Here is a 144,179-nt window from a genome sequence, read left to right as displayed (position 1 = left end):
GGTATGGAGTTCCAGATGTTTGGGGCATTGCTCGAGAAAGAGCGTGCCAGAGTTTTTCGTTTATGGACTTTAAGTGGAATGAGGAGGAGGGTGTTTGAGATTCTTAGGTTTCTCGTCTGACCTGCTTTTTTGAGTTTTGAGGCAAAGTGGGGTGGTTTTTCTGTGTGGAGGGCTTTGTGAGTGAGACGAGCAGGTTTGAAGCTACATCGGGCTTCCATCAGGAGCCATTTCAGTTCTTTCAGGGTAGAGGAGATGTGGTCATATTTTTGGAAACCTGTGACCATTCTGGGTGCTGCATTGAGAGTGGTTCTGAGGGGAGCAAGGTGGGAGTAAGCAGCTCCAGTTCGGGTTGCTTTCCTATCTAGACAGCACTAGAGCTTGTGTGGTGGACCTAAGATCATTGAGTGGTAGGTAGGGCTTGATTTTGTTTAGCAATTGTAAAAGGCACTATTTGCGTTGTTCATTATGTGTTTTTTTATGGACAGTTTAAGGTCCAGCCCAATTCCTAGAGATTTGATGAAGCTAGCTATGGTTAGATTGCTGTTAAGAGTGTCTAAGGAGTTTATCCAATATTACATTTGGGGGTACACTTCTGATTTTGTTAGGAGGAGAATTTCGGTCTTGTCTTGAGTGTTAGGTGGTTACCAGATAACCAGTGCTGGACTTCTTTGAGGGTGGAGTTTAGCTGGTGCATGTTTTCAGTGAGGAGATTTCCATGTATAGCTCTGAGTCATCTGCATATAGACAGAAGGGGAAGTTTTCTTCTTTGAGGATGATGGTGAGGAGTTCCATGTAGATATTAAACGGAGTGAGCGAGAGGACAAAGCCTTGCCGGACACCCAGATTATTGCCGCTGTATCAGAGGTCTGGGAGCTTATTTTTATTTGTTGTAAGTGATTTTGTAGGAAGGATGTGAACCAGCGTAGCATCACCCCATCTGCACCACTCCTTTTTTGGAGGGAGTCTATGAGGAGCTTGTGATCGACCATGTCGAAGGACGGTGATAAGTCAAGGAGAGTGAGCAGGCAACAACGGTCTGGATGCATGGATTTGTGAAGGTCATCTACTATGCTCCAATTACCTATTTCTGTATTGCATCCTTTTCTGAACCCCTTTATTCGCAGTTACTCATATATTATTTCTATATATTATGTACACCTCTGTAAAGTTTCATTAGTCATTAGCTTAAAGCCACATTTTGAAACCTGGTTATTCACTGCTATGATGGGAGAGCAGTCAAAAAACACATTTTGTTCTTTCACTGCTCTGACGTTAGAGCATTGAAGCCTTGTTCCCCAAAGCCTCTGTTCTCTCTGATTGTTGATCTGCCACCGTCCCATGATCTTTATCATTAGAGGAATGTGAGTGATAGAGCTACAGCCAATGCAGTGCGAGCTTTGTGCTCTCAATGTGAAAGCAGAGAGTGCCATTTTGGAATGGGGAATAGAAGGGAATGTGCAATGGGGGAGTGGAAGGGAATGTGCAATGGGTTGTGTGGAATGATGGTAGACTAACAGAAACTAGTTTACATAAGTGTGGAACGTTGATAGGAGGGCATTACTTGAGAGCAGAGGTGGGTAGGATGCCAGTTAGTGAATATTTATACTTGATTGGGAAAGGGGCATCTACTGATGATAGCAGAGTGGTTTGGTGGCAGGAAAACAGTTTTTCTACTTGGCGTGGGTGTTATGCAAATGGTGAATGGGAGGTAGGTAGGCAGCAGAACAATTTATGGTTATATTTGGGTGAGGGTAATGAAGATAGTGGTGGGGTGGGTGAAAGGACTCAACTGTGTTATTTCTATAGCGTGACTCTAGCCAAAAGGTAGCGGAGGACATTTTTTATATTGGGTATGGCAGGTTAATGCAGCCGGTGATGGTGGGGTGGGTAGCAGGACATCAAGTTGTGCAAGGCTTCTCCATGACTTTCTGCCACTGCGCTGCCCACCTGGACAGGGAAGTTGGTGTGGGGGCATACATAGCATAAAAGTGTACATTAGTAAATGATTTAAAGGATTGTTATATATATAGCTCTTTCTGAGAGCTATTAGCATGAATGCCACGGTCTAAATGTGATAAATCACTACTGTTAAGAACCAACAGTGAGTTACAGATCTTATAACTCACTGTTGCTACCTCATAAAAGAATTCCAGGCTGCTCTGGCTGGGCTTGTTGACAGCTTGTCAGAGCAGTGCAGGAATGTGGAGAGCATACCTGCCAACCTACAAATGAATTTCACAGTGTGAGGAGGAGGCAAGGCATTGGAGAGTGTGGTGCTGGGCTCCATCTAAAAGGCACTAGCCCCTCACTAAGCCCTCCATCCCTTCCCTCCCCAAAAAAACCTCAAGGGTTGTTGAGGCTGTCACCGATGTCCTGGGGTGTTTTCACACCCCTTAAAGGACATAGGCCGCCACAGTCGCCAAAGACAAGCTGGAAAGCCACTCTGTGCAGTGGTTTTCAGCTTGTCTTCCCTGCCACCATGTGATTTTAGCTCCTCACCCGGTGACTGTGTGAAAGGAGTGGAAATTGTGTCACATACAATGGCACCATGCGAGTTGACAGGTCTGAGGGAGCACACCTTCTGAAAGAGTGGGAAGGGAAGGCACAGCGAGAGGTGGGGTGGGTGACATGAGGTCAAGTATTTTTTAATTTGGGACAGAGGGCAGAGCCCATGTTATGTATGGCTTGCCCATTACTCATCGGTACCCCTGTATACTAGTTTTAAGTAAGTAAAAGCTTTATTTCGATTTTTGTAAGTTTAAAAAAATCATAAAAGCTACAACAAGAATAAAAATCATGCATAAAATACTCAGAAATAACATAGCATGTACGACAAGATACATAAATACAATTATTAAGAACATATTAGGCTTTTCCGTTTTACATGCCTGTGTATAAGACTCATCAGTTGTTTAAAAACAAACTAAGATCAAATCTGGTGCAGAGTAATAACACGTGGTAGACAGAGTCCCCTTTCAACAAGTGTTATTGTTCGGTACTCTGGGGCCAGGGTAAAAATCAAACAAGTCCCAAGTAGAAATAGGGCCATCTCCAGGTTTTGGTAGAGAGAATCTTAAATAGGGTACAATGTTCCTGTGTTTAAATCTGATTAATATCAGGTCTCCCGAAATGTCTTTAGGCAATCTGCCTAGCCACCCCACCCTCCTGACGCTCAAGATTCCGCCATCTAAGGCAGGCGGCAGCGGTCTGTTGTTGTTAAGCCAAAATATGGTCTTATTTAGCAGATCCTCGCTTGTTTCGTGATTGCCCTGACCAAGTTCAGGGACCCCGAAGAGAACAGACACGTAGGGGGCAGCTTCAGGGGGTAAAATAATTCGATGCCTTCTTACTTGAGGATACCTAGGGGCTTTAAAAGGGGCACGAGTAGGCTTAGAAGTGTTATTACGGCCCCTTGGAAAGGGTGTGCTCAGAATTGTTCGTGCTTTCCTGTGTTCAATGGAAGTAGGCTTGTCAGGGTTTGTAGAGAGCGTGGAACGTGGGGAAACAGCAGAATTTACAGTTGGTGGGTAAATCCTTTTTACTATTTGTTCAACACTGGTCAACCTGTCTCCCAACTCCTTAATTTTAGTGACCAGGGGTGATAGAGCTGCGTTCAACAATCGCTCAATTTGGGCCAGTAGGGTCGATTGAAGGGGGAGAACAGAGTCATTTAATGTAATCCCCGCATTATATGGCGTTAATACAATTGGATTGGCAGGGGAAGATGAGGAGCTACAGCACATTAGATCGACATTTAATGGAGTCTCCTCGTTGTTCATTTTGTTGGGTGACTCCCGGGACAGTGTATTAGATAAGGGTACAGCCTGGGTGGTACAGTTTATGAGATCAGAGTCTCTCCCCACTTTGGGGGGGGTTAATATATCAGGGGCATAGTTTGTGCCACACACGGCATTAAGCTCTTCCCAAATAGACATCGTGGTTGGACTACAAAAGGCCCGGTTACTACACTGGGCAATTGAACATAATAATGTATAAGGTATAATGTCTCTGTACCTCTTCTTATGATGGGACCAAGTGGGGTGGCCCGCCCCGTCCTCCTCAGGTCCTCTGAGGGCCACAGAGGGCCCGCCCTTTGCCCGGGCTTAGCCCCGGGCGCTGACCGCGCGCGATCCCGCGACGCGGGGGCTCGCGCTGGCCTTATGCGCACCTCCGGGGGCGGGACAGGATGCGCGCCCTCCTTGGCGCAAGTGATGGTGGGGGATGTAGTCCCCGAAACCGCCGCCTCGCCGCGATGGCCGGGAGGCGGCAGACAACTGTAGGCAGAAGGGCAGCAGGGAACCCGGCCTCCGTCAGCGGCCCAAGCAATGGCCTCCCAGGCCTCCCAGGTCGGTGTCTGTGGCAAGTCCCCCGCTCCCCCGGGGCTCGCGCTGGCCTTATGCGCACCTCCGGGGGCGGGACAGGATGCGCGCCCTACTTGGCACAAGTGATGGTGGGGGATGTAGTCCCCGAAACCGCCGCCTCGCCGCGATGGCCGGGAGGCGGCAGACAACTGTAGACAGAAGGGCAGCAGGGAACCCGGCCTCCGTCAGCGGCCCAAGCAATGGCCTCCCAGGTCGGTGTCTGTGTCTGTGGCAAGTCCCCCGCTCCCCCGGGGCTCGCGCTGGCCTTATGCGCACCTCCGGGGGCGGGACAGGATGCGCGCCCTCCTTGGCGCAAGTGATGGTGGGGGATGTAGTCCCCGAAACCGCCGCCTCGCCGTGATGGCCGGGAGGCGGCAGACAACTGTAGGCAGAAGGGCAGCAGGGAACCCGGCCTCCGTCAGCGGCCCAAGCAATGGCCTCCCAGGCCTCCCAGGTCGGTGTCTGTGTCTGTGGCAAGTCCCCCGCTCCCCCGGGGCTCGCGCTGACCTTATGCGCACCTCCGGGGGCGGGACAGGATGCGCGCCCTCCTTGGCGCAAGTGATGGTGGGGGATGTAGTCACCGAAACCGCCGCCTCGCCGCGATGGCCGGGAGGCGGCAGACAACTGTAGGCAGAAGGGCAGCAGGGAACCCGGCCTCCGTCAGCGGCCCAAGCAATGGCCTCCCAGGCCTCCCAGGTCGGTGTCTGTGTCTGTGACAAGTCCCCCGCTCCCCCGGGGCTCGCGCTGACCTTATGCGCACCTCCGGGGGCGGGACAGGATGCGCGCCCTCCTTGGCGCAAGTGATGGTGGGGGATGTAGTCACCGAAACCGCCGCCTCGCCGCGATGGCCGGGAGGCGGCAGACAACTGTAGGCAGAAGGGCAGCAGGGAACCCGGCCTCCGTCAGCGGCCCAAGCAATGGCCTCCCAGGCCTCCCACGTCGGTGTCTGTGTCTGTGGCAAGTCCCCCGCTCCCCCAGGGCTCGCGCTGGCCTTATGCACACCTCCGGGGGTGGGACAGGATGCGCGCCCTCCTTGGCGCAAGTGATGGTGGGGGATGTAGTCCCCGAAACCGCCGCCTCGCCGTGATGGCCGGGAGGCGGCAGACAACTGTAGGCAGAAGGGCAGCAGGGAACCCGGCCTCCGTCAGCGGCCCAAGCAATGGCCTCCCAGGCCTCCCAGGTCGGTGTCTGTGTCTGTGGCAAGTCCCCCGCTCCCCCGGGGCTCGCGCTGACCTTATGCGCACCTCCGGGGGCGGGACAGGATGCGCGCCCTCCTTGGCGCAAGTGATGGTGGGGGATGTAGTCACCGAAACCGCCGCCTCGCCGCGATGGCCGGGAGGCGGCAGACAACTGTAGGCAGAAGGGCAGCAGGGAACCCGGCCTCCGTCAGCGGCCCAAGCAATGGCCTCCCAGGCCTCCCAGGTCGGTGTCTGTGTCTGTGACAAGTCCCCCGCTCCCCCGGGGCTCGCGCTGACCTTATGCGCACCTCCGGGGGCGGGACAGGATGCGCGCCCTCCTTGGCGCAAGTGATGGTGGGGGATGTAGTCACCGAAACCGCCGCCTCGCCGCGATGGCCGGGAGGCGGCAGACAACTGTAGGCAGAAGGGCAGCAGGGAACCCGGCCTCCGTCAGCGGCCCAAGCAATGGCCTCCCAGGCCTCCCACGTCGGTGTCTGTGTCTGTGGCAAGTCCCCCGCTCCCCCAGGGCTCGCGCTGGCCTTATGCACACCTCCGGGGGTGGGACAGGATGCGCGCCCTCCTTGGCGCAAGTGATGGTGGGGGATGTAGTCCCCGAAACCGCCGCCTCGCCGCGATGGCCGGGAGGCAGCAGACAACTGTAGGCAGAAGGGCAGCAGGGAACCCGTCCTCCGTCAGCGGCCCAAGCAATGGCCTCCCAGGCCTCCCAGGTCGGTGTCTGTGTCTGTGTCAAGTCCCCCGCTCCCCCGGGGCTGGCGCTGGCCTTATGCGCACCTCCGGGGGCGGGACAGGATGCGCGCCCTCCTTGGCGCAAGTGATGGTGGGGGATGTAGTCCCCGAAACCGCCGCCTCGCCGCGATGGCCGGGCGGCGGCAGACAACTGTAGGCAGAAGGGCAGCAGGGAACCCGGCCTCCGTCAGCGGCCCAAGCAATGGCCTCCCAGGCCTCCCAGGTCGGTGTCTGTGTCTGTGGCAAGTCCCCTAGTCCTACTAGTTGAAAGCAGGGGCAGATGATTTGGGGGGCCTACATAACATAAAATTATAGATGGGTAAAAAGTGAACTACGGGTTGTATATCAACTCAGATTTCTGAGCAAGGGAGTAGCCACATAGTAAAAATACGCCCCCCCCTTTTATACAAATCTTTAATGACACTGAGTGGGTGAATCAGGTAAGCCGGACACTTCCTGCAATTGTTCTCTTCAGCTGTACACCTTCCTATCTTTCCTTTCACTGTACCACTCTTCCATTCATCCATTCTTTGATCCTTCACCCCGTCCTTTAGTTATTCCAACAGTCCATTGATATTCCATCCATTCCATCCATCCTTCAGTTCACTGATTGGTTCATTTATCCTGTGATGGCACGCGGAGTCACCTGCTCAATTACCATACTCACCTAGGCCCATGAACATACTCACTTTGAACAGATGAATCCGGCCCTTTTATACCAATTTGCCAATCAGGATTTTATATATACATTAGGACTTGTACCTATACCTTTGACTTACCAATCCTTGTCACCTGTATTAAGCCCTAAGGGATAAAAGGTGTTAGAATAATAGGTAGAAAAATAACATTTAATTCATAAATAACCACAGACTCTGGAAAAGTTTAAATGCTTTATCTATGTAAATTCTTAAATGTCACAGTCCATATAGAAGCGATTAAAGCCTTTTCAATTAGGAAGATAATGATTAAAGCAATGATATGGAGAAATATTTCAAGACTCCTTTAAGGCATTAAAACATAGGGAAGGGGTAGAAAGGGAAACATACAATGACATACCCACACAGATTTATAATTACCTAGAATGGTGTGAAGACCAACCCTGGCCACGGGCTGGGATAAAGGACAGGACTCCTGATAGTTCAGGTGCCAACAGGACAGAACAGGTGCAGACAAGAACCAAGACAGGTGTGGACCAATATGGATCAGGACAGGACAGACGCAGGTCAAGACCGGTACCCTCAGCTAAAGTGCAATGCCAGCGTCACACCCCTCTCTGCGGCTAACAGTCGGACCCTGGATTGGGTTATCGATTCTTCTCTCTCAGAACCCTGATTGGGTTATCGATTCTTCTGACAGAGTGAATTTGTGTGTTCCCTCAATATGATTGGTCAAAAGGCAAGGAAAGGTCATCACACCATACCAATATGAGATCATTTGATTCAATAATGCAAATGATCTTTCCCGCCCATAATTTTATTTTCCCATGCACTTTTATTCCACCCAACAATGAATGTTCCAATAGTAAATACAATGTTAAAACAATTTTGCAAGTTGTCTTCCTCTTGGGAGTTCATGGGGTCATGTTCCCAGGCGCATCGCAGACAAGACTGTCGTTGACAGGGTTTCAATGCCAATGCTTCAGGGATTTTGAGTTCGTCTGCGCAGACGCAGCTTTTTCAATATGGAGTACAGCAATGTTACATCAGGCCCAAATACGAGCTAGCAGCAAAGTCAAAAAGAAACAGTTTTAGAACAAGGAACAAATGAATGCACTGTATACCACTTATCTCTACTCTATTCCCATTACTTTGTTTTAACTACAGCATTAATAGTTAAGTGGAACGAACAATGTTTAGTACAAGCAGCAGCATAAGCATTAGCATGTGAGGTTTGAAGCGGCCATTTCTGCCACTAGTGCGCAGAAGCAAAGATTTCCCACCAAAGCAGAAAAGACGTCACACCACGTGAGTGTGGCAGACACATGAGCAGTGAAATCACTGCGTTGCGGCGGCCATTTTAATGCATTTGAGTTACTGTTAGTAAAAGCACATTGTCAAGCTTCCCCTAGATACTAGAAATGTTGTGTGGTGTATTATTAGTAAAACTAAACATGTTGATTAATACATTATATGTTATTTTTAGAGGATTGAATTCGAGCAAGTCTCATGCAAAACCTTGATCCATCAACTGTCACTCATAAACCCACCCTTTCACTTTTCCATCTATGTATGCATACATCCTTTCATCATTCCATCCAGCCAAAACCATTTCCTTCACACATGGGTCCATCTTTTCACACTTCCATCAATTTGTCCTTACACCCTTTCGTCCACCCTTCTAACCTTTCACTAATTGATTCTTTCACTTCTCCATCGAAACTTTCAACCTTCCAGCTCTCTATCCTTGCATCATTTATTTGTTTTTAATCTTCCTTCCTTTACCTTTTGTTTTCCAATTCTAGCTACCATTTATTTTTTAGTTTCTCTTATTTTTCCCCACATTGTCCTTCATCCCCTAATCACTCTATTTGCTTCTCTCTTTGTTCTTTTTAAATGTGTTCATCATTGCCTTTTCCTTTGCTGGGGCTCACTTGACAGCACTTGACCTCCACCTTAGCCCTGCCCTGTCCTGCTCTTGGAATGTTGTATCACACATTCCCTGCTGGCCTCCAGAATAGGCCACATATACAACTGGACACAGATTACTGCTCCATGGGTGCAGTGTTGACCCCCACTTATGCTGCTAAAGCGGGGGGGTCCCTACACCACTGTTTCTGAGTGACATCATAGACAACTCGAACTTTGCTTTCATCTATTCCATGACACTCAGAACTCGTTGGTGAAAAACATCCCTGTAAATCACTATTACCCATCAATAATTCGATATGATATTTACCTCAGGTTCAGACTGAAATAACAGACAACCTGAGCTTCACTCTTGTTGAATTTGATATCACACAGAACCTCAGGGTGAAAAACATCTTAAATATTAACAATTACCTTCCATAATTATATACATCCTGCATTGGGTAAGGTAAACTGATGTTTCAATAGCAAGAGTTATCCTAGCAGCACAATCCATCACATACATCCATGGTGTGATGTATGTGATGGATTTGTGGATCAACAAACAAGGCAAACAGGGCTGGACTGACCTACTAAAGTGGGTGTACTTTATCTAGAATCGCTAATAGAGGTCTGGGCGATGCTGAACCTCACATTCCTGTCAGTCACAAATCCTGATAGATATTGGTTTTAAATATTTCACATGAGTCCCACAATGTGTTGTGACACAAGGTGTTGGTCTAAAGTGCCTGAGATGTTGCTGGTGTGGTGAAGACCTATGGAATTTCCCTGAGTGAGCTGCAATGGGACCAAAACACACTAAGTAAATGAAAAATGTCACATCCTCGAAACTCTAAGAACTGGATACACGTTACCATTATGCAGTATTCAAGTACATCATTCAGTTCTATTGAAATTCATGTCATTTCTTTGAGGCAGAACGCATTCTTCCTTTTTGTATTTTTATTTTGGGCAGATCACCCACTTCCGCTTGAATCGACCGTTGTTGCTTTGGAGAACGTGATGGCCCTTATGACAAAACACCAGCGGAGCAGCCAGAAACGGACAAGGCCTGGACTTTCCCACCAGCTCCTTCAAAAGGTTAGGGAAAAATACATTTTTGTTATACAACATCTAACCTGCCAAATCGGTGGAGCTGTGTGGTGGGTGCATCGGTGGAGTTGTATCGGTGGAGCTGTGTGGTGACTGCATCGGTGGAGCTGTGTGGTGGGTGCATCGGTGGAGCTGTGTGGTGGCTATATCGGTGGAGCTGTGTGGTGGGTGCATCGGTGGAGCTGTATGGTGGGTGCATTGGTGGAGCTGTGTGGTGGGTGCATCGGTGGAGCTGTGTGGTGGGTGCATCGGTGGAGCTGTATGGTGGGTGCCTCGGTGGAGCTGTGTGGTGGGTGCATCGGTGGAGCTGTGTCGGTGGAGCTGTGTGGTGGTTGCATCAGTGGAGCTGGGTGGTGGGTGCATCGGTGGAGCTGTGTGGTGGGTGCATCGGTGGAGCTGTGTCGGTGGAGCTGTGTGGTGGTTGCATCAGTGGAGCTGGGTGGTGGGTGCATCGGTGGAGCTGTGTGGTGGGTGCATCGGTGGAGCTGTGTCGGTGGAGCTGTGTGGTGGGTGCATCGGTGGAGCTGTGTGGTGGGTGCATCGGTGGAGCTGTGTGTTGGGTGCCTCGGTGGAGCTGTGTGGTGGGTGCATCGGTGGAGCTGTGTGGTGGGTGCCTCGGTGGAGCTGTGTGGTGGGTGCATCGGTGGAGCTGTGTGGTGGGTGCATCGGTGGAGCTGTGTAGGTGGAGCTGTGTGGTGGGTGCATCGGTGGAGCTGTGTGGTGCGTGCATCGGTGGAGCTGTATGGTGGGTGCCTTGGTGGAGCTGTGTGGTGGATGCATTGGTGAAGCTGTGTGGTGGGTGCATCGGTGGAGCTGTGTCGGTGGAGCTGTGTGGTGGCTGCATCGGTGGAGCTGTGTGGTGGGTGCATCGGTGGAGCTGTGTGGTGGGTGCATCGGTGGAGCTGTGTGGTGGGTGCATCTGTAGAGCTGTGTGGTGGGTGCCTCGGTGGAGCTGTGTGGTGGGTGCATCGGTGGAGCTGTGTGGTGGGTGCCTCGGTAGAGCTGTATGGTGGGTGCCTCGGTGGAGCTGTGTGGTGGGTGCATCGGTGGAGCTGTGTGGTGGGTGCCTCGGTAGAGCTGTATGGTGGGTGCCTCGGTGGAGCTGTGTGGTGGGTGCATCGGTGGAGCTGTGTGGTGGGTGCATCGGTGGAGCTGTGTGGTGGCTGCATCGGTGGAGCTGTGTGTTGGGTGCATCGGTGGAGCTGTGTGGTGGGTGCATCGGTGGAGCTGTGTGGTGGGTGTATCGGTGGAGCTGTGTGGTGGGTGCATCGGTGGAGCTGTGTGGTGGGTGCATCGGTGGAGCTGTGTCGGTGGAGCTGTGTGGTGACTGCATCGGTAGAGCTGTGTGGTGGGTGCATCGGTGGAGCTGTGTGGTGGGTGCATCGGTGGAGCTGTATGGTGGGTGCCTCGGTGGAGCTGTGTGGTGGGTGCATCGGTGGAGCTGTGTGGTGGGTGCATCGGTGGAGCTGTGTGGTGGCTATATCGGTGGAGCTGTGTGGTCGGTGCATCGTGGAGCTGTGTGGTGGGTGCATCGGTGGAGCTGTATGGTGGGTGCATCGGTGGAGCTGTGTGGTGGGTGCATCGGTGGAGCTGTGTGGTGGGTGCCTCGGTGGAGCTGTATGGTGGGTGCCTCGGTGGAGCTGTGTGGTGGGTGCATCGGTGGAGCTGTGTGGTGGGTGCATCGGTGGAGCTGTGTGGTGGCTGCATCGGTGGAGCTGTGTGTTGGGTGCATCGGTGGAGCTGTGTGGTGGGTGCATCGGTGGAGCTGTGTGGTGGGTGTATCGGTGGAGCTGTGTGGTGGGTGCATCGGTGGAGCTGTGTGGTGGGTGCATCGTGGAGCTGTGTCGGTGGAGCTGTGTGGTGACTGCATCGGTGGAGCTGTGTGGTGGGTGCATCGGTGGAGCTGTGTGGTGGGTGCATCGGTGGAGCTGTATGGTGGGTGCCTCGGTGGAGCTGTGTGGTGGGTGCATCGGTGGAGCTGTGTGGTGGGTGCATCGGTGGAGCTGTGTGGTGGCTATATCGGTGGAGCTGTGTGGTCGGTGCATCGTGGAGCTCAGTGGTGGGTGCATCAGTGGAGCTGTATGGTGGGTGCATCGGTGGAGCTGTGTGGTGGGTGCATCGGTGGAGCTGTGTGGTGGGTGCATCGTGGAGCTGTATGGTGGGTGCCTCGGTGGAGCTGTGTGGTGGGTGCATCGGTGGAGCTGTGTCGGTGGAGCTGTGTGGTGGTTGCATCAGTGGAGCTGGGTGGTGGGTGCATCGGTGGAGCTGTGTGGTGGGTGCATCGGTGGAGCTGTTTCGGTGGAGCTGTGTGGTGGTTGCATCAGTGGAGCTGGGTGGTGGGTGCATCGGTGGAGCTGTGTGGTGGGTGCATCGGTGGAGCTGTGTGGTGGGTGCATCAGTGGAGCTGTGTGTTGGGTGCCTCGGTGGAGCTGTGTGGTGGGTGCATCGGTGGAGCTGTGTTGTGTGTGCCTCGGTGGAGCTGTGTGGTGGGTGCATCAGTGGAGCTGTGTGGTGGGTGCATCGGTGGAGCTGTGTAGGTGGAGCTGTGTGGTGGGTGCATTGGTGAAGCCTTGTGGTGGGTGCATCGGTGGAGCTGTATGGTGGGTGCCTCGGTGGAGCTGTGTGGTGGGTGCATCGGTGGAGCTGTGTGGTGGGTGCATCGGTGGAGCTGTGTGGTGGCTATATCGGTGGAGCTGTGTGGTCGGTGCATCGTGGAGCTCAGTGGTGGGTGCATCAGTGGAGCTGTATGGTGGGTGCATCGGTGGAGCTGTGTGGTGGGTGCATCGGTGGAGCTGTGTGGTGGGTGCATCGTGGAGCTGTATGGTGGGTGCCTCGGTGGAGCTGTGTGGTGGGTGCATCGGTGGAGCTGTGTCGGTGGAGCTGTGTGGTGGTTGCATCAGTGGAGCTGGGTGGTGGGTGCATCGGTGGAGCTGTGTGGTGGGTGCATCGGTGGAGCTGTTTCGGTGGAGCTGTGTGGTGGTTGCATCAGTGGAGCTGGGTGGTGGGTGCATCGGTGGAGCTGTGTGGTGGGTGCATCGGTGGAGCTGTGTGGTGGGTGCATCAGTGGAGCTGTGTGTTGGGTGCCTCGGTGGAGCTGTGTGGTGGGTGCATCGGTGGAGCTGTGTTGTGTGTGCCTCGGTGGAGCTGTGTGGTGGGTGCATCAGTGGAGCTGTGTGGTGGGTGCATCGGTGGAGCTGTGTAGGTGGAGCTGTGTGGTGGGTGCATCGGTGGAGCTGTGTGGTGGGTGCATCGGTGGAGCTGTATGGTGGGTGCCTTGGTGGAGCTGTGTGGTGGGTGCATTGGTGAAGCCTTGTGGTGGGTGCATCGGTGGAGCTGTATGGTGGGTGCATCGGTGGAGCTGTGTCGGTGGAGCTGTGTGGTGGCTGCATCGGTGGAGCTGTGTGGTGGGTGCATCGGTGGAGCTGTGTGGTGGGTGCATCGGTGGAGCTGTGTGGTGGGTGCATCTGTAGAGCAGTGTGGTGGGTGCCTCGGTGGAGCTGTGTGGTGGGTGCATCGGTGGAGCTGTGTGGTGGGTGCCTCGGTGGAGCTGTATGGTGGGTGCCTCGGTGGAGCTGTGTGGTGGGTGCATCGGTGGAGCTGTGTGGTGGGTGCATCGGTGGAGCTGTGTGGTGGCTGCATCGGTGGAGCTGTGTGTTGGGTGCATCGGTGAAGCTGTGTGGTGGGTGCATCGGTGGAGCTGTGTGGTGGGTGTATCGGTGGAGCTGTGTGGTGGGTGCATTGGTGGAGCTGTGTGGTGGGTGCATCGGTGGAGCTGTGTCGGTGGAGCTGTGTGGTGACTGCATCGGTGGAGCTGTGTGGTGGGTGCATCGGTGGAGCTGTGTGGTGGGTGCATCGGTGGAGCTGTATGGTGGGTGCCTCGGTGGAGCTGTGTGGTGGGTGCATCGGTGGAGCTGTGTGGTGGGTGCATCGGTGGAGCTGTATAGTGGGTGCCTCGGTGGAGCTGTATGGTGGGTGCCTCGGTGGAGCTGTGTGGTGGGTGCATCGGTGAAGCTGTGTGGTGGGTGCATCGGTGGAGCTGTATCGGTGGAGCTGTGTGGTGGCTGCATCGGTGGAGCTGTGTGGTGGCTGCATCGGTGGAGCTGTGTGGTGGGTGCATCGGTGGAGCTGTGTGGTGGGTGCATCTGTGGAGCTGTGTGGTGGGTGCCTCGGTGGAGCTGTGTGGTGGGTGCATCGGTGGAGCTGTGTGGTGGGTGCATTGGTGGAGCTGTGTAGGTGGAGCTGTGTGGTGGGTGCATCGGTGGAGCTGTGTGTTGGGTGCCTCGGTGGAGCTTTGTGGTGGGTGCCTCGGTGGAGCTGTGTGGTGGGTGCATCGGTGGAGCTGTATGGTGGGTGCCTCGGTGGAGCTGTGTGATGGGTGCATCGGTGGAGCTGTGTGGTGGGTGCATCGGTGGAGCTGTATGGTGGGTGCCTCGTTGGAGCTGTATGGTGGGTGCCTCGGTGGAGCTGTGTGGTGGTTGCATCGGTGGAGCTGTGTGGTGGGTGCATCGGAGGAGCTGTGTCGGTGGAGCTGTGTGGTGGCTGCATCAGTGGAGCTGTGTGGTGGGTGCATCGGTGGAGCTGTGTGGTTTGTGCATCGGTGGAGCTGTGTGCTGGGTGCCTCGGTGGAGCTGTGTGGTGGGTGCATCGGTGGAGCTGTGTGGTGGGTGCATCGGTGGAGTTGTATGGTGGGTGCCTTGGTGGAGCTGTGTGGTGGGTGCATCGGTGGAGCTGTATGGTGGGTGCCTCGGTGGAGCTGTATGGTGGGTGCGTCGGTGGAGCAGTATGGTGGGTGCCTCGGTGGAGCTGTGTGGTGGGTGCATCGGTGGAGCTGTGTGGTGGGTGCATCGGTGGAGCTGTGTCGGTGGAGCTGTGTGGTGGCTGCATCGGTGGAGCTGTGTGGTGGGTGCATCGGTGGAGCTGTGTGGTGGGTGCATCGGTGGAGCTGTGTGGTGGGTGCATCTGTAGAGCTGTGTGGTGGGTGCCTCGGTGGAGCTGTGTGGTGGGTGCATCAGTGGAGCTGTGTGGTGGGTGCCTCGGTGGAGCTGTATGGTGGGAGCCTCGGTGGAGCTGTGTGGTGGGTGCATCGGTGGAGCTGTGTGGTGGGTGCATCGGTGGAGCTGTGTCGGTGGAGCTGTGTGGTGGCTGCATCGGTGGAGCTGTGTGTTGGGTGCATCGGTGGTGCTGTGTGGTGGGTGCATCGGTGGAGCTGTGTGGTGGGTGCATCGGTGGAGCTGTGTGGTGGGTGCCTCGGTGGAGCTGTATGGTGGGTGTCTCGGTGGAGCTGTATGGTGGGTGCCTCAGTGGAGCTGTGTGGTGGGTGCATCGGTGGAGCTGTGTGGTGTGTGCAACGGTGGAGCTGTGTCGGTGGAATGACACATAGAGGGGAGAGACGGCCGGTGGGGAGTGTTATAGGAGAGTTGAAAGGCTGAGGTGAAAGTAAGAATCCGGTATGAAGCAAAGACTCTAGTGAAGGAAAGGACAGGCTGACAAGGAGAGACCTAAAGATTGTTGGGTGAGAAATGGAGAGCCTCTGGTGAGAGGAGGTACAGAATGACGAGGGGAGAGATAGTACGTGAAGTACCGGAGGGGAGGGTGGGGGGGCTATTAGAAGAGCGTGAAAGCAGAGACTCTGGTGAAAGGAGGAGTCCAGTAAGCAGTCGCAAGCCTCTGGTGAAAGGGGGGACAGTGTGACCAGGAGAGCTGAGAGAGAGCAGTGAAGTACTGGTGGTAGAGCCGTAATGAGAAGGAATGGATGAGATGGAGGAGAGTGAAAAGGCTGGGATGAAAAAGGGGCCGGGTGAAAAAAACTGAGGCCATGTGGGGAAAAGAGGGACAGTAGACATGGAGAGGCAGCCCATGGGGAATGCCATTAGGAGAGACTGAAAGGAGGAGTCCGGCGAGAAGCAAAGACTAGTGAAGGAACGGGCAGGATGACCAGGAGAGCGGAGAGACTGAAAGACTGAGATGAAAGGAGGAGTCTGGCAAGAAGCAGAGACTCTAGTGTAGAAAGGGGCAGGATGACCAGGAGAGCGGAGAGACAGCTGTGAAGTACAGTTGGGGGGCAGGGGGGGAGGGGGGTACCACAAGGACCGAGCGAATGACAGATGAAATGAGTAATCGAGTAAGAAAGAAAAAGACTGATGATTGGAGGGACAGGGTAACAAGGAGACAGGAGAGATAGCTGTGAAATACCGGTGGGGTGTGCCACAAGGAGAGACTATAAGACTGAGATGATATGAGTGAGGGGGTGAGAAGCAGAGAGCCTCTGGTTAAAGATGGGACAGGGTGTAAAGGAGAGGGGGGAGACAGGCTTTAAGTACTGGTGGGGTATGTCAGGAGAGACTGAATGCTTGAGATACAAGAATTTGCAATGCAATCAGTGTTGTATTTATGAAAGGTAGAGGTACTCGTGTTTTAAATGGTAATGTTTTTACATATGATATTTTGTTTGCAGTTTGGATTTTTATTTTTTTTTCTGAGGAAATTAGAGTTACACTTATTGTGGTTGTAAATCAAGCGATCAGCGCTCAGGAGACTGCGGCAAGGGAAGTCGTTTGGGGTGGGGAGATGAGAGGCTGGGACAGGAGAGACAAGTTGGATTAACAGTGAACAGCGGTAGGGGGGTAATTTTTGTACGGGAGAACTGGCTGTTGGTTCAACACCTTTGGAAAAGCAAATCAATTGGTTTGCCCGTGTGAAATAAAGAAATGCAAATATGTAGTGAAAGCGACTCCGATCCTAAACAATTAAAGGCACTCTAAAAGTCAAAGCGTTGCCGTTTAGAATTATAACAAGAAGTGAGTAAACGTGGGCTTGCTTTGTGAAGTAAATAATTACAAGGGAGGAAGGGTGACGAGACGCACGGGGAGCAGCAAGCCATGCAGTGAATAATTAGGGGAGGAGAAATGCCGGCCTGAGGCAGAGCGCACGCTGAGAAGCTTGTGGGAGGGAGGCTGGGCTGCCTTTGATGTGGTAATGCGAGGCAGGCAGGCAGGCGGCTGGTGGCATTGTACAAGCGCTTTTTGGGGCTTGCGCTTGCGCAATGACCCAAAAAGCACATGCACTGCATGGAATCGCCAGTGGAATTGCCAGTGGTTAAACTCTGGATAAGCCACTATAGAGCTTCGCCAGCTATGCGCATGCGCATCAGCAGGCGAGCCCTAAAAAGTACATAACAACTGCTTTGAATGAGCATAATGCCATCACCTCATAGGTTCGCACGGGTAGGGAAGGCTTCCTAGCAGCACCTTGCTTGTGTCAATTGGACACCCTAAGCACATCTCAGAGAGAAGCATGTGCTGTCAGCCGAGAACACTGGATGTTTTATTCCAACTTTGGAATTGATGTACAGATTCATCAAAGCAGATAACGGCCCTCATTCAGTTGTTTTTTCAGTATAACGAGGTTGGCATTTGAATATGCATTTGCCTCATCATGCCACCGCTGAGCTAAAGAAGGAATACATGGAGACATATAAAAGAGGCGCTTGTGTAGGTTCATGTTAATGACAGGGGTATGGCAAAGAAGGATCTGACCCAACAAGAAACCTGTGTTCTTGTGCCTTAAGAAGAATGTAAGTAGGTGAAAAATTCTTGTCTGACAAAATACACCTTACAAGACCTGGTTAAATATTGTGCCCGTTCCTGCGACAACCAAAATGGCAAACATCCTAACTATGAACTTTGACTTTTACTGGAGAGACCTGCTCCTCAGCGTGTTTGCTCTGGTAGTTCTCCTTCTCACGGTCATTCAACATCTGAGAATGTTGTGACAGTTGAGTATGATCCTGGTGGCACTGCACCTTCCAAACCAGTTCGGGTTACATCACTGAGTTTGGCCACCTGGTCCGGGAACATGAAGTCTAGTTGGTTTGTCTCTTGAAAACCAAAACATCAGGAAGAAAATAAGATAGTTAGAGATGGTGTATTAGCATAACAGCAAATCGCCACGGCTTTGCCAAATTTATTAGCAGGTGACTCGTTCCGTCAACAAATTATGTCACATCCACTTTGATTCCTAAATATTTTATTTGTAGGATATTGCTGCTTGTAGGGATTTAGACAAAAATATTTCTCTTTTCAAAATTCTGACATTAAACAGTATTTCAGTGGGTACTCTCACCTTGCCGTCCACTCTAGTTTTGTCACTGTTGGCTCACAAGCCTGTTGGGCTACAGCCACCAGTGATAATAAACTAGTGTCATGAAAGACTGCGTTGCGTGTGGCGATTAGTTCAGCCAGATGGATATGCGAGCTGCTATCACTATTTGCTAGAAAACTTGCCAAGCTTTTTCACTGGGACAATGGGGTATTTAGATTCCTATTCTATTTTATTACACGTCTTATCAGAATGACATGTTAATCGAGAGGTTTGTTTTGCTATACCCTGCCCAAAGCTCTGTTTGGATGCAGAGAGAGTTGAACACATTTTGGGTGTTAGGAGAGCTCTAAAATGTTATTTGCATTGAACAAAAATCTTATAGACATAATTTTAGCTCTTTGACTCTTTGGTAGCCCAACAGACGTACTTTAAACAGTCTTTTGATGCCTTTAGAGGTCTTTGCATTTGCCAGGTTAGGGAAGAGGTGTTGCGCCAAGGCCAGGGCAACTGATGCTGGAATGTGGGGCTCACGGTTCGATCACCAGCAGCAGGTTGCCCCATCACCATGTGACTCTGGGCAATAGCTTGCTTCAATTTCCCGGTGGCCCCCAGCGCCGGGATACCTTCGGGTAGCTTTTCGCGCTTTACAAATACTGGATTTAAAGTTGTATGCCATGAACGACTTTATCCCCCAAGAGCATGCTCCAGAGTGCCAATGCGTCTTTTCAGCACAGCATACCATGCTAATGGGAAAGCAGTAACCAGGTCTACTCCATGTGTTTTCTGCAAACATTACATATTGGGTATTATCTCAGGATTGGATGTTCCGTTTTATAAAGGACATTTTATCATTTTTCACAGAGGTCTGCCCCTGCCCTATCACAATATGTCAGAGGCTATAAACTCTAAGTCTTGCAAAAACGTGGATGGAGGGAGGCACAAGTAAATGTTATTTTCCTTAGTAATTGTTCTTTATCAATGATATGCCGCTTGACTGCCCATGTACCATGAGCTTGGTATCTCTCAAAGCCTTGTGTAACATGCTGGAAGTACTGGGCATTCAAGCTGCATAGTAAATGAAGACCAATGAAGCTTAAATGTATCTGGGTTACGAATGGATTTGTCATAGCAGTTGTTTGAGGAATCTGTAGTCTAAGTACAACCAAGTCTAACTTGGTTGTGCAATCTTGTGAGTATCAGAAGCTGATGCCACAAAAGCCCTGCTCCCACCCGAGATAAGCCCAGGCGATAACGGTACCCAGGGGAAAGGGGAAGTGGAGAAAAGAAAACAAAGATGGCGTCCTAGGGTGCCTTCAATGTGACTTTATCAGTTCGCTCTACTGCAGATTCTTTCACTGATCTAGTGTTGTGGTATATTTAAAGGAATATGAGGATTTAGGACTTTAATTTTTCAAGTATGAACATGGGTATACATAGAACATGACTGGCAAATGTATGCTCTTTCCTAATACCTCCCACTTTCCTGCTTTAAATCTTGCAGCTGGAATCCCTGAGAATGGAGTAAAAACCCTGAGAGAGTGAAACAAATACAGAAGATTGAGTAAATAAAGAACTAGGGCATCGGTACAAATAGAACGCCCCTATGGCACCAAATAGTTACCTAAACAACAAAAGGCAAAAGGTTTTAAGGCAGATCAGAAAAAGAATTACATAATTCCTTCAGTGTTAGCAAAACAATTCCATATGAGGCGTGACTGAGTAATGACCCCAGGAGAGCCAAAACATCTTTAGAAAAATAATAGTCTCTCAACTCCTAATCAGTGTTCTCAGAGGAGTAACATCAAATTACAGTCTTTTACTTCTCTTGCAGAGTTGAAAATCACCATCAACAAAGTTCATGGATTCGCAACACTGGACGGTGAGTATATATCCAACAGTCTTTGGAAGTATGCGCCTTACCAACTTACAAGAGCAGTCAGCTGTTGGTAAACTTTTATCACCCTTTATGTCTCCACAGGAGAACAAATAACAGAAGCAGAAAAAATCACCAGGCAGCCCAAGAATACATGGTGCTGCTTGCAATGAAAGTCAGGCATCAAGAACAGCAGTCATCAGAAGAAAGAGGAACGTGGCTGCCGAGGACCAAAAAGTAAGTATTTTGTTTTTAAAGTAATTAGAGGCACTGCGGTTGTCTCAAGTGCAGCTTCTGTGCACTGGAAAAAATCCAACCACGACCAGCGTGGGCTTCCAAGGGGGTGGACCAATACAGGGGGAATGCGGAAGATTGGACCGTGTCCCCGGCCTCGGGCGCTCCCCATACTTCTGGGTGTTTAGGTGCACCGCAAGGCAGCAGCAGTGACAGAATGCTCCTTTCAGGTGGAGCCGAGAGTGGTCCTTACTGTCTTTGCACACATGACCTAAACAAATACTAAATGGAGTTCTTCCTCGGTTCATTTCCAACGAGTAACCTAAAGCATTTGCTCAATCATTTCCATTCATCAATTTGTTTGTCTCAAGTGTTCAGGATTAGCCAGTTGGCACATATCTAGACATGTATTTTCTTCAGGTAAAGAATGACATTTCTTTCTCTCAATTTAAAGCAGGATTAAGTATCAACAATGTATATGAGGTAGAGAACTCCAAAGGATATAAAGATGTATATTTGGGGAAACTTTGGAATTAAAGAAAAATGGCCACCAGCAGGAGCCTTTTTGGATGCCAAATTTGATGGCAAAAACACAAAGATAAGATATCTAATCTTTTCCGAGCAAATGCTTTCCCAAATGTTTTTTTTTTTTTTATAGTCCTCGTTTTCCATCAAGAAGCTCAGTATAAGGAGGTAGAAAATAAACCCTTTCTCACAAGAAAAAGTGGAAAGGGAAGCCCCAGAAAAATGTCTCCTCGGAACAGGCTTATGCACCTCATTAGCAAACTTATTTGAGATTCATTTTGGGGGTCATTGTGTGGGCCTTCGTTTTCGACTCCTGTTTCAAATTTTTTGCTATTGATGTTTTTAATCATTGGGCCATTTTCTCTCTTTCCTAGACTTTTACCTCTCCCTTGTATGCCAAGAGTTCTGCCAGTTCTCCCAGACATCCCAAAATTGGCTTTTTTGGTGGGGGCCATTTGGTCTAGTTAATTCACCCTCTGGGCAGACAGTAACCATCCCCTCATTAGTGGGGGTGTTGGAATGTAAGAAAGTGCCCTCTTTTTGCATGGGTGCCTCCACTTTTTGCCAAACTGTTGATGTGCTTTGACTGGGTGTGCTCTAGGTTCCTGCCAACCAGGTACCCAGGACCTATGTTCCTTACCTAAACTGCATTGATACAAAACTCAACTGGCTCTCTTTGGCCACATGTAAGTCCCTTGTAAATGGTACCATAGGTACTAAGGGCACTGTGGCCAGGGAAGGCCTCCAAGGGCTGCAGCATTTATTGTGCATCCCTTAGAGGCACTGAGCCCTTACACACACACACACTGCCCTTGCAGGCTACATGTTTTTGGTGCAGAACAGTGTGAAGAGTCAACATTGCACACATCCCTGTGTGCCATGCCTACAAGCCACTGCCCTGGCACAGGTAAGCCACCCCTCCGGCTGGGTGCACTATACCAGTGGTGAGGGTACAGGTTCATGAGCCCTGTACCCCCACAGTGTCTAAGCCAATTTTTAGACATTGTAAGTGCAGTAATGCCATTAAGAATATATGGTGCTGGGAGTTTTTCATTTCGAACTCCACAGCACCATTGCTTTACTGAAAACTGGGAAGTTTGGTATCAAACTTCTCAGCAGATTAAACTTACTGACACGAGTGTTGGAGTTAATGAACAATGCACTCAGAGGGCATCTTAGAGATGCCTCCTGAAAAACGACCTACCTCCAGTGTCCTGGCTGAGTGGCTGCTCGCCAGCTACCACCACCAGACATGTTTCTGGACCCCTGGGTCGCGAGCCTGCTGCCCTCGAGGGCCTGAAAGAATGCACATCCTGGGATGAGGTGCTAAGCCTCCTCCCCCAGTAAGGGCAGGGTCAATGAAAGGGAGAGCTTCAAAGGGTTGACACCTTTGTAAGCTACACCAGCCATTTTCTGCTTCCACTCACTGCCCCCCCCCCCCCAGTTCTGACCCCCGCTTTGGGCGGGCGAATCAGCAGGAAAACCAAGTGCCCACCTTTGCCAACCCCACCCCTCAGGTGGGGGAGGCGAGGTGAAGCACAACTCTCAGTCCCCCCATCTTGCAGATGGGGGAACCAGCCAACCAGGAAGAGGCATATCACTCCCTCCCACTGTAACCAACCCAAGGAAGTGAATCATTGATCTGGACCTTTACCTGCCTGTAACTTCCCTAAATTTAGTTTTTAGGGGAACCCTGAACCTTTCCTCCTCAGACAAGAACTGACAAGAGAGAAGAAGAAGAACCGAAGAAGCTGTGCTGAACTAAGAAGAGGAGGATGCACACTGGCTTGGCCCCGGCCCTACCAGCCCGTCTCCACCTCGAACCTTCTCCAGTGAAATCCCTGTGTGTCCTGCAGCCAGCAGCCCCCAAGAACCCGGTAGACCTGCCCTGTCTTCCCAGACCAAGACTTTGTCACCCGTTAGCACGGGATTTGCTCACCTTCAGAGTCTGGCTCCGGTCAAATCCACGAGTCTGCACCACTCTGCACCTGACACCCACACCTCGAGTTCAAGTTGGCCAAAACTACGAGGAGGTCTCCCCAGCGATCTTGACCTGAGATCTGGTGATCTCTGACCTGCCTTAAATCTCCAAACGACACCTGCAGCCCCTTTCTGCAGAATCCTCCCCGACCGCGACCAGAGCTGGTAAGAAAACCCGACGCCTAAAGACACCCTTTCACTCGATGTCCCACAGCCTTGGATGGCCCAACCAACGGTGTCCCAGCATCCCCAGGTATCCCAATGTACCTCTCCAACCAGTGGTCACCTCCAGAAGATCTGCGACCCGAGCCTGCAGTGTTTGTTGCAACCGGAAAATCCACATTGAAACCAACAGGGCACCTGATGACAAAACAGCACCCTGCACACAGCAGCCCCTGTGCTTCTGCGGGTGCACCTTGGGTGCTAAATCGAATCCCCCTTTGCCCTGAGACTAACACCAGGATCTTTGCTCCCACAACCTTGTGGCCTGCCCGTGAGCAGCCACCAACCAGAGGCCCCTATGCCCCATTGGATAACATCGGGCCTCAGCACTCTGCACCTGGCTACCCTAGTGCTGCTGAGGGTGCTTGCAGAGTGCATCCTTGACCCTGGGGGAACCCTGGTGCTAACCCCAGAATACCAACTCCCATAACAAAGTACTTACCTGTAAACCGCTAACTTCATTTCCCTCTATAGGATTGCATTGATTTAATGGTTTCAAAGATTGGGAGCCACCATTTACAACCCCAACCCCACATATCACCAATGCCAGGCTTTCCTTGACTTCTTGGCCTAGTACTTCTGTGATCTACTTGCCCACTTCTTGCCAGAAGATCTCTATCAGAGTGTACTGCCAGAACATATGGATGTCATCCGCCTTTTCCTTGCCACACTTAGGGAACTTCTTCACCTCCTGGCCACCCAGCTTTTACAACATCTTCAGCTTTAAGCAGGCCCTCTGCAGCGTGAAAAAATGTTTTTTCCTGTAAGGCGCAGATTTTGTAGTCAACCTAAGAGAAGACATCAATACTTGTCATAGATTTCCACATTCAGGGTCGGCAGGTCCCTCTTCTAGATTTCCCCCAGCAAGGTGTAGGCATCTCCCCCAGCTTCCACCAGCATCCAATACCACTTAGCAACTTTCCGTGAGGCAATCTTCTTTGTAGTTTCTCCTCCCAGTCAAGATTTCCTTCTCCGTCTTTTCTCAAACACTGTGCCCAACTTGCCAATTGATAGTATTTAAATTTTGAGAGGTTGCCATCCTTGATACTTGATAAAGTCTCCCTGGAGATCAGTGAATTATCCTACAAAATGTGTCCTCATTTGTATACTCTTGCTTCAAGTAGAGGCATTGCTAGCTTATCTAAGAAGCATTTTGGGGTCCCTGGGGAGTTCCAAATTGGGGGGAGGCACTGTAGTAGGGTATCGCAAGAGCCAGTCTGACCTGATACCATATTTTACAGGCATTCTCCAAAATCCTTAACCTAACCTTTTAAAAATACTTGGAGCGACCAAATTTAAAAAGAAAGAAGTCACCCTTCTCAGGGAGGTCCCTCACCGTGGCCAAAAAAAGCAGAGTAAAAACAGAGCGGTCCAAAAAGAGAGATCTAAAATTCTTCCGCTGGAATGCCTGACAGTTCAGGAGAAAATCTGGGCTTGCAATGCCTCTTTGTTCTTTCCTCCTACGGTGCTTCCTCTACGCTATACTCACCGCGTTAGCAGACCGTATTAAACTCCTAAAATCCACCTGTAGTTTCTTAAAATCCTCTAGCTTGAATTATAGCAGTATTGTGTTAAATAAAAATGTGAATTTTAGGAGTATGGACATTTTGAGTAGGTTTGATCTTCCTAGGAACAAAAGTGGGGTTTTTGTATATGGATGCCACTGCTCGGGAGAATACCTCCCCCAAGTCATGTTTTTTAATAACCCAGTGCAAGAAAGGCAAACTAACTCTATCAAATGCCTTGGCAGTGTCAAAAGTAAGCACTGTCAGGGGTGTTGTATGATCGCAGACAAAGATGGCCGCAAAGTAGAGGGGCTCCCGTCCAGGCCACACGAATATCTGAAATAATTATTCTCTCCGGTGATATCGAGCTGCCAGAGTATAGCGCCGAAGAAATTGCAACAGCTTCGGTTCCAGCAAGCGGAATTTTGGAATCCCGGCACCTGGTATCGCGACGAGAGGCCACTGTTAAGCGATGCGGAGACCACGGAGCACACAGTCGTTGAATACCGGTGCGGAGGGGGTGCTTGCCATCGAGCCTCCAGAGGTCAAGGAGCGGGCGACAGAGCGTCCGGAAGAAACAGGTGGGGGCTCACGGCTGTTGCACCCAAAATGGAGTGCATGGGAGGCCCGGAACAGCACTTGCGCTCTAGAGCGGTGGCGGGAGCGGCCCTGAGCACCACAGGCGACAGTGTGGTGCCGCTGACTGGAGCGACGCATTTGTCTGGGCCCAGGTGCATCCTCGTGTCCACATGTATTGAGGAGGCCAGCACGCCTGCTCCCGACCTCAGAGGGGGAAGGAGGATTGTGGCTCTGGGGCCCCCTCCCAATGTAGCAGCAGTAGAAGGACTGAGTGTCTGTTCTTGGGTCACCTGTGAGAGACCGAGACAATACAGGTGAGGAGCAAGCGCCGGAGCGGCTGAAGGAGGCAGGAGTAGGCCCACGATTGCCGTGCCAGAAGAGGGGTTAACAAGGGCTGTGAAATATTACTGATGCCCTGGTACTGCAATGAGTGTGGCCTTCATGCACTGCTGATGCAAGTGTGGCGTAGCAGAGTGGGAAGGCCTGATCAGTTGCTGTCTCCCCATACCCCAGTGATTAAAATGGAGGCCAACACACCAGTCTCTAAATCTAGAGGGGGATGGTAGTGAACAGTGGGGACGCCGTGCCAATGCGAACCTGGCATTTAGTAGTTGAGAGTCTGCATCATGGGCCAGAGCATTAACGAAGCAGGCTCCAAAAACAAGCGAGAGAGGCCTTAAGTCTAACAGTGGATGCAAGGTGGCGATGTCAGGAGGAGCAAGCAAGTGATAAAGCTGACTGGGGGCTCTACCCCCCGAGGGCAGCAGCAACCATACCAGGCCACTATGAATAGGGTCCTGGGGTAGTGATCTGGGCTAGACTTCCCCACGTACCTGAGAGGCGGAAGCCTTGCTGTAAGGCTGTGTGCTGTGTAGCCTTATTAAATAATAGTCTCGGCCTGAAGGTTTAAGAAGGGAGGAGACAATGTCTACCACTAATTAATTTTGGTGCAAAAGGTGACCATGAGATGATGGAGAAGCCCAAAGGAGCGGGTCAGAACCAGACAAACAAAATGGAGAAATATACTGTGCCTCGACCCCCTGTTCCGAGGGAAGACAAAAGAGATGATAAAGAGCCCTCTCTGACGGCGATAATGGTGGCAATAAGAGATGTTAAGGGCTCCCTTGAACCTAAGATAGACTCAGTATCAGTTGAGGTCACCTTAATCAGAGCAGACCTCTCTAAACTCAATGAAAAAGTTGCGGCAGCAGAGTGACATTAACCAACTCCAAACCACAACTAAGCGATTAGAAGAGCAGGTTTGCACACTAACGCAATAAAACATCACAAATGGAGGCACCCCTTGAAGACCAGGAGGGGAGGGCATGGCGTGACAATATAAGGATGCCCGAAGAAGCAGAGGAGCAAAGTGTTGAACTCTTCATAGAAGATTTTATTCTCAATAAGTTACAACCCCCGCATCTGTCCAAGTCCTTTACTATCGAGAGGGCACATAGAGTTCCGGCGTGACCTTTCCATCCTGGGAATCCGCCGCGGACAATTATCGCCAGAGTATTCAACTATTGAGATAGGGACGCTATACTCCAAGTTGCCAGAGTGAAAGGGGACTTCCCATATGAAAACTTAATTATCAGGTTTTTTCCTGATTTCACTCTACAGGTGCAGAGGCACAGGATGAGCTTTGATCAGGTTAAAAAGGAGTTGAGGTCCAAAGATCTCAAACACATGATGCTCTTCCCGGCTAGAGTAAGAGTAATTACAGAAGGTAAATCATGATACTTTGCAACACCAGACGAGGCCTGGGAATGGCTGGAGGGTTGGCGTAAAGCTGGGGAAAAGCAGGACTGCGCCCCTCGCCGAAGACTTGAACCAGCGAACAAGAGAAGTGAATCGTCGGCGGAACGAGGGCGGGGTGTATCGCTGCTCAGCCCTGTGGGATCTATGGTGGGAGAAGACACTCCGAATGGGTGAAGTAAGATCAGAAAGCAGAGGTAAGGTGGTCCCAATTGAGATGGGAGCAGATGCACTAAAATTTAAGACTTGGATAGTACCCGGATAACAAGGCGTAAAGGATTGTCTCTCAAAAGGCGCCTAAGACATTTATCTACAGTGTGGCCTGGGTGGGGGGACTGGAATGTTATCATACTTGTGTGTGGGTCCTGCCTGATTAACCACCCCCTTTTATTTTCAAGCTAGCATTGTAATTGTTGTGTGGTTTTTTTTTCGGGTCAGCGCTGGAACACTCCTAGGAGCAGCCGTGCGCTATATAAATACCTTTTACCATAACATAACAATGTTTTTTTGGGTACCACAGGTGCTCTGCGGTTTGGAGAGTTGAGGTTTCCAAAACCTTATAAGCAGGGGAGTGAGTTGGGGTGAGCAGAATGTAGATTGTTTAGTTTGTTTAGACATGTACTGCAAGAGTAAAGATCAAAAAGTAGCTTGTACTATGATCCTTGGTGGCAACGAGGGTTGTCATAGATAAGCACAGTCCTCTTTAAATATCTGGTCCTAGAACATTAATGGGCTTAATGGGAAACTGAAAAGATCAACTGTACTATTGTTTATCAAACGTCACTTGCCCGACATATTCCTCCTGCAAGAAACGCATTTGAGTGGTAATCATTGCAGAGCCCTAGACATGTTGGGATACACTCTCAAGGAGCACGCGGGGTACACCTCGGGTTCCAGAGGAGTAGGGATTTTGATTAAGCGCTCATGTCCTTTCATACATCACAATGTAGTGACTGACAATCTAGGCAGATATACAGCGCTGAGTGGGGTGTGGGAGGGGCTGAAAGTTAACCTTTGTTCAGCTTACTCACCTCCAGGGCTACAATCCACACTGTTAGACACCCTAGGCATCATGCTACTACAGTTACCAGAAGGGTGACTGATTTTGGATGGAGATATGAATGACATAATTTCAGCAGAACTAGACGCGCTGAGCAGAATTCAGGCAAGCTCGAGTAATCCAAGGCAAGGTGGCCCACTCAGAGGGTTCCTGGAGGCAATGGGTCCGGGGAAGTATGGAGGCATCAAAATCCCAAGGCGAAACAGTACACGCACCTCTCTGTAGAAACTGGCAGTCTCTCAAGAATAGACTTCATTATAACACAGGTAGCAGGACTCGGGGAATTTAGGGAGCGGCCCCATATAGCTAGGGGAATATCGGCTCACTCTCCCGTGGAAGTAAAATTAGCAGGTCTGACGAGGGATCACACGCTGCGGCCAAGATTAGAACCCTGGCACTTCAAAGATGAGGACTTTCAGGAAGAAATGCGGATCAAGAAGAGCAGCATTTTGCAGAAAACCTCAGGATGGTTGACTCTGCTGTGACTCTCTGGGAGGCCTTCAAAATGGTCATCAGAGACCGCGTCCAATTTAGAATAGGTGTCATTAGGAAAGAAAAGCAGGCCAAGTATATGGAGCTTGAAACCAAGATAATTCATCTAGAGGCGAAGGTAGCGAGTGGAGACCAACAGGCGGATAAAGGGAGGAACCTCCACCCAGTCCGACAGAGGGAACTCAGGGACCAAGAGGAAGAAAGCACCAGGGCTCTCGCCAGAGAAACACAAAATAGACTATATTATGTAGGGGATAAGGCTAACAAACTCCTGGCACGGTTATAAAGAAGGCGGACGGGGGATGGTGGGTTCCTGGGGTACTCGATGAGACAGGGACACAGAGTGTAACTGAGCTGAAGGTAGCAGAGGGTTTTGCCCATTATTATGAAGAAGTATACTCATCCCAGTTCACACACTCAGTAGAGGACTGTGGAGCTTTCCTGAGAGACATTTCCATGCTGCGCCTTGGTAAAGAGGATTGTGACAGCCTGGACCAAGACCAGACAGTAGATGAGGTTAAGGCAGCAGGCACAGCCCTGCAATCCGGAAAGGCTGCGGGCCCAAATGGTCTGCCAGTGGAGTTATATAAGGCAATGTTAGATGTAACGGCTGATCATATGTTAAAAATGTTTAATCAGGCATTACAAGACGGTAGACTGCCGGCAGACCAGCGTACAGTGGTAATAACAGTAATATTAAAGCCAGACAAATCACCCACAAACTGCGGGTCCTACAGACCGATTTCCCTGTTAAACTTTAAAGTTAACGTTTTGGCTAAACTTCTGGTCACAAGACGGGCAGGAGTGATAGAGACACTCATACACCTGGACCAATCTGGATTCATGCTGCACCGTAGTACCAGGCTAAATCTATGCCATCTGTTCGGGAAACTCCACATCACTCAGACTGATTGGACAGAGCAGGCAGCCCTCCTCTCCGTTTATGCGAGAATGGCCTTCGACATAGTGGAGTGGAACCATCTCTACGCGGTACAGGGGCACTTTGTCTTGGGACCTAAATTTATCGCCTGGGTTAAACTCCTCTATAATCAACCACTAGCCAGGGTGAGGGTTAACGCAACAGTCTCCGGGGCCTTTACCCTGCAGAGAGGTACCAGACAGGGTTGCCTACTTTCCCCTATTCTTTTTGCACTTGCCCTGGAGCCACAGGCGACATGGAGGTGGCAGGATCCACTGATATGGGGGATCCCGGTTGGAGAGGAATGGGAAGATTTTATATCTCTCTACACAGATGACATTTTGTTATTTGTGAAGAGGCCGAGGCAATCAATTGATCGGATTCTACAGATCTTCCATATATTTGGAGAGTACTCAGAGTACCCCATCAGCTGAGATAAATCATTACTGTTTCCTTTATCGGGTGGGCCCCCAGCCCTAACCTCCAGATGCTCAGTGCCGATGCATGAGAATGGCTTTAGTATCTAGGAATTTATATTACTCGTGACCCGAGAGAGTTCTATAACCAAAACGTAGGGCGACAATTAGACAGGCTGATGCCAAATATTGGTGCACGCTACCGATGATGCTGAGGGGCCGTGCTGCCCTGTTTAAAATGATAGCGCTCCCACACCTATTATATATGTTGCAGAACACACCATTAGAGGTACCCGCAGGCTTTTTCAGGAGATGAGAGACAGAAATCAGGGCACCACTGTGGAGTGGAGGCTCTCCCCGTATTGCTTTGTGTAAACTTCAGAGAGGGGTCTTTGATGGGGGTCTGGCGGGGCCAGATATTCAAAGCTATTACTGTGCCGTGTGGTTAGTGAACGTCAATGGCTGAATGTTTGAGGGGCTGATGGAACCTGCATATAGGGTAGATAGATTGGCCATGGGACCACGATGTCTGCCGACATTGCTCTACAGAAACCGAGTGGATAGACTCCTCCCAACGCATACGCGAACGGTGGTGAAAGTGTGTAAAGTGGCCACGAAATACCTGGGGTGGGAGAAGAAGCTCTCTGGGATAACTCTTCTCTGGGCAGGACATTTTCTCAAGGATGTGGGAAGCTTAACTGGATTCGCCAAATGGGAATTGCTAGGAAGAGAGACACTAGGAGGTGTCTGGAGAGGAGGAGCGTATGTCACATTCAAAGAGCTGCAGCGAGACTACACGATGGCATGGGGTAATGGCTCCTATACATGCGATTAGGCCATGCACTTAGGAAACACATCAGGGAAGGAGAAACAATAGTAGAGGTTCGAGTACTTACAGAGCCGATACAAGACAAGACAATTTCCATATTCTATAACAAAAATAATCAACAATGATCTAGATCCCACGACCACACTCAGGCAGACATGGGAACAAGATGTTGGCACATTAGACGACGAGCAATGGGTGGAAGTACTCCAGGGCCCAAGGGCAGTGGCAATCCGGATCAGATTCAGACTCATCCAACCTAATTACACAGAGTGTATCACCCTAGGTCAGAGCTCTCTAGAATGGGGAGGTGTGAAGATACAAGCTGCCATAGAGGATGTGGGATGGAGGGTTCCTTTTATCAACTGGTCTGGGAGTGCCCAAGCATCTGTGCATTCTGGATAAAGATCGCCAGAGAGATGTTGGATGGTGGTAGGGGTGGAAGTTCCACTGGACCCCAAATGGTTCCTTCTAATAACGGAGGTTAATGAAGACTGGACTCGACATGTGAAGTTATGGTGGGTTTTGGCAGCAATAGCGGCTAAACAAAATATTGCAAGGAAGTGGGGAGGACGTCCACCCCAACGCTGGAGGAATGGGAAAATGACCTTGACTGGGGCTGGCAAGCCGAGTCAGTGATTTATAAAAGTAGAGAGTGCCCCAAAAAAAGGAGAGAAAGTTTGGGAAACATGGCGGGTACACCGTGGACTTTAAGAGGGAGGCAAGGAACAAACGTATCCTTTATTGATGTGGACCTTCATTTGTCAATGCTGATAGAAAATTCAAATGTAAAATAAGATGGGCGCTACAATATAAATGCTCTTTGCATGTACAATTATGTCATGGTTGAATAAAAACAGTTTAAAAAAAAGTAAGCACTGTCAAAGGCGTTTTATCTTTTATAGCCATGTCTATTGCTCCAATCGGCCTGTGCGTGAGGTCATATAGCTGCCTCCCTTTGACAAAGCCCTTCGACCTTCTCCAAATGCTTAATTAAAATTTGCGTGTATATTTTATAAAGGCAGTTCAATAAGGAAATTGGCCTGAACTACTCACATAGCCCTGGATCTTTATTGGGTTTTAATAATATGCTAATTGTGGCCACATCCTAATATTTGGGAAGGTATACCTCGCTTAAATAGGGGACCAGTTCTTCTTTCAAAGCCATGTATAGCTCGTTTGGGAGGTTTTTGTGACCTGTCGCCTTCCCTCTCTACAGTTTACTAATTACATTATACGCTTCTTCTGTGCAAATCTCGTTACACATATATTCTTTTGAGGATACTGTTATAGTTCGTTGGAATATTTATTTTGGCCAAGTATCCGTTAATCTGTTCCACAGTCGCCATTGTATCGTCAGTATACAGATTTTTTTTTAAACTACCCAAAGACTTGTTCTATTTCCGAGTCCTCCATATATAGCTTGTCAGTTTCTGGGTCTTGAATGGCTACAATATTATTTCTAGTGGCTTCTATATTAGTTTTCCAAGCCAGTAATTTACTGAATCCTTCCCCATACTCATAATATGATAACTTGCTGGCCTCCCATTAAATTCTATCTTCAAGGAAGTTTGCTAAATTAAACTTGGCCCTCTGCATTCTTTCATTGATCAAGGCCTGGTATTGAGGTTTATGAGCATTCTCTATCTCTTTTGAGAGGCTAATTATATTAGATTCCATTAACTTATTGTGCTTTTCATCTCTCTTTTCTGTACAGTAGTCAGGCTAATTAACAGACCCCTTATACAATGAAAAAGTGGTCTTGTCAGAGCTCCTTATTCTGATAGCTAATAAAATTTGGTGAAGATGTATGTTCTAGTTTTTTCGGAAAATTATATCCTAAAACCGCCTGTGGAAGTTACCAATAAGATACCTTTATGACGATGTAAGCTTTTAGATCCTTCCCTAAACTTCACTGAATTTAGCATGCCTGAGCGCGCACACACACACACACACACACACACACATATATATATGTATATGTATGTATAGTTGCAGTAATGGTTAACCTGTGTTTGCCGTGTGTAGCTGGAGGTCTTTTAGTTAGGTCCTATCTGGGAGGAGCTACTTGTGCATTGTCCTGCTTAAAGTATGTGTCTAAGGTAACCGAGTATATGGCATCTTGTTTCAGTCCAAAGAATCCCTTGCTAGCTATTCCTCAATACAAACTACCCGAAAGAACACATTCGACAAAACAACGATCACACAATGCAGTGCAGACACTTTTTTTACGGAGTTTTATAAAGTGCGTACTAGACCCGTATCAGAGCGCTTTACATAGCACCATTTGCGTTACATGAGGATACATTCATTATTATTTTTTGTATTTGTTAGGCACGGAGAGATTAAATGATTTGCCCAGAATCACAAGATGTTCAGCGTTGTTGCCGAGACTTGAACTGAGGGGCATATTATCAAGAACTGCGATAAAATTATCGCCGCTAAAACGGCGATAATGGGCTTGATAATATGCCCTTGTGAATTCCCATAGCAGCCCAGGTTAACACCAGAACCTGGGCTGCTATGGGAATTCACAAGGGCATATTATCAAACCCATTATCGCCGGTTTAGCGGCAGTTTCCTGCCGCTAAAGCTGTTCTTGATAATATGCCCCCCCCAGTTCCCAGACTCGAGGTCGACCGCCCTAGTCGTTAGGCCAACTCCTCTCCGCTATATTCCGCCTACCAAGATGTCACCAAACTCACAAAAGTGACAACCACAATAATAAACAATCACAACTTCCACTGATCACAGCAGTCAGATCAACACACACACATTGAACATAGCACAGACATCATACATTTGGACTTACGGAGTTTACGACAATACTCAATTTTATGGAGAAAAATATACTACTCCATGAGAACATATACCACACAAAACAAATAACACCCACTCACTCAACAGCCCACAACTATTTATAGTTGCAATTTAATCATGTGTATGCAGCTAATATGTTTCCCCCTACATCTTCTGAAGTCGTGCTGCCCTCTGCCGCCCTAGTCCCTCCTCCCACTGTAATCTACACCAACTACACGGTCATTTGATAATTCTGCCTCGTACTCTCCCATATTACACATCCTTCTAATGTGACTAAGTGTTGGCACTGCCCGTATTAGATTCCGAACTGGTGCTATCTTTCTCCCGTCAAGGTGGAAGGTTCAGTTTAACCTCGGTAGAGAAGCAGTTTCTGTTTCCGGGGTGCGCTATACAGACAAAAAAAAAATGAACATTTCATAAAGAGAAAAGTAAGAGAGAACACATTGCATGTAGGGCGGGGCCTGTCAGTAACTCTCCCCTATTGCACATTGGCACTTAAATATATAGGCAACAGTCCAAAGTATGACACTTCTTTAGAAGCTCACCGATGCAAGTGGCAGAGGAAAGGCGCTGCATGGACTTTCTCCTCTGTTGAGTACTGTTATATATTCCAAAAATGTAACTGGAAAAAAGGAGTTACTTAGTGTTTCCACTACTTACACATTTTTTTGTGAGTGAAATGTTAGTGTTATACAAAAAATCTATCACTATCAAAAAAGGAGTTACTTTGTTTCCATTACTTACACATTTTTTTGTGAGTGAAATGTTAGTGTTATACAAACAAATCTATCACTTTCAGCATTCCTTAATGACCCTGCCAGAATGGTAACCATTTATCTCTATCGAACACTGCATTTTAAAAATAATGTCAATGCTATAAAAATAACCAAAGTAATTTATTTTGAAGAAGTTCACAGTTTTTGATATGGCAACAATGTAATTGAAGTTATAATTCAAACTATTTCCCTTCCTCCTTCACCCCGAAAGGAGCACGTGCCGAATTTCTTGTATGGACAACTGTCTGGGCATTAATGCTGTTTCAAACCTAATTAAATAGAATTGCTATTCTGTAATTTTGTTGTCTATTTCTCTGTTATCGAGTAATAATGATATCTGCACAGAAGGTTCAATATAAATATTAGTGCACTTTTTTAAAATGTTCTAGTCAAATAGAAACAGAAAAAGAGATAGGACGCTGCTTTAGTTTTCGGCTCAGAATAATACCATAACAACTGTTCAGAAACACTATTAAACCATTAATGTCCACAGCGCCGGAAAATAACTAGTTTTGAGACTGTTCCAACGGTGGCAAGTATTGGTAAGGCCAATGTGTCTGGATTTGCTGCGCACATATTAACTTTCCAATGCTTGTATTTAGAAATGATTTGTGTTTATCTTTATTCCAAAAAAAGATTTAATTATGGCTGCCACTGCAAGCACACGCATGAGCAAGCGGGAGGTGGGGCAACTGGGAATGTTTTTTGTCATAAAGTTTTTTTTTTTTTTAAATATGCCAAGGTGGCCACCTGTATTGGCACAGGTGGTCAGTTTGTAACGATTTCTGATGCAGTAAATCAAAATCAGTTCAAAGATGGGCAGCTGTGCATGTGCACACAGAAATGTGCTACCCTTTTTATGGGATTTTAAATATTACTAACAACACATGCCTTACCTTATATTACCGTGGTCACTGTTTGTTCTTTGGCTTCATGAGAGTGCATGATGGATGTTTAAGAGCTAGATAACAGGGCTGCTTATTTCTAAAAAGAGGCAAGTACATTTTGCAGCTAATAAAATATATTTGCTAGTTCGTCATGTTTTCCGAGGCTCCTCCTGATAGGCCAGAGGCACACAAATTTCTATTCTTTGAACAAATTTAATAAACACAGTATCTAAAACAGGGCCGGCTTTAGCACTGGTGGTGCCCTGCGCGACAATGTTAGTTGGCACCCCCAATGACCACCTCCACCATGGATTCCCTCACTTGCACCCTTTAACAGTGGCCAAGTCTTCATAACCACTCTCTCTCAGATGCATTGAATTAGTTATATAGCGCCACCCATACCAGTAAAGGATGTCAGAGCACTTTGCATCACACACACATTACACAGAGACAATCAATCATGCGTGTGTACATCAGTGTATAGGAATTGTGATACAAGTCAAAGGACTACAAGTGTAGGAGTCACAAGTCATCCATACTGGTAGGCAGTTTAGTTTAGAAGTGCTTGGTGTGGAGAAGCACAAACCCCGAGTCGAAAAGAAACAGCATACTTGGGAGTTTTCTTTAATAATAACAATTGATTTCTACCCAAATGAACCCTTTTTTGCAACATTAATCTATGCTCTAATGTATACTTTGCAGTGTGTATGCAGTTCTATGATGAAAATGATTAGCTCACTGTTCTATATTAAGACTTTAAGTTACAAATTGCTAGTAACAAAAGGATGTCTATTTTAAAAGCAGTAACCGGCTGACCTATTTCCATTACATGCAATCTACATGGTACACGTTCTTTGCAGCAGGCATATTAACCCTCTGCACTACCTTCACATAAGTAAAAACTGCAACTATACTAAACTCTGATCTCTGTCTAGAAAGAACATTAATCAAAGGAGTTATCTTGACATTTTTGTGATGCCTGGTAATTGCCAGAGAAAAGGAACTTGGCAGCAGGTGCTTTAAAAACATAACAAACTTGCAAACACTGCGCCCCTAGGAAGACAGCACCCGGTGCGGCGGCACCGATCATGGCACAGCTCTTATCTGAAATGCAGCTATAATTAACGATGACCCTGTAAGTTAGTTTTGAAGGAAAGTGGGAGAAAAGAAGCTTTACATTTCTGTACACTCCCATGTTTTCAACAATAAGTATTTTTCACCATCCTGATAAACAAAAGAAGAGCTGAGCATGGAACTGACCCCTCCTTACTCCATAGAGCACTACACATACGAAAGATATCAGGGTTATGTATGGGTAGCGTTGCACACACCCACCTTGCTTGGAGGGATGCTGAAATAAGGAGCTGTGACTTCAGGCCAGATGGCACCATAAGGTATGTGGGGAAACTTTACATGAATTGGCATACTATGGAAATATGTTAACACAACTATGCTGATAGATAGCAAGTTATAACTTATTTAGGAGTTACTTAGAAGTTTCTTTGACGCATAGCATAGGCACTCAGACCGCTTGTGACATTCAGCTGCTGATGAAGATGCTCTTGGTGAGTTTGGAGGATGAAACATGCTGCCTTCGGTGCACACATAAAGGAACAAGCAAGGGTAAATGCATTAGGTTTCGCCTATGTGACTAATAATAAGCGGTTTCTTGTTCTAAGTTAAAAATTGCTGAGTAGTTGTACAATATAAGTTACAGAAAGTCAGTTGAAGTGTTATGACTTGTTTATGCACAAAAAGATAATATATTGTGCTGTTATTTGTGGTATAGTGCGGGTAAGTAATAGCAACATTTTGCAAAATTAAATGAAAGAGGAAAATAATAGAATTAATAGAATAATAGAATGAATTGATGTAACAGCAGTATTATGCGTTTAGAGGAGTTCTGACAACGTTTGGGCCTGGTGCCACTACACGTACTGCACCATTCAAATCATGCCCCCAGTGCCTGCAAAATAACTGCATTTGTGACTGTTGGTTTAATAGTTAAATATTGCAATATTTGGTGCTTCGAGGTGTTATGCCAACTGTTGGCCCCGGTGCCACTGCACTTACTAAACCATTCAAATCATAACCCTATTGCCTTTACGGGAACTGCACTGTGTCATCCTATATAGTAGTAAAATATAGCAACATTAGGTGTTTAGAGGAGTTCTGACAACTTTTGGGCCCAGTGCCATGCACCTGCTACACCATTCAAGGTAAGTGCACTTGTGACTGCCTGTTTAGTAGTAAAATACAGCAGTATTAGGTGTTTAGTGGTGTGCCTGGAGCTTTTGGTCCCAGTGTCACTGCACCTGCTGCACCACTGTAATCATGACCCTATTGCCTGCTAGATAACGGTAGTTGTGACTGTCTGTTTAGTAGTAAAAATTAGCAATAATCTGTGTTTAGTGGGGTCCCTAGAGCTTTTGGCCCCGGTGTCACTGCAACTGCTACACCATTTAAATCAAACTCCTTTTAACTGCCAGGTAACTGAAATTGTGACTGCCTGTTTAGTAGTGAACTATAGCAATATTATGGGGGGATTCTAATGGCGGGCGGATCGCCACTGCCGTTCCGGCGGTGCCGATCCGCCCGCCATCCCAACTTGATTTACCCCCTGCCATATTATTATGGCGGGGGTATCGCGCATACGGGAAGTCCGTCCGCAGCTTTTCCGCTGTCCGTTACGATTGCCAGCCGGGTGGAGCTGGGGCATAATATGGTGGCGGTGTCTGAAAAGGCCTTTCCATGGCAGCGCTGCAATGTCAAATATGTGGACTGCGACTGCCAGGTTGGCGGTCGCATCCTTATCGGGGGTGCCGGACCGCCACACGTATAGGGGCGGTCACAGCACCACGAGGATGGCAGGCGGTCCGCCTGCCATCCTAATGGGCCCCTATGTGTTTAGAGGAGTTGTGATAACTTTTGGGCCTGGTCCTGCTGCAACATTCAAATCATAACCCTGTTATCTCCAAGGTAACTGCACTTGTGCAATAAAATATAGCAATATTAGCTGTTTAGTTGGCTGCCTGGAGCTGTTGGTCCTGGTGTCACTGCACCTGCTGCACCATTGAAATCATGACCCTGTTGTCTGTAAGGCAGCTGCACTTGTGACTGTCTGTTTAGTAGTAAAATTTTGCAATAATCCGTGTTTAGTGGGGTCCCTAGAGCTTTTGGCTGCACTATTGAAATCATGACCCTAGTGCTTGCTTGATAAATGTACTTATGACTGCCTGTTTAGTTGTAAAATATAGCAATATTAGATGTTTAGAGGAGTTCTGACAAATGTTGGCCCCGGTGCCACTGCACCTGCTGCACCATTTAAATCAAGTCCATTTCAAATGCAAGGTAACTGCAATTGTGACTTCCTGTTTAGTAGTAAAATATAGCAATACTTTGTGTTTAGAGACGTTCTGACAACTTTTGGGCTCTGTGCCACGGCTCCTGCTGCACCATTCAAATCATATCCCTCTTGCCCCCAAGATAACTGCACTTATGACTGCCCGTTTACTTATAAAACATAACAATCTATGTGTTTAGTGGGTTGTCTAGAGCTTTTGGTCCTGGTGCCACTGCATCTACTGCACCATTGAAATCATGACCCTGTTATCTGCAAGGTAACTGCACTTGTGAGTGCCTGTTTAGTTTAACATTTTTACAATAATGTGGGTTTAGTAGGGTCCCTAGAGCTTTTGGCCTGGTGCCACTGCACATGTTGCAACATTGATATCAAGTCCCTTTTAACTGCAAGGTAACTGCAGTTGTGATTGCCTCTTTAGTAGTCAAATATAGCAATGTTATGTGTTTAGACGAGTTATGACAACTTTTGGGCCTGGTACTACTGCACCTGCTGCACTATTCAAATCATGACCCGGTTGTCTGCAACTTAACTGTAATTGTGGCTGCCTGTTTATTAGTAAAATATAGCATAGGTCCTGAATTTGATCATAATGGCCAAATAGATTCATTTAAAAAAAAATCTATCCGATAATGCGTACAAAGTGCAAAGAAAGGTACTGAGGCATTAATGGGAAATGCCACAAACGTTCTAAGGCTACTGCATCTGCTTTACAGAACAAAATAATAAAAAGCAAGCATTCCAGCATACTGTTAGAAGCTGTCTGCCTTTTCTGTGGTAGGAGGTCTTATGTTGACAGTGAATGGGGCTTAAACAGTGTGAACAGCTTTAGTATAAGTATCGTAAATGTGTGCAGCCAATGGAAGTTAACAAAAAAATGAGTTACACCCAAAAGCGAATGAACACAGTAATTTAGTAATGGGAACTGATAAGAGCCCCCTTTTAAGATATATTAAATACAAGAGATTTCACAAGCACAGCGCAAGCACTGTGCAGGGGAAACCTAAAAAAGGTAGTTAGGCTGAACAACACTTCACAATTTCCGGAGAACGATATGGAAATCCACCTTCGCCTGTAAGAGGTAATGGTGTCCATGACAGTGGTGTTTTGTACTAAGGCTAATTTGACTGATGGCAGACAAAGGCAATCACCATTAAACTGGAGGAATTACCATACACTTGCTAATACGAGAACTTGGAGCAGGGCAGCAGTATATCCTGTGGGTTGTATTTACAGGATATTCACGTATCAGTCAGAGACCTGAAAAAGTACCAGCCATGAGGTTTTTCGAAATAAGTGTATTCAAGACATACTTCTCTTGCCTGACTGTCGTGGGAGGGGCGTAGGCATGCTCATTGGACATAGCACCAAGAGAATTTCTACCCCACAATAATATATATTTTTTTCTTCACATAGAAATGTAACTCTGGTGTTGATACCACTGCCTAGGTGTGTTGTCTTTGTTTCATTACTGTAGTAGGCACCTTCAGCAATAGATATTTGTATGCGAACCTAATAGTAGTCGTTTGTTGACAAGTCCTTCCTTTTTAGTAACTAATCCCTTCATCCCATCCATCTTGCTCGATATGGTAGGCTTCAAAACGTTGGTGGCTACTCATGGTTTCCGGTGCAAAGGCCCCTGTTGAATACATCTTACTTTACACAGACAGGAGATTCACGTGCATTATACACCTGCTGTAACTTGACCTATAAACAAAAGCAGGCGCCGGACATTAGTTACACGCAGAACATCCATGTGATAAAAAGATGCTTGTGCCTGACCCTTGTCAGGCTTCCAATATAAACTCTGAGGTGAAAGGAGCGCGCCCATAATTATGCCTGCGCAGCTTTAAATACTTGCTGGTGCGCTCTTTGTCTCTTTACCGAAAACACCGCCGGCCGGAGGGGTGTTCTCGTCTGAGTAGCACGCCAACAAATGATCAGGTTACACCTGTTTCGGTCTCGCTGTACCTTGGAAACCACCAGGGCCTCTCGTCCGGGCTGACGCAGACGGCGGCTGCGGTGGCACCGGCCGGCGATGGCATAGTCGACCCTGCCCCGACAGCTGCCTGCTGGGCTCCGGCGCCGCGTCCCCCTCTTCAGAAGTGGTAGGTGCGAGCCCCGCCGCTCCCAGGCTCACGGAGACGTTTAAAGGCTTGGGCAGTTACCCAGGACCCCCTTACTTTCAACTCTTCTATGTGACCTGTGTCTATTCTGTTCTATATCTTAATTTCTCTCCCTCTCTTCCAACCTCTACCTCTTGTCCCAGTGGGGTTCTGTGTGCAAGATATATTTCAACTGTTTCTGCGTGACCCACTGAATATTGTTTGGAATCAGGGGGGCTTGAATTAGCAGGAAATAACCCCTGCATATCGTTTTTTTCCTCAATGGACTAATTTGACCGCGTTCGTTTTTTTGCCCTAGGGCAAAGAAAAAAATAAAAGTATTGTGGTCTATCTTCACAGATTGCTTAAACTGAATATCTCTATGCTGTGCGCAAGCCTCCCAGCCGCGGGCAGTCGCCATTGGCTTGAAAATGTTGGCGCAGTTACCTTTGCGATGCATTGGGATGAAGCAGCGCTGTGGAGGGTCACAGCCTGACCATATATTTTTTATGAGATATGTATGATTATGGCTAAGCATTAATTAATGCAAGTCAATTCACCTGGTGAGGTTTTCTAGAGACGTGTGCCCACCATGCCACCAGTGACCCGAGTAAATTATTACCGATATGAATTTGTTAACGTTTGTTTATCTGTTCTGGAATTCTTAAAACGTAATTCTTCCCAATGTATTGAAATAAATCGCTCCAAAACATCCAAGAGCCTTTGCTAGAGGGTGGGGCGGCCACTACATTCTTTTAATGCGCAATTGCATCAATATTTGACAATATGCTCTTGAAATCTTATTTTCAAAAGTATTAGTAATGAAAAGCATTGCATCTATAGAGTGAAGAGTGTAGAGTGCACAAGTTAAAATATTTATTGCCGTTTTTTCATGCACTAGTATGTGGGCTTCTGGCCACTTCGGGACACTGATGTGGGCACTTATTTCATGGACATTTGGGGAAAGACTGAAGAACTGGCTATCTTGCATATAATATGCTCTTTCTTCTCTGTTGATATTTATGCTTTAGTGCTGTAAAAACGCAGGCAGGATAACATTTCTTGTTAGGTGCACAATCAAACATTTCTCCTTACTAAGGGATAGCGGAAGCTTTGGTCAGATTTGTATTGCTTTTGGTGGAGTTCTTTTTACTTGTTTTTAACTTTAGCACTGACAGATACAAGGGCACCGCTTGGTCAAAAAGGTGAATTACCTTTCCTTTTCGCCCGTGGTGTGCAGATCTTGGACACATCTATCTATTTAACTTGTAAGAGACCCATATTAAAATGTGCAACAAAAGAGTATCATCATTTTAAGGGGATTTCAAACTGAAGTAGGATTTGTAATGTGGGCTCATTCTGAGTGAGAAACATTACCACACTGGTAAATAGTTATAGAGGTCCCCACAAAGCCTGGCCAAGGATTTATTTTTTAATTTTCTGGACCTCTTGAATCTCTGGGTGAGATTCGGTAGGTCTCTCAAATCTCTCAAGATGATTCGAGGTTTCAACATTCATTCGCAAGTCTCGAATCTCTTAGAAAGGTTCAAAGGGGCTTCTGCAAAATGCAGGGGCTTAATTTAGTGCCTTCTACTTACAAGAAAGACACCTGCCCCTTGGACAGCCCAGTTTTGAGATTAGTGAACACGTGAGTGGGCAACAAAATACCAAAATAGTTCTTTTTAAACCTGCTTGTAGGTTTCGCACGGTCAACTACAGAAACAGTCCTTCTGTCATTTCACACAGGTTTAGGAAATTCTTTCCCACCCTGCTGCCATAGATCTTCCAGCAATCTCAATGTTGAGGCCAAATAGACTTGAATTTCAAATTCAGGGTTCGAAACTGATGGAACCATGAATTTTTCAAAAGATTGAGTCTTCTCTTCAAATTTAGAAAAGTCCTGAGAACCAGTTTTTTTTGCTGATCATTTTTCTTCTACTATGCAGCAAGTCCGATGATCACATCCTATGCGCTAAGAAACTCTTCATGATGAGTAATTGTGTGCTATATAAGAAAGAAAACCAACTGAATAAATTGCAAACAAAAGAGAGGGAAAGACCAGAAAGAGAAGAGTGAGAAAATTAAGATATAGTAAGTTAGAGATGGTGTATAAATGGTTGTGGGGTCATTTAGACCCAGGTGCAGCTGCCGGTACAATTGTGTCATGGGTTAAAATATAGAGAGGCTTACATAGGCAGGCTGTACTCTGTTCTGCCAGGTCAGCGGTTGGATGTACTCCGCTGTGCTGGCGGAGTACAGCCCACTGTATTTACAGATCTTCACCAGGCACAGATGTTTTTGAAGACCATGAACCTTTGCTGCACATATTCGGTGTGCCTGGGCAGCAATGTTTTTTAAAAACAAACTTCCAAATCATGAGTTTATGTATCCTAAAATCAAAGAGCTAATGGCCCTCACATTTTAGAGTTTTATATAGTGCGAACTAGACCCGAATCGGGTATCAGAGCGCTTCACATGAGCACCAGTTTCGTTACAGGACACATTCATTTTTATTAGGCACAGGGAGATTAAGTGATTTGCCCAGAATCACAGGATGTTGAGCTCGTTGCCGAGACTCGAACCTGGTTCAACAGCTTCGAGGTCGAGCGCTCTAGCCGTAAGGCTACATCCTCTGCCCTTACTCATAAGGACTCTTCTCCCGACATGTGGAGGTCATTTCTTTTTTTTCTTGTCATATTTTCCAGATGGTCCAAAACAAGCTAAAATGACATTGTAATGAGCACATTCAATAGAATGGATGGTCTGGTTTAATCCCTGGTCACACAACACCCAGGATAGTGTGCTGCATGACTAAACACTTATAAGGTCCCAAAGGCAAGACGTATTGATCCCAATTTGCTTAAGTTATGTGTGGCCGCCAGAGAGGAAGGAATCCTCCCCCCAGACGCACAAATAACCACGATAGTAGTGATACATAAAGCCGGAAAGCCCCCTACCAACTGTGGTTCGTACCATCTGATCTCCTTGCTCAATATAGAAACTAAGATCCTGCCTACTATTCTTGCCACCAGGCTTCTAAGTGTCATTCCCCCTGGTTCATATAATTCGCTCTGGCTTCATGCCTAAGTGTTCTACTAGAGGTAATCTCCGCAGACTTTACAACTGTACGGCAGAGGCCGCATTACTGCCCGGATCCCCATGTGTACATTTCCCTGGAAGCTGAAAAGGCCATTGTTATATTGGGAACCAGTCACAAAGGTGTGAGTTAATGGTGTTCTCTCAGCAGAGTTTCCTGTTAAGAGAGGGACTCGGCAGGGATGCCCCTTGTTCCCTCTCCTCTTTGCCCTCATTCTGTAAACTCCAGCCTGTATTTTCCACAGGTATCTCCACATAACAGGCTTCAAGAAAGTTGGATCCCCAATGACTGAGGAAAAATTACCATTGTATGCTGATGATATCCTCTTATACTTTACCCAACCGGAGGAGTTGATTCCATACAGTTTTTAAAGCCTTTGAGGAATATGGGTCCCGGTCAGAATATACCACAAACTGGGATAAGTCAGCCCTCTTTCCTGTAGGTGGCCATATTGATCTAGTAGACCTCCCTGGGACACTGTGAGTAAGTTGGGAGGGCTTCCAGTATTTGGGGATCTATGTTACATTGAATCCAATACGATCCATAGATCACAATGTGAGGACAGTACTGACGGAATTACGTATATCGGTGAAGCGTTGGAGGGCACTGCCTTTGATGATCCTGCAAAGGGTGGCCATGTTTAAATTGGTTACTCTACCAACATTTCTTTGTCTTGCGGAATACTTGTTAGACAAATCCTTGATGATGTATTCGTCAAAATTGATGAAGAGCTTAGGAGGCTGCTGTGGGATAACGCACATCCCCGAATAGCTCTACGGGCATTACAACACAATGCTTACAATGGAGGTATAGCCTTTCCAGATATTTGGGCCAACTACTGGGCCGCCTACTTGATAGCAGTCAATGATTGAGGTCATTTAAACGTCAATCGCCTTACCTATGCACTAGAGAGAACACAGTTTCAGAGCAGAATTTTGTATTACTATTTAAATGGGAAGGGGTATGAACAATTTGCTCCCAGCAACCCAAGTGATGATTGAGACTTGGTCCAGGGCAACCAAGCACCTGGGATGGGTGCAGAGAATAACATGAACTAACCTGCTGTGGGAGGGAACGACCCTATGGGAAATTGGGAAGCTGAAATGGTTTAGAGCGTGGGACCGGATTGGTATTACCACTATACGTGACTTGCTTGAGGGGGGTACCCTCATGCCCTTTTCATCCCTCCAGTGGGACTTTCAACTCCAAGACATGCAACAGTAGAAATATCTACAGCTACAACATGCCTGGGGTGTGGAGGGTATTGTTGCAGATCTCCCAGAATATACAACCCTAGAAGAAGACTCCTTTTAAAACACATAATGGATAAGGCAGTTTATTTGTATATAAAGCTATCAATAACAATATGCCTGATACTTTCCAGAAACTGCGCAACACTTGGGGGAATGATGTGGGGAAATTCGAAGATTTGGATTGGGGATCCACACTGATGTTCCCAAGAGAGGTAGCTAATAAATCCAGGTTGAGACTCATTCAGTTTACAATCCTTCATCAGATTTATTATGACAGGGAGTGCCTAAACAGAACAGAGATAGTGGACTCACAGGCCTGCCTGAGATGCAGTGCCCCACAGGGAGATTGTTTCCATACACTATGGTCCTGTCCAGCCACACGCCTTCTGGCACAGGGTATTTCTAGCACTTTGTAACGTAATAGGAGCAACACTGTCTGAAGATCATAAATATACCCTCCTAGGCATACCCAGTGAGATAGATCTCTCCCGGATGAAACTACTATTCAGTAATTTGGGCCTGGTGGTGGCTAAGAGGGACCTGGCTAAATACTGGGGGGCCTTGGAGGTACAGACCTTAGGGGAATGGAAAAGCGGGATGGATGAATACATGGGGGAGGAAAGGGTTACATATCAAGCCAGTTGCTGCCTCCGCACGTTTCACAAATTTAGGGGTGGCTGCATTCGATACTATGGTTTAGATGTGTATGACGATGCAACTGAAGTCTTGTCATCTCGGCATTCTTGACCCATGTATTATAATTTACTGTGCTTGTCTAATTATTCAATTGTACTGTATATAGGTAAGATTTTATCCTCCACTTCTGTGTGTATACCTGACATGCAATTGCCCTTTCACATGGTTTTTTGTATGTGTTGGGCACAAGTTGGTGCTTTTTTGTGTCATGACTGTCTAAAACCAAATACAAAATATTTAACAAAACAAAAAAGATTCCCTTTAGTATTTTCTGCGGCTCCGCTATAGTCAGGGCCACTAGAATTATACGATTGTGCGGCCGTAGTATTTTTCGCTTGATTATGGATTTGCTGCATTTGCCACATAATTCATAATTTGTTGTATATTTCAGATTTTAACAAAAAAATTGTTTCTCGCTCAAACTGTTCAGAAGTTACTGAAAAAGGGCAGTGACACGTGTTGCCACACAATGGGAGAACTTTTGCAAAAGTTGCCTGGTCATTTCTATTGCTTATTCCTGTATATGGATATTAAGTTGGCACTATTGAGGTGCAACCAATGCCCAGTCAGTGATTAACAAGTGTATAAATGACAAAATAATGAAGTAATGCAATTACAAGATGTGCAGCATTATGCTTCATAATTAGTTTTTTCTTGCTGTATAAATTACCCAACCCTGCTGCATAATTTGGCCCTCCTCTGCCATATAATACCAGTGGCCCTGTCCATAGTTATACTTAGCACTCAACAGAACACATGCCTCTCTCCAGTGTGTGATAGTGAGAAATTAAGCAAGCCAGGAATAAAACTCAACCAAGATATTTTCGAATGCCAAAAGGCCAATGCATTTTAAGGCTACTTCAAAAAGAGGCAACGTTCATGAAGATGAATGTGATCATTACAGCTGAATTTCCCTCAACGTTGTCAAGAAATGCTCACCAAAACAATACTGAAAGCGCGAAGAGAGAGACTGCGAGCTGCAAACGAAGGCAGGCACTCTGTTGAAAGTATTTTTGAAGTTTTGATAATGGAAATTAAAGTGTATCTTTTATGCTTGGGGACATTTTCAACTTCATGCAAGAAGCATAGATGTTTCAAAAGACTCACAGAAAACATCACAGAGAAACAATAGAGGAGAATACTGTAAAACCCATAGGAATGCCAGAGTCTGCCTGACTCAGCTATACCACATACACCTAACATACTACCTAACACCCAATAGAATTAATAGACTATAACTAGGGGCACAGGCTACATACCCAGGACGATTACACCCTGATGCTGCATTTTTCCAGCTGGTGTCGCATTGCCCCATCCTAAGGGAGTACGGAGAGAAAATGGCAGAAACTGTAGATTTAGCGACAGAGAGGCAAATCCTTTGTTTCTCTGAAGAGTACCTATTGGGGCTATTTGCACGACTAAAGGTTAACAAGCATTTGCAATGCAATAAATCTCGCATTAGGAAAGTTTGAGCTATAGGTATTGTAAATGACAAATTTTGTATTTATGTGTTGGTTTTGAAAATAGCAAAATTATTAGCTTTGTCATTTACAATTCCAATAGTTTTAACTTTCGCAAATGTGACACCTATAGCATTTGTAATGCAATATGTGTTGTATTTACGTGACTTAGATGTATTGATATTACAAATAACAATGGCTTTTATTTTTGTTAATAATTAATACTTAAATAAAAGTTATTGCAATTTATAATGGCAATAGCTTAAACTTTTGTAAATAACTTTTGTGAAGATTATGGTCAGTGTATTTTATTGTGACGAAAATCCAAGAACAGAAGTGAAATATTAACATCTTTTTGTGACATTTGTAATAAAGCTTGAAACATTGATAGAACATATTTGAACCAGTTGTTGTTGAATGGTTGCACAGATTGATGCTGTGGTGGCACTGAGTGATGTTGTGGTGGTGAACGAGTGATGCTGTGGCGTTCAGTGATGATGTGGTAGCTCATAGTAATGTGGTGGTGCCCCTGAGTGATGCTGTGGTGGTGCTGAGTGATGTTGTATGGTATGCTATGTTTTGTTTTGCTATCCTATGTTTTGTTTTGTTATGCTATGCTATGTTTTGCTATCCTATGCTTTGAATTGTTATACTATGCTGTGTTTTATTATGCTATGCTATGTTTTGTTATGCTATGCTATGTTTTGCTATGCTATGCTTTGTTTTGCTATGCTATGCTTTGTTTTGCTATGCTATGCTTTGTTTTGCTATGCTATGCTTTGTTTAGCTATGCTATGTTTTGTTATGCTATGCTATGTTTTGTTATGCTATGCTATGTTTTGTTATGCTATGTTTTGTTATGTTGGGTATGCTATGCTTTTTTTTGCTATGCTATGTTTTGGTATGCTATGCTATGCTTTGGTATGCTATGCTAGGTTTTGTTATGCTATGCTAGGTTTTGTTGTGTTTTATTATGCTATGCTTTGTTTGGCCATGCTATGTTTTGTTATGCTATGCTATGCTTTCTTATGCTATGTTTTGTTATGCTATGCTTTGTTTTGTTATGCTATGCTATGTTTTGTGACGCTATGCTATGTTGTGTTTTGTTATGCTATGCTATGTTTTGTTATGCTATTCTATGTTATGTTTTGCTATGCTATGCTATGTTTTGTTGTGCTATGCTATGTTTTGTTATGCTGTTTTTTGTTTTATTATGTGATACTGTGTTTTGTTATGCTATGCTATGTTTTGTTATGCTATGCTATGTTTTGTTATGCTATGCTATGTTTTGTTTTGCTATGCTATATTTTGCTATCCTGGTGTGTGTGTGTGTGGTTGTGTGGTTGTGTGGTGTGTGTGTGTGGTGTGTGTGTGGGGGGTTGTGGGTATGGGGTTGTCTGTGTGGGGTTGTGTGTTTGTGTGTGGGGGGTTGTGTGTGTAGGGGTGAGGGGGCAATGTGTGAGGGGGCAGTGTGTGAGTGGTCTGTTAGAGTGGGCAGTGTGTGAGTGGGCAGTGTGTGAGGGGGTTGTGTGTGTGTGGGGGTGTGTGTGGTTGTGTGTGGGTTTGTGTGTGTGTGGGTATGTGTGTGTGTGGGGTTGTGTGTGTGTTGCTCCAGACTGAAAGCGCTTCCCCCATAGAGGTGCCCCCCGGAACAGGAGACTGTGCTCCAAATAAGGCCCTTGAGAAGTCATGCAAAGCTCCAGGCTGGGTTTCCAGCCCTCAAGCAATGCTGGCGCTTAGCCCTTAATAACGGACACAGGGCGTGTGACGAGGATGCCGCTCGCGCGCACATGTACTAGGTGCAGTTTTCTAATGTATAGCTTTGGCAATCCTTAGATCTTCGGTAATGCCAATAAAGCATTATTGCATAGCATTGCATTGTATCGTTGACTGTTTACATTCCGGCCTACATACATTATGCCACATTTCTTTGAAGCTACCAGTCCGGACAGTTGTTGTTGTTTGTAATGGCTGCTTATCACCTTAATAACTCTCCTCGTCTCCACCTGCCCCCTCCTGCCTGGCCCCAGCAGGTCCCCCTCCCCTTGGTGTTCGTGCCCACCGAGCTGCCACGTGGCCACTGATAAGAGTGATGGATGGGCTGTGGCTGGCTCCACTGGGTCCAGTGCTCGGCTGGGAGCATCTTAGTGCACCGGTGGCTAGGAGTCTGGCAGTGTGAGAGGAGGAGAGAGAGGAAGGGCAGGGGGGGATGGAGGGATGCGATGGAGAGAAGCAGGGAAGGGAGGGTGGTGTAGATCAGGGCAGTCTTAGAGGGAGATGAGAAGTGTGAGGTAGGGAGTGAGGAATCTGGAAAAGAAAGGATTTAAAGGAAGAATAACGGGTGGAAAAGAGGAGAGACCAGTGGAGGGAATGAAGAGGGGAAGGGGAAAAGAGAACACAGCTATGGATGAAATAAATTGGTATATAGATGAAAGAGACGTTGGAGGGAAGAGTAGAATGGAAGAGAGAATGGAGGGAAGGAAAAGAGAGGGTTTAGATTAGGGAGGGAGGGAAAGAAGGAGAGGGCGGAGGAAGGGAGCACAACAGAGGGTGGACACAGGGAAAGAAACAGGGAGGATAGGAAAGGAGGAAGTGACTTTGCCTCACTGGAGAAGTAACAGCTGCAGGAATGTCTCAGAGGACAAACAAAACAATAACAAGAGCTGGCAGAAGCCCTTGGGAGACCAGAGGGTTTAAACAGAAAGGGCAGATTTAGCCGAGGGTCACAAGGGCATGTGGCTAGTGCCAAGAATTGTTGTGCTGGGGAGGAAATATGGCAAACCTGGTGTTTGTGATCCTGTGCAAGAATAGAAAACAGTGACCTTTCAAGTGGGAAACTGGTGGAGTAAAGAAGGGTAAGAAGAGTGTGGTGTTAACCATCCAGGAAGGCATGAAGGGGAGTCAGAGCGCCCCAACTAATTTGGCTGATAGGGAGTTTAAAGAGACATTGTTGAGGTGTAAGTTGAATCAGGGTTCACTGTGGAAAAGGAGTTTCCCAGTCAAGTGCTGTGCGCCTGTGAGGATCTATTTGAAAGATGCATGGATCCTGGTTTAATTGGAATTTGAGGCCCTCATCTGAGTAACTGTCCTCAGAATGTCCCCAAAATAGACAGTTTTTTAGGAAAAAATAAGTGGGGAAAAAAACCTTACAGCAGTGGTTCCATCAGAAGTGGGATAATCTTTCTTTTGAAATACATCCCTGCACTTGCTTTTATTTTTTGTATTCCGTTCTGCCAGTCTTCCATAGTTTTTATGTAATTTATTTTCCCATATTGCACCTTTTTTCCATCCTTCGGATATCACTTCATTAAGATGTGTTGCATTCCCCCAGACAATATGCAGAATTGGATGCATTCTAGGGGCTAACTCTACTTTAATATTGAATTGCAAAATTACCCTTCAGTCAGGGCCATATGTATCAAGGTATCCATTTGCGATTCGGATTTTGCGTTTTTTTTGCGAATCGCAAATTGGTATGTATGTAAAAATCGCTATTCAATTGCGAGATTCCCAAATGCGATTCCTTAACCTTAAGAAATCGCAATTTTGCGATTTCTTAACGGGAAAAATCGCAATTGTGCGAATTTCGCAAATCAGCCAATCGGAAACTCAGGTGCAGCATGATGACATCACAACCAGGAAGTGACTGACTACCCATGCTGCACCTGAGTTGCTGAGTCAGAGTCAGATTGAAGGAGTGCTGGAGAGTGAACTGTGCTTTTACATCAACATGGCTGAAACTGGAGACATGCCCAGCCAGGAAACACAGCAGCAGCAGCAGGAGGGAGGATGTGCAAGGAAGAGGAAACAGAAATTCTCTGAGGCTGAACTGGAGGCATTAATACAGGAAATGGTGCCAAATCATGAGTTACTGTTTGGCAAGAAATCTTTGAAGGTGCCAGAGAACCGCAAAAGGCGCATTTGGGCTGACATATAGCAGAAAGTGAACGCAGTGGGGGTGTCACACCGGAATATCGATGAACTACAAAAGCGCTGGTATGACCTGCGCCAGCGCTCCAAAGACAAGTTAGCTGCCAGGCTGGAGCAGTCCAGGTACACCGGTGGAGGGACCTCAACAGTGTCGGACTCAACACCTCTGGAGGAACTGGTGGAGGGGACCCTTCAACCAGAAAGCGTGATGGGTGTGGCTGATCTAGACAGCTCTTATCAACCAGCATCTGGACCAGGTAAGAAGCAGGCCATCACACCCCTAACACCACCCAAACACCCCCCAGCAGCGACCTAGGGGCAGGAAAAAAGATTTGTAGTCCAGAGCAGGTACACAGGCAGACACAGCAATGCATTATGGGAGATGTAGTCACATGAAAATCAAAGTTGTGCATTTTCAGCCAACCAGTCCCATATAGCATGTGCAGGTCAGGAAAGGGAAATAAGTAACAAATGTAATCCCAAACGGTGAAATGTATTATTTTCACAGTGCAAGTGAATACAGTTAATAAATGTGTGCTATTCTGTCCACAGCACCATCTACAACAAAGCCTACAGGCAGGGGAACATTGAATGATCGTCCAAACTTAGGAGACGCAGGGCATGAGGAGCACGCAGACGAGGAGGACAGCCCTGTCATCCCTCAAAAGAAACAAAGGAGACACATAGTAAGACCACTACCACCAATAGAGTGTGAGGCAGAGGAAAGCGGTGAAAATGTGCACTCCGAAACCACACAGCCACAGCAAGAAGTCCGTGCACGAGACCACCAAGTTCCACAAAGCACAGCCAGGCGCAGATGTCACACAACCGGCAATAATGAAGATCGGGGCGAGGAATTAGTGTTTGCAGGCCTGGAAATGAATATGTTGCAGGTGCAGCGCCTGCAAGCAAAAAACATAAAATCATTACAAAGAGAGGGGAGAGCAGGCTTCAGGGGAATAACGGGTGAACTGAGGGGTGCCATGCAGGCGCTTTGTGAAGAACTACGCACAGACAGTGCTGCTAGGCCGCGAGAGCTGCAGTGCCTGGATCGATATACACGGGCCATTAACCGCTTGGCCTCTGCCACAAACATCCTGTCCAGGCGCTGCATACACATGCAGGGGGAGTTTGCACATGGTAGACAGGATATAGCTACTGCACTTGTGCAGGTAACATCTGCTGTTGACGAGCTGCGGGCGGTTCGTACTACAGGTGATGCATTTTGAGCTGTGACACATTAAGTTTCTGGAATACAACTACTCTAATTACAATATTAGCATAGGATTTGGAGTGTGATTAGATTATTTGACTAATGTATTCACCTCATTTTTAATTGGAAGCATTTTCCTTACTATTTTTCCCACTATATGTGTATAAATGTATGTGTATTTTTATTGGTATAACATTGTATACTATGTTTTTTAATATATTGAAATAAACTGTACACCTTTTAATTTATTAATATTGTTGTTATCAATTTGCTCCATATTTGCTGCTTAAACTTATATGTGTGAAATGATGTGAATATAAGCATTGGCTACTTGTAAGTTCACCCAAAGGGGAAACTTTTTTTGACAACTCGTAGTACAGGGCCTGGAGTACTAACTCCCAGTGAAGAGGACGCACAGTCAGGGCGGAGCAGCAACACCCCACCACCCATCATGGAGAGGCGCCGTAGTGGCAGAAACAATAGGCCTACAATATCCAATGAGGATAACGCTGTGCAACAACCAACAGGGGCCTCAGCTAGGCTGCACCGCATATGAGGTGTTTACTTTGATACCACTGGGAGAGGAGAGCTACAGACTTGACTTTACACTCACTCCTGTTTTCTATATTGCACTGTGAGGAAAACATGTGCATGACAAATGGAGTGTGACTAGTTGGCATTAAGGATGTGTGACATTATTTCCCCTGCAATTAAGGAATAAAAACACAGTCACACACATAAGATATGGCTTTGTGTCATTTTTTCTTACCTAGAAATAGTTGCGCGTAATCTAATCACGCCTCTGGCGCCCAGCTGCTGCACCAGCTACACCAGCTACCATACGTCCTGGTCCAGGCCCCTCCACGTCAGAGGATTCTGATTCACTCAGCTCCACTGGTGTGGCTTTCCTGGTGGCGATGTTGTGCAGCATGGCACATGCTACCACTATCTTGCAACATGTTTGTGGGCTGTATTGTAGAGCACCTCCACTTTTATGGAGGCAGCGGAATCTGCTCTTCAGTATCCCGAATGTGCGTTCAATGGTACCTCTGGTTGCTATGTGTGCTCTATTGTATCGCAGCTCCCCAGCATTGGCAGGATTCAGGTAGGGCGTCAAAATGAAATCCCGGACTGCAAATGCACTGTCACCTGTGGGTTGAAATGGTAATGGTTAGTCACTGAACTGCACATGGTAGTCAGTACGAATGTCCCCTATGTTTAAATGCATTTACGTAGTAGATATCCCTCGCCAAACTCCCCTCTTGAGAGTCTACGGTATATCCCACTGTGACGGAAGATGAAAGCATCATGTGTGCTGCCTGGATAGTTTGCTACTATGTCAGTGATGATGTGTTTGGCATCACACACCACCTGAATGTTTAGTGAATGGTAGCATTTGCGGTTCCTGAACACATACTCATTGTTTGAGGGGGGATATTGCAACATGTGTCCCATCTATGCATCCTATCACGTGGGGGAATTGGGCAATTTGGTAAAAGTCCTGCTTGGTCTGGTCTAGTGCCTGTGGGGTGCTTGGGAAGTAAATGTGGTGTTGCATCCTCCATACCATGGCATCAAGGAACGCATGGAAAAAGCGCAAAAGTGCACTTTGTGACACCCCTCCTGCTGTGGCTATCACCCCCTGAAAACTACCTGAGGCCAACAGGTGTAGTGAACACAGGACCTGGATGTGAGTGGGGATGGCATGTGTCCTGCGTGTGGGGTGTTCAAGGAAGGGTCTGAGTTCTTCAATTACATCAAGAATACTGTCTTCATCCAGTCTGTAGTGGGTGTAGATGTCCTCCTCAGTGCGCTGGTAGATGGTGATGCGCGCACGGAATATCCTCTCCTGGCGTCTCCTCCTCTGTGCAGCAGCTCTGAGTCACATCCTCCTCGCTATCAAGTAAAGCCCAGCCATTGTGTAAAAAAGTCTGTTGCATTCTGGTATTCCTTAAATAGGTTGCACCTGGTTACCACCTGCTCCTACTTGGTGGTATTTGCGATTCTGTAAATTGCGAATTTCCGAAAATCGCAATTTGCGATTTTCTCATGCATTCCATTGCAATTTCTTTCTTTGCGATTTTCCGTTTGTGAATTTCGCACACTGAGATATCACAAAAATAGGAAATCGCAGGAAATTCGCAGATTTTTCAAACTCGCAAATTAAGGAATCGCATTTTATGCGATTTCTTGTTTTGAGAGCCACTTTTGCTACATACATTCCGAATAGCGAATTTTAATTCGCAAACGCTTGTTTTTGCGAATCGCAGCATTTGCGAATGAAAATTTGCTTCACACACATGGCCCTCAATCACTTGAAAGATATCTTTTAGTTTGCTAATGCAACTACATGTGCATGACAATTGTAAGAACAGGATGTGATGCGAGCAAGTAAGATACCAAATGTAAGTATATCGGGGGAGAGGGAGTTGGGAAGTAGGAGGGGGGTATTCAACCAAATTTGGGGTATTTTCTACTGGCAGATTACTTGCTGCCATGTTCATCTAAGCTGTCCTGCTTCCTCGACTAGCTCATGTGACTGACCAATGGAGGGGGCCGGGTTTCTGGTCGCTTGTGGAAATCCCCAGTTACCCATTATCAGAGTAAATCTAGGCTGCAGGTACCAGAGTTATGAACATAGTATCCAGTGTGTTAGAGTACAGCTTAACAAAGTACACATACATAAAAGCAACGTTAAGGTATTGCAGCGAAAAAAAAGCATTTTTAAGAAATATATTTAATACACGTTGGAGCGTGTCTGATAAAAATTGGCTAAACGGAAACTTTCAGGAAAAAAACACTAGATTACTCTAAAACTGATAAGAGCTGGCAGGTCCACTAATCCACGCGGACCTCCCGGGCCCAGCCTATAAACTCCCAGAGCCCAGAAGGCATGCTCCCTCTGAATGCCTGTGCCGTGCAGAGGGTGGCTGAGAGGTTAAGTGTACATACCGAGGAATAGCTTGGCTCTGTTTGTGTCTGTGCATAGCGTGACTACTGACTCTGAGGTTTTGAACTCGGCAAGCAATAGTTGGTGTGTGTCCCCGTTGTTTTGAGGTGGTGTTACCCTGAAATTATGTTAAAATCGAGGGGTAAAAACTGTCGGGTAATAATTGCCCACTACTCACGCATGAAAACAAGTGAAAGAATGTAAGCAAAGCGGAAACAAGAAAATTGAAGTGTGTGAGAGAGAGAGAGCGAGAGACAGAAGAGAGTGTGTGAGAGAGAGCGAGAGACAGAAGAGATTGTGTGAGAGAGAGCGAGAGACAGAAGAGAGTGTGTGAGAGAGAGCGAGAGACAGAAGAGAGTGTGTGAGACAGAGCGAGAGACAGAAGAGAGTGTGTGAGACAGAGCAAGAGATAGAAGAGAGTGTGTGAGAGAGAGCGAGAGAGAGAAGACATGGTGTGAGAGAGAACGCGAAGCCAGAAGATAGGACATGAAGAGGGGGCGTGTTTGAGAGAGAAGGGGGGCAAAGAGTGAAAGAAAGGGAGGGAGATGATGCCGGGATGGGGGGCACAGAGAGGTGAGGACTAAGAGAGACAGGGTGAGGCTGAACAGACAGAAGCGTGGTTAGAGAAAATGAAGCATAGCAGCAAGTTAGCAGAGCTGGATAGAAAGAAGAATTCTGCATGAGGGACAGACGTGAGTAGGGTATGAAATGCAGGAGTTGGGGCGAGGCAGTGGGGAAGAGGGACAGCAAGTGAGAGCAACCATGCCAGCATTCCGATTCACGAGCAGATGGTCCTGTTTATGACCTGCAGAGCGCGTGAAGTGGCTGGTGGCAAATGAAATCAGAGCGGCCTCGGTCGCTTTGATGTTCTTGCCTTGCTTTGTGGGAGGGGTAGGGGGAGCGAATTCCTGGTCAAGCGCCTGGCTCACATGAACTGTATGCGATCCGCAGTGGGTAAACTTTTGGAAACGCTTACTATAAATCTCGCCTACCATCCCTACGGGATGGAATAGACAAGACCTAAAAGGTCACAGCACACTTCATTGATTTGGTGTCAGAGCTAACAAAGGGGCAGATTACCTAAAACTGGAGAAGTGCTATAAGCCCAGCATACCACTGGCAGCTGCAAGAACTGAAGGAGGGGGCAACTGTGGCGGGCACCCTTGCTGCACATTGAGGCTTAACAGGGGTCAGAGTCCTCGAGACTTTGCAAGGGCCCAGGATGGTGTAATAACTGCAGCCATAGAGGACACCAGTGAGGGCACATACTCTCCCCGTGGGCAAAACCAGAGCACTGAAAATGTGGAAGGGTGAAGATATAACCTATATCTCAAACTAGGCATGACACTGTACCTGCTGTGCTGGAAGCACTTCATAGCCCCTCCCTGCTGTTGACATCACAGCTGTGCAGGCCCGCCTGCACCCTCTGGTTCTGCTGTCCCCTTTAAGCTGCCTTCTTCCTCCTGCCCTGTTGAATTGTGTGGACCTCCCCTTCCTGCTCCTCCCCCCTCTCCCAGAAATAACTGAACTTTGACAGGGCGAGGAGTGTCCCCCTTCCTGGATAGCCAGAGATTTGGATGACCTCTAATGTATGGCGGGTCGGTGTCTCATGGTGATTCCTTGTGTTATTGTAAATGCCATTGTGTTATGGTGTGTTGATACAAAACTCAAACAAATTGCATTTATTTAAAAAATAAATAAAAAATAAAAGTATCAAGCGGGCCCCTCAGGTCATTGGCCTGGGTGTCACTGTACCTGCTACATGAATGGAAACTACGCCCCTGAGTAGCTGTAGACCTTGGGATCATTGTTTTTACAGTGGCTGCAGTTCTAAAAGAATGCACTTAAAGCCAAGGGCTGAGGTAGAATGTGTGTTTTTATGGAAAGTCATAAACTTCAGTAAATAGTTTCTATTTTCATATGAGTTGTTGTAGCTATTTTGGGCGTACGTATTACATTTGCATTGAATGAGAGGTCATAAGGTTTTTTCATGCATCAACCTTGTTATCAGCCTTCATTAAGGCTTGTTTATCTTTGTTTGTGGCCCACCTTCAATAGCTGTTTGGGCATGGGCTGCTATGCAACATACTGCTTCAGTGTCCAAGTTGAAAGTAATTAGAATGCCTCTCACTCCACTGTGACTAGTCTTCCTACCACGTCTAATCAAATATGCTACTCTTGTGGGGAGACGTGTGCCCTCCTGTTATTAGTTCCTCGGAATTTACATGTATTAAACACATACACTATTTATTGATTTGCATGTTTTTCAGATTTGCTTTTGTTTTGTTTGTTGCTCAATTCTATGATACTTTGTAAATTAAATGATTTGTGAACCCCTTTAGAGTCGCCACTTTGCAGCTACCACCAGCACACGTTTAGCCTATGAGTAAAATTTCACACAGTGACTAATTTAAGGAATATCTAGCTTTTAATAAAAAAATATCTTCAGTTTCACCTTAAAACAGCTCTAAAAAAGCTTTAAGACAAAGACAACACAGGTGAATATTTGTATGAAACTGGTGCTAAGCAAAATAATAAGTGAATCATATTGATTTGCTACAAATCACCTAAAAATAAATTTGCTTAAACAGTTGTAAGAGTAGAACCCAAATGTATTCTGTCAAAAAAATCAAGTTCTCACTGTGATTCGATGCGTTGATCTTTTCCACACAGTCTGGTTGCTGCATCATCGTCAAGTTTCACTGAGGTGAAGGCAATGCATCATCACTTTTGAACTGGTCAGAGCTTTGTAGCTGGGCCGAGCAGGCTGTCAAAATTATGTAATTGAACAGCCTTTGTGTTGCTGTTGGAGGGCGGTGCATCGTTTCCGTTCGGCACAGTTGTGACGTTGTATCCGATATGTAGAGAAACAGCTGCAGAACTGACTTCTGAGGCCCAGAACCTGGAGAAGACACCTCAGGCAAGGGTAAGACTCACAGAAGACAGAGTCCAGCAGTCTGGTGTGTCCCTGAGACTTCCGAAAACAGTAGGCAAGCCAGCAAGCCCTTGAAGATCCTTTGGAGGAAAGGCAGAGTCCAGCTCTCCTTCAGCCGAGTCAGGGAGCAGGAGGCAGCAGAGCAACAAGCAAAAAAGCAGTTCTTCCAGAAAAGCATACCACTTGAGTACTTTAAGCTGCACAGCAGTGCCTTCTGACAGAGGTTCAGTTCAAGATCCAGAAGTGTCTGATTTTAGGGGGTCAGAGACCCAGTACCCATATCCAAAAGTGCCTTTGAGATAAGGGGTGACTTCAAAACAGCTCTCAGAAGTGCACAAGGATCACTTTCAACCCAGTCCTGTCTGCCAGGCTATCAGTGGGGGCTGGTGGGGGGGTAAATCCGTGCTTTGGGTCTGGACAGGACACTACCTATTGAAGTGCAAGTGTCAGTCCCTCCCATTCCTCCCTGCCTAGGAAGACCCTTCTGAATGCAGATGAGTGCAGATGAGTGCTCAGAATGCGGATGAGTCTCACCTTCCTGTGTTTGTGGCTGTCTAGAGGGAATGCACTAAATGTAGCTGTCACCCAACTCAGATGTGTATTGGATACAGGCTGTAAGGCACAAAAAGCTAAGAACAGAGAAAAGTCCACTTTCTAAAAGTGGCATTTCTAAAATAGTAATGTTAAATTCAACATCACCAGTAAGGACAATTTATCATTTCTATTCCAAGCATATGAAACATGAAAAAGCTATCCCTCTCTGATCAGGAATTACTGCTTAAAAGTGTATTAAGAAATTCCCAAAGCTGGCCTATGAGAGGGGTAGGCAGTAGTGAAAAACAAAATAGGCTGTTTGTCACTACCAGGACATGCAAAACATACAAGCACATGTCCTACCTTTTACTTACATGGCACTCTGCGCTTAGGGCTACTTACGGCCTACCTTCGGGCTGACTCATATGTAATAAAGGGGACTTTAAGACTTGGCAAGAAGTGTTAAATGCTAAGTCGAAGTGGCAGTAAAATGCACATACAGGCACTGCAGTGGTAGGCCTGAAACAAGTTTGAAAGGCTACATCTGTGGGTAGTAAAATCAGTGCTACAGCCCACTAGTAGCATTTGAAGTACAGGTTCTGGGTATATGGTATATCTCTTTATAAGGGACTTATTAGTACAAAAAATATGCCAATCAGGTACATTCCAATGTCATCATATTTTAGGGGAGAAGCACATGCACTGTAGCACTGGGTAGCAGTGGTTAGGTGCTCAGAGTCATAAGGCCAATGCAAAGAATCATTAAACATGGCAGGCAAAAGACAAAAAGTCTGGGGAAAGACCACATTAAGGATGACAAGCCTAACACAAAGCAATAAAGTCAATGGAAACAAATAAATATCTGAAATTGTGTTGACCATGATATACTGTGTGATATGAAAAGAGAAGACTACATGTCCTAGCATGCAAAGTGATTAGTTTTAAAAGGAAGGACTCACAGTAAGTAGTGCAAATGACATCATGAAGTCAGCTGTGGTTCACCCACATTACAGTCCTTGGTGCCATCTAACACTCACACCCTGGATTTATACATGCCCACACTGACAAAAGCACACCATCTCTCGCCTCTGCCTTAAAGCTTACTTAGTTTGGAAACGATGGTGTTTAAAGTATCCATAACAATCTGCACTCCTCTCTCTTTCCACTGCCTCATAAGCCCTCCCTTTGTCCTGCTTCTCATTATGTATTTCAACATGACATGCCAGTGTGATTGTTGGGAAATCTGAAGCTTACACCCCCCCCAATCTTACTGACCAGACTACGCCCTGAGCTGAAGGCACCACTGCTGATGGCCGGTGTGGCAAGTAATAAAGGAAAGTTGCTGCCCACTAGTGTGTCTCGCCCTGGGCCAATTCTGCGCTTGAAGTGCACCGCTGGTCATTAAAGTGGGTGTGGTTTTTGTCAGAAAACTGTACACATCTGTTGATCTCATGCACACTCAGACAGCCTGCCAAGGTGTTTTTGACTTCTTTGGTGGTGACTCCAGCTTGCAGTTACAGCATTAGTAAATCTGCAGTCTGTGTAGTTCCATGTATTTGTACCTTTTACTCATGTCCTGATGAGGTCCGAATTAGTGGGCCGAAACATGTCGACCCTACAGAGCAGAGGAGTCCGACAGAACATTAGTGTCACACAAAGAAATTGGATTCACACTTTCTTCGACTGTGTTGAGGGTTGAGCTTTCCCCTCAAGTGTGTATTGCACTACCTTTTTTTCGGAATGCTTAAAAAACTTGGGCTTACATTTAGCAGCTGTTCTTTAGAAAGAATTGGTACTAAGGAATTGTGATTGTATAGACCTATTTGTTCTGTGTGTATGGTTTTGATCTTTTTTGTTTTGTTAAAAACAATAAAGAATGGCTATCTATATTTGATTTGGAGTTGGTATGTGACTATGGAAATAAGCATGAATAGTACTGAGGGACTGAGTACCTGTAAGTAGGAACTAATTTGTCTTTCCCAGCTTGGAATTTGTGGTTAATTATTCCTCTGCATCATCCTATTTTTTGTTTGACTATGAGTTATGGCATGCCGCCCTTTCATAAGGAACATATCCATACACAGAATAGTTTCCTTCAGTGTCAATGAGTGCAATGGTAATGGGTTTTGGGTAAAGGGTTTTTGTAGGCCCCAAAAACTTTTTTGCCGGTAGTAAAAAAATGTTTTTGGATTGATGAGGGCCCTGCATATTCCCAAACAATAACGTTTTGCAAAAACCATGACAACACAAACAAAGATTGCCAGAAGGCTGGTGGCCAATGCCAGACCTATTGGCTTTGCCAATGCTTGTTGAGATTGGTGCAACGTTCTGGGGCCTTAACCCCACATCTCCACCTGGGTTATAGTCAGATATTAATTATATGGCGTACCTATGATCACAAGTCCCTCTTCAGGGACATAGGAAAGGTGGTATGGGCCTTAGTGCAAGCAAATAAAATGCCCTCCTCTGTATGGGCCGAAAAATGGAACAATAATTAGGGTTTAGAGGGCCCCTCTCGCATCTAGGCCCTAGGTCACTGTGCCTACTGAAGCAGATAGTTACGCTCCTGCTTCAGATCAAGTCCAGCATTCTAGGGGCTTCACGCACTTGCCCTGTGCCCCTGTTATTGTTGATCAGGTCAACAGATCCGCCGCCATTGGCGTGACCACACGTCCCATTTTCTGTATGCTTGTCAAGTCATTGCTGTCTTCCTTTCCAGTGGCAGACATCTTTGCTTGTTTCATTGACTTTAGTAGAATAACTTATTTCTCATGGTGTCTCTGAAGTTGTCATTGCAGCTGACTGATCTTCAAGGATGTTTGCTGCTGAGGACCTCCCAATGTGGTTGTAGAGGTGGCCAGGTGTTGGTCTTCGCCATGATCCCTGTAGTCTGACACATCGAAAGTGAATATCTCCCTCTTCCTTTTGCTCCAACCATTCCCACATGGCGACACCATCTGTAGAGAATATATATTTGCTGCTGGATATTATCTTGAGGTTTGCAGGGAACAACAGCATATATTAGAGTTGCATTTCTCGAGTTTCATTTTTACGTCCAAGAATGTTCTGCGTTGGTGCTCCTCAGCTGCATTGAAATTCATGAAATCCACGAAGATCTAAATTTTGGCCCTGCCTTTCGTGAAGGGACCTTGCTGGTTCGCTCGTTGCAGGCTGTACTACCGATCAAACTTAATTGCCAATTCTGGTTGCAATATTACGAGCCGGGGTGTTTTACAAAGACCACTCTGTAAGTCCAGCCAATGAGGTGGCCACAGCAAACACATTCCTTGCTTTGTTATGTCGCGAGTTGCCCCAGGTTGGAAATATATAACGTAAGGATGGGTATCGTTTGTGTAGATGGAACCCTATGTTTGGGATGTTCATATTTATGGCAGAGGTGGCCTGGAAAGGTCTTAGATAATGGTCACTTTTCTTCCATCACACCACCTTTAATTATTGGTGCTTGTGATATTTCTAGGTGTACTGATATCGCACTGGTACTTGGTGTTGCTCATTAGCTTCTATTGGAAATATATTTCACTCATATTTTTAAAATGTTTTCTTTGCAGTATTAGCATGTACTTTGTTAAATAAACTAAGTCAAATACTTTGCGTTTTCAAATTTACATAGTGTGGCGGCTCGCTTCTTTGAAACCTGCTGTACTGTGTATACAGAGCAGCACCTGTGGCTTAAAGGCAAGAGACTCGCTGACTCATAGTTCTCTCTCTCTCTCCCTCTCCCTTCCCAAAGCATCTTTACATTCCTCAGCTCTTAACATATTTGAAGCCCACACCCACCCTTGGCTTCCAAAGGACCACCCACTAATCAGCAGACTATAACAGCTTGGAGCCATGCTTTACAACCGTACCACTTCACAAATGGCGATCAGCTTTACACCTGTAACACTTCATAACCGCTTTTAAGGAGCTATAGTAACCTCCCAACTCAAGGCGCTGGCGTCAGACTATAGACTAAGGACAATGTTATGAGCAGGCCTTTATTTCTGGTGTGGTCGGTAAGAACAGTAACCATAATTACAAGGTCTACAGTAAGTCGGAAAACACAATATTTCTACCCTGAGATTACAGATGCTGAATGCTGCTGATCTGGCTGGGTAAAAAAAAGGGAGTATGGTTTTTCCAATTCTGTTGGCTATTCTGAGGGGACCTTCAGGTTTCACTTCGGAATCACTGGTAACTCTCATTAACCACATTCACTGATAAACGTGGTATTGGTAACTCCAGGGAGAGAAAGTTGGTGGACAGGTAACACCAATATAGTTAATAGGTAGCCCATATTTAGGTGCCGTGATACATGCAGTGTGAATTTTACAATTCCAAGAGGTATCCTTGAACCAAAATATGGATATTGCAAGTTATTCTGCTTGCAGCTGGCAATAACTTGTCTATTATTTTTGGCCCGAAAACCAAATATAAATCCTTATTTTAGGCTAAATAATGCGTCCTTTGCCACTGCTATTTACAACCTGCTTGAAGGTGGTAAGAAAAGGGATTGCTACATCACTGTAGGTTGAGGGGTACTGGGCAGAAAGATGGGCTCAGGAAAATGGAGGCTGTTGCTAAACTAGGTAGAGTGTTGCATGCCCTCCGTGGAGTAGCAGGTATCCAGTAGGAACAGATGGTGTTGATGCCTACTGGCATTGCTTCCAGTTTTGCCATATATGCAGTGTTGCTAATAAATCTGGGTCCAGTGTTCCCATGCACAGGACTACTGTTTGCGCTTAAATTCCACTAGGTAATCCCCACAGGCTACCTCACAATCGCCTGTACTAGTATCCCCTGTGGAAAAACTGGCCCAGACGACTTGTAAGGTGGACTCTAATATGTAAGCTAACTGTACAAAAAATACTCCCTCACGACCTATATGTTATTACTTACAATTTCAATATACATTTCAAACATGGGCTATTCAACCAAAAATTCAATAACATATCACAACTTGTTTATTTTGAATTTTTTTATTTTTATTATAGTATTATTCTTTTATCTTTGTTCATTTCCAACATTTATCAAACATACATGATTCTATTGTTTCTATTGTTTGCAACAGTCTCTAATACAAAATTATTTTCCACAATTATAATCTGTTCACACCCAGGTAGAGAACAAACCCATACATACCACTCATTCATACATGTACATTCCATCCATATCCCATCCACAACTCTGTATAGCTATCCCAATGCACACGTGCAGTTGGTTTTTAGTCTCTATGACCCTATACTGGGCTATTGCTAAGTAGTAGGATTTTGAAAAGGCTTGGTCAACGCGTTTCGGTGGCATAAAAAACATGAAACCACCTTAATCAGGACCCGCCAGATATCACACCAATGGTTCTCAACACCCTGGGATTTCTGTACTTATATATGCACTAGGGCAAAATGCTTTCCAATATTGTGTGGGACAACACCCACAACGATACCCTGCACAGGAGTTTGCCCGAAACCAAAAAGCTGGATCTTCTTTCTGCTCCTTAACCAAAGGGTTGATCACTAGAAACCCGCTGCTGAACACTAGAATCTTGGCTGTATGGTTTATATGATTTCACAGCATTCTCCTTCTCTTTCAAGTGCACGTGTCCATCTTATTTCCACAAGAGAGCACTGATCAAAACCTTGTTCTCCCTTTTCTCTTTGTCCTACCACTTCTATAGTCGGCGTATCTGTCCCCCAATAGCGTGCCTCAGAGACCTAATCTCTCCCACAGAAGATCGCGTAAGCTGCCATCTATAGGCATTAACATAATATAGAGCAATGCAAAATTATGCGGGCAAAACACATCATAACATAACAAAAAATACAACATGATGGTTTGCATAGCTACGCATTACGTTAAAAAACATGACAAGAGGATGAGTATGGAATGGAACAGATTGTCAGATTAATGCAATTGACTTTCGTAACTCGCAACAGCCATGTTTTCTTAAAAACACTAAAACCTGTTAACCAGAACTTCCACTCAACAATACGAGGCATGAAGCACCCCTGACACTTGAGGCAATGTCTTTAAAAAACATGATCCTTCTCTAGAAGCTATGCTTTTATGTTGAGGATTTCGAATGACTTTTGCTCTGGCTTCCATTAGCTCACCAGAGCACCTACTTGTTGTAGAAACTTTTATATTAAGTTATCCATCTGTGCTTCAACTCACTTCGTGAAGCTTGACTCCTTAGCACAGGTTCAGGAATTCCCTGTTCCATTATTCCTGTGATACACAGCTTTTTAATAAATACCTTTTCAGACTCAAAAAGGGAAGCTGGAGTTTTCTTCTTCAAGAGTTGAAGATAGGGAACATGCAATGTTAGCTAAGTGAAAAAATGAAAATAACTGAAATTCAAAACATATTTCCCGACAGGTGAATATTGTGTGCATATCTCCCAAAACCATGGAAGTTAAATAGGAATTAAACCATGAAACAGAGTATTATACATAGGATGGATTCGCCTGTTATCACCTATTCAGTGAAACTGGGTGGTAAAATGGCAGAAGTGACTCCAGATCCTTTGATATGTCTTCCAGAGCATAGCAAAGAACAAAATAATTAACATTAAGTGGTTCTTGGCCAACAAATGTTGATCACACCTGACAAGATTGAAACCCCAACAGCTTCAGGTACCCCTAAATTGTAATTTCCTGCCTTGCACCCAGTTCCACATATTAGACTTTTCTAGTAACTAAAAGCAAATATAACGTGCTTTTACTCGTATGGTTTTATGTGTCATGATTTACTTTTAACTGTACAATTTACAGATATTCCACATACATTCACTACTCTATTGTGCAGGGGCGGCTTCTTCACTAGGGCGGAGGAACGTCACCCCACTCCTTTCTCGCAGTGCGAGAAGTAGAAACATAAAATGGTAATAGCTACCATTTTATGTTTCTGCTTCTCGCACTGTGAGAAAGCAGAAGGGTTTGGTTGCGGGCGGGCTGGTGGGAGGGGCTGCTCTGCGAGCAGGGTTGGGCAGGGGAGGAGTGGTGTGCCCACTCCTGGTTGCACATAACTGGTTTGGTTGGCCTTCTGCCTTTCTCCAATGCAGGCTACATGGGAGCATGGCCGGGCCTTAGCCCCTAGGGGCCATGGTTGTTTATCGTCTCTTGCAGTCCACAAACTAAGCACCAGTTCCTGACTTGAGGAGACCCCTTCACTTGTAGGAGTCAAAATGTGTTGAGACATCCCAATAAAGGAAATCCGGACCACAAACAACATTACACCGGCCACATAACAATACTGTGTATTTCAAATGGAGCGGCCATAGCTGATGCTCACCATTCCCTTATACTTGATTATATCATCCTGACAGCAGGTCCCTGTAAACAGTTAGATTATTGCAGTCCTATGATATTTCCTACATTTTGGACTGGTGTCTCAAATAAACTGAGTAGGTAGCAAAACATTTATTTCTTGACTCCTGGGTTGTAAAAATCATGAAATGGTGTCCTTGAAGCCACCTTTCTGCTATTTGTTATATTTTATTTGCTGCTGCACTAAGACACTCACGGTCACCGAGGATACTGGTGAAGGTTTTTCTCTGCACTCATTACTACTTAAGTGAAAGTTTTTGATAAAATCGGAGTGCCGATAATGTTTTTGTGATATAACTAAATAAGTTTATCCCTGTATGCCTTTGGAGTAATGAAAGACAAATAGCTGAGATGTCGTTTGTAGATTTATTCAGTCTTAGATACCGGTGTGTAAATCCACAGAGAACAGCCCCACCAGGAGCAGCCTGCATGCTGCTCAGCCCATACTCCAACAGCAACACCTCACCTCACCTCACAGGCACACCAACATTACATTCATCATCACCACGCAGCACATTCACACTTGCTGAGCAGCTACGGACAAAGCTACAGGGAAGATGCATAAATACATTTACAAGATATAACATAACCTCCCCTTTATACTACACAAACAAATGAGAATGCAAGGTGGAATAAAGAACTTACATTTACAAAAGTAGAGAAATTTCATCAAAATATACAAATGCAAGAAGGAATAAAGAATGACGTTAAGAATCATGGAAATCGAAAATAGCGAAGATGCATAGATAAAGACAAAAGAAATACCACACATCCTCTATCATTATAATGCACAAAAAATACAGAGACAGAAAACTGGTAAAACAGCATTATCTTTAACATCAAATGTTGCTTGACAGTGGACTGAGGAAGAACACTATCAGTTTCACAACAGCATACTAGACAAAAGTAATACCGCACCTATTATCACCACCAACCACACCAACTGGCCGGAGGCACAACATAGCAACGCACACCAACCAGTACGTAGCAAACTCTTACCTACACAAAAAGAAAAAAGACAACCAGAAGGAAAACCGAAGTATGCACCGGGTGAGATACACCCGACCTAACATCTCCAGCAAAGGGCATATAATGTAACACGTAGCAACAGGTGAAAACCACACCAAACCACCATCCCTCATGGAAGGGCATCAAGCGAAACGTATAGAAATGAATGACTTACACCCCATCCAGTCTGCCCCCAAGTAAGTGCATGTAACGTAAAGTGTAGTGATGGGTTACTTGCAACCCACTCAGACATCCCTCCAGAAAGGGCATGTAGTATACAATGTAGATATGGGTGACTTCCACGCATATAACCATCCCTCATGTAAGGGTCATGTAGTGTACACTGTTGAAATGGGTGACATCACCCACACAGTAATCCCTCGTATAAGAGCAAGTAGTACACATTTTTTAAATGTAGCAATCTTACATGACAGAACATTAGGTGGTAACACTCAGAACCTTGGACACCAGAAAGAAAATGTCACCACAGCACTTCAATAGCGTACCCAACGTGAAGCAAACTTGCGTACTAAAGTTACTCATGCCCAGGAAAACTCAAAATCACCAAACTGCCTTGCACTCTCGCAAATAATGCACCAGAACAAAATCACACACACACACACACACGCACACAGGAAATAAGCAGTCAAGAACACTTGGCACAATATACTGCTGACAATACCCGTAGTATGTGACTTATTGTACTTCATTGCGTGTAGTGAACATCCTGGAAATAAAAACATACATTTGAAATGAAGATATACTAATTGAAATGAAGAAAAGAACATCAGGGCATTAAACTCAAATTATAAGATAAGATCACTGGGTCACTGGTGAGATACGTCTCACCTCAAACTGCAGGTACCATCACTCAACGAACAGGCTGTATACCCTGACCATATCCCAAATGTATTAAAATTTCCAAACAGCGAACACTGAGAGCCTGTAATCGGGTCGTCATGTAGCACCATTGTGCGGTGTGTGCTACTCCGTGGAACTTGAAAACATATAATGTTGCGACTAGCCAAAAACAGTCAAGATCCTGACACAGTCCACTTAAAGCCTGTTGTGGAGCTTAAATTTCACAGTTTAAAAAAAAAAAGCTTCTACCAGGCACCCCAAAAGAAATCTGAGAGAACCTTCTCCATAACAGACTGCATAAAGATTTGTCAACTTAATGTTACCCCATTTGAAGCAGTCCGCCTGCCTGTTGATTAGAGATAGCCAAATGGGAAGGCTTCCGATAGGCAGAGATGGTCTTTTGAGTATGATATGGGACACGCTGGGCACCAGTCGACAAAACACAAAATCCTCTGTGGCGGAAGCACCCGCCTACTACTCCAAGGCTCGTGTGCCAAAGTAACGCTCTTTGCATCACCACCAGCTGGCTGGCAGTCTATTCTTGGCAATGCCGGCAGTGCCACTTTGGTTCTCCCTGCCATGTCGGGCCACCAATGAGACCCACGGGACACCGTGCTTGAGAAGGGAATTCTTTTTTTTTTTTAAATGGCGACACGTATTAGTGAATGACACCGGGTTGGCTCCTGGCACATGCATGTATTAAACATCCATGCTTAGCATGCATTCCTGGAACAGTAACAGAGATGTCACTTGACGTCCCGCTGTATCTTCTCGCGCCCCCATGGCAAAAGTTAGTGGACTTGCGCTGAGGCTCCACAGTCCTTCTCATGCAACCATGAAAACGGTAAGGGTATGCAGGCGCCATGACTCTACAGCAACTGTTTGCAACATCGCAGGTATTTTGAATCAAGTAAGCCTTGCACATACCTCGTGATGCAGTAGCAGTGCTTTTTAAAGTTCATATAGCCTTGTACTCACAGTTAACCCATAGCAAACATTGTAAAATCCACCCACATGATTTTATGATGCTGTTTAGCTGTAGCTGCCCGACATCCTAAAAAAAAAACACTGTCTTCTCCTTAATCCACCTTGCTGCCTGTTCTTCTGCCTGATTGATGTAAATTCCAAGCAATGTATACCAACGTGCAGGCAGAGAGCTGTACCATGAGACAGGATATTATTTCATTGCCAGTTTAACCAGGCTTCTTAAGAAATAATCACAACTTGGCTGGTCACGCACAGTACTTTAAACGTTGTTTCTACATACATGAGAACCCAACCATGTAAACAAAGGCACACCCTGGCTGGGGCCGTCCAAATTGAAGGACACAGGTGGGGCTGCAGGGCGTTCTGATGTTTGTTGAAGGCTCCTTAATCTTTCTTACATAGTTTCTTATGAGTGGTTCCTTGAATAGATACTTCACACTGCTTTACACACATAGTTTCTGTAGATCTTGCTCCAAATCGTTGCCAAAATGTGGTAATGAAAGATATATTGCCGAGATGTGGTTTGTAGATTTATTCAGTCTTAGATACAGGTATGTAAATCCATGGAGAGCAGCCCCACCAGGAGCAGGCTGACTGCTGCTCAGCCCATACCCTAACTGTCACACCTCACCTCACAGGTACACAAACTTTCCATTCATCATCACCTCTCCAAAATTCCACACAGCACATTCACATTGGCTGAGCAGCTAAGGACAAAGCTACAGGGACGATGCATAAATAGATATACAAGCTATAACAGTGTTTTTAAAATTTTCGGAATACGAACTAAATCACTTTTATTTGAATTTTTATTTGAATCATTTTCACTTAATACAATGGATATATGTACATTGTATTTATAACTGTGATTTCACTGCCCAGCTTGGGAGGCTTTATTTTGTGTTGACATTTTTGTTCACAGCCACAAGAGGACTACTGTTTTGCCATGACCGTGGGTTCTAAGTTGGATAATACTGACACCAGTTATTTACGTCACTATGAACTGCCTAAACTGTGGTTGCAAGCGCTACACGATTTGCAAGCGCTATACAAAAGACTTGTAATGATAAATAATTATTTTTATTATTAATAATATACATGAGCAATCATTTTCTGTAAGCCAAGAAAACATGGACTATGCAAACCCGTGGCTGGAACTGTGTTTTCAATATTAAACCAAACACATGCAAATACAGCGCAGTCACAACATGATTTAAACAGCAGGGATTTCCATTCTCTTTGAGTGGGATGAGAAAGACTCTTTCTAGGCTAGGTTTGGTGTGGGTGAGCTGGTGTTTGGGTAAACATGCTGCCTGAGATGGAGGTGAGATGGTGGGAGCAAAAACAAACTTCCTAGGCTAAGGAGAGAGGAGTGGTGAGGACCATAGGATGCACATACTGACTAGGGAGGGGACGTGCTGGTGGGACGAGAAACAGTCTGCCTGCACAGTGGGGAATGCAACCTCGTGCCACTATAAATACCAATGTCACTAATCCCCTTTGCTCCAATCAGGGTTCAGTTCTGTAACTGTGGTTACACAAACAGACATCTGCAGTGATCACAATAACCACATGTGGCTCCATAACGTAGAAATGACATTTCCCACTAGGTTAGCTTACCTTTGTTTTATTATTCAAGGTTCATGTGTTATTTTATACGCAGATACCTGTAAGGGAAGGTCAACAATAGAGTTAAAGGCAGTGGCGTAACGAAAGTTGAAGGGGCCCCCCTGCAAGGTACACAGATGCCCCCCCCCCCCCCCCCCCGGATTTAATCTGGAGCGCTCCGGCGTGAGTACAGTGCTGAGGGGACCCCATGCAGCTTGGGCCCCCCTGCACCGCGGGGGATGTGGGGGCCTATGTTACGCCTCTGGTTAAAGGATATTTTGTTTTTTTTCAGCCATGTGTCTGACTCTGTCCCCACGCTTACTGATAGGTTTAACCACCTGGCCGTTTTTACACCGACAACACTGGCATTTTCAAGTACCTCATGTTACAAAAATTAGAAAAATGTACCTAAATAAATGTTCCCCCCTTACCAGTACACACTCTAAACAGTAAATGTATGAAAAACACTTTGAACTTGTTCCCCTGATTGATAATTAAACGAATATGGATGATTTCATATAAAGTTGTACTAAGGAATCATGTCTGGGCCTCTGCAGAATATTAAAATGCAAACAGATAACCAATATATTTCTCTGGGAAAGGTGGCAACCCTACTCACTGACCCATTGCAGTCAAGATCACAGTTCCCATGCTTTTGTATTGAGTACAGGCATTATTTTGAATACACTGCAAGGTGCATTGGAGACGAGACTCCTGGGTTAGGTTGATTATTAGAAGGCCTAACGAAAGGGGATTGCCTTCAGCTCTCTCTGGGCCCTCAAGTGCATCTGTTTATCTGCTGTGGTAGTTCAAGCTTCCAGTCCTGTGCTTATCTGATCTTAGTTGTCGATTGGTAGTGAGATGTGGGGCACAGTGAAGGATGGGAGTTGTGGCCTGAGGCCTAATGGGCCAATTTAAAGGTCACTTACTGCTTAAAACCCAGCCTGCGGAATGCCTAGAGACCATGGCCCATATTTTTCACCGTTTTGTGTCACCCTTCCGCTATGCAAGGGTGATGCACAATCTATAGTGAGTTTTATCAAGCCACGCATGGCCCTCTGTGGCTTGATAAATCTGGAGTAACATAAGGCAGCGCAAGTCTCTGCCTTGCATTACTCTGCCCCACGGAGGCGTTCCTTGTGTGGATTGTGTGTGTTCCCAAGCATTCACCCATGGATTTTGCAGCATTCCCAGATTTACCATTTGTGGTTGACCTGAGAGTGCGTCAAAATGCAGGGTCTCCCCAGGGGAGGCGTAATGAGGAGAAATATGTTTATTTCTCCTAGTGTTTTTCTCTTTCTACTTGTGCTGCATTCTTCAGCACACATAGAAAGAGAAAAATGCCTCTGAGGATTGCTGTGTTGTATCATAGAGCAAGGGTGCCTGCGTTGGCGCTAGGCTGCCGTTAGTACCAGGGCAGGCAGAGAGCAGAAATATAATGTTAAATACCACACATTCCTGCCCTCTTCCTTTCATGTAGCGCTGCAAAGTGACTTGCTGCATTGCATTCCATGAAAGTTTGATGAATATTCCCCCCGTATTCAATAGCATATTTTATATGATTCATGTCACTGCAAAGTTATACGTAAATCACACATTTTTCATTTTTTGGAAAGTGAACATTGATTGTGACATGACCAGAGATTTAATTATCGAACATTAGGAACAGGGGATTCTTTCTGAATTGGATTGGGTGAACATCACTGGGCTGGTAGACCAGGTGTGAGTTGAAAACTAAGTCCTAATTTCAGATATCCCTACTGGGTTGAGTTTAAAAAACGATTCAGTAACGCTTCTTAGAATAACAGCCACAAAGAACAACATGTCAGTTGCGGTATAAACATTAGATTAATTTCACCATGGCTACCAACATGTCTTTCCACATCACTAAACATTGCGCAGGCCAGGATCATTTATTTACATTAAAAAAAATGCCCCTTTATGATCCAAGTTTTGACAACACTGACTGCCAGTAATACAATTCCTACATGAGGCACGGACAGTGTCCTAGCTTCAAGTTGTTCACTATTAAGTAAAGGCTATAGCTTCTGCACCGGTTTCTAATACAAGATTCTGCTGAAGGCTCAAAATACACAGAAACCTTCAATATATTAGGCAACACATGATTGGCTCATCTTTAATAACATTCCTGATCTGACATCTGATTGGGCAGCTGCGTGTTTTGGTCACTAGTTCACTCAAAAGAGATGCCATTCCCTCTAGAATATTGACCCTTTTGGGCCTGATTACAGAAACGTAGAGTGCCCAAGTCTCCAGGTGAGTGGATTTAGAAATGTTTTGTTGGGAAATGAGAGTTTTCATGGCAGGGGCAGACGGCTGTCAAGACATCTAACATGGGCTTCGATTGGAATTCCATAGAGCATATTATCAAGCCCATTATCGCCGCTTTATAGGCAGTTTTCTGCCGATAAAGCGGCGATAATTTTATCTCCTGTCTTGATAATATGCCCCTATGCATGTTCTTCTACACTACAAGATGGCCGCCATGGTGACAATAGAAAACCCAGAGTGGCGAGATTTCACAATAACATGGTGGTTTGGCAGCCAAATATGAATTGTATTTAACCCAGTGAATCACAGGGGTTGGCACCTGCTATTTGGTTCCTGGTTCTGGGTATTTGCCGTCAGTTCCTGTTCTCTGTCTTCTTAGTTGGGCAGTTCGATCCATCTGTGTTTGTGGCCCTTCAGCAGGGTTTGCAGTAGTAAAGGAGCGTTCCTACCTTCATATTGCACTGCCAAAGGAAGTTGTTTGTATGTTTCCTCCCTGCAGTCGCCAGCATGTTAGTAACATGGTTTTGGCACCTGTTCTCATGCTCCTTCGTGTATTTTTGTAGCATGTTTCACATGGCTCCATTCTCCTGCTGGGTTGCTTGTAAAGGCTGTTCGGACTTTGTGGCTCCCAAGAATTGCACATAACGGACTGGCACCAAATATTGTGGTGTTTTTTATTGCACTCTCTGCTCTCACATCACATGCATGGGTTGATGCCTGGTTACTTTAATAGAGCGTGATATTTCTCACGCTGCAGCATTATGCTTACGTACTTTTGAGATGGCATATGGTCCCATGGTGGTGTCCGCATGCATTGTTGAATCATGTACACACATTGATTATTGTGAATATTATTATGTTTGGTCAACAGTCTGATTCTGTTAAGAGCATGTTCTGGTCATACCCTCCTCATGATTAGTTCTCAAACACCCACAAGTGTATATTGATCTGCAGGTAGCAGATTTATTATCAACCAACCTTTATGTGCATGTAGCAGTTCTGATGTATATGATTTGACATTATTTTTCCATGTACAGCTGTGCGATAATATTTCTTTACAAATGATTTACTGCAGATTTTACTTGAATGATACCTTGCAAATTGCACATTGGCACATAGTGTTGTAGTTGGTTGTTTTATTTCTTTCAGGTCTCCTGACCTGGTGTACTCACCCTATTTCCCTTCCCCCTGTTGGACCACTCTGTTCCTCTGCTCATATTATTGTCAAAGATAGAGCTGCCGGAAGGTGTGTTCCTGGAGGTGGGGGTGGTACTGTTATTGAGCATCCTTCTTGCTGACATATTATTTGAGGGGTTTGGCAAATGCTGGCCTTTCCTGTGATTGTATGGGGAGATTGCAAAGGGAGAGGGCTGACACAAAACCTATTGATTTTCCTTCAAGGCTCCATCCTTTATCAAGACTAAAAAGCATCAGAAGGATTTTGATAACATATTGTAGGAAAGTGGGTTTCTGTTGCAGTAACCCTCCCACTTTTTGCCAGAGTTCTGATGAACTTTGACGTGATGTGCCCTGGGTCCCTGCCAACCTGGTTCCCAGGGCCTGTGTTATTTCCCAAAACTGTACCTTTCACCCCCAATTGGCACCTTTCTAGCCACATGTAAGTCCATTGTAAAAGGTACCATGAATACCATGGGTACTGTGACCAGGGAAGGCCTCTAAGGGCTGCAGCACATATTGTGCCACCCTTAGAGGTCCTGTACCTTAAAGCACAAACACGGCCATTGCAGGCTGCGTGTTTCGGTGCAGAGAAAAGTGAAGAGTGACATGGCACACATACCTGTGTGCCATGCCTGCAAACCAATGGCTATGGTATAGGTAAGACACCCCTCTAGCTGGGTGCACCAAACCACTGGTGAGGGTACAGGTGCATGAGCCCTTTACCCCCTACAGTGCCTAAGTCCATTCTTAGACATTGTAAGTGCAGTAAAGCCATAGAGTATATGGTCTGGGAGTTTGTCATTACGGACTCCACAGCAACATAATGGCTTTACTGAATTCTGGGAACCTTGGTAGCAAACATCTCAGCATTATAAACCCACACTGATGACAGTGTGGGATTTATTACACAGTGCACTCAGAGGGCATCTTAGAGATGCCCCCTGAAAAACAACCAGCCTCTAGTGGGTTCCCTGACTCGTAAACACCAGCCTGCCGCCACAAGACAAGCTTATGGAGACCCTCGGGTAGGATCCTTCACTCCCTGAGCCCAGAAACTAAGCCTTTCCAGGGCGGAGGTGTTCACACCTCCCCAGGTCAGTAAGAGCCGGCAGGGGAGCTTCAAAGGCCTTGCCACCTTTGCAACACAACCCCCAGCCTCCCCTGCTATCAGGAACAGGCTCCCTTCCTATCTCATCCCCTTTTTGGCGGGAAGACAGGCAGGAAAAATTAGAGCAGCCCAGAAGGTATGCCCACCCTTCAGGTGAGGGCAGCGAGGTGAAGCCCACTCTCCAGTGCCCTCCATCTTCCGGATGGTAGGCACTCTCCAATCAGGATAAAGGATTGTGCCCACTTCCCCATGTGTGGTGAGCACAACAAGGGTATAGTCACCCTAAGTTCAGTAGGCCTTTGGCTACTACCTCGAGACCCCTAAAACGCCCCCTAAATACAGTATTTAGGGGACAGCCCTGAACCCACAAGGCAGAATCCCGCAACCTATGAAGAAGAAGCACCCAAGAAGACACACAGCAGAGGAGACTGCAGAGAAGAAGTAACTTGTCCCCAGCTCTGTTGGCCCTTCTGCAGTTTCCAGAGAACCTGCGCCAGAAATTGCCTTGTCCTGTGGCCAGCGACCTCCAGAACCCCTGGGAGGACTGACTGCCTTCAAAAAAGATCCGATCTCCTGTGAACACCAGCTCTGTTCAAAAGAATCTCCAAAGAAAGACTCCAAACCTGTTGAAGACAAAGAAAACCGATGCCTGGAACCACCACTGCACCCGTCACCTACGGCCTGAGTCCAAGTGGCCCATCGGCCCAAGCGAAGTCCCTCAGTGCTCCACAGTCCTATTCCACTGTGTTTTGACCCCTCCAGGACTTCCCAATGATACCTGAAGCCTCTGCAAGGAGAAGCCCCCCAACCGCGAGTGGTCTCTTAAGGTAAAATTCATACCGCAAAAGGTACCCTTGCATTCAGCTGCCCTGGAGAAGAGGGCCTATGGGGCACCTACATCCTCTAGCCCTCCAACTTACCTGCCCAGCTGTTGGTTCTTTCTGGAATACTTCCTCGACCAAGCCTGCAGCTAAAAACCAAAAACGGCAATCCATTGGAAACAATAGGTCACGACCCTGCACCCGGCCGTCCCTTTGCCGCTGTGGGTGCACCTTGTGTGCTAACCTGGATCCCCTTTTTCCCTGAGCTTAAGCCTAGGATCTTTGCTCCCTCAACCCTGTGGCTTGCCCGAGAGTAGCCACCAACTGAAGGCCCTCTAGCCCCATAGGCTAACATTGGACCTCAGCACGCTGCATCCGGCTGCCCCAGTTCTACTGAGGGTGCTCTTTGTGTGCACCATTGACCCTTGGGGAACCCTTGTTCTAACCCCAGAAACTCAAACCTCAAGACCGTTTACTTACCTGTCAACCGATAACCACATTTTCCTCCATAGGATTGCATTGACTGTTTCAAACAACTGAGGAAAAATAGTCTTATCACAATATGAGAATATCTGATAGTGAACAAAGAGTGCATGATGTTGAAGATTCCATACAAGATTTTTCCCATTTGGTAAAGGAAATTGAATAACTTCAAAAAGCAACAGTGAATGTGGAAAACAAAAACAGGAAAAATAATATTTGCCTGTATGGTATACTAGAGGAACTTGAAGGTTCCAATATGATCTCATTCTTACAAAAGGCTATTCCCATAATTGTTCACCTGGGAGATTGTGGTCCACTCAGGATCCAAAGGGCTCATTGCTTGGGCCGTTAAATCTCATCTCCATCTCACACACGGCCTAGGAGCATCATTATTCTCTTCCTGCAATACACATAATTGATGGATGTTCTTTCAGCAGCTTAAAAAAAATCAGAAAATTGTCCTGGTCCGGGAACAAAGTATTTTCTCAAGATGTCTCCAATGCTACAGCACTTAAAAGGAAACAACTTCTTGTATATTGCCCTCAACTCAAATCTGTGAATGCTAGATATGATTTAATGCATCCTGCTTTGTCAAGGTCACGTACAAAGATAAGACATTTCTTTTACATTTGATGACCCTGGCAAGCTCAGAGAGTTTGTCAGACAGCACAGATCTGCATATATTTAACATAGTTCTATTCATAATCCGTGTCTCATTGATTTACTTCTTTTTTTTACATTTCAGACTGGATTATTGGATAGTTTCATGATGTGTTTCCACCTCCTCTTGTTGCTTGTCCCCTAGTCCCTTTTTGACCTATCCTCATGTCATTATTGGTAAGTTCAGAGACTTATGTAAAATTTTCATTATGTTGTTTTTCTATGTTTCTACTGTTCAATATGAACGGTGTGTCACCCGTTTTACCTGCACTTCCTCATGTTTTCTTTTTCTTTTTAATTCTTCACTCTGATATATATATTTTCTTTCCTTTTCCATCCAGTAGAGTCACAATCTGCACGTCTGCATTTAGGTGTTCCACCACTCTCACATCCTTCCGGGTGTTTCAATTCATATCCCTATTGATTCAACTCTGACTAGGGAATTTTATTTTCCTCTTTGTCGTCATTCATGCCTTTGGTAGTCTGTTGGGATTTTTCTCCACTTCTTGTTTTTTTTTTTTTTCCTATTACTCCTTTCTGTTTTTCTTTCTTCTTCCTCTTTTTTCTAGGAGTGTTGCATAATATAGGTTTATCAAGTCAAGTATTTTTCAATCACATTATTTGTAATAAATCTTAGTATTGTTATGTGAAATGTAAAGGGTTTAAAAACCCTATTAAGAGGCCACTGGCCACATGCATCAATGAAAAAACCACTTGCAAACGGGCAGATTTGCAGAATCTGCCCTTTGTGACCGGTATTTTTGCATTTGGGATGCATCATCTCAAATGCAAAAATCGCAATTTAAGGAATTGCAAAATTTGCGATTACTTAAATTGCGATTGCAATGCATTAGCCCAAAAAAATTGCGATTTCGCAAATAAGAATCACAAATTACCATCAATTCCAAGTTTATGGTAATCTGCTAAAACTTTGAAAAATGAACAAAAGTGCATCTTTCAAAGTTCTATGTTGCACACATACATGCCTTGGGGCATGTGTGTGCGCAACATGTGGTCACATGCCAATTTCAGGGGTGCCTCAGGGTATCCTTTTGGCACCCTTGAAATTGCATGCACAATTTGTGAGTACCTATTTGGTACTCGCAAATTGCGCGTACAATTCCCATTAATTCCTATGGGCCTCGAGGTCCATAGGGATGAATGGGAAGCAATTCCTTAATTGCGAATCACAATTTGCGAGTCGCAATTAAGGAATTTGTAGGTTTCGCTAATATTTTTTAGCGAAACCTGCATGCATAGGCAATTGCGATTCTTCAATAATCGCTATTAAGGATTCGCAATTGCCTAGCTTGATGCATGTGCCCCAAAGACTCTTGTCACATTTGGCTTGGCTTAAGGTTCAGCTAATTTTATTATTGTCTTCTTTGTCATCAATTATGCTTTTGGTAGTCTGTTGGGGATTTTTCTTTACTTATTATAGTCTTTCTTAGCTATTACTCATTTCTGTTTTTCTTTCTTCCTATTTTTTCTAGGAGTGTTCCATAATATAGGTTTATCAACTCAAGTGATTTTCAATCACATTATTTGTAATAAATCTTAGAATTGTTATGTTATGTTATATTTATTTATACCGCGCACGGCTACTCAGCAGAGTGTCCAGGCGCGTGCTGTTGAAAAGGAAACAAAAGGCAAGCAATAGCTAGAAAGGAAGGGTTTTTAAAGTTTTCTTAAAGATCATAGGATCCTGGATGCCACGCAATGCAATGGCAGTGCGTTCCAGGCAGAGCCAGCTTTCCGAACAAAAGAGCTCCCGGCAAGCCTTTGGCGTTTGAACCTAGGGGTCTGCATCAGAAGTTGAAAGGAGGATCGCAGCTGTCTCCCTGGGTTATGGAAAGCAAATCTCTTCTGTAGGTAGATAGGGCCTAAGCCATAGAGGGCCCTATGGGCAATGGTCAGCATTTTAAATTTTATTCGAGACTCCACTGGGAGCCAGTGCAGGGTTCGCAAATGAGCGCGCACACTACACCTATTTGACAGACCCAGTAGGAGTCTAGCCGCCGAGTTTTTGGACTACTTGCAGTTTCTTTAGGAGGTAGCCAGGGATAAGAACAAAGAGTGCATTAGCATAGTCCAGGAAGGACAAGCTCAAGGCACGGACCACCGTTTCTTTAGCAGGTCTAGGAAGAATAGGGAGGAACTTCCTCAGCGCTATCAAAGTGCCAAAACATGTCCCAGTCAGCTTCTTGACCTGTGTTGAAAAGTAAAAATTTTCATTGAACCAAACGCCCAGATTTTCTGCAGCATTTCTCCCTGCACTAGGCAGGGGGAAGCCAGGGGGCCACAGCCTCTCTCTGAAGTTGGCAGGAAATGAGCCATACAAGAGAACCTCAGACTTCCCTTCATTACACTTCAGCTGCACCTGAGCAAGCCAGTGAAAAACAGAGGACAGGCAATGTTACACAGCAAGGACTGAGTCATCATCCCTACCCCAGGAGAACAGAAGCTGAGTGTCATTAGCGTAGGCCATCACCTTAGCCCCTAATGATTCCGCTAGATAAACCAGCGGAGTAACATAGATGTTAAAAAGGGGGCTAAGGAATGACACCTGCGGGACACAGTGGCCACCTGCTGAGGCACCGAGGCATACGGAGGGAGCCAGACCTGCTGTGACCAGGAAGGACCTGATCCAACGAAGCACAGACCCGGATATGCCTATCTCCGAGAGGCAAGCAAGGAGTGGGGAACAGTATTGAATGCCGCCGAGAGATCTAGCAAAACCAGAGCTGCTCTCCCGCCGGCGTCCACTCCCGGATTGCCTCTGACACCTCTAGCAATGCTGACTCTGTGCTATACGATGGCCGAAAACCAGATTGTGCCGGGTGAAGCAGACCCAATACCTCCACATAAGTGGTAAGTTGATTCGTGACCACCTTCTCGCAGACCTTAGCCAAAGTTGGCAGAAGCAAAATTACCGGGTAGCAACGGGTCAAGGGATGGCTTCTTAAGAAGAGGAAGAATTAATGCCTGCTTCCAAGACACCGGGACAGCGGCCTCCCGAAGAGACATGTTAACTATTAGATTAACTTCGGGATTAATGATGTCCGCAGCAGCAGCCAGGAGTCTGGCAGCACAAGGGTCATTTGGTGAACCTAACTTCAAAGCCTTAAGGATTTTAAGTGAGCAGGACAGATCTATTGGCATAAAAGTGGAGAGCGAATTATCTTGGCTGGCAGCCAATTGCTCCGACAGGGCGACTGTAAACACCCAAGTAGGGGCCGCGAAAGTCTCTTGTATACTGCATATTTTGTCCCAAAAAAACTTTGAGAGAATGTTGCACCAGGACTCCGAAACGGGCGCGACCTGAGCCTGAGCACTGGGGGACATAAAACTTTGCACGATTGCAAAAATGTCTTTTGAATTATTGTTAGCCAGGTTGATACATGAAGTGTAGTATCGGCCTTCAGCGACCACAATGGCAGCATATTAGCTTTTTTGTTTGGCTCTAAGTGCGAGTTTAGCTTTAGAATAATAACCACTGGAGCGCCACACCCGCTCCAGTACATTGCAATCATGTTTAAGGGCTTTCAACTCGGGATAAAACCAGGGCTTGGAAGGGGACTCTCCTGTCAGCTTAGGCCGGCGCGATGCGGCTAGGGCAGACACCGAATCAGAATTCCAATCCGAAAACCTGGACACATTACCCTCAAGGTCTTCTTGAAGGGAGGGCCGAGAGGCAGCCAAAGAACTTATGAACTGGAGAGGGTCAATTTTACTATAAGTGGGAAGACGGTGGCAGCGGGCCGGCCGTGCAGGCCGCATGACTTCCCAGAAGAAAAATATAGGGAAGTGATCCGGCCAGGAGACAGGCGAAGGCTTGACAACCAGGATGGGAAACTTCGAGCAAATGGGGTCTAAGGTGTGGCCCCCTTGATGGGTAGGATGACTGACCCATTAAGAAAGCTGAGCCCTATTTAGAGGCAAAGAGTCTTGCCACATTTGGCTAGGCTTAAGGCTCAGCTAGTTTTATTACAAGAAACACATATTTCTGATATTGAGGTTCTTAAACTTAAGAACCAATGGGTCAGTGAAGTATTTTTCTCCTCCCCAATGTCTAATAATAACAGTGTTGCTTTACTTTGCCACAAGAATTTGCCCGTTTCTTTTATTTCACAAGAAAATGATTCTGAGGGACTGTGGATTTTGGTTAAAGTCAAAATAGAGGATAATATCCATAATTAACGTATATGGCCCTACTCACCCGGATCCATTTTTTTTAAACTCATTCCACAGAAAATACTTGAACATTCTGGTGATAATTTCTACTAGGTGGGAATTGTAATCAGCTAATGGACCCCTTTCTTGATAGGTATTCCTTAGCTAGATTTGTTCCTAACAATGCTCATAAGGCATTTAAAAATACCATTTTGCAGAGCTCCCTATATGACTCCTAGAGAATATTAAACCAAGATTTTCGAGTGTTCTCTTTTTACTCGATCACTTATAATTCTCAAACTACAATTGACTATTTTTAAGTAAAAGCATGGTTCTACATTTGCTTTATTCGGAAATTGGCTCTGTTCTGATTTCGGACAAGCCCCAGTTTAGACAGATCTAGATATTTTGCAGAGCAATAATAGGAAATCTCAATGGAGATTTAATAATTATCTGCTTTCAAATAAGACTTAAAATTACCACCTACGAAAACTTTGTCAAAGAATATTTTGATAAAAATAATACAGGGGACACTCCTTTCCACTTTGTCTGGGATGCATTTAAAGGTGCCTCCAGGGGTTTTATAATTAGTTATGTTTCCTTCAAAAAGAAAAATGCTGAAAAACAATCTGCATCTATTCTAAACAACAATGCAAGGTTAGAACATAAATACTATACTTCAAAACATAATAAAGCTGATCTGGATGCATTAATGGCAGCTAAAATACATTTGAACAAATACACTACTGAAAATGATTGTGGGGTTCTTCTTAAAGTCAATGCTAAGTATTATGGTGGGAGGAATAGAGCTGGTTCTTTATTGGCTAATTATCTGAAGTGCAAAAGGGAGACGTCAGCTGTGAAATCTATTGTGAATGACGAGTGAGAAAATGTTGCGGGATTCTGATATTGCTGCTTGCTTTGCGAACTACTACCAAAATATATAGTCTCCTGAGCCTAGTCCTTCAGAGATGCTCATTAATTCCTACTTCTCTAGACTTAAGAAAAAAAATAGAGATAATATAGATTCGTCTCTTCTGGAAAATCTGTTAAAAATTAAAGGGGTATATTCTGCTATTAAAGTTCTCCCAACAGGGAAATCACTGGGTCTCGATGGATTCACAGTATAATTCTATTTCCAATTTTCCAAAAATATTTTTCCTATGCTATTCAGGCCAATTAACCACTTCTCTTCTTTGAGGTGTCTCTTTTGGTACATTTACAAAGGCTATAATTTGTATTATACCTAAAAGAGATTAAGATCCCTCTTTGTGAAAGAACTACAGACCTATTTCTCTCACTAATACGGTTTATAGAATATTTGATAATGTGCTGGCTCTTAGACTAGTTAACTCATACCAGAGTTAACTGTACTGAAACAGTCTGGTATTCTTAAAAATAGAAACATACCCAATAATTCTTATACTTTAAAAAATATTATTAACAAAGATTCTAAAATGGCCAACTCTATTCCTGCACTTAGTCTCGGTGCAGAGAAAGCTTTTGGCACTTGGGTCACTCACCTCTTTAAGCCTTGCAGTTTCACATGTGCAGAACAGCCCTATTTCTAGGAATTTGCTCTCAAAAGCTGCTGTCATAAACGAATTGCTCCGACCACCCATTATGGACCGCCCTACGTTTCCTCACAATGCCTTGGGGAAATTAGAGTTGCATTGTACTTGGCCGGTTTCCACCTGGGATTAAATCTCAGCCACAGTGCATTCTATGGCTCTCTTTGCTACTTTATTGCAAACTCTGCTTTTTTTCTATAATCGATTATTTTACACTCCAATTTTTCTTTTTAACACTAAGCTCATTGAACAACATACTTGATAGCATTGTGATGCACGTACTGGTTCTTACTTGCATATATTTCTTCAATGCTTTGTTGTTTTTTAATTTTCTACTCATGTTTGGCAAAATGTTAACGTAATTACCAAAGTTTCATTTTCTCACCTTTTTCTTTAGATTAACTGTTTTTGGATGGGGTACACTCTGTTTGGTCTCATAGCATATTGCTGGGAAAACCTGTAAACCTCTTAATAGCAATTGCTTTACATGTCTTCTAACTGGAAATCCAAAGAAAATATCACTATTAGCTGTTGTTGGCATTTAGTATGTCACAACCACAGATTGGAAAGATTTAATCTGAATTCCCTACAGTTAGGGGCACATTAGGATGGCGGGCCGGAAAACGGGACCGCCCGCCTTAAGGGCGGGGGTCCCGGGAGTGCCATTAGGATGTGCCCGCCACAGTGGCGGGCACATCCTGTATTTTCAGCATTGTGGCGGGCGGTGCTCTCTGCACCGCCCGCCACAATGCTGAAAATGCATTGCAGCATTTGCATGATGAAAGCGGCAGGCACCGCGCGGTGCCTGCCGCTTTCATTATGCAAATGCAGGGGGGTACTGTGCACCCCCCTACTGTGCTTCAGGGGCCCCCAGAGTGTAGTCCGCCTGCCTTTCCGTGGCGGCATTGCCGCCATGGAAAGGCATTGAAAAATGCCCATGCTAATATGGCTGGGGGTGTCTGATAGACACCACCACCATGTTATCCCTTTTCCGCCCCGGCCGCAAGGCGACCGGGGCGGAAAACAGGCGGGCGGTGTTTCCCACCGCTGCGGTCCCCTCCGCCATCGTAATATGGTGGGGGGGAATGCAGGGAAGTATGTTGGGCAGATTGCCTCCGCCAGGGTGGCGGTAGCCACCGCTACCCTGGCGGAGGCAATCTGCCCGACATCCTAATGGGCCCCTTCGTTTTTAAATGTGATAAACTGTGGTAGACAATTATTTATCTCACAGGGCTATTGCTAATGCTACTATGTCTTTGCAAGTCTATTTTGTCATCATCTCTTACTATATGAAAATTTTGTCCCAACATGTTAATGATATCTTTAACTTACCTTCTTCTTTCCACTCTCTTCTTTTTACTTCCCTTTTTTCTCCTTCTAGCTTTTTTTCATCTTTTTTATTATAATATCATTCCATGTATTGATTTTTTGGTGAATTATTCATTTTGACTTTTTTATTTCATTTTATTTTGATAAATTGTCCACATCCTACTTTGTTGGTGACTATATGGCATACTGGCATACGTTATAACTTATTGTTTGATTATTCAATAACAAATTAACAAAAAAAATGTATAAAAAACAAAGTAGCATTTAATATACTCTCTCTACATTAAAATGATCATGGATTCCAAGTGGCTAAACATTAACAATAAGATATTCCTGATGAACAGTTTGAAGTTCACGTACAGGCTAATGGAATTCCTCTCCTGCTGACATAGCGAGGATAACGCAAGGAAACCAGAGACAGATAAAAATCAGATGGCGCTAATTTATTTCACTACACCTTGAAGTCCCATTTATCATTTCACTGATTGCTGAATAATCAATCCATGAGATGAGGCATGGAAACTAGCCTTTTACATGGCCAATCATAAGTAAATTGCCCACATTATGTTTCTGTTATCGAAGCCAAAGTGATTCCTTACATTCCTGAAAATTCATCGGCAGAATATTAGTTGGATAGCAATGGCAGGTAAATCACAGGTTAAAAAAACTTCAAAAGCCTATGAAATGGTAAAGAAATCTAACATAACTGTGAGGAGCATCATGATAATACTACACACACTGTGTATCTCCAATACAAATCTTTGGTTGTGGGGGGGATGCAGGCTTTAGACCATCCTGTGTTCTTTTGCAGTCTTCATTGTAAATAATTTCTCCTCTCCATACTTTAACAGGCCTGTTGGGTGGTCTTCAACATGCAATACTGGTCCGGGTAGTCACAAAATGAGAAATATTCCTTTAGGGCATTGGTTCTTAACCTGTAGTCCAGGCACCCCTAGCGATCCATTAATCTTTTTCAGGGAATCCATGACTGCTTAGAAAATTAAATAATAATAATAGATTAATTACATGTATATAAAAAAGAAGCAAAAATAAAATTTAAAAAATGTAAAATGTTCTGTAAATGTGAAGGAGTTTAGATTGAAGGCAAAAAAATAAGTTATCGTCAAATTGATTAGTGGGAGCAATGCACATGCACCAAAAAGAATATAGTGAGGACGACGAGTGGCCTCAATTGACCATAGAGTAGCTCCAACCTTCCCTTCCCTTTAGAACTTTGATTATTTTATGTATGTTTCTAAATGTAATAAAATATGTCATCATTGTGTATTTGTTTAATGAATGTTTGCTTCTGTATTGTTTGTGTATTGTTTTGCGGTTCAGGTAATCAAAAATGCATATCCAGGGTCCCCCACCTTCCAATATTGACTCAGCCAGGCTCCCGGATTCCAGTAATTATTAGGTGGAGGTCCACAGAATCCAAAAGGTTAAGAACCATTGCTTTAGGGCATACAGAGTATTCAAATTGCTGGTTTCACGTATATTTGAAAGGTTGGAGAGTTAAAAATGGGATTTACTTTTTGCAGTCATGAGAAACTTGACGGGAAGAATAAGGTCTTGTATTGAACCCAAAGAAATCAAGAAGAACATCATTGCAGGAGCTCACCAGTTACCAAATATTACCCAGCCTAAACCGATCTCCAGTTTGTGCATGTGTGTATATAGTTGATCAACAGGGTGCACGTGATCTTTGAGCTCATGTGAAAGTAAGTGTGCATCCAATGTACGAGGGGGAAGTTTTCTTTGATCCATCAGAACCCATGCTATTGAGTATTCCCCCATAGCCACTTCCATATATAAATAACATTGCACTGCTTTGACTTTTCTTGGTAAATTAGAAAGTGGCTATGGCAGAATACTTCCAACATTGTATTGTGTGAAATGTTTCTTGTAAACCTTGTGTTGCCTGTTTCCAGTTGTGGGAAATTGGGTGCCTCTCATAGTACAAGCGGTACAAAAGGGGGTGGTGATGGACGGAGCATCTGAACCAATCAAACACTCAAACCCAGTCAACAGATCTGAGCCCAGTCCATCACCGTTCTTTAGCCCACTCTGCCACCCCAGTTCAGACATGGCAAATCAGTCTGAGCCTGTGCCTCATGGGAACAGTCCAGCCCGAACTGCCAAGCCATGCCTTCCCTGGACCGGAAACAAGCTTCCTAGGACCGGTTTCTGGCATTTCAGCCATCTTCAGCCAGGCTTGCTTGAATCCAGTGGCAAAGTGAGCAAGGGACTCACGTCCGAGCATACCCTGCCAACTTATGGCGAACAAAGCGGTACAAAAGGGGGTGGTGATGGATGGAGAATATGAACCAATGAAACTCTCACACCATGTCAACAGATGTGGGCCCAATCCATCACCGTTCTTTAGCCCACTCTGCCACCCCAGTTCAGACATGGCCATATGCAAATCAGTCTGACACTGTGCCTCATGGGAACAGCCCAGCCCGAACTGCGAAGCCATGCCTTCCCTGGACCGGAAACAAGCTTCCTGGGACCGGTTTCTGGCATTTCAGCAGTCTTCAGCCAGGCTTGCTTGAATCCAGTGGCAAAGTGAGCGAGGGACTCATGTCTGAGCATACCCTGCCAACTTATGGCGAACAAAGTGGTACAAAAGAGGGTGGTGATGGACGGAGAATATGAACCAATGAAACACTCACACCCAGTCAACAGATGTGGGCCCAATCCATCACCGTTCTTTAGCCCACTCTGCCACCCCAGTTCAGACATGGCCATATGCAAATCAGTCTGACCCTGTGCCTCATGGGAACAGTCCAGCCCAAACTGCCAAGCCATGCCTTCCCTGGACCGGAAACAAGCTTCCTAGGACCGGTTTCTGGCATTTCAGTCATCTTCAGCCAGGCTTGCTTGAATCCAGTGGCAAAGTGAGCAAGGGACTCCCGTCTGAGCATACCCTGCCAACCTACGGCGAACAAAGCGGTACAAAAGGGGGTGGTGATGGACGGAGCATCTGAACCAATCAAACACTCACACCCAATCAACAGTTCTGGGCCCAATCCATCACCGTTCTTTAGCCCACCTCTGCCACCCCAGTTCAGACATGGCCATATGCAAAACAGTCTGACCCTGTGCCTCATGGCAACAGTCCAGCCCGAACTGCCAAAGCCATGTCTTCCCTGGACCGGAAACAAGCATCCTGGGACCGGTTTCTGGCATTTCAGCCGTCATCAGCCAGGCTAGCTTGAATCCAGTGGCAAAGTGAGCAAGGGACTCACGTCTGAGCATACCCTGCCATCTTAGGGCGAACAAAGCGATACAAAAGGGGATGATGGATGGAGCGTTTGAGCAAATCAAACACTCACCCCCCAGTCAACTGATCTGGGTTTAATCCATCACCATTCTTTAGCTCACTCCGCCACCCCTGTTCAGACATGGCCATATGTAAATCAGTCTGACCCTGTGCCTCATGGGAAAGTCCACCCCTGTGTTCATGCTGATGTTATGTTTATGAGTTTTGATTTTCTTAAAAGGGCTCCATCTTTTTCCAAATAGAAACGGTGTAAGCAATCATATTTTATTGGCTTAGATAACACCCTGTTTATCCCTATCCGGATTTTGGGACTAAGTGTAATTTGCGTATAACAGTTAGTGAAAGTGTCCATGTAATCATATTACTTTTCTGATGTATTCCGTCCACAAGACTTAAGGAAAAACTTTTTTCATGTTGCGTGCCATCACTGCTGTTTCACTTTGATTTGTTTCCTGAAAGTGGTCTGAACCATGTAATATTGCCCCCAATTCAGTATTCCAGTAATGACGCCTGTCTGGTCGGTGTGCAAAAGGCATGTGATGTGCCTCTCTATTTTATTTAGAATTTTAAAGCTATTGTTTAGCAATGAGATTGGCATTTAGTAAGACACTTTGGGCATGTTTTTATCCTGTTTCACCAAACCTATAATTGGCATCTCAAACCAAGTTTCCAAAATCCCCTTGCCAGAGCTAGATCAAGCTCTCATTTAAGACTTTCAGCTTTGGGGTCCCAAAACTCATGTATTTCTTTTAAACCCCAGTGGGTACCTACCAGGGAGCTTTGGAGGAAGGCTGACCTTCTAGAGCCAGCTCCACCTTGGATTTGGTAATATTAACAATGGTGGTGTCAGCACGCTGAGGGGCCACATACTCCAGTCATAGGTTTAGAATCATTCTCTTTATCAAGGCTTTTCTGATCTATATAAAGTAACATACAACCTGCTGAACCCCCTACTATGCCCCTTGATGTTGAGGTCGTGTTTGTTGATATTCCTTAATGTTAGTTGTAATGTTGGAAGCTTTTCTTGTTTACGTTTAGTTGCCAGCAGTCTAGTTTCTCTGTTTCTGTTTGTGTAATATATCTAACTAACAACACACAACAGGGTCCTTCTGTCTATTGCATGTCAGGTAATCACAGGGAGTCTCTGACCTTTCTGTTTTGCCCATAACACTTTGTCCAGTGTGATTGTTTATGCTGCAACTCGAGGAGTTCACACTGTGCAAGCATGTATTCTCTTTTTGCTTTGTATTCCTTTGCTACAGCAATAACCCTCAGGACGTCTGGAGGAGTGTCCCAAAGAAGTATTGCTCCCCCAGACCTTCATTTATCATTCACGTCCATAAAGTCTTTGGTGACTAACCTAATTCTCTTTACAGTATTATTGAATCTCCAAGCACTGTTAGGTTAATGTATCCTTTTCCCTAAGAAAAGCAGCATCAAGACATAATCAGAAAGATTAACTTTACCAATGTGATCCCTCTTACAGTACTTCGCCACCAATGTCTGAATGAGTATAGGGTCTGCTTAATTTATAAGCTATGGGGTGCTTGGACATGCACGTGGGGGTCATGCTTCGTGCTGTTTTCTTCTCCACATGTAACCCCCTTCTAGTGAAATAGATCATTTTTATTCTCGTGGTCCAGGACAAAATGCCAAACATATCTGAAAAGACATAGCCCTGGTGACGTCATCTTAGTGTTTTTCCCACTCAGAGCTGTTTGGCACAGTGTTCTGGGCTACAGTGGGAATGCTCATCACACATAGTCCATCTTGTTGAGCCCTGCTTGGTTATAGCCTCCAACCTAGCCCCACTTACGGTTTTCAATCTCTTGCAATGTCTGAAGACAAAACATTTGCCTCGAAAAAATCACCAGTCCTTACCGACAGCAGATACTTGTTTGTCGGCTGCTGAGGTTGCCAACATTCCATTCTATTGCTCTCCAAAGACTAATATTGGACTTTTGCTTTTAATGCAGCCGTTCAGTTTTTGCTAAAACATTTACTCTTTACAACAGATTTCTATCATTTTATGGCATTTTATGTATTGTATTATATTGTGTTTAAATCTTATTAATGTCAATTTATTTTATAGGGAACAAGACAAAAAATTGTACTGCACAATTGACTTAATATTTAGCTTGATGTTTAATTTATGTATATTGGATTAAATTAAAAGTATTATTAAGGATGTATTGAAAGAATTCCCACCTAAAGTAAATTGTTTATTTTGATTTATTATGTATACAAAAAGTATGCAATGTTATGTACAAATTTAATTTAAATGTGACTAATTATTTAAAAAAGAAAGTTACTCAATTTTAAATTAAAGAAGGTAATCAAAATATTTTATTATAAAATATTATGTATTTGTACTTATATATGTTTATTACATTAAATTAAATAGACATATAGGTTTAAAATACATTTTTAAAATTTATTTTAACACATTTCCTATCAAATTCTATTTTAACTCCCTGATTCCATTATTTTCTTTGTACGTTGTGTTGCATGCTGTACCACTCATTTGCCATGTGTGGTGCTGCCGTTACTCCAGGTCTGAGCTAGAGTTCAAGTACGACTGTTTGGGAACTTTTTGGCTGTAGTCACTGTAAAAGTGCACTTTGTGAATGGCAATGGGCTTACTCTTTTGTGGGTGGATATTTCTTGCTCTTAAAAACCCATCCTTACACCTTCATAAACCCCTCCTATTTATTAGTATTTTACATTTTCCAGCCACTCCCCTTCCCTCCCACATATCCTACTAAACCAGTGGTGTATATATGCAGAGATCTACACAATTGGGGTGGAGAGTTCCGCACAGAAAAGATATGTGCGGTGGAGGCGTAGACCTCTTTACATAGGTTAGGGAATAGCATTTTGTAGTACATGTGTAGTACTATTAAACATACTATGAAGTTCAGTATTTGAAAAGGCCCCTCAGCCTCCAGTCTGATGGTGTCCTGGCTGCAGGTGTGCCGAAAGCCACCAGTGATGGTGAGCTTGTGTGCAACATAGTGGTGGTGCTAGTCGTGACGGCTTGGTAAATTAATCAGTTCACTGTGAAGATTATCTGGCCCGGAAAGGGGAGTTAGTAGAGTCTCAGCAGGATGTGGGTGATGTGATCACATTTCGTGAGGCCATTGCAGAGCCATGCATGCATGCATGAGGCCATGGATCAGGGCGTCACCACCATACAGATGCACGAGTATGAAAGCTTGCCAGAAGTTTAGAAGTTGTTTCCAGAAGAAATGTTTTCACTTTCTTTATCTGAGAGAGCTGGTACCATGCCATCTTTGTAGTTTGGCAAAATGTTCCTTCAGGGGAAGGTTTGATCCAGGGTGAACCCAAGTGACTCGGCATTCGAGGAGAGTTGCTGTTTGAAGTCATCAAGGTTCACATCATTGAGCAAGGTTTGTATTAGCTAATGCTTGTAGTTCTTGGCAAATAGCAGGAATTCTGTCTTGGTGGAGTTATTCTTTAAGTAGACACTGGACATCAAGGTCTAGACGAGGTACAGGCAGTGCTTGAGCTGTTGGATGCCTGAAGTGGTGGAGACTTTCCAGTAGAGCTATGTATCATCAACATATTGGTGAAATTGTATACCATCTGTGAGCGGAGCCATAAATGGTTTAATGTAGAGGCTAAAGATGACAATGAACAGAGTGGAACTCCACCGGTAAAGGAATATTTTGGGATTTCCCTTGTAAATGAATTGGTGTCTATTGGAAATGTAGGAGGAGAGCCAATGAAGTGTATTTCCAGTGAATCTCATTTGAAACTACAGAGTGTGGATGAGGGTTGGATGGTCGATTATGTCAAAGGCAGCTGAGAGGTCCAGCAAGTGAGAGGAGTCATCTTTTTCTGTGGTTTGGAGGGCATAATCTATGATGTGTATGGTAGCAGCCTCTGTGATGCTGCAAATATGAAACCAATTTGATAGTAGGGCAGGAGATGGAGGAGATGGTTAGCATTAAAGTGGTCTTAAAGTTAAACGTAGACTGCTTTTTAGATGATCTTGCCAACGAAGGGTAGGTGATGGGCCAGTGGATTGGAAGGTCATTGGGGTGTATTATAAACTTCTTTAGGAGAGAAAGAGGATCTGGCCTGTTTTAAGCGCTTTTATGAAGATGCCTTGAGTAAGGGAGGCATTGACAATGGTGAGTGGGGACAAGAAAGCTTCCACTGAAACAGCTATGATGAAGGATGAGGGTAAGACTTCATCTTCATACGAAGTGGCTTTGTGTATGTTAGCAAAGCCTGTAAGAGATAGGAATTTGAAGGATGACCATTAAGGGATTCTGTGAGAAGAGTTGGGTTTCTGAGGGGAGGCAGGCTTGGTGTGCTTGATGTGCTGTCGGATCTTCTTTCTGTATTTTGTTTTACTGAAGACAACAGTGGCATTGCACTGTGGAGTGTGGGATAGGCGGATCAGACATAGGGGTGATGCAGTGATTGATTGTTTAAAGAGTGTTCTGGTTCTGATGAAGGTTTTATTGATGGTGTTTGTGTAATACTATGATCTGGATGATGTGATGAACTGTGTTCATGTTGTGCAGAGGGACTTCAGCAGTGCAACTTCATCTGGAATTCTTCCATTTTCTTTCCTGCAAATTGGTGGAACATTTATTGTCAGTGAGGTCTTTAGAGTACCAGGGTGCTAAAGGTTACGGCTTGGGCTCTTATGTTTTAGTTAGAGCATGAATGTACACATAGATTTCCCAAAAAGTGTTGACGTTTTTTGGAAGGGTGTTGAAGTCACCCATGTAGTTGGCAAGGTCAGAGACTAATTTAAACCTCAGGTATCCGAGACCATACACCAATACACATGTGCTCCTCCATCAGATTGCCACCCACTGATCTTCACACGTTCAGGAGTCATTACACTTATTCACTTAGTCTACATAGCTCGACTCCAATATCCTTCCCATTCCCCAGATGTGAAGGAATTAGAGAGAGATGAATAATACAACAACAGCCATCTCTATAACAGGAAACCTGAGCGTGAGTAATCTTTATTGTTTAGTTAATTAAAACCATAACACTTTTGCTGCATTTGTCGACTTTTGATTTAAAACAGACATTTAAAATTGATCCATCAACCCAATATATCACAATGTAATAACACACAGTTAAAAAAATCTTCAATTGTCAATGCTTGCTAAAATCCTATAAAATAGTGTATCAAATATGTAAGATCATTGATTCGTTTGGGACGAAACCTGACACTTTCAAAGTTTAATGGACTACCATGTTTGTGTAGCCAGAACTCTTACCATTATATTTGTTGCTTAATCTGGCAGGGTACTGTTCTCTGCTTTCAATTAAGGCTTTTTTTCCTCCGCTTTGGGTTTGATTGTGAATAAGGAAAATCAGAAAAAACGCCTTTGTCAAGTATAGATTTCCTTGTTGCTGCTGCTGCATAGACAATTACTCTAGAATCACTACAAAGCATGGTGATGGGAATCATGCCACCCTACACTAACAGCTACATCCTATGAGCTGTGCTAGCACCTTTTCACCTTTCACACTTGTTTCTTTTGTCAGCCTCCCTGGGATCTACCCAGCTTCCACAACTCAGTAAAAAAGTAGCCTCCTTCTGGCTTTCTCCAGATATTACGTCAGATCATCGCCATCTTTTCTTTGATAAAGTGTGTGTTGGCATCACCTCAGACCAAGGCAAGAAGAGCCAGAGCATAGGAGCTGTCACATCCTTTGAGGTGCTTAGAGAGGTGCATCGAGGATCTCCACTGCTATGTTATATTTGATGAGCGATACCTGTGTCATGGAAGGGGGATTCTACCACCTTCCATGACACCTGCACAGGCAAGGCAGTTCCTAGAACGGGTGCCTAGTGCCAGAGTAGGTCTGACATCAGAGCGGTGATGAAAGGGGTCTGTCCCTCAACCCAAATCTCTGTGCCTCACACTATTCTATTTCAAACATGTATGCCAACTATTGCTGGCCTATAATACTTTCTATAAGGTGATATGTCTCAAATGTAAAGACAACACAGTAACCTTCATTTACTGTAAAGATGTTAAAGTTGTACTTTAATTATATAAAATTCATCAATCTAGATAAAAAGGTATCAGCTTGTTTTCAAAATTTGCATTTGAGTAAACTCTGGTGACCAACACATTCCAAGTCACAGGACACAGTCTTCGTTCCTGGACTTTCCCCTTGTAAACATTGATTTGATATGGGTCGGTCTTGTTAGTAAATTGGAAGCAAAACAAGACTACAACACACAGAATGCATTAAGCTGAAACAAAAGTCCACGACCTGTAGGGAAGTAGCCAATGAGTGGTACACTCCCATAGTAATTCAGTGACTTTGACTGACAGAATGAAGGCAGTGGTGGATTACACACAGGCAGTCTTTTAAGACAATATGCTGGATCATATTGGTTCTCATTTTTGCCATTCAGCTGAAGTCTTGAGTAGTAGCCTTCAAAACTGTCTCCTTCAGGCAAGTCAACAACGCAGCAGCAGACTTTGAATGTACCCAATTTGCATGACGCTGTTTGCAAGTTACTTTGGCTCACGTGAGAGCGCTGGTGTCCTCAATCATACTTCTTTGTTTGAAACTGACTTTCTGGTGCAAGCTGGCTCCAGACATGACGAACTCACTTTCTTGGCACACCTCGTCCTCCCTTCCTGTGCTCGCGAGACAGACTGCTTGCAAGTCTTCCAGAGTTCCCGGCGGTGTTGTCAGCTGCCACATTTTAGGTTTGAGAAGCATTTACCTCGAGGCTAGATTCATCAGGGCACAGCTGAGTTCTAAAAGAACTGCCATATGAAAACACTGCACATCTTTGAACTTAAACTTGTGTTTTCAAGTCTACTCTAGAGAGACGGTTGCCTTAGCAGTTAGGTGGTGTCACCAAATGTGGATGCAGTATGTGGTCCATGCTCTAGGTGTACATTGTGACTGCCTTCTATTACCAAGCGTGTAGGTTTTGTGAAACTGTGAGTATACACACATCTGGACATCATACAGTGGCTGTTTTGAGAGCACCTTAAAAAGTTTTACCCATCACAACGTATGTGCTCCACGAGAGACTTACAATACAAAATTTAAGAATGATCCAAATATCTATTTTAACTTCTGTTACTTTTTCCAACTTTAGCAGATGAAAGTTACAACTCGACAGCCGCCATTTATCCCCACTTTGCTATTCTATGCCCTACTTCAGTTGGAAGAGACTCGTATAATACTTTGTTCCTTTATTTTGATTCCTTGCCATATAGGCTCCATACAAAGTAACATGTTCTCTGCCAGATGAGATGTCTCAGACAATAACAAGGCGAGAGAAAGATGGCGCCTGCCAAATGTTCATTTTCAGCTATTAAATTTGGAAAAACGTGCCAGAAGTTTCATTAGAATCAAATAAAATAACTGGACGAGCCTTAGTTTTTGTAATGTATCATTTAGTGCCATAAATAAATGCTGGCTGGGGGCGTGGCTTGGACGGCAGTTGCTAATGGCTGCCTGATCGAATCGTCGTGCCAGAACGGAGCCAGCGAGTGGATTTTATAAGCGAAGAACGGAGTTTTATGAAACAATAAGTACATCAAATGTGATCGGAACGGAGCAGCTACAGATAGCGACTTACATGAGCACACAGGATGAACCAGGAGGGGAGCACGGCAATATCGGAGGAGAGCGGCGACGGTGTGACTGTGATCCAAGATGGCGACAGGCACCAGCAGTAAACATCTTCGCCAAGCAAGAAGGCACCGTGCAACATAACCGCGGCTATCGGAGCGGAGAGGGGAAAAGCATGAGCGCGAACTGAAGCAGATACCGCAATTGCCTTACCGGCCCAGCCCCACCGCCCTAACCCGACCCCAAGGCATCACAGCAACACGAGTCAGGCAGGCGGGGGAGGGGCGAGGCGACAGTGGAACGGGGGCCAGGAGCATCCCAGCGCTATCGCGCACACAGAACCGTCGGATAGCCTGTTTCCCCCTACACAGAGATCACACCCAAGACAGCCGGGGGCGAAATGCACGGGCGATACCACCTCACCCCCAACTACGGCACTACCCCCGGGACACGGCCGCACCCTGCCAAGCACTAGTTAAGTGATTCTGAAAAACGTAAAAAGCGAAGCGAACACCAACCTAGTCAGCGTGCCCCCTTGAGGTGGAGGGCAACCACACAGGAGATGGCGCTCTTGGGGCCCCAAATCTGCCCCCACAACTGATAACGGCAAACTAATGGTGGCGAGCAAGATGGTGCCCGCAATCAGCAGCCCACAGCGAGTACCAGCCCAGAGATCCGGATAAACCCAGAAAATCCCAGTAAGCCCAGCACTGACCGGGGCTCATGACCACCAGTCTGGTCCGCCGAGCCATCGCCCAGCACCCGACGCATCCCCGTCGTGCCTCGCTGGCATACTCAAAGCCGGAGGGGTGGGGGTTACCCACACGGAAAGCTGCTTGGGAGAGACGACACGCACAAAGGCCATAAAGGGTCGCAAGTCGCGCACAGCCTCTCAAAAATCGGATCGAACCTCCGCCGCTGAACTCCTGGAAAAAAAACAAGACGGGCCTGTGGGGGACGGAAAGAAGACGTAGCAAACGAGCGCAAAGGCTGAAGTAGGGGCAACCACGAGAGCAAGAACCGGCACACAACACCAAGAGGCACCCCAGGGTGGCCCACAACTGGAGCGAAGAGTGCCTATCAAGGCCTCTAAACGAAGAGGCAGACAACAACTACAGACAGGATACCTACCTGTAACGGGAGGGGCAAGAGCTACGAAGAGGGTCCCCAGAGGATAAGAAGAAGAACAGAAACAGAACCGCAGCCCTCCCTCAAACCAATCCTAAAGCGCGGGGGGGGGCGAAGAGTCAACTAGCCTCGAGGAAATAAAGACCACAAACCCGGGCTGAACAGGGATAAAGGTACTGAGAACATTAGTCACAGATGGCGACAACACAGCTAGAAACATGGCAGACACGGAATCCAGACAACAGGCGCAGCTACAGAAAAAGGGTAAAGGTGAACCACAGATATCGGATTCACCAATCAAGCAGAAGCCGGACATAAACACCACACTTGACACTATCCTAAAGAAACTGCCCGAGGTGCACGACCTAGCGAAGTCTACGAAACTCACCACTGAATCTATACAACTGGAATTACCTGCGGTCAGGGCTGACCTGAACACAGTAAACACCAGGCTCGCAGTGGCGGAACAACGCATCAGTGAGACAGAGGACATAACTCAGTGCACAAAAAGAGAGCTGAAAGAGTTGAACACAAAAACAGATTCCCTGCAAAGACAAACGGCTGAGATGGAAGACAAGAGCCGCAGGGGGAACATTCGAATACTGGGAATACTGGGAATCCCTGAAGGGGCCGGGGAAGAGGCTGGTTCATGCACCAGATTCCTGGAAGACCTCATCCCGAAGATCACAAACCTAAAATTCGACCGCCAATTCGAACTGGATAAGGTGTTCAGAGTCCCTGCATCGAGACAACTCACAACAAAGTTTACCAGACCCATCATCTGCAGGCCACTGAGATCTCAACATGCGGAGGAGATCTTCAACTATGCCAGAAAGAACCACCAAATCACCTGGAAAGAACAAAAAATCATACTGACACAAGACTACTCAAAGACAACAGTAGACATCAAGAAAGGATTTCTCGCTCAACGCCAAATGCTCAAGAATAGAGATATCCAATTCACCTTTGTCGCTCCTGCCAAATTTAAAATAACCGACAGGGGCAAAAGTCACTTCTTCACTGATCCACAAGAGCTACACCAATACCTAAAAGGCCCTCCTACCCTAGAGGTGGACGTGACTTCGCATGGCACGGCCAAAAGAGGTCCATCTCCTGATCTCAGCAGTGAGTAAGGACATAATGAAAGCGACCCAAACAGCCACAAGTCATGCAGCCTAAAGATACCTCATGATGCAACAGCCAAAGTAATCAAAGCATCCGGATCTACCTCAAAGAAGGAAGAGTGAGCCGTACTACCTCAAAGAAACATTGACACTGACATTGAACAACCTCTGCCCAACCTAACAATCAAGTACATCAAGCGCTCCACCTGAAGCACACCAAGGTGGGAGAGGAAGTCAAGCAACTACCGCCCGATAAGTCGGCAGAACAAAACGCACAGAGTATCCTTTACCTAGTACTAGTACTAAAATAGACTCTTATGCAAATGTTTACAACCGTGGCTGCCATCCTCAATACGTGAGGCGGGCAGTCACCCGCTGCTATGCAACGCCTTAACATTACAATCAATGTACAAAACTATTGTTTTGAAATCACCTATTGCAAGGACTTGCAGCAGACTTAGCTCCGGGAGGCGCAATGGCGATCCTGCCATCGCACCTTCCAGAATCTAGATGTTGGGGGTGGGGGGAGGGAGTGGGAGGGAGCAGGGGGGAAATAGGGGGGAATGGGGGGAGGGGGAGGCTAGAGACAGGGGAGGAATGGTAGGACTCTTCTTTAACCTTACCTTTACATCTTCTTGGCTTTACTTATTCAATCTAAACTACCTCAGGAACAAGGCAGTGGCACTGTGCGATAGGTCCTTGAGGGTCGGGCACAGAGAGCAGCCTTTCTACCACCTAGACAATGGCTAGCAACAACTCTGTCACGCTAGTGACAGACCTAAAAATAACCTTACTAAACGTTAAGGGCCTAAACCACCCCATTAAGCGCAGGAAAGTAGTTGAATACCTAGCCAAGTTAAAGAGTGACATAGTCCTATTACAGGAAAGAAAGCTAGATGAAGAGAGCTACAAACTAGTTAGGGCAAAGTGGATAGCTCAATCGGTGTGCTCCCCGGGGACCCGAAAGAGAGGAGCCGTCATGATGCTCATCTCCAAAAACTCTAAACTCTCGATACACTCACACTCGCACGACAGTGAAGGCAGACTACTCATAACCAGCATTTCAAGAGGGAGCGACCAGCTCCATGTGGCAAACCTGTATGGCCCCAACTCAGATGATCTCCCCTTCTGGAAAGAAGTAGCAGATTCCCTAGCCAAAATTCCACAAAACGAACTGCTGATAGTAGCAGGAGACATTAACATGCCTTTAGACCCACTGTTAGACAGACAATCCCATTGCCAATACCACCCTAACAGCTCCCACGTTGCCCTCCTTAGCATGTGCGCGAAATTCAACCTCAAAGACGCATGGCGACTACTGCACCCAACCACGAGGGACTACACCTTCTATTCAAACCCACACAAGTCACACACAATAATAGACTACATGCTAATATCAGGGACTCACACGCACATGATAGAAGAGGCACTAATAGAACCAGGGCTAGTCTCAGACCACTCAGCAGTCAGCCTGAAATTGGCTGGGAACCACAACAAAGTAAGGACCCATAGATGGAGGTTCAGAAGTAGCACCATCACAGACCCTGTCCACAGAAAAGAGATTATAGACACCCTATCCGACTACATGACCAATAACGATAATGGCAAGGTCAACGTAGACACATTATTGGACGCTCTGAAAGCCACAATCAGGGGAAAGCTAATTGACATATCGGCCAGACTACATAAGAAGGCGAATTTAAGACTAACTAAACTGGAGGCAGAAATCAAAAAATTAGAACTCGAATTCATAAGACAATCGAGATGACTCGACCCTTCACAGACTAACGACCACAAAATACGAATACAACCGAATCATTAGCGAAAGGGCTTGCCTCTGGTTCAACAGATGTAAAGCACTAAACCTATTTGAAGCCAATATAGCAGGGAAACTCCTGGCATTATACCTGAAATATAAAAAAATCAGAGGGCAATCACAGCGATCACCGACACGAACAGCAAAACATACACCAAACACAAGGATATCCTCAGACTCTTTAGGCAATTTTATTCAGACCTTTACAGAAATGGCAAGCAGCTAGATAAAGATGCATGCCAAAAGTACCTAGAAAGGATAGGCTTACCGAAACTAGACAGTACGGACAGCACGAAACTGGGTGCAGACATCAATACTACAGAGAAATAAATGGCAGTCAGGTCCCTAAAAAAGAACAAAGCCCCTGGCCAGACAGATACACGGCAGACTTTTACAAATCCTTCCTACCGCAACTCACACCACTCATGAAAAGAGTCTTCAATCATGCAGCTCACACAGGGAGAATACCAGCAACAATGACAGGAGCTACCATAACAGTAATACCCAAAGAGGACAAGGACCAGCAACTACCGAAGAACTGTAGACTGCAAAATCTACGCAACGATCCTAGCAGCAAGATTAAACAAGATACTGCCCAAATTGATAAGCAACACTCAGGTAGGCTTCATGAAAGGCAGAATGGCCAGTGACAACACACGCCTCCTATGCCCTGTCTTAGAACAAGCCTCAAAGAGCCCTCTCCAGGCCGTTGCCATAGCACTAGACGTGGAGAAAGCCTTCGATAAAGTTTCTTGGGCTTTCCTGGAGCAATGCATGGAAAACTATCACCTAGGAGATGGATACATAAACATGACAATGGCCCTGTATCAGACACCAACTGCATGCATCGCAATAAACGGGGGCCTTTCGGAACCACTGACCCTTTAACAAGGCACGAGACAGGGCAGCCCACTGTCGCTCTCTCTCTTCCTCTTAGACCTAGAGCCCCTAATCCAAGATATTAAAATAAACGAGAAAATAAGGGGGATATGCACCGGCCAGACTACTGTAAAAGTAGCAGCCTACGCACGCGATATACTAATAATGACAGAGCAGCGAAAGACGTCGATAGAAGCCCTCATGACCACAATCAACGAATACGCTTCTTTCTGAGGATACAAACTTAACAATGATAAGTCAGAATGCAAACCGTTAAACATCCACTGCAATAAAGAGGTGCTGGGTACAGCAAGAATGAAGTGGCAGCGGGGCCCCATCAAATACCTGGGTATTTATTTTAGTATGGACCTGTTCACCACCCTTCGACACAATGAGAAGCTCTTACTAGACAAAATCAGAAAGCAACTTGAAGCATGGTCTCCCAAATTCCTGGTGGGGGCGAATCGAAACCATAAAAATTATGATCACCCCCCTGGTAAACTACCTCACATGCATGCTCCCAATATTCCTTTCAGACGAGTTCCATCAAAAACTAGATAAAATGTGTTCCAGATTTCTGTGGCGTGACAAAAAGGCTAGAATAAGCCTGAAGAAACTAAGAAAACCTAGGAACCGGGAGGGGGTTTTGGGGGTAAATCTAGCAGACTTCAAAACATTTCAACTGGCATTCCTAGCCAAGCAGGGCACACACTGGATAGAGCAAGCGACAGACTACGCACCAGTCTGGCTAGAGTTAGAAAGAGCAATACTAAAAAATCTCAACCCACTTGCCCTTCTCACTGCCAACACACACCCCCTCGCGGGCAATCCAATAATGAAAAACACTAAGATAGCACTGCTAAAACTAGACAAAAAATTGGAGGTGAGCATTAAGGGCTCTAAGGCCGAATCCCTATGGGCGAATAGTGCTATAAAATACAAAGGCAAAAAAACTCTACTTCGGCAATTGGATAGAGAAGGGCATCACACACCCATATCAGTTGGAAGCGAACTTCACACCACTAACTTTCGCCAACCTAAAAACATCCCACCAACTCGAAGACTCAGACTTATACAGGTTCCTACAGATCATGACAGCCTTGACAAAATCCAAAATATCAAACTCAAAGCCTTCAATATTCCAGTATGTAGCAAATATTATTAGACTAGGACATCAGGTCTCAAGCATATATAAAACCCTCACCGCGCAAAAATCCAACATCAACGAAAAAAATATTGGAACGCCCACATACAACCACCACTGGACGGCTGGGAGTGGAACACTCTATGGTCATCAGCCACACAGACTAAGATCACCTCAGCACTGGTGCAGACCAAACTATGGCTCTTACACAAAACATTCTGGACCCCAGAACGACAACACAAACTAGGACTCAGGGACAACCACACATGCTGGAACTGCAACGCTGCCAAGGGTGACCTGGAACACCTGATCTTCCTGTGCCCGACTCTCAAGGGGTTTTGGGTGAGGGTTTTTGACTTTATAGACAAGGTGTTCAAATGTAGAATTAGAAGGGACTACCCATCAATCATCACAGCCTTTATCCGAACCGACCTCCCCACAGAGGGAGAAAGAGAACTCCTGGACCTTCTCCTAATCGCTGCAGCCAAGCTTGTTCTCTCAAACTGGAAAGACACCTCTAAAGTATCTTACAGCGGATGGCTCACCTGGATCACCTATCTAAGGGGAGCCGACTCCCTAGCAATAAGATACTCACCCTGGAAAACCACCTCCAGAGATCAATGGAAATCATTGGACAAGTTCCTGTTAACTTTTGACCCGCCCTAAGGTACGAACAATCTGAATTAGCTGTTAACCAGCAGAAGGGTACTCCACTGCCACAACACTACCTTGATGTTACCTGACCTAAGCTATAAATTCTCTCTCTCTTTACTTATTTACATCTATCTCTTTCTTTCCTCCTTCATTACTCCTACTAGCAGCAAAAGGGGGCCAGCCGAAAAACTTGCCATGTACTACTTACCTTGTATCCTCACAGGCAGGTTTCCCAAATGAAGTAAACCCTGTTCACTGTATGCATATGTATAAATACCATAAATATATATATTTTTTTTTAAATAAAAAAATGCTGGCTGGGTGAAACGTACCCCTTTAATGTCCCTGATAGACACTGGTCAGCCTGCTGAAGCCTTCCTATACCCATGGGTTTTCCCGAGACTAAAAATGGCACCTCGATTGTCAAATGTTCCTGGGGAACCTGCAGTTCAGACCACACCAGTGTGCCATTTATTGGTAACTGTGAAATTCCGGACAGAGCAGGAATGCGCCGTACTTAACATTGTGCAATGCATTCCTGACTATTCGCAGCGCTGGCGCACAATGTGCTGCTGCCTAGCACCAACACAGGCCCTCTGCAGCATAGTGCAAGAGGGCCTGCATTGTTTTTGTTTTTTTCTTTTAAAACTTGTTTTTTATTGAAAACCGCATCCACTGCATCAGGTACCAGGGACATGCATATACAATTAAGGATCTCATAAGCAATATACAATCTGCGATGCCCACCTGTCCCATCTTCTCCACAGACAGTCGAGTGCCTGCGTTATCACGATTGTATTTGTGCAGGAATGGACACCTTCCTGCGCAAATACAGTCCCCTGATGCATTTACTTCTAAGTGTGCTGCATTCTGCAGCACCCATTGAAAGAAGAAAAAAGGAGGAGAAATACACATATTTCTCATCGTTATACCTCACCTGTGGAGATGTAGCAGTTTTGGCGCATTTCCAGGTCTAGCAGTAATGGTAAACCTGGGAATATGTTAAAATCCATGGGTTTTGCGTGGGATCACCCATGCGGTATCCATGGAACGCCACCCTGGGGCATAGTAAAGCAGCACAGCAATTTGTCCTGCGCTGCGTTACTCTGGATTTAATCAAGCCGCTTAGATCCATGCAAGGGGCCATGCATGGCTTGATAAATGCTATCTTAAGGACTGCATTGCTTTTGCACCCTACTGCATGATGCAAGAGTGACACAACCCTTTCATGAATATACCCTTCTAACTTCGTAAATATGGAGCATTTCTGCTCTCTCCCAGTCACACAGCACAGTGCAACAAGTCGTCTTGCTGCGTTGCATTACATTTTGTTAATGTAGCCCTTTGTTTGGGTCCTGTTCAGTTGCGCTTCTCATTGTGCTTGGCTGATGATTACGGTGCCTGCCTGTTATTCCAAATGCCAGTTTACCGCTAATCATTCGAAGGTGCATCTAAATATTTTATGATGGTGATCAATATGCCGAGTGGCCTAGCTGCCAAGTTTCCCAGGTTCATGTGTGACTATTTAGTCCACTCCCGTTCTCTGGCAAAGTGGTGTATGCCTATGTTGCAAACCCCAGGCAGCGATGCTAGTGCTCCATGCTCACACTCATTGTGTAATTACTAGCAAACTGCGTGAAACACAGCCAATCACCACAAGGCAGTTTCCTACAGTCACGTGGTGATTAGCTGTGGAATGGATTAGAGGGCTGCAATGTAAAACAGGTGCAGGAGCCAGACAAGGAGCACCGCAGTAGCACATGACTCAGGTAGGGAAAACAAAAGAAAATGCCCTGAAAGGGATATATGTGTCAGAATGTGTTTGAGTGTGTCTGCCTGCATGTGTGTGAATGTCCGGCTGCATGTGCAGGTGTGTGTGAGAGAGAGTATGTTTGGCTCCAGGTGTTGCTCTTCCTGGCAGTCACTTGACTCTGGAATCTTGACCTACCCATATGTCTGGTAGCTGTCTGGAATACAAAGACCATCTCTGGCATGATGGGTTCCATCACTAGCATAGCACTGCTCATTTCTGACATATTGCTGCCATCCTTGCATCCTTGGCATGACAGAGCTGACATAATGCTGGCCCAGGTACCATAGTGTAAACAAGGGTATGCAGTTCCTGAAGGGAAGGGACAGAGGGCTGGGAAGAGAAGTCTAGCTGTGACGGACAGACGCGGGTAGGTCCTGCGCCCTTCAGAACTCCAATACAAGTTCTTTCCTCACACTGTTGCGAGCACCCTTGACGTCACCACAAGGGACAAGTAGCCACCCCTGCTAGGTTTCTGGCCAGAAGGTACACTTACTTTCACCTCTTCACTTTCACCTTCCACACCTAGACCCACACCATCCCCACTAGAGTAGATGAGGATCGTTTGGTCCTGATGAATTGCCAAGATCCTACGGACAAGAAAATACATTATTTACCACCTTCACATCACACACATAATCCTGAGCTCAAGAGGGTATAATTTCCTCTGTTTAGCTACAACTCTTTCGTCACCTATTTTTATTCAGAGCATAGCAACCTGGCTAATAAATATAATCTGTGGGATTCCATTAGCTATTTTTAACTCAAACACACACCTTCCCATTTCTAATCTTTACACATATGCTCCAATACTACTTTTTTAACTTCACATCGGCAAACAAGAGAAGTTCTCCAGCAAAGAGCCCCCTTGTGGGGCCGTTGGGCATTGCAGCACCGGCCCAATGTAGAGATGCCCGATGATAAAGAATGACACCCCTCGGGGTGTGTGAGGGCCCTTGCTCATCATTGGAGCTATTCCACCTCGACCTTCCCTCTTCCCTGGTCAACACCTGGTATCTCATCAAAACTGGAGCATAGTATTCTTACTCCACCTGGTGCACTGCTTGATTGATGGCTTTTAACAAAAATACCACGCGCTTATCCATTTTTAACGATTATTTATTCCTTTTAGTTTACTCCAAAATTATTTCATTCTTTTCATTTCACAATTCCCATGTAAGATGTGTATGTTTTCAAATGCTTCTAATGCAACACATATGCCTATCCAGGCCTTTTATTCTGTGGCATGGCGGAATACATAGTTTATCCATAGCAGTTGCTCATGTTTACCCAATGCCTTTCGGGCTTAAGCCCTTCTTCAGGGTTTCACTACAAAATTAAATTAAAAAGTTGTTGTTGGAAAGGGCCCTGACTAGAAGCAATGGTCCCTATTTGGACATTGGTACCTACCTCTACCAACTAGAGACCCCCAGATCTAACACATCAGAGTTAGTATTATGCTCATTACATTTTGTGAAATATTCTAACATGTCATGCAAACTTTCCAATGAACAGCGTTATCCCTCGGAAACACGTGTTTAAACAAATCAAAAATATGCCCAAAACATTCCCCTAAAGAACACCTGGTATCTACCAACAACAAACTCCCCTCCTTTCAGGAACTGCATACCCCTGTTTACAAGACTGCACACAGGGCATGTATGCTGGACCTACCAAGCCCTGGTATACTATAGTGTCATTCTTACCATATTGTGGGCATGACTGGGACCACATCTGGCATAATGGTGACAATTTCTATCTGATTGCAGACATCATTAGTATGCTGGTGCCCACCCGTGGCATAATATGGAACCTTGCATATTTGTCATCTTTGTTGGATATTCTTAGCATACTGAGGACATTGTTGGCATAATATCAATTGATGCATGAACAAAGCTGGCCATGGCGAAATAGTGGGCATTCTTGGCCACTTGTGACAAAAGTGCAATGCTGACTCTCCTTGGCACAAAAGTGCAGTGCTTACTCTCCGTGGCATATTGTGTGCATTATTGTGTTCATCCTTGATACAAATGAGCTCTTCTATGCCATAATGGTGGCCCTGGCATAAAATGCCCATCCTAGATATATTGTCACTATTCTTCAAAAATAGGCATAATAGTGATCCTCTTACCACTAGCACATAAAATCTAACCATAATGACCTCATAAAGAGCTGGTCAGTGTGCCACGGGAGCTGTTCACTGTGGATGTAAGGTGTGCCGTTACACATGTCAAAGGTGCTGCTCACCGTGCCAAGGTGTTGCTCAATGTGCCAGGGTGCCACGCTATGTGCCCAAATGCTTCTCATTATATCCCTTGTGCTTTATACTATGCAAGGGGTGCTACCAATTATTCCTGGGGTTCTGTATATTGATCTCCTTTCTTGCCTCATAAGACTCTTTCCTTGATGCCCCTCGCCCTTATGTCTTGACAGGCTTGTGATCCCCACTTGTACCAAACTCCCAGACCACAGAGGGGCCAAGAGGTTAGTGAAGCACAGTTGTGGGCAAAGAAGGAAGATATTCCTATTTCCTGTGCTCCTGCAGTGCTCTAGCTGCAGCCTCCTCTTTCTGTTGTATCATGGGAACAATGATGGAAGCCATAATTTCTGATGTTTGGTTCACTCCTCTACATGTAGACTCCTAAATGGCACCACTGTCATTATTTACTGTGTCAAAGAATGTGTGCCAGGACTGGACTGAGAAGAGACGCGTGGCCTGGCTTGATGTCCCTCGAGCGGTTCTGCACAATCTACATGAATTCACCAACATGCCCGAGTAGCAGTAGTGATATTACCTACTCTGTGGTCCACTGATGGCATCACAGGTTTAACCTCCTGTTGCACTCTTATCCCTTCAACAGCCTTCTTTTTTGCTTTTCAAGGACTGAAATTATGGAAAGGAAACAATATCCTATCCTTTTAACCCTCTTTTCTACATTTTCCTTCCTATGCCACCCCAGGGGGTAGTTAAGGCAGTAAAAGGAATACTAAGTGGAAAGCCAGGGCATTCCTCTAATAGCATACCTTTAATTGAGGGCCATGGCCTCCGCTCTGTGAACATGAGCTGCACCGAAGGGCTCGTGAGGACCAGCATTTGTTTACAAGTTTAATCAAAGGAGGAGCCAAGAAAGGAACACAAACACCTTCAATGAGGAAGCCCTAAGCCAGAAGTTGAAATTGCCAAGCCCATAAGGAGAGAAGCCCAAAGCCTCTCATACAGCCTGGCCTATACAAGGACCAGCAGGTTGAGTTAATGGCCAGGCCAGCCCAGCCATGATGTGTGCCCGACAGTTTAATGCAGGGTTAAGCAAACAAAAAAAAGGGATTGGTACAGCAAAGCACACACATATATATATATATAAGGTATCTGACATCACAGAATCGGTAGACAACTCCGCTGTAAGGCGAGAACCTTATGGGACACACAGGTGACACTAGAGAGAGCATTGTATACACGTTTGTGATCCCTGGTGAGCCACTAAATGACACCCCTGGTGTATATTTCTGCTGGTGAGCCCCTAAATGACACCTCTGGTGTATATGTCTGCTGGTGATCCCCTAAATGACACCACCGGTGTATATTTCTGCTGGTAAACCCCTAAATGACACCCCTGGTGTATATTTCTGCTGGTGAGCCCCTAAATGACACCTCTGGTGTATATGTCTGCTGGTGATCCCCTAAATGACACCACCGGTGTATATTTCTGCTGGTAAACCCCTAAATGACACCCTAGTGTATATTTCTGCTGCTGAGGCCCTAAATGACACCCCTGGTGTATATTTTCCCAGATGAGCCCCTAAATTAAATCCCTAGTGTATATTTCCGCTGGTGACCCCCTAAATGACACCCCTGGTGTATATTTTCCAAGATGAGCCCCTAAATGACACCCCTGGTGTATATTTCTGCTGGTAAACCCCTAAATGACACCCTAGTGTATATGTCTGCTGGTGAGCCCCTAAATGACACCCCTGGTGTATATTTCTGCTGGTGAGCCCCTTAATGACACCTCTGGTGTATATGTCTGCTGGTGATCCCCTAAATGACACCACCGGTGTATATTTCTGCTGGTAAACCCCTAAATGACACCCTAGTGTATATTTCTGCTGGTAAGCCCATAAATGACACCTCTGGTGTATATTTCTGCTGGTAAACCCCTAAATGACACCCTAGTGTATATTTCTGCTGGTAAATCCCTAAATGACACCCTAGTGTATATTTCTGCTGGTGAGCCCCTAAATGATACCCCTGGTGTATATTTCTGCTGGTGAGCCCCTAAATGACACCACTGGTGTATATTTTCCCAGATGAGCCCCTAAATGACACCCCTGGTGTATATTTCTGCTGGTGAGCCCCTAAATGACACCCCTGGTGTATATTTCTGCTGGTGACCCCCTAAATGACACCCCTGGTGTTTATTTCTGCTGGAAAGCCCCTAAATGACACCCCTGGTGTATATTTCTGCTGGTAAACCCCTAAATGACACCCTAGTGTATATGTCTGCTGGTGAGCCCCTAAATGACACCCCTGGTGTATATTTCTGCTGGTAAACCCCTAAATGACACCCTAGTGTATATGTCTGCTGGTGAGCCCCTAAATGACACCCCTGGTGTATATTTTCCCAGGTAAGCCCCTAAATGACACCCCTGGTGTATATTTTCCCAGGTGAGCCCCTAAATGACACCCCTGGTGTATATTTCTGCTGGTGAGCCCCTAAATGACACCTCTGGTGTATATGTCTGCTGGTGATCCCCTAAATGACACCACCGGTGTATATTTCTGCTGGTAAACCCCTAAATGACACCCTAGTGTATATTTCTGCTGGTGAGGCCCTAAATGACACCCCTGGTGTATATTTTCCCAGATTAGCCCCTAAATTAAACCCCTAGTGTATATTTCTGCTGGTGACCCCCTAAATGACACCCCTGGTGTATATTTTCCAAGATGAACCCCTAAATGACACCCCTGGTGTATATTTCTGCTGGTGAGCCCCTAAATGACACCCCTGGTGTATATTTCTGCTGGTGATCCCCTAAATGACACCTCTGGTGTATATGTCTGCTGGTGATCCCCTAAATGACACCACCGGTGTATATTTCTGCTGGTAAACCCCTAAATGACACCCTAGTGTATATTTCTGCTGGTGAGGCCCTAAATGACACCCCTGGTGTATATTTTCCCAGATTAGCCCCTAAATTAAACCCCTAGTGTATATTTCTGCTGGTGACCCCCTAAATGACACCCCTGGTGTATATTTTACCAGATGAGCCCCTAAATGACACCCCTGGTGTATATTTCTGCTGGTAAGCCCCTAAATGACACCCCTGGTGTTTATTTCTGCTGGTAAACCCCTAAATGACACCCTAGTGTATATGTCTGCTGGTGAGCCCCTAAATGACACCCCTGGTGTATATTTCTGCTGGTGAGCCCCTAAATGACACCCCTGGTGTATATTTTCCCAGGTAAGCCCCTAAATGACACCCCTGGTGTATATTTTCCCAGGTAAGCCCCTAAATGACACCCCTGGTGTATATTTTCCCAGGTGAGCCCCTAAATGACACCGCTGGTGTATATTTCTGCTGGTAAGCTCCTAAATGACACCTCTGGTGTATATTTCTGCTGGTGATCCCCTAAATGACACCCTAGTGTATATTTCTGCTGGTAAACCCCTAAATGACACCCTAGTGAATATTTCTGCTGGTGAGCCCCTATATGACACCCCTGGTGTATATTTCTGCTGGTGAGCCCCAAAATGACGCCCCTGGTTTATATTTCTGCTCTAAATGACACCCCTGGTGTATATTTCTGCTGGTAAGCTCCTAAATGACACCTCTGGTGTATATTTCTGCTGGTAAACCCCTAAATGACACCCTAGTGAATATTTCTGCTGGTGAGCCCCTATATGACACCCCATGGTGTATATTTCTGCTGGTGAGCCCCTAAATGACACCCCTGGTTTATATTTCTGCTCTAAATGACACCCCTGGTGTATATTTCTGCTGGTGAGCCCCTAAATGACACCCCTGGTGTATATTTCTGCTGGTGAGACCCTAAATGACACCCTGGTGTATATTTCTGCTGGCAAGCCCCTAAATAACACCCTTGGTGTAAGTTTCTCTGTAAGCCCCAAACGACCCACCCGATGCATATTTTCCTTAGCTAGGGATATTATGAGCTACATTTTAAATGAAATGAATCATTTGAAATGTACATCTAAAGACATAAAAATATACAAAAGCCGTCCTGCTGATAACATGCTAGCTCATGCCTAATTCGTCAAGCACATCTGCTTCACCTTATGTCACGTTTGAATCATACTTTGGAAATAAGCATTGATAGGAACATCCAGTTTTTTCAGCAGGCAGGAAACAGAGCTGGTCCAATTAATTAATAAGGTACACAGAGAGTTGTTCTATGAGTGATTACTCCACCTATAAAAACACAGGAGTAAAGAAAGGCAAACAGCGAAATATCACACCTACTGCCCAGGTGTGGTGGCAGGAATACTACCAAAGTTCCTCAAAGGCTATTATTAAACATGATTAGGTAACACTGAGTGTCGCATGGGAAGGACACATGATACAGCGGTGCGGGGGAGCGATTGTATCCCAGGGAGGAGTGCAGGCGGTGGGGTCTGACTCACCCACAGTCGGAGGAGGCTTCTATTTTCAATCTAGACCTGATTTTCCAGTCGTAAAACCTGCAGAGTTCCCTTCCCATTGGAAAGCATGCCCTGTGTCAACTCACTTACTGCAGAGGACACAGAGAGGCAGGATCACGCTGATGCTTGGGAAGGATGGCTGTGGAAACAGAGATTTAGCAAAGGATGCTTTGAAGGGGATTATCTCCATAGTGGACACTTTTAAGCAAATTACAAGATTCCTTAAAAACTGCGAGGAAAAAAATTGCTCATTAGACAATTTAGTTTCTGGAAGGCTGTTGAACCCCATGCTTGAACGTAAGAGTTGTAAGAGAGTCCAGACTTTTAAAAAACGACGAATTTGAGAAATGGAAATTTCCCAGAAGACGCAGAGATCCAGTTGCACGTCCACTGGGTAAAGAAACTTAAATGGATCCAACAAGCTGAGTTTAAACGAAGGAAGATGGTCTTTTAATGGTTCTATGAGAAGATATCATGGTTCACCGAGAAAGGATAACAAGCAAAACACCAATACTGTTATCAGTTCTATATCTTGCCTTGGAGGGTCTGAGCAGCACAGTCTTCTCTGAGGGCTATTGCGCTAAGACCAAGAACTTAAAGTCCTGACAAATCTCAGCGACGAAAGAGGTCTTCAATCAGCTGTACCGGGAAGCAGGTGAGTGCTAGAAAGCGACACTGTGGCATAAAACAGTGCAATGGAATTTTATTATATGCAATTAGCATCAATTTAACTATTCTCTTCATACTGGTCAGCAGTCATGAACTAGTTCTGTCCACGATGAGGATCATTTCTTGCTTATGTGATGTAAACAAGTTCTGGTACGAAGTAGTGGCGTGCAAAATTGCAATTTCTTTTTACAGCCTTCACAAAGTTCTAGGGAAACGTTTGCAAACTGGCAAACTTTGCAAAGAGGTCTGCTTTCCTGTCTTTGCAATAATTTATTGTGTATATTATACACTTATTTATCACAAAAAATGATTCTGCTTTAGACTTCCTACAATAAAGAGGCGGATTTACTAACTTTTGGTAAAAATCAGTGTAGCAGCCAAAGTTATCTTGGAAGATATGGCATTGTTTTTCTATCCCACAGAGCTGTCGCTCTTTTTGATGCAATGTGTCAATGCAGGCACCCTTTCACAATTGTGGAAGGATTAGTGAATTCTGGCAAGCATTCATTTTGTACTGGAAAGGGAGACTTCCAGCACAAAAACTTATCTGTAATACATTTCCCACTTTATACGTATGCTGTACAGTGGAAACTGCATGCAAGAGTTGAAAAATGTTGATCCATTGATGAGAAGAGAGGAGGAAGCAGAAGGCAAAGCCACATGCATAACAATGCCTAACAGGTAGGAAAGACAAAGAATGGTGGAGCGGGACCATTCTTTTATTGACTTTATGATCAGGACGAACACTATATTCAAGAGAGCTACACCAGCATTATCTCAGAAGTATGTAATGTGTGACTTACAGGTAGAACCAACCCAGGTGCTAAAAGGCTGTCTAGCAAAATTAATCAGGTAGAAAACAATCATTATGATAGAATAAGAACCTGCTTTATTTATTGGGAGGAGCAACCTGGATATTCACTTTTTCATTTTCTGACTCACTATGTATGGAATAAAGAGAATACCTTATATGATTATTAGTCGCAGCGTTCCTATCATTGTGTGCATGAATCGGGATGCGCGTCTTTAGTTCTGGAAGGCGGATTGTAACACGTAATATTGGGATCTATTTCACTCTGTGGGAGCGAACACTTTCATTCATATTATATTAGGATATGAATTATTGATTATTGCAGATGGCTTATTGATACCTTGGGGCTCTGCTTTAGCAGCATGATAGGTGCTCTGATATTTACCATGTAAACAAGATATTAATAAGAAATGAATTATGAGGGTCATAACATCCATGTAAAGTGGATATTAATAATGGATTAAGGATGTGGGTCATAAAAGCATACAGTGTTTACCTGCTTCTATCCAGTTAATTGAGAAAACACTGTAGGAACACTGAAATGATCACCCGGTCTAATTTAGTGTAAACTACTAATGACGGTAGAAATAATATCTTCTAAGCTTTTATCTGGATCCCTGAGTGTATTGACTATAACATATTATTAATAAGCAAGACAGTATTGCCTAGTTGCATTTTATGTTAGACATGGACTACAAGGCGATCTATCCATTTAAATATGAAAAAAATACAGTTCATTATCTGAAATAGGAATCTAGGGCGCTAACCACAAAGCTTCTTTTCTGTGATTGTCTCAATCCTGGAAATTCAGGAGCAAATCACACATAAGTTGGGAGTAAGACACAACTACTCATAATAGGATCCACACATTGCAGTACTATCATAGCACTATGCAAGTGTCTATCACGGGAGACATTGTCAATCCCATTGGACAGAAAGTAAAATAGGAAACAATGAACTGCAGAAAACTGGTCTGGCTTCTTCATGCCATGACAAACCTTCCACGCTCCTCCACATTTGAGAACCGGGCATTACGACTGCAGAACTCTGCCGTGGTGCACATGAACAGAGACATTCTAATGTCATTAATTTGGTGAGGACAGCCCTATCTTTTTTCATATGCACTTCACCTGTGAACCGGACCCAAAGGCCTTCATTTAAGGAAGACTACGAAACAGCCTTTCTCGAATGGCGGATCAGAAACATACAGTAAACAATAACATTGCAATCCACACAGCATTCAGCAGGGTCACAGGCAAACAGAGAGCCAGCCTCACTCTTGGGGCAGACAGTCAGATCCAGTGAAGGAGGAGAGCAGTCAAAGCCTGTCATTATCATGCTTTCTTTTCCTTTTGCACACAGTTTAAAATTCAACATCTTTTTAGTTTGCATCAGTGCAATTGTAGGATGCGTTTATACTTCGATCTCAGTTTGGTGCCACCTTCCAAATTGCCAATCTTTGTGAATTTGAAAGCTCAAGCATTGTGCCACCTTGACATACTAACGGTAAAACAATAATAGTGATTTACTGATCAGACTAACACCAATAACAAACCTGTCTGTCTCTGGTAATAATATTCAATGCCACAAAAGCAGAGTAATTGGAAGCATAGTAAAGGGTTCTTTTGTGTCCTAGGATGCTTTTCCCATGAGTATGCAGTGTATCCAGTAGTGTTATATGTCTTCCTCCCGAATATCACTGTGATACAGCTGGCTAATTCCTTGGGTTCTCAGCACCATATTCCCACATGTTGTAAGCATCTATGCGCAACTTAAGAGCACAAAAGGGCCTTGGCAATTCTAAATTGCTCAGCCTGATTCGCAGAATGAGAAAAGTTGAATTTTAGAACGGTAGTGTTAGAATTTGGGTTTATGGTTGGCAGAGGGATGCACGTTTTCCAAGCAGGAACCACAATCCTAGTTAGGTTAAGTATAGTATACACTAAGGGGCAGATTTATGATGACTGGCACCTCCCTGCAGATCAGCAGAAATGCGCCAGGTAAGATGCGTCACGCAAGTTTACCCTTGCGCCACCACAGATGCGCCTCATTTACTATGTGGCGCATCGTGGCGCAAGGATAAACATATGCGTGATGCATCTCCAGTCAGAAGGGTGGCGCATTGCTGGAGTTGCGACACAACTCCAGCAATGCTCGTGGCCTGCCCATACATAACATGGTGCCTCACACCTTGCGCCTGCTTCAAGCAGGAGCCAGGTTTTGACGCAGTGGCGTCGGAAAAGTGACTGAGTGGAACCTTGTAGATTTCACTCAGGCACTTTACCAAGGCTTTACTGTGCCGGAACGCCCCCCCCCCCTGATCTCCCTAGATGTGTCACGTTGTAAATAGGGCGCAATGTGGTGCATGGTTTACGCCGCCGCTGCATCACAGAAGTGACGCAACGGCGGCGCAAAAGTGGCGCAAGGGGCTTGTAAATCTGCACCTTAAAGTTTATCACAGAACAGTCAGGATAAACTAAAAAGGCAATGTGTAAAGAACTTGTGAACACACACAGAGTAACACAGCGAAAATACCACAAAAGTACTCCACACCAGTTTAAAAAAATAACCAATATTTACCTGAGTAACACAAGACCAAAATGATAAAAATTCATCATTCACAAGTGAAGTTAGGAATATTGCAAGATTGAACAAAAAGGGCAGTGCTATGAAATCAATAACTCCAACTGGTGCTATCTGTTCGTGCTTGATCAGGGCAAGTCCAAAACTTCAGTCCGACTACGAAGGTGCATGGGCAAGATTTAGCAGTCACGCAGAGTGGCTGACAGTACCTTGGATGTGTTGAAGCTCGGGGGTGATATATTGAGCTAAGGAGGGGATGCGTGTCACTCGCAGGCGATGCGTGTATTTCCGAAATCGGGCAATTTTGTAGATGCATCAATGTCAAGAAGTGATGTGTGTCGAGCCAAGGCGTCAATGTTGAACCGCTGGGCTGTAGGTAATATGTGCAGCACACAAGCAATGCGTTGGCACAAAGTCACGCAGGACCGGTGATGCGTCAGAGTTCGGGAATGGTGTGTTGCAGATGTCGGCGATGTAGTGTCCGAGACTCGTGCAGCAGTGGTGATGCAGAGGTGCTGGGTCAGCAAAGTGAGGGGTGTGTGTTAGCCGTTGTGCAGTCGGTGATCAGTGTCCATGGCTTCGGTGCAGGCAGCTGTGATATTGCAGAGAAATGTGCTGATTCCGATTGACGAGTTTGTTTCGATACATTGATTTTTTTGGGTTGCAGTACCAAAAACTCACTTCCGATGGCCCAGGACTGGATTTGGCACCACCTGGCAGTGCAGGACTCAGCAGAGGGGCCCAGGTACTTGTAGCAAGATGCAGGTGAAGTCTTTGATATCCTTGAGACTTCAAAACAGAAAGCCAGCCAAACAAGCCCTTAGAGAGCCTTTAGAGATGCAGGATGTGGAGAGTCTAGTCCTGTCTTCTCACTCACAGGCAAGAAGCAGCAGGCAGGAGTCCAACAAAGCAAAGCAATCAGCAAAGTGGCAGTCCCTCTTGGTAGCACAACAGCTTTTCATCCTGGTAGACTTCAAAGAAATGTCTTTGTAGTGCACAAAACCCTGCCCTGTCCCGGCTCCATACTCACTACAGGGGGGTATGTAACCCTTTGAATGGGAACAGGCACAGCCCTATTCAGGTGCAACTGTCAGCTCATCCCTCTCACTCTAACTCAGGATGGTGATGGGCCATCAGGGTGTGAGTGGCACACCTCAGGTCCTTTTATGTGTGACTGTCTATAAGGAATGCACAACGACCAGGTGTCACCCAATCAGACAAGTATTCCAGAGACAGGCAGAAGGCAGAGAATGGTTTAAGTAAGAAAATGTCAGCTTTCTAAAAGTGGCATTTTCACTAAAAGATGTGTTTTTGAGTTGAGTCCAAAGACACCAAGCTTACTTTTCCTATCTATTACCAGTTGACACTTCTAAAATGTTACCAGGCAGCTCCAATGCTAGCCTATGGAAGAGATGAGCGTTGCTGTAGTGAAAATCAAATGTATTCGTTTTTCACTACCAGGACGTGTAAAACATAAAAGTACAGGTCTTTTTTTTTTTTTAAATACACTGCACTCTGCCCCTGGGGCTGCCTAGGGCCTACATTCGGGGTGACTTATTTGTATTGAAAAGGAAGGTTTCAGCCTGACAAGTAGGTTACCTTGTGATGTCGAAATAGCCATTTAAAACTTCCCACACATGCTTTGCAGTGGCAGGCCTGAGACGTAGTTGAAGGGCTACTCATGTGAGTGGCACAAGCTGCAAGCCCACTATTAGCACTTGATTCACAGGCCCCGAGCAGTGTACTAGGGACTTATCAGTAGATCAAATATTCCAAACATGAAGAAACCAAATGCCATTACATTTCAGACACATAGCACATGCACTTTAGCATCAGTCAGCAGTTAAAAAGTCCTAAAACCAGCAAAAACGAAGTTCAGCATACAGTCAAAAACTGGAGGTCAGAAGGCAAAAAGTCAGCGGACGCCATGTCAAAAGACGCCAGGTCTAACAGGCAGTGTGCTCCTACAATGACGCAAAATCCAGTAGAATGCAGAATTTTCCACTGTGTACGGTCAGGGTTGGGGGGATAGAGGAAGTAGCAGGGGACGGCCATGCAAAATTCACAAGTTTGTGGACATTCAAAAAAAAAGTGCATGGACTTTGCCTTTGTAAAATGGCTACTTAAAAGATTTATTAACTATGTTTCCCAAGTGTGAGTGGCCAAGGCGCTCCCTAGAGTTCTTGAGGATTAGAAGATACACACAATAAACGTCTGTAGGTGCTCCCAACCTGAACGTGCCTTTCAAGAGTATCATATGTTAACAATAACAAAACAAATTATTAACCTAACTACCAATTTTGAGTTCCGCAGTAGTGTGCCACGAGCTGAAAAAGCAATTCGATGCCATGTCAGGTGCTGTAAGCACAAGATAAATACAATTACAATTGCATTTACAACATTCCGCGCTGGTGCCAACTTGTTGTTGCAGTGGATAGGCTTGTCATTGCTCAGCAGCAGGCGGAAAGGAGGGCTTAAGGGGCGTAAAATAGCTCCTGCAGTGAGTAAAAAAAATGACAAGCAGTTTAATTGAAACATTAAAGCCAAGTGAGAGAGAAGCTGCTGTCTGCAGGACCACAATGCAGACGGCTCTGTGCTCTGCTCCAGGGTTGGACTGGCCTTTTGGGTAATCATGCAAGTGCCCAAAGAGATGGTCTGATATATTAGTGTGTCGTTCATTTTTTTGTAGTTTGTGAGCCTGTTTTATGGTCAGCTGGGCTGGTTTTAATGTTGAAAACTAATTATTGCCTAGAATGAATACAAATTCATGGTGTCCTGGGTCTGGGCCTAACTCGCCCATGCCAAAAGCCAGCCCTGATCGAATGCATTCATTTCACAAGAAAGCACAGGCCACCCTGCTCCTGCTTTTCAAATGCTGTTCTACACAGTTTGGAATGAAGAGGTGTTTGAAACCTGATGTTGGATTCTTTCTGTCATTAATAATGCAGGTATAGGTGTTTGTGAGCAGACGGTTGCTAGGGTGGTGGGCGAGCAACAGGAGTATGTGATGACATAGGTGCAGACCTCGTGCATCTGCTATATGCTTCTCTCTACAGCGGCTTGCGCACCGGCTCGTGGAGAGTTTTTAGTGCTGTAGAGCACGCAACCCACTGCCTTCACCAGCAGGAACCGACAACAGTACTGTACCATTGCGCGAAGACTTTTTTTGCATCTGTACACTGGTTGCACATGGACATTTATCATAGATTTTGCATCATCCTGTGCCACGCAAGGCTATGCAGGGTGGTGCAAAACCCATAATGATAATTATCAAGCTACTCAAGGCCCCCATGCATGGCCCTACGTTCCTTGGTAAATTTAATGTAACCCAAGGCAGCGCAAATTGCTGGCTTGCGTTACACTGCGTGGTGAGGGTATTACATGGGTAGTGCGTGGGTATTCCCGCACATCCACCCATGTATGTTATTCCAGATCAAAACGAATGCAGTGAAATGCGTACCCTTCCAATGCAAAACGTATGCTCGACATCACGTGCAAACCTGTGAAAGGCTCAATCCAGCCTAAAAGATGCAGGGCTGGGGGGAGAGCAACCGCGCCATACCTGATTAGATGTGGATCTGTTCTACTCTCTACATCTCATGCAGTGCAGCACCGCAAATTTGGTTGTTGTGCTGCATGACGTTTTCTTAAATTTGCCCCCAAATATTTAGTGCTGCATGGAAATTACGCTCGTTTTTTCATTCACATTTACCACCAGTTTTTGCTCGCGGTAACTGTACATGCAGTTGGAGAAAATCGCAGAAATAAGAAGCAGGTTATGGGCAAGTTCTGTTTTTAGTCTTTTAACCTTGTGCTTTTCACATGGTAGTTTATTTAGATATCTTCAGTTGTCTGCCGCATTTCTTGAGGTCTGTGTGTTGAACTGAAAGGTTCTACAGCCAGAGGGATAACAGCATTTCACCATTTTCAGTTTACCTGAATAATGTCCTTAAAAACTAAGCAGACCACCTATGTATTGATCTATTTATTTTCCAGTTTTGAATAGCCCGAAGCAGATATAACTAGTGCACAGGGCTAGTTATATAAATTATTAGTTGAGCAAGACAAAAATAACGAAAAAAAAAGTAGCCTAAATAAAACAGAAGCATGTGCATATACAGGGCACAAGTCCTAAATAAAAGAAGTGGAGGGACTAACCAAGTTAGGCGATATGCAAGTGACATCACAGCACATGACATCGCATGTGGCATCACAGGAAGTGGCAACACAACCCTAGATCTCACGGAAAGTAAAATCACAAGAAATGACGGGAAAATTTACAAACACTCCATTCTTAGCAGCATAGCCCCCAGTGAGGCTGCTTTGCATTGAGCGACAGGGAGAAAACAGGAGAGCACCATATCTTCAAAGAGATGGCTCTCTTCTCCTCTTTCCCTTGCGCCAGCGCTAACAGCTGCCATGCACCACGCATACACAGTGCCATAGCGTTAGGGTGGCTGAGTCTAGCATAGGTTTTGTACAGGAAGGGTACCTTTCCTGTACAAAATACCATGCCTAGACAAGATGCAAAGCTTCTCCCACTTTGTATGCGTGCTGCACAGTGCAGCACGCATGCAAAGTTGGAAAAGGAAGGAGAAATGAAAGCATTTATCCTATCTTGCACCTACTTTAAAAGGGCGCCGTTTTCTCACGCTAAACCCAATCTACTTTATTTAGTAAATTGGGTTTAGCGTGAGAAACCATTGGTGGTTGCCTGGGAACGTCCATACTTCAACCTTGGTACGTCTGGCACTAAGTAATGTAAAACAGGGCCATGCACTGATCTGCATTACTTTTCCATTATTTCCAGCCAGCGCTAAACAAGTTTTGCTCTGGAAAGTAAATTGGAAAAAAGATTTTGTGCCAATTTGCATCACTTTTGTGACGCAAACACAGCGCAAAATCTTCATATATCTCCCCCGACATTTGATCTTAAGACCTTACACATATGTTTAGCAAGGCTATCATGAATACATTTGAGCGCAGTACAATATTTAACAAATGAGACTGTGCATCTAGTTTGTGCCAAAAAGTGATACAACCACGACGAAAAATCTGGCCCTCAACTTATGGATTTTTTTTTGTAATTATGCCACAAAGAAATTGCCCACAGGGAGAAACGTGGTAGTAAATATGGTAATAAATGGTTAAAATTACTACATTTTAAAATACCTTATGGGGGTTAAAGCACCTGCTGCATAGCTCTTTGTATGCCCATTAAAACTCAGGGAAGAATAATAATGGTAATATAACCCTAGAGGTTAGTGCATTGGCTTGAAAGATCTGTATTTTGTCTAGTTCCAGTTCTGAATCAAAGTAGCATAGAGAGTCAGGGCCGGACTGAGAACCAAAACCGGCCCTGGCAAAGTGTTCGGCTGCCCCTCTCCCCCGGGGTTGGGGTTGCCGCCGAGCTAATTTCCAGGGCCGGTTTTCTGACTATTTTGTTACAGGGCCGATTTTGCAGCTATCCTGCAAAAACGGCCCTGTAACAAAAACGGCCCCCAGGGGCCCAAAACCGGCCCCCACCCTTGTGGTGCACCAGGGGATTGCCCGCTGCCCGCTACGGCCAGTAGCATTAATATATCTCCCGCAAAGCACATAATGAAACACAGATGACAGGCTATAATTCTAAATACATGGGTAAACGGGTTACTAATTTTACCACAGAGAACCTTTTGATACTTGCAGTTCATAAATTGTGATCCTTCTAATATAGCACAGTGAGCTATGAAGGACATGTGACTCCTACACCTCACTGTCTTATGTAACGCATCCTGTACATTGATTTACATCTTATGATTTATTGTCAATGAGGAATGTGTATGAGTGATGTAAAGTACTCTTACATTAAGATTGGGATGAGTAGGGCTATAAAAGGAATACAACAAAACAGTGGTATTTAAATAGTTTTTTGCGTAAATATTGGGTCAGAACAACACATCTGACATTCCTATGGTGCATGCATATCTCTTGTGTACAGGGACTGAAAAAAGACAAAAGCATTCCTCTCTTAAGTTCCTGTGAAGTGATAAGCTGTGTAGCTTTGTTTCCCCTCCGTTACATTTGCATCTAAATGTGAGGCTCCAGATAGCTCCCAGCCAGGATACTCCACCAAAAGGAAGACTGATGGCACCTTAAATTCGGCCTTTGTTTTGGGCCCAGCTGGTATGTGAAATAACAAAGGCCCCAGGGATGGCTCCTCCATATGGGCATCGGAGCTTCACACCAATGCTTTCTTGCAGTGTGAGAAGCAGAAACGTCAAATGGTATAAATACCATTTTCCTTTTCTGCTTCTCGCATTGCGAGAAAGCAGAAGAAGGGTATGTCTGGTTGGGGGCGGACGGATTGGGGATGAGTGGGTAGCCCAATGTTATGGGCACTGACTATTTGGTCAGTCCCAGTGCAGACCAAACTAGTCATGAACACTCTCCCGTTTTCTCCATGTAGGTTGCATGCAGCAAGCATGGAGAAAACGCCCTCCCCATAGACGCCTGTACGGACGGTGTCCTAGCCAATCACAATGCTTTCATTGCAGCGTTGTGATTGGCTTTGGGGAGGAGACGGAGGCTTCCTGCTTCTGCTTCCTGTGAGCATTGAGCAGGAGAAGCGACACGGGAGTCTGGGACCGGAGACAAAGGTGTTTAAAAAAAAAATTTAAACCCCCCCCCCCGCACCACCACCCCTAGTCATGCTGCCCGTGACAGAAAGTCCCCTCGTCTGCTTGTTGCTGCTCTGAACTAAAGCAGACAACGTGCAGGCGCTGCTGAATGTGCCCTGGTGTGAATTAAGCATTTTTCTCAGAGGCCCAATTAATTGGTAGGGTGTACTTGTCCACTGTGTGCAAAGAGTGGGTCGAGGCCACCTCCCTGCATTTACCCTAGACTTTGGTTCCCTGTTTATATGCATATAAAACACAACGAATTGCAGAAAGATGCCTGACTGGAGACAGTGCACAGCAACTCCGAGGTTCTCCCACCTCTGTAATAATAATCACAAAATGTTCCTCATCCATTCAAAAGGAGGTGCCGGCACACTCCTATAAAGAGCTTAAGTGTTTATTTCACCTTCACCGTGACAGACCTTAACGCGTTTCGGCTCCCAACATAGCCTTGGTCAGGATTATGAGCACAATCTTAAAAGTGCATTATATTCACCACGTTTTAAAATCATAAATAAAATACTTGTGGTCACTTATTTTTGTATTTAGTTCCCTTTCAGAGCAATGGAAAATATCTTTTTACATTAATTAATCTATTTTGTATATCAAAATTTCACATTTAGGCCTCACATTGTGTAACCAAAATCATCCATTACTATTTCACAGTCACGTCATTTTGACACGTGTAATTCAAATGGTATCATTTCACATGTCGCTCAGATGGAGAAGCATTATTAATGTGAGCAACATGTGAAATAGATTAATTTAAGAGAGTAACAAGATATTTGTTTTTTTTATGTCCACATAGAATGGAGTTACCATCATTCAGTCCTGATAGCATTAGTGACTGGCTCACATAGAGCATCTCTTTTGAAATATGTATGGGGCATGAGTGCTTGTAGGGCCAAAGGAAGAAGATGTAAATAAAAGCAGCAGATTGTTGATGAATGATGAAATGTAAATAGTGGTTAGAGTGTGGTAAGCGAGGGAACCTGGGAAATATTTGTTTGCGTAATTTATGTATGAACGTACAACAGTTCAATTTTTTTTAAATGGTCAGGCTTTTGTACATATGAAATAATTTCAAACAGCCTCAGAGTATTTATATTTCCTATGGTTGACAAGGGGCAGGGAAGATTCCTGTGGCTTCTTGACCTGAGTGGTCATCATTGTGCAGTCAGACCTAAACCAGCAATCATTATTGATGCTGTATTTTTCCCAATACCTTTTAAGGAGGGCAAAGAGAACATTTTTTAAAATAGAAAGGACTATCATTGGATGCTCTCTATTTTACAAATGTTTAAATTATAAAAATATTGTGGCCAAAGATCCAATCAATAAAATGACTTCATTTATTCCACAGTTGAAGAGACTTACATGTCTTCTCTTTTACTTTTGCAGAACTCATAAGAAGCCATCATGAGTTGGAGCTTCTTGAGAGATATCCTCAGTGGAGTCAATAAATACTCCACAAGTATCGGAAGAATCTGGCTGTCCGTGGTGTTCGTCTTCCGCCTGCTCATTTACGTGGTGGCTGCCGAGCATGTGTGGAAGGACGAGCAGAAGGAGTTTGAGTGCAATGTCAGGCAACCTGGCTGTGAGAATGTTTGCTTTGACCACTTCTTTCCCATATCCCAGGTCAGGCTCTGGGCCCTTCAGCTCATCATGGTGTCCACTCCGTCCCTTCTCGTTGTTCTGCATGTTGCGTACAGAGAGAACCGAGAGAAGCGATACCACCGAAAGCTCTATGACAACCCAGGCAGCATGGACGGTGGCCTCTGGTGCACCTATATTATCAGCTTGCTTTTCAAAACAGGCTTCGAATTTGGCTTCCTTTTCTTGTTCTACAAACTGTATGATGGATTCAACGTGCCCAGGCTTGTGAAGTGTGAAATGAAGCCATGCCCCAACTCGGTGGACTGCTACATCTCCAAACCCACTGAGAAGAAGATTTTCCTCTACCTGGTGGCTGTGACATCAGGTTTGTGCATTCTGTTGAATTTATGCGAACTCGCCTACCTGCTTTTCAAACACTTTGCAAAATACTGCCTTAGAAGGTACAACGACAGGTTGCCTGCAGGGGAATGCAAATGCAAGAGCCTGCATTGCGACAGCAGGCCCAACCAGCTGGTCAATGGCGTTGCTGTACCACTGATGCAATCCTCGACAGACATTCCACAGAGAGATGAACGAATTGCACCTGCAGATTAACTGATCAGACAATCTACGGTCACTGTAAATATCCCTTGTTTGAATCACATTATTTTATATCCCACGTGTATCCTAATAAATATTATAGAAATGTGGATGTTGTTTCTTTGCTTAAATCACCTAAAAGATGTAGAACATTGTTCGAAATGTACCCTTTTCCTTCTCAGTTGAACCACTGTTTATGGAAACCAATACATTTTCTAAGATACAGATTAGAAACAAGCAGTAGGGAAAGTACAAGAAGAGAAAACCTTACCCCCCAGGTGGAATCCTTTACCGATTGATGCTTAATAGAGATTCACATTGATATTTTCGCAGTGCTAAAGCAGTCTAGGGCCATCATTCTTAAGGTCCGCACCAATCCTGAATCGGGTTCAAATAGAAGACTGCAGCCAAAAACATAAAAATGACAAAATCCTGAGTGTTCATGTCCATGGACGTACATGAAAATAAACCAAACCCAAAATACCTCGGAATCCTTTCTGGTCACTGTAGTTACTCAGTTACTCATGTATTTGCGAATGGTGTTTTGTGTATGTTGGACATAAAAATAGTTTAAAGCCATCAGCACAAAAGACAAAATCAATGTCGAGTTGAGGCCTCCTTCACATCGGACTACAGAGGGTGGTACCAGATTATCACTGTCGGTATACCGTCGGACATAAATATTGTGTCCTAAATATACTTTACAGATATCCCGCCCCATTGCAGTTAATTATAGAAATTATACACCATATGGGACCATATTTGGTAAACAATATTTAGGATATTATATTCACGTAAAACAATATTCTGTATACAATATTTTGACAAGGGGCTTCAGGAGGACACTTCTCCAGCCAAGTTCTGACTTACTGCCTTTACATTGAGTGCGTTAGCGGCTTACCTGGCTCTCGCGTTTGTCTTTGTTTTCTGCTCTGCCAGCTAGAATGTGCTGCCTAATTGTTGGGCCTCATTCACAAAGGAAATAAAATCTGCACTGTTAGAGGAACTATTCCTCACGGGTGCAGTTTTACGATTTCCCCATTACTCATAAAACTCAGTAGTAGTACATCTGGGAAGCTATGTCACATCTTTCCAGGCTTACTACGGAGTAAATCATAATTTTTTTTAAAAAAAATACAATGTATTCAGTCGTTAATCGTACACTGTGTACTACTACTCACAGCTGGATGATGTTCTGCACAGGGGAAAACATTTTTCCCCACGGAGGAACCCTACCCTACACACAAGCCAGCTTTGGGGTGAATCATTCCCTTCCCAACCCTGGAAGAGGGCGCAACTAATGCCCTTTGATGCTGCAAGATGGAATGGGGTGAGTTAGGGCTTTGTGATTGCCCACAAATTCACAAGTTTGTGGGCATTTCCAAACTTACAAGTCAAGCCACGCCTTCTTTCTACCACTCTCCTGGGGTTTACTACTGCATGGTTCAATGCGCGGATGGTGGAGGATTACAAAGTAGCAAACACTTTTACTCCTGGCCGTTATTCTTTTGTGGACATTTGCCAGTAGTAAATGGAGCCACTTACAGCAGTAAGCATTGGTTTGCAGACATATGTGGCTTGTTAGTCAAGTTCCTTCTGTGCAAGGCAACATTATTTCAGGCTGAAGACTTGTCCCTGCCCTTCACTTCCTAAAAGCTCTGAGCATGAAGCTCAACATTACCTAAATAATCCTAAGTAAAGGTTAAGAAAAACAAGACTTTGAGACCTGTATTTTTGGTAATCTAACTATTCGCACTGAATATTGACAAAATAAGTGCCAGTAACAAAAAGAGCTCCAATTCTTCAAGAGGCAGATCACAGCTCAGTGGGTATGTGTGATAGGACAGCTCGAAAGCTGTACGTGATGGGGCACAGCTTCATACTTCTAGGTGACCTGGTATAAATCTGTACTAGAGTTGCTGCAGGCCCTGTAATACATCTAGGTGACACAACATAGCTGTGTCCTTCCGGGGTGACAGTGACCGACTCAGCACCGTTCCGGTGAAAAGGAACACATCAAAACTTCTAGGTTTAAGACCTGCTCCATGCTGCAAGGTGGAAGGCCACAGTTCCAATTTGAAGTGAGACAGGGCAAGTGCTTCTGAAGATACAAGGCTCAACACTTGTTACAAAAAGTACATTCCAAGTGGAGTAAATTGCAGGTGCAGTTGAAAGGACAGGCCCCAGCTCATCACAGGCATCTTCGGTAGAAAGGCTTCCTGAATTTCCGGTTCCCACCTGAGTCCATTGCTGTGTAGGTCACATTATGAAATAGTACACGATTGGGAGCTATGCTATTGATTGTGATAGGCAAGTGCAAGAATTAAAAATAAGTAGTCTAGAAAAGATGACTATATCCTTTACTTTGACCCTGTTCAGCACTCTGCTGCTTCTTGTCTAGATACTCTCTGAACAAGTAGCACATACATACATGACGAGCTCTGAAAAGCCAGGCTACAACTACACTTTTAAATGCATGGAAGGCACAATACTGCTGAACTGGTCAAACTGTGAAATATGACACAAATAAGGCCGAGCAATGGTTGTGTAGCCAGCCCATATGTATCTTACGGCCCTTCTTAAACACCTTAGCAAGAGCGGGGTGGAAGACATACACACATACTTCACTATCCCCCAAAATATGTACATCAACCATCAACTGGTACTATATTTTAGCACAAAAAGTGTCCCTGCATCAATTTTTGCGGCAAGGACACATTTTGCACAAAAAAATGCAAAAAGCAAAAGCACTGCAAACAACTGCTTGCGGTCTGTATTTCCCTTGCATTCATGGTAATATTTTACAAGAAACTGTACAATCGCACTCATTTGTACTGCAAATGGAGCATAATTACATAAAGTAGCATAATAGTGTAATTTAAGAATGTTTTGCAGAACAAGCATAAAACATAATTTCCGAAATTATGCAAATTACACCGGCATAATTCAAATTTCACCCTGTCCTTCATATTTTTCAACTTTTATTTACTTTCTCTCTCCTTAAAATATCTTCTACTAAAAAGCTCGAGCGTGGGAAACATTTAATTTGCTCTCTTTCTACTGCAAATTCTCCCTCGAAGGTCTTTCCAAACATTCAAACTTTCAAATTATATCAATGACAGTATTGACCAAACTCTCTTTCATCACAAAAGTGCGACTGCAAATACCAGTAGCATCAATCTTCAAGCCTCCAAGGACACAGGGATACCGGAGTTGATGAGCAACAACATACGATGAACCTAGACCTTTCACTAGAGTTCTACTGTTGACTAGAAGAACCTCTTCCAATGAGGCCTGCAACAAAAGGCAGTAATTATTGGGCAGCTACAGTAATGTAGAGATCAAATATCAATTCCTTTATTTCTCTCAGGAAGCAGCCTTACATATGTGTCCCTGTGGATGATAGTAACCAGACTTTGAGATGTCCAAAATATAAAAGACATCTGAAGCAGTAATATAGGACCGAGAGTAGCATCGTCAGGGCAAGTAAGGGCTCAACAAAATATTGAAGTTAATTTTACAAGACAACTGGAGAAATCAGGCACACATAATTTAACAATGTGTGACCCGAAAATGCCTCATATTGTTTGACTGTACACTTGCCATTCTGCCTTCTTATCAACTTCATGAAGTATGTTCAGTTCATTATTACTCATTTTCACTGAACGTATTCCTAATATAGTACTTCATGAATATTGCCTCACCCACCACAAGCATACACGTAACTGTGTACCTCAGCATCTCTGCGGCCTGGCTTCATAGACCCCCCCCAGCATGCACACAGAAGCCGCCAGAATGACAGAAGGCCTCTGCGGTCCCTTGCACACCACTTCATTTCACTAGTATGTCACTGCAACACTTATCTGTCTGTACTGTCAGTGGAGTAGCAATGGGACAAGAGACACTTACGCAAGGAAGGAAAATGGACCCTCAGAGTTTCTAGCTGACTAGTAACAAGTGGACATGACCGGACTGCAGAGGCCCCACTGGAATCCAAGTCCACTGCGCATGCCATTAATGCAACATTGTACAGCTCCCTCAACCTTTTATGTACGTATGTCTCTGGGAAGGCGCCATGGGCATCAATTCACCAAAACTGAGGTAATGTACTCTATGGCTCCATGATGCCATCAGAACTGAAACTTTATTCCACCATTTGCCCACACACGGTCTTTTGTTTTTCTGCTGGGTGGTTAGAGAAAGATAAAATAAGGGCTACTAAAGAAAGCAAACATGTTTTAGTGCCATATCCCTTCAGCTCCTGCTGCTGCCTTCATGACTCTTGAGAGCAGGGGTAGGAAGGGCAGTGCCATAGTACCAAAGGACAAGCCAAGGGTACCTGGTACCTCTGATTACCTTCAACTGACGTCCATGAAAGGGGATTAATTTAGCAATTTCGGTTTACTAACTGTCAGCTTTCTGACAGAGAAGTTAAAAATCGTATGATCAGTCCGGGATATTTATTTTGTACATGAGAAAATTGCCTGCTATAAAATTCTGTTTCCTTTGGTAGAAGATGTGTTAATTTGAATCTAAGCTAAACATGGTGGTCCCAAAGTTTATCATAACTCCAGACGCAGCACTAAAAACACTCTTCAGCTTTACATAGCTTGGTGATTGTTGGACTTGACCCATTTTCCCGAAATCTTTCACTTTTCACCCCCCCTATTTTAGGATGTCTCCCCCATGGTAGAGAAATGTATAGGCCATGTGTGGTGTGGGATGCAGTGACATGCTGTGCAATGGCGTGCGCAGATTTATTTGAGCTGCTGTTAAGAAATGCCGCTTTTAAAATGGACGGCATCGCTGTGTGCCGCCGCCTGCCTGCAGTGGGTTGGCGGTCTAGTGTTCTTTTACCATTGCAGAAATGTCACTTTTAAAATGGACGCCATTTCTGTCTGCTTGTGCCGCCTGCCTGTGGTGAGTTAGCGGTCTAGTGTTTGAAGTGACAAGGTGCTCTATACTCCCCACAGTGACAGTTGAGGCTGGAACTGCCAGGGACCTTCTAGAAGCTTCCAGCCTTTCTGGTATTTGTAGAGCAGTAGAGATGTCATGTGCTCAGTCAGAGCGTGGACTTGAGAGTGAGGGGACCTGCTGCCCCGCATGGGCCTGTGTGCTGGCCCCTGAGCCCATCTGTACCCCTCCACTGTCCACAGGGCCAGTGAGAGCCCGCTGCTGGAGTTCAGGCTGCTGTACCAGGAGGAGTGCAATGTTACAGGGGATGATGGTTCTGAGGAGCTGCTGTCCTGTACTGATGAGTACCTACTGACCGCCGACCTGGCCTAGCACTGCCTGCCTTCTCTCCTGTCCTAGCGCCTCGTGAACGCTTCACCTTGGCCCGGACTGCTTCCTAGCGCCTGGAAAAGGAGAGCGCTTTGACTGACTGCCAAGGAGCACCTTTGACGGCGCCCAGAAGGAGGTGAGGATCGCGACCTGTTGTTCCCGAGTCTGCTGGTGGTACCTAGCACCTCGTGAGCGGTCCATGTGGACTGCCTGTACCCTACCCCTGCCTGCACTGTAGCGCTGTACTGCCCAAGCGCTATATGCAGATGGCCAGTGAGGAGAGAGGAGCGTGGGCCCTATGTCTTTGGGTGGAACCCTTAATCTGTGGCAGCTACCTAGAGCTTCGTGAGCACTATATTCGCATTGCTGGTGAGGAGCGCTACCTATCGTCACTGAAGCCCCTGGTGGGACTGAGCACATCGTAAGCGCTATATTCAGGGTGCCAGGGGAAGAGGAGCTGAGGCCTGCAGCGCTGTGCTGTTAAAGCGCTATATTTCAATTCCCCTGCATGTGTGCTGCATTGTAGTGCTGCCAGAGTGCCTTATTCGTATTGACTGTGCTCTGCCTGCTGCCAAGGCGCTACAACTGTGCCCAGGAGAAGAGGACCCTGCCTAATGTGACCTATGCCAGCAATGCTGCCTAATGTTGTGCTTTTACGCCACTGGTAATGGTTGCCCCCTGATGCGGGTACTGGTTGCTAATGTCATGCTCAGGATTAATGCCTAACATGTCTGCCTGATATTAGGCTATGGTAATCTAGGTTTCCGCTGGATCTAGTGTGTCTAGGCATCATGTGTTTAGATCCAGGGTGCCATATGCTGATAGACTGCCAATGTGTTTATGCTGATGGTGTATGCCCCCATGTTACATGTGTTCATTCTACTAGTTAAGGTCCCCAAGTTGGAGGTGTTCATGCTAAGAAAGGTTTCTAGGCCCAGTGTTATGCCATGCACCATGTGTTGATGCTTCCCCTAAGGTGCACACTGAGGAGTTCAAGCCGAATGTCTTATGCCAAGTGAGAATGCTTTATGTTTTTCTATTCCAGCACTGCAACTGATGGACCTATCTTTTTCTTTCATCCATTACCCTTTCCCAATGGTTCTGACAGCGTCCCAATTGGCCCTGCCCTGTAAATAATCCTCATTGTAAATATTTCCCCGGCACCAGTTGGCGCAGTAGAGTGATAATTGTGATTACCTGTGTAGGTTTGGTACAATACAAAAGTTATTCTTTTTCACCAAAACTGGTGTTGTGTCTTTTTTTGTGGTGTGCTTTGTGTGTCCTCTGTGTGTGCTGCGCGGATGCTTTACACATGTCCTCGGGAGTTTGGCCCGCCCACTCTGCACCATGCTACTCCATTTCTAACATTGTTGGCGAGCGGTGGGATAGGACTTGTGTTTGCACAGTACGGCAGCAGCAACAGGTTACACTGCAAACTGAGCAGTTAAAAGTAATCACAGTTTTTCTTGGGGATTATTGTGTTTTTTCTGATTATTGTTTCCTCCCAAAAGTGATTTTGGATTGTGTCCCCCTGTTACACTGTGGGTGGTGTGTCCCGGGTGTACCTTGCCAGGATGGGGTTGGTTTACGATGAGGATTACCTCATGGAGTACACCCAGCAGGAAGTATTGTATTTCTGCCAAAAGAGAGGGATACCCCCGTTAGGCGACATTCACAGGAAGCTGTTTCTCTATGAGGCCCTTAAGAGGGGGGAGCCCGGTGGGGACCTGTCCGATTACCCCTCCGGGTATTTAAAGGCTGGATTTGGTAGAGACCAGAGGGGGGCTCCCAGTCCATAACCCTGGAGGGTGGTGACTCTGAGGATGAGGAGGAAGAAATAGATAGGGCAGAGACGCCAGTAGCTAATGAGGACACCATAGATAGGGAGTCTCGCGCTGGGTCCAGTCCCGGGGGCACTGCCCCATCCCTTTCCCTGTCCCCAGAAGAGTGGGTAGATAGGAGGGAAGAAAGGGAACATCAGCTGGCGCTGGAGAAGCTCAGGTTGGAGAATGCCAAGGAGTTAGCGCAGCTGAGGGTGGAAGAGAAGAGGCTAGAGACCGAGAAGGTCCTAGCGCAGGAGAGGATGGCGGAGGCGGACAGGACCTTTGCCAGGGAGAGACTAGCTCAGGTGGGTAGGTTGTCCCCTGAGAGTGGTTTCTGTGTTCTGGATTCACCGGTGAGGGTGGGATCCAGTGGTGGCAGCAAAAGTGGTGCCAGTGCAGGGAGTCCCACTTTCAGAGCCCAGGAGATGGTGCCTGATTCCCAGGAAGAGGGGGACGGGTTGGAGTTCAGGGGCAGGGGAAAACTGTCTCACCAGTCCTGGGGGAAGTTTGCGGAGGAGTGTTGGACTACATTGGAGGATTGGGTGGTGAGTAGCGCAGTGGAGGATTGGGAAGGGCTGTGCCATGCAGTTATCAGGGAGCACATGCTAAGGAATTGTTTCCCACGGTTGCGTCACCACCTGTTACAGTGTTGGTTCTCTGACCCCAGGGAACGTGCACGGGAGGCAGAGCTTTGGGTAAGTGCCAGAGAGTCTGAGAGGGCATTGGGGAGTGATCCTGAAGGGAGTGGAGCAGGGATCTTCCGACCCAGCGAGGCGAAGAGGTGCGGAATAGCCCAGCTAGGTCTGAGGGAAGTGAGGGGGTTGTAGGGCCTCACGTCCTATCTACAGGAAGGAGTGAGATGGGGAGGTGTCCCGAGGTGTCCCAACCGCAGTCTCAGGGCCTGGAGAGTTTCAGAAGGGAACCCCAGGTTGGGAGCCTAGGTTGTCCTGATGTGCCGTCCAGTGAAAGGGATCCCCTCGTGTCAGGAGAACCCGGAGCATCTGTAATCGGAGCTCCAGATGTTCGGGGGTCTGCTCAGTCGCAGGGTTTAGATCCTGGGCTGGGGTGCCAGGTTCAGGGGTTGCCTGACCTGGAGGGAGGGGCACTTGTACTCAAGGTCCCCACTGGTTTGACTTCCAGGGGTACTTCTCCCGGTGGGAGGGTGCGGAACTCTGGGAGGGGGTGCAGAGGGATGAAGGTCTCTCCTCTGGCACCGGCTCAGTCGCAGGGTTTAGATCCTGGGCTGGGATGCCAGGTTCAGGGGTTGCCTGACCTGGAGGGTGGGACGTCTGTAAACAGTGTCCCCCCGGAATGGTCTTCCAGGGGTACTACTCCAGTTAGGAGGGTGCGGAACTCTGGGAGGGGGTGCAGGGGGAGGGAGGAATCACCCCTGTCACCAGTTCAACCTAAGGGTTTAGACTGTAGGTTGGGGAATCAGTTGCAGGGTCAAGGCCCTGGACTGGGGAGAGAGTGGTGTTCTGAGGGTGCCCCACATAGAAGTAGAGGGCGGAACCCAGAAGGAGAGGTAGGGGGAAGAGAGCCTCGCGTCTGAGTGCTGGTCAGCCTGAGGCATCGGACCCCAGGTGGGAGGACCAGTGGCAGTTTGGTAGGAGGAGAGTGGTAGACGGGTACTACGGGCCTGGGGCTAAAGCCCCTCACTCTGTGAGAGAGCAAGGGCCAGAGACATCCGGATGGCCGAGGGGCCGGTCCTGGCCGCAACCAGCTAGAGAGCACCAGTGGGGTGGCTCAGTTGGTCAAGGGAGTTGTGAGAGAGGGAACCATCGGGTTCCGGAGTGGCGGAGAACCTGCGGGTGCCTCTGCAGTTGCGGGCCTGCGTCCACGTTTTCTCGCCCCAAGCAGGGAAGCCCATCAAGGCATTGATCGGTCTACCCTGGCTTTTGGCTGGGGGGGGGGGGGTTGTGTTGGACTTGGCCCATTTTCCCGAATAGGATGTCTCCCCCGTGGTAGAAAATGTATAGGCCATGTGTGGTGTGAGATGCAGTGACACATGCTGTGCAATGGCGTGCGCAGATTTATTTGAGCTGCTGTGGAGAAATGTCGCTTTAAAAATGGACGGCATTGCTGTGTGCTTTGTGCCGCCTGCCTGCAGTGAGTTGGAGGTCTAGTGTTCTTTTACCATTGCAGAAATGTCACTTTTAAAATGGACGCCATTTCTGTCTGCTTGTGCCGCCTGCCTGTGGTGAGTTAGCGGTCTAGTGTTTGAAGTGATAAGGTGCTCTATACTCCCCACAGTGACAGTTGAGACTGGAACTGCCAGGGACCTTCTAGAAGCTTCCGGACTTTCTGGTATTTGTAGAGCAGTAGAGATGCCATGTGCTCAGTCAGAGCGTGGACTAGAGAGTGAGGGGACCTGCTGCCAGGGGGTGCCGCCACATGGGCCTGTGTGCTGGCCCCTGAGCCCATCTGTACCCCTCCACTGTCCACAGGGCCAGTGAGAATCCGCTGCTGGAGTTCAGGCTGCTGTACCAGGAGGTGTGCCACGTTACAGGGGATGATGGTTCTGAGGAGCTGCTGTCCTGTACTGATGAGTACCTACTGACCGCTGACCTGGCCTAGCACTGCCTGCCTTCTCTCCTGCCCTAGTGCCTTGTGTACGCTACAGCTGGGCCCTGACTGCTCCCTAGCGCCTGGAAAAGGAGAGCGCTTTGACTGACTGTCAAGGAGCACCTTTGACTGCGCCTAGAAGGAGGTGAGGAGCGCGACCGGTTGTTCCAGAGTCTGCTGGTGGGACCTAGCACCTCGTTAGCCGTCCATGTGGACTGCCTGTACCCTACCCCTGCCTGCACTCTAGCGCTGTACTGCCCAAGCGCTATATGCAGATGGCCAGTGAGGAGAGAGGAGCGTGGGCCCTATGTCCTTAGGTGGAACCCTTAATCTGTGGCAGCTACCTAGAGCCTCGTGAGCGCTATATTCGCATTGCTGGAGAGGATCCCTACCTATCGTCCCTGAAGCCCCATGTGCGACGGAGCACATCGTAAGCGTTATATTCAGGGTGCCAGGGGAAGAGGAGCTGAGGCCTGCAGCGCTGTGCTGTCAAAGGGCTATATTTAAATTCCCCTGCATGTGTGCTGCGTTGTAGTGCTGCCAGAGTGCCTTATTCGTATTGACTGTGCTCTACTTGCTGCCAAGGTGCTACAACTGTGCCCAGGAGAAGAGGACCCTGCCTAATGTGACCTATGCCAGCAATGCTGCCTAATGTGGTGCTTTTACGCCACTGGTAATGGTTCCCCCCTGATGCGGGTACTGGTTGCTAATGTCATGCTCAGGATTTATGCCTAACATGTCTGCCTGATATTAGGCTATGGTAATCTAGGTTTCCGCTGGATCTAGTGTGTCTAGGCCTCATGTGTTTAGATCCAGGGTGCCATATGCTGATAGACTGCCAATGTGTTTATGCTGATGGTCTATGCCCCCATGTTACATGTCTTCATGCTACTAGTTTAGGTCCCCAAGTAGAAGGTGCTCATGCTAAGAAAGGTTTCTAGGCCCAGTGTTATGCCATGCACCATGTGTTGATGCTTCCCCTAAGGTGCACACTGAGGAGTTCAAGCCTAATGTCTTATGCCAACTGAGAATGCTTTATGTTTTTCTATTCCAGCACTGCAACTGATGGACTTATCTTTTTCCTTCATCCATTATCCTTTCCAAATGGTTCTGGCAGCGGCCCGATTGGCCCTACCCTGTAAATAATCCCCATTGTAAATATTGCCCTGGCGCCAGTTGGCGCAGTACAGTGATAAATGTGATTACTTTGTAGGTTTGGTACAATACAAAAGTTATTCTTTTTCACCAAAACTGGTGTTGTGTCTCTTTTTGTGGTGTGCCTTGTGTGTGCTGCGCGGATGCATTACACATGTTCTCGGGAGTTTGGCCCGCCCACTCTGCACCATGCTACCCCATTTCTAACAGTGGTCAATTTAGGCATTTTATTGGAAGAATGAGTTTCAGTAAACACGTGGATCAATATCTACAGAACAAATATGGGAGTTGATATGTATGCCATCTCCATCTATGCTGCAGCCTGATCACTGTGGCACCTTTTCTCGCGTCTGCCGCTTGCACCAGATATATTGTTGTGGCATGGTGACCTGTATGCAGAATGTCAGCCACCACAGTTTAATTTGACTCCAGCACATCATTGTGTCCTGTTGACCTGAAATGATGGGGCCAGAGGCCGCTTTGACACATTTTATGTATCCTCTAGTATGACCATATCCCTCATAGAAATACCCTGTTTTCATTGTAACTTTGCCTGAGCTTGAAAAGTTCCTTCTTTAGATCGGAGTACTGTTTACAAACAGAGGGTTGTTTGTATAAGTCCATGATGAAACTAAATTAGGAATCACATACTCATTCCCAGGGCAATGCTCTCCAAGTGGCAAGTGATCATCATTGGAATGTCTTGGCTGGCACTGGACTCTCAGGGTGCCCCATTAATGAGACTTTCCTCCAACAGTCAATTGAATGTCTCACTGTATTCACACTGTAAGTTCCTAAAACAGTTAATTAATTGTTACCATCCTAAGAGATGTCATACTAGATTGGCACCACAGTTTCACTAGTTATTCAAGTCATACGAGCTCAGAGGGCAGAGACACTACCTATCATTGAGTTTGTGGAAAAGTTCAGTCGGTCTCCCAACTGGAATATTCAGGAAAGTTATGTGAAGCCGCTCGTTCACAGAGCTTCCATCAAATATTGGTTCAACATGTTTCTTGGTCCCCAGAGCCCTATCTGGTGCACATTGATTTATGGAGCTTCTGGAAAAAAATCTCTGGTGCCAATACCTCTGGACAACGTGGTGTCATTGCAATTTTCTTGTGCACTCAAGCAATTGGGCTTTTAAGGTTCCAAATCAGAGAACAGCCTGGCTATTATCGACATTTCTCTGTGTCCTCGGATCTGAAGATCCCAGTAGGCCAAAGGAAATGGAAAGTCTGAGCAGGGAATCTTTTAAAGTTTTGGTTTTGGAACTATCAGTTATGGCTGAAACATTATTTGTGTGTGTCTCCAGACATGTTCAAAGTCCACTTGGACAGGGATGGGTCCTCTGACATGGTCTATAGCTGTGGGAAGTGATGGGCAAAAAGAGGCAAGGTTCGCTTTTTGTCCTAGAGGACCTTAGCCAGTCCATTAGGCTGGGTCACTGCAATTGATAGATCACCTGTTTGGTATCTTATGTTGCTCTGATGATCTTGTGTTCTGCCCGTGGGATCCCCCTTGGTCCTTTTGTGAGAAGCTCCTGGTTGAGCAGCTTAGGAAGTTTTGTACCGCAGGTTTGGGGTGATATTTTCACAAGTTCCGTTTCATATTCATAGACAAGCTCCTTTCGGCAGTAGGAATTGCAAGTCTGCAAGTCAGGGTTCTCATAGGATAGCTTTTATGTTTGGTTCTAGACACAAAGTTCTGGCTCTAGAATGTGCTACTTTTCATACAACTGGCAACAGATCCTCATTTTCAAGTCAAGAGTAATTTATACTACTGACTGCAAGAACCAGGACTTACATGAATGTGCCAGCAACTGGACAGAGGTTCAGTTGCAACCACAAGCCATGCTTATATTAAAAGTGCAATGGTCAACCAGTAAAGACATAGTACATTTTCGCAGTCCTCTCTGCAGAGAGGAAAAGGCCAAACTGCTAGGACCCAGCTTCCATAACACTATGGGGCTTATTACGATGTCTGTCAGAGTTGCCTCTGACCGACACCATCTCGGACTCGGGAAAGACCGACCTGAGGCCTACAGTTCCGACTGCATGGTTACGATGCGACCAAACCCTGTTCAGTCGGATTCCCACTGTTCACTATGCAGTGGCGTAGCCAGGCAATCTGCCGCCCGTAGTGGCCCCTGACTTTGCCACTGAAGAGTGGGAAGAAACGCTGGCGATAAATTCTGCATTTGCTGCCCCTGTAGCAAACACACATTGCCCCCTTGCTCCACCACTGTCACTATGGGAGCTCGTGTCACTGCCGTAAATCGGACGTTTACAGGCTCCTTTAGAGAAATGGGTGTGTTTGTAAAACCCTGCACCATGTGGCAGGCACCCCATGGTGCCTGTCACACAGTGCAGGGTTTTACTGGGGGTACCGTAGGTACCCTCTTGATCACCAACTGTACGCTGTGGAGGCAAGGGAGCCCTTCTAGGGGCCCTCAAAATCGCTTACCGACAGCCTTTCCGTGTCAGGAAGGCTGGCACGGAAAGGCTATGGGAAACCGACATCGTAATCCAGACAGCTGAAATGCTGTTCTTAGGGGATTATGGTTGCGGATCCAACGGGCTGGAAGACTCCGAGAGCTGGGCGGAACCAAGTCGGAATGACCGGCCAGTTTACGTTCCACCCAGCAATATCGCAATCAGTCAGTCAGACCGCAAACCGACCGTGTCAGTTGGAAAGCCTCTGACCGCAGTCGGAAAGCTTCCCACTAGTGGTCAGAGGCTTTCCGACCAACATCGTAATCGGCCCCTAAGTGTGTTTTTCCCAAACAGGGCCTGTGTGTGGTAGCCGTGGAAAGCAGAGCGTAGATCTGACATTGTTAAAAATCCTTACTCCAAACCGCTACCTTTACACTTATCTGTTTATGTACCTCGCTCAGTACAATGGTATGCTCAGTAGTGGTACTTTCAAGGAAGTAGTATCTAAGTAATGGTACATCAGTATAGTGGATTGTCAGTAGTGGGGGTACGCATTAAATAGAGCTGTCACCACCGGACAGTCTCCCTCAAAGCCTGGATGTGGAAATGTTACCTTCCTATGGACAATGCAGGACGATACTTGGTCCCCTAAGGTCAGCAAAGTAAAAAAAAACTGGCTAGGGAGCAAAACAGCAGCTGGTCTACTGTTGGGCTCATGGATCTCAAGATACTAGTGGAAAACAAATTCTACATGACTGAGGAGGAAAAAAAGCTAAACTAAATTTTAGGTTGGTACTGCTGACCACACAGTGTGAGGGTTTTAGTCCTCACATTCTCTCTAACAACCCCCTCCTGGCTAGAGATAGTCGCCATGCTTGCCTGTGAAAGCAGAATTAGGCATAGTATGCCCTTCCTGGAATGCTAAGACTTGTCTGACTTCAGGCCTGGGAGACATATGTGTGGCAGATTATTTGTGTAAAGGCAACTGCCTTAATGAGAGCAGTGTGTGAGATGCTACACTATCCAAACAGAATAATCCACAGAGACAAACATGTTTCTTTAAGGTTAGCGTTAGCTGAGCTGCCCTTAAGTAGCTTGGAACGACCAGCAAGACAAAAATCACACACATTATGTGAGGTTCTGAATGTTACAAACGACCCAAACAATAACGTTAAAGACTGGTGCACTAATTTCTTGCAATAAATAGTCCAACATACATTTCCCCAAAAAAGGACTGAACAGATAACCTAGTGGCCATGCTAGGAGATGCACTGGGGCCCAAATAGGTACAGCCTTTATAACCTAGGGCCTGTGCCATAAAGCTTTTTTCTGAGGAGTGTCAAACTCCTGTCTTTATTATAAAATAAAACTGGAAATAGAGGCCTGTTTCACAATGCATGAGTAGTTGGGTCCAACTCCAACCTCAAATGTTGCTTAGAGGTGTGGCTCCTCCGCTATGGTGGAGGAGCATCGCCCCCCTGCTGAAAGCCAGAAAAGGACAAAAATATAATGACAATAAAACAATTTTATTATATTTTTATTTCTCGTCCTGCAGGCTGCCAGCCAAGCCGATGGAGGAGCGGGGCCATCCACAGTGACGCAGCAGCACCAGGGTGGAGTGGTGGGCATTGCTAAGTGTGCATGAAGGTTTGGCTGCCGTCTGGTGCCTGCCAAACCATCATGCACACTTCGCCTTTCTCCAACCCGAGTTGTGTTGTTCAGCCGGGTGGAGAACCAACAAAGACTCCCAGTTCATGCCTGAGCGCCCAACCGGGTGCAGTATTCCCAGCCTGAGAGAAGTGCTGGGATTGGCAGCTGGGAGACTGCAGCACTTCGTGGATGGGGGGCGAGGATCGGGAGCAAGGTGGGGGCCATCGGAGCAGGTAGTGCTATTTTATTTATTCATAATTCTGTCTTTTTTTTGTTTGTGTTCCCCCTTCCCCCGCCTCACCACTTGGCAATACGAGCAGCCGCTACTGGTTACTTACTCATGACTTGCCTGGAGCAAGACCTAATTCACAAACCATTTTTTGCGAGTTCAGACATGGCAAAACTGGGAGTTGGGCCTGATTCCTCATCAATGTTCGGAGCTACATTGGCCACTTTGCAGGCTGGTAGGCATGGTTGCCACTGTGTCATCAACCCTGGGCACATTCAAAAGCTAACAGGGCTCATGTCTTTAACTTTTGTTCAGGTCTGGTTGCTTCTTGGAGGATGGAGCCCAGCAGACTGGCCTCCTGTGAGGGATGTCCTAATAACTTGGGCTTCAGTATGGGATCAGCCGACAAAAAGTGAAATAGGACAGGGTTCTACATCCTGATTGGATCCTGTTACCAGGTCATACTCCTGCCATCACCAAATAGACCGCCAAGGGATTGGACACTTCCCAGAGTGACATTAGTACACATTAGCATAAATTGCTCTTCAACATTCATCAACTGTGTTGTTGTTAGTCATCTTGGAAATGGAAGAGAATGAAAAAGGTCACATTTTGGAGGAATGCCCAAAGGAAGAGGGTGCTGCTGGTAAAAGAAATTGTGGGAGGCCTGCAGTTTACACACAATATGGTCCAATATGCCCCAAGAGTGCAGAGGTGGGACGAGGACCTCTGTCCCCTAATGCGGTTTGCCAGCTTTCCTTTAACCTCAATCTGCAGTTCACAGAGTGCCTGTATACACACCTAAGGGCATATTTACTAATTTGTCATACAACGCAGGCCAGCGAGCAAAGTTACTGCACTCGATTGTGTGAAAGGGAGAAGGCTGTAATGCTCCATATTTACAAAACATATCGAGTATTTCTGCTCTCTCCTTGCACTGACGCAGAGCGTACTGCCTAGCGCCAACGCAAGCAGAATGCAGCACATATGGAAGGAGGAAATAACTAGGAGAAATAAAGCTATTTCTCCTTGTTACACCTCACTGGGGAAGGTGTAGCATTTTGATGCATTTCCAGGTTCACCAGCTTTAGTTAATCTGGAAATGTGGCAAAGTCCATGGGTTAATCTGGGAATGTGGCAAAACCCATGGGTTAATCTGGGAATGTGGCAATGTCCATGGGTGTATGCATGGGAATGCCCATGCTCCCCCATAATTGTCTTCAGAATGTAAGGTAACGCAAGGCAGTTCCATGCACTGTCTTGCATGCACCTTCAGCTTGTTCAACAAATATATTTGTGGGCACACAGGGCCCTATGAAATCTATATCTCAATGGCACGTCCAAACTGTGGGCGGATCAGAGATGGCGTTAACCACAAAGTTGTGAGGCAGTGTGTCTCAAGAGAAAAAGCTTTTCAAAAATATTGAATCAAAAAGAAAAGTGTGACTTAAAAATGGAGTTTGAGATCAGAAGTTTAGAAAAACCATAAAGGTTTATTACAAAATGCAAAAGGCATAATACAAGGAATAATAAAATGCAGAAGCAATATCAGAAAATACTAAGTCTCAAGTGTGTAGCAAAATTAGTTAGAAATCAGATGGCATCCCTTGTAGAGGCCACAAGGATCATAAAATATTTGACTCATCCCTAAAATCACAGGTATATATACAGTGTTCTTGCCTATGAAAGTAAAATAAATTACAAAGTCAGGAAAAGTGGACGCGCTTCAGGGAAAGTGGACACGCTGCGGAGCAAGGGGAGACGGTCAGTAGTGTTTTCGCCCGCGCTGAACTCAGCAATCACTGTTTCCCGCACTTCTTGTCAAAGCTAGGCCCACTAGTTTTTAATTCCGCCCGTATTTTAAACTTGCATATTGCCCCCCTGTCCTCCTACCTGTGTGTTTGCACAGCGCATAGCGCACAACGCTAGGCACTTTAGGACATTGTCCTCAGCCCCGGTCCACCGCGGCATGAGCCGTTTGAGTGGAGGGCGGGGCCAAACTCTTCCTCCTGTCAACCAGGTGATACGATTGGGGCGGGGTCAGAGGATGCGTAGCGGCCTCTGGCTCGCCAAAGGCAAGCCCGTCTGCGCCCGTCTGTGTCTGGCTCGCGTCCAGCACCAGCTCCTAGAGTAGTGCTTACTAGGGAGCAAATCTTAGCACTGAGGACTAAAGGTTGCACTAAACCCACATGGAGGAATCCCGGTGCATGGATCTGCAATCATGGCGTCCAGGACTCCTACTCTAACAACTGCACCTTTAACCTTAATGATGACAAAGGCACAAGATGTAAAGCATTGGAAACAACTACTTCCACTAAATCAGCTACGAACATCAGAGCATGCCTTATACACTGTAGGTCACTCCCTAAGCATGCCAATGACATATGGCTGCTCTTAGAAACTAAAACCTGAGATATGATTTTCCTAACTGAAACATCGCTCAGAGACAGCACGGCACCAGCTGTCCACCTGGCCATCCCTGAAGACTATAAAATAGTGGCGGAAAACAGAGATGGTAATAGACTAGGAGGGGTCCTAGCCGTCATTATCAAAAAGGAGTGGGAAAAATCACACAAAAAATTAGCAACCAAAGATGTGTTGGAAGCTATTTCTTTCAAGGTTACTCAGTATAGCAGGAATGCTCATCTATAGACCACCTGACTCGAAACCCAGTGAGCTATGGAACATATGCGACTTAATAGCTGACCACTCGCTGAAATATACAAACTATCTGGTCTTAGGGGACTTTAACATTCACATGGATAAGGTACACTGTTCACTAGCGTCCCAACTGATCAATTCTCATAAAGGTTTAAATCTCAATCAAATGGTCACAACACCTACACATATAGCTGGACATATTTTAGATCTTGTTTTTACAAATATCTCTATCCTTGTGGCCGAGAAACCTATCCCCTTGACATGGTCAGACCACTATTTGTTCCCATTTAATCTTAGCTTTTCTACTAGCCTAGACAGTTGGGACAATAACCATGAAATTCGAAGAAATTGGCGGAAAATCAACCCCGAAACTATTGGCCCTATACTTCAGAATACTTCTCATGTTTTTTCGGGTGAACCTGACAGTGATGCGATAACTTTTAATCATTGGGTCACTGCCGCTTTGGACACTATTGCACCCCTGAAAGAGATGAAATCAGCCAGGATTAAACCCTCCGCACCCTGGTTTATGCAGGATCTCCAAACATAAAAGATCTGTTGTAAAAGACTTGAGCAAATATGGCGAAAATCCTACAGCATGGAAGCAAAAAACACCTATATGTAGGCAGTGAATCAATTCCATAAACTGAAACACAGAGCCATAAAAATGACTTTGCCACCCAAAATAAAGCATCCCAAAACTCCACAAAATAAGTTTTTATAATCGTTCAAAGCTTTATGAAGCCAGAGGCTTTGAAAAGTAATATTACTCCATCGGAAAGTCGTCGTGAGAATTTAGCAAGTTTTTTCCACAAAAAGATTGAAGATATCTACACCTCATTCACTGAGAGTGAGAGCCCAGGTACACCTCGGTCCCCACACATAGAAACATGGACGGACTTTGGCCCTTTCAGTACAGAAGACGCGCTTAAACTTCTGCTAAAAAGTAAGTCTGGCTCCCCCCTGGATCCCCTCCCGGCCAGATTTTTCAGAACACTAGCTCATTTGATCCATCCCTCATTAAATGTACTTTGGAATGCCTCACTAAATACTGCCATCTATCCATCTGTATGGAAAACAGCCCTCATCCAACCCATCCTAAAAAACAGAAAATGCTGACCCGGCCATCTTAAATTTTTTTAGACCTATTTCTCTTTTGCCTGCCCCGGCTAAGGTTCTTGAGAAGGAGGTTCAAAAACGATTGTCTAGCTTCTTGGAAATTAACAAGCTATTGCATGACACACAGTCCACATTTCGTGCTGGCTACAGCACCGAAACAGCTCTACTGGAGTCACTGAATCCATCCGAGAATCCCTTGACAAAGGCTGGTGTGCAATGTTGGTGCTGCTTGACCTGTCAGCAGTTTAACAAAACAGGGTCTTGGCTCCTACCACAGTAAGGCTAAGCCAGGAATAATGAAGTAAACAAAACAAGTGCCAATACTGTATCTTGTTCTCTACAGTCAACTAAAACCCATATGAATGAAACATACTGGTCTGTTTAATATAACGTCACTAGTTTAATGGTTTATTTATTCCACTATTTTTTAATTCTTTTAAATATTTGAGCAAAAACCTTTTTTGTGCATATACAAAAGTGTACAGTTGGATACAATCTATAGAAATGACAAACCATAACTATACATATTTACAACTCATCCTCTCTGTATTTACAATCTGATACATTCATTCCACAATCATACCATCCTCACACACAAAATGAAACAAAGAAATGTGGCTTTGTGTCAAAACAAATGTTTTCCTTAACACTAAATTTACCCTAGAGGCCGTTTCAGTACAACCATGTTAAATACAAATGTACAGTTGGAAAAAATATTCAATTTTTTTTTGGGACAACGTCCTTCTAATCCTAGTTAATGACACTAAGCCACCTACAGTCGACGCGTTTCGAACTCCCTAATTGCGGAGTTCTCCTCAGGACCACATAAATCTAAGAAAAGCAAGAGACAAGTTTTAATCACCTATTCAGATGTATCTGGTTTTGAAGAAACAACATGCCACCACCGGCCAACTACAGTCTGCCTACCTTTTTACTAACAGGGTGCAAATCCCAAAATAGAAGTCGTATGGTGAGGTGACCCGATTCTAAACATAAAGGAGACATTTATATACACATAAGACTTTACTTACATATTGACATTAACCAGCTTAAAGACAACCGAAATTAACAGTTTTTACGAGGACTGACCTTTATAAACGTGATCCGATGGCAATAGTCTGAATAGAGGGAAAACGAATGGGAGTTAATGCGGGCAGTTGTCGTGATAGATCCCATAAAATGGGTATGCGTTTCCAACTATCCTTTTTACAAGTACGTAGCCCAGTTCCTGAAAACAAACCGTGATGCCGTCATTAGTCAAGTAACCTTTTCAGGAAGGACCTGTTTACTCATTGATAGTAGTTAAAGGCTTACCCGGTATTATTCACAGCAAATGTTGCCCGGGCGTTAGAGTTGTTTTCGCCGGCGGCAGCTCTTTTCTGTAATTCTGTGGGATAAAGCGCGGAAGAGGTTATTACTTCTTTAGTTATGTTGGGGGAGGAACAACAAGGATGTGGCGATATCCTATCGTTCTCCGTGTTCCTTACATTCAGCCATAGTTTCCTCGCAGTAAACAATTCCGATCGTTTTCGTGTTTGTAAAGTACTTCTTCTACTTCTACCTCAACTCTCTGGTCATGTGGTCGTCTTTTTCTTAAAGGTACCCGGTCCACATAAGCATTGGGAAACTTTATTGATTCGGTGCAAATATGATGTGAACAAACAAAAGTCCTGGGTTTTTTGTAAATAAATATGATGCATATAAAGATTTTTACACACAAATCGGTTCTTAGGGAGAACCCTTTTTCCCGATGAGTTTTCCGAAAGGCTCGAATTACATTCTGAACTAAAAATTCATGGAGAATCAACATGGTATTTTCTGCTTGGATTCGAGACTTATGCAATACTCCTAAAAATTTCCGAGATCTCATTAAGGCCATTTACAGCCGTATTGAATTTCATTATCAGTAAGGCCTCTCTCTGCCCAAGTCGTGCCTCTATGTCACCTCCTCGTGGTTCATGGTCAATCTTTGAGATTATAGTCCAGCGTAGTTCATCCTCTTTATGTTTCTGCAATAGCCAATGTTGTACCAATGACGCATTGGGAACTTCTCTCCTCAGTCGTGATTTATGTTGTGTAATACGCTGTCGTGCCTCTTGTGTAGTGTTTCCAATATACAGTTTTGGGCATGGACAGACTATCCCGTAGACCACATTCTTAGTTTGGTAGTTCGTAAATTTGTCGTGTCTCCAATGTATCCCATTAAAAGAAAACACGGCTCCTTCTTCTGTTTGCTCACAGCATGTGCAATTACCACATTTATGATGTCCCAATATTTGAGGCAGTTCCAGCATTTCTCTCAGAGTGGGTTTAGTTTCACGTGGTAAGGCTGCCCGAACAACATGATTCGCCAGACTTT

The 144,179-nt window shown here is 45.5% G+C and overlaps 1 protein-coding gene across 2 annotated transcripts; it reads left to right on the top strand.

Annotated features, from left to right (window-relative positions):
- Positions 1 to 40,334: 40,334 nt before the first annotated feature.
- Positions 40,335 to 123,010, top strand: GJB7 (gap junction protein beta 7). 2 transcript variants are annotated; one of them, XM_078648180.1, is made up of 3 exons: positions 40,335 to 40,401; positions 76,884 to 76,975; positions 122,106 to 123,010. In XM_078648180.1, exon 3 carries the CDS (start codon positions 122,124 to 122,126, stop codon positions 122,913 to 122,915), a length of 792 nt encoding a protein of 263 aa, XP_078504306.1. In that variant the 5' UTR covers positions 40,335 to 40,401; positions 76,884 to 76,975; positions 122,106 to 122,123; the 3' UTR covers positions 122,916 to 123,010. The 2 variants fall into 2 exon arrangements, with proteins under 2 accessions (XP_078504306.1, XP_078504307.1); XM_078648181.1 differs by lacking the exons at positions 40,335 to 40,401; positions 76,884 to 76,975 and adding an exon at positions 110,193 to 110,637.
- Positions 123,011 to 144,179: the final 21,169 nt, after the last annotated feature.

The sequence above is a fragment of the Lissotriton helveticus genome, chromosome 6, assembly GCF_964261635.1.
Source record: "Lissotriton helveticus chromosome 6, aLisHel1.1, whole genome shotgun sequence".
NCBI classification, from domain to species: Eukaryota; Metazoa; Chordata; class Amphibia; order Caudata; family Salamandridae; genus Lissotriton; species Lissotriton helveticus.
Note: the sequence above shows the minus strand (reverse complement) of the source record. Positions and strands in the feature narration are given on the sequence as shown.

Excerpts from the sequence above, each read along its gene's own strand:
- GJB7 (XM_078648180.1), top strand. The coding sequence starts at position 122,124 with ATGAGTTGGAGCTTCTTGAGAGATATCCTCAGTGGAGTCAATAAATAC.